Source organism: Somniosus microcephalus, unplaced genomic scaffold (assembly GCF_052327205.1).
Source record: "Somniosus microcephalus isolate GS21.2 unplaced genomic scaffold, FLI_Smic_1.0 unresolved_chr1, whole genome shotgun sequence".
NCBI classification, from domain to species: domain Eukaryota; kingdom Metazoa; phylum Chordata; class Chondrichthyes; order Squaliformes; family Somniosidae; genus Somniosus; species Somniosus microcephalus.
The window spans coordinates 80,918,742-81,062,920 of record NW_028225179.1 but is presented as its reverse complement, the minus strand read 5'-3'; the positions used below and the strand labels follow the sequence as shown (position 1 = coordinate 81,062,920).

At 50.1% G+C, this 144,179-nt stretch overlaps 1 protein-coding gene across 3 annotated transcripts; it reads left to right on the top strand.

Annotated features, from left to right (window-relative positions):
• Window positions 1–36,337: 36,337 nt before the first annotated feature.
• LOC147095530 (beta-2-microglobulin-like) lies at window positions 36,338–96,803 on the top strand. 3 transcript variants are annotated; one of them, XM_085974655.1, is made up of 3 exons: window positions 36,338–36,560; window positions 66,774–67,046; window positions 68,134–69,956. In XM_085974655.1, the coding sequence occupies exons 1-3, from the start codon at window positions 36,512–36,514 to the stop codon at window positions 68,157–68,159; spliced, it is 348 nt and encodes a 115-aa protein (XP_085830781.1). In that variant the 5' UTR covers window positions 36,338–36,511; the 3' UTR covers window positions 68,160–69,956. The 3 variants fall into 3 exon arrangements, with proteins under 3 accessions (XP_085830781.1, XP_085830784.1, XP_085830783.1); XM_085974658.1 differs by lacking the exon at window positions 68,134–69,956 and adding an exon at window positions 95,408–96,803 and having other exon boundaries at window positions 36,475–36,560; XM_085974657.1 differs by having other exon boundaries at window positions 36,475–36,560; window positions 68,130–69,956.
• The last annotated feature ends 47,376 nt before the right edge of the window (window positions 96,804–144,179 follow it).

Sequence of the window (144,179 nt, the reverse complement as noted above, 5' to 3'; positions counted from 1 at the left end):
GTACATCTTCCCTCTCTCTGTGTACATCATCCCTATCTCTGTGTACATGTTCCCTCTCTCTGTGTACATGTTCCCTATCTCTGTGTACATCTTCCCCCTCTCTGTGTACATCATCCCTATCTGTGTACCTGTTCCCTATCTCTGTGTACATGTTCTCTATCTCTGAGTACATGTTCCCTATCTCTGTGTACATGTCCCCTCTCATTGTGTAGATGTTCCCTATCACTGTGTACATGTCCCCTCTCATTGTGTACATGTTCCCTATCACTGTGTACATCTTCCCTATCTCTGTGTATCCTATCTCTGTGCATGTTCCCTATCTCTGTGTATCCTATCTCTGTGCATGTTCCCTATCACTGTGTACCCTATCTCTGTGTGCATGTTCCCTATCTCTTGGGTACCCTAGCTCTGTGTACCTGTTCCCTATCTCTGTGTGCATGCACCCTATCATTGTGTACATGACCCCTCTCATTGTGTACATGTTCCCTATCACTGTGTACATGTCCCCTCTCATTGTGTACATGTTCCCTATCACTGTGTACATCTTCCCTATCTCCGTGTACATGTTCCCTATCTCTGTGTTCATGTTCCCTATCTCTGTGGACCCTATCTCTGTGTGCATGTTCCCTATCTCGGAGTACATGTTCCCTCTCTGTGTACATGTTCCCTCTCTGTGTACATGTTCCCTATCTCTGTGTACATGTTCCCTATCTCTGTGTACATGTTCCCTATCTCTGTGTACATGTTCCCTATCTCTGTGTACATGTTCCCTATCTCTGTGTACATGCTCCCTATCTCTGTGTATATGTTCCCTATCTCTGTGTACATGTTCCCGGTCTCTGTGTACATGTTCCCTATCTCTGTGTGCATATTCCCTATCTCTGTGTACCCTATCTCTGTGTGCATGTTCCCTATCTCTGTGGACCCTATCTCTGTGCGCTTGTTTCCTATCTCTGTGCACATGTTCCCTCTCTGTGTACATGTTCCCTATCTCTTTGTACCCTATCTCTGTGTGCATGTTCCCTATCTCTGTGGACCCTATCTCTGTGTGCATGTTCCCTATCTCTGTGTACTAGTTCCCTATCTCTGTGTACATGTTCCCTATCTCTGAGTACATGTTCCCTATCTGAGTACATGTTCCCTCTCTCTGTGTACATGTTCCCTCTCTGTGTACATGTTCCCTATCTCTGTGTACATGTACCCTATCTCTGTGTACATGTTCCCTATCTCTGTGTACATGTTCCCTCTCTCTGTGTATCCTATCTCTGTGCATGTTCCCTATCTCTGTGTATCCTATCTCTGTGCATGTTCCCTATCACTGTGTACCCTATCTCTGTGTGCATGTTCCATATCTCTTGGGCACCCTAGCTCTGTGTACCTGTTCCCTATCTCTGTGTGCATGCACCCTATCATTGTGTACATGACCCCTCTCATTGAGTACATATTCCCTATCACTGTGTACATGTCCCCTCTCATTGTGTACATGTTCCCTATCACTGTGTACATCTTCCCTATCTCCGTGTACATGTTCCCTATCTCTGTGTTCATGTTCCCTATCTCTGTGGACCCTATCTCTGTGTGCATGTTCCCTATCTCGGAGTACATGTTCCCTCTCTGTGTACATGTTCCCTCTGTGTACATGTTCCCTATCTCTGTGTACATGTTCCCTATCTCTGTGTACATGTTCCCTATCTCTGTGTACATGTTCCCTATCTCTGTGTACATGCTCCCTATCTCTGTGTATATGTTCCCTATCTCTGTGTACATGTTCCCGGTCTCTGTGTACATGTTCCCTATCTCTGTGTACATGTTCCCTATCTCTGTGTGCATATTCCCTATCTCTGTGTACCCTATCTCTGTGTGCATGTTCCCTATCTCTGTGCGCTTGTTTCCTATCTCTGTGCACATGTTCCCTCTCTGTGTACATGTTCCCTATCTCTTTGTACCCTATCTCTGTGTGCATGTTCCCTATCTCTGTGGACCCTATCTCTGTGTGCATGTTCCCTATCTCTGTGTACTAGTTCCCTATCTCTGTGTACATGTTCCCTATCTCTGAGTACATGTTCCCTATCTGAGTACATGTTCCCTCTCTCTGTGTACATGTTCCCTCTCTGTGTACATGTTCCCTATCTGTGTACATGTTCCCTATCTGTGTACATGTTCCCTATCTCTGTGTACATGTTCCCTATCTCTCTGTACATGTTCCCTATCTCTGCGTAACCTATCTGTGTGCATGTTCCCTATCTCTGTGTATCCTATCTCTGTGGACATGTTCCCTATCTCTGTGGCCCCTATCTCTGTGCACATGTTCCCTATCTCTGTGTACCCTCTCTCTGTGTATATGTTCCCTATCTCTGTGTACCCTATCTCTGTGTGCATGTTCCCCATCTCTGTGTACATGTTCCCTATCTCTGTGTACCCTCTCTCTGTGCGCTTGTTTCCTATCTCTGTGCACATGTTCCCTCTCTGTGTACATGTTCCCTATCTCTGTGTACCCTCTCTCTGTGTACATGTTCCCTATCACTGTGTACATGTCCCCTCTCATTGTGTAGATGTCCCCTCTCATTGTGTACATGTTGCCTATCTCTGTGTTCCCTATCTCCGTGTACATGTACCCTGTCTCTGTGTACATGTTCCCTATCACTGTGTACATGTTCCCTATCACTGTGTACATGTCCCCTCTCATTGTGTACATGTCCCCTCTCGTTGTGTACATGTTGCCTATCTCTGTGTTCCCTATCTCCTTGTACATGTACCCTATCTCTGTGTACATGTTCCCTGTCTCTGTGTACATGTTCCCTATCTCTGTACACATGTTCCCTATCTCTGTGTACCCTATTTCTGTGTACATGTTCCCTATCTCTGAGTACATGTTCCCTATCTCTGTGTACATGTTCCCTATCTCTGTGTACCCTCTCTCTGTGTACATGTTCCCTATCTCTGTGTACCCTCTCTGTGTGCATGTTCCCTATCTCTGTGTACATGTTCCCTATCTCTGCGTTCCCTCTCTCTGTGTACATGTTCCCTATATCTGTGCATCCTCTCTCTCTGTACACGTTCCCTATCTCTGTGTACCCTATCTCTGTGTACATGTTCCCTAGCTCTGTGTAACCTATCTCTGTGTACATGTTCCCTATCTCTCTGTACCCTCTCTCTGTGTGCATGTTTCCTATCTCTGTGTACATGTTCCCTATCTCTGTGTTCCCTATCTCTGTGTACATGTTCCCTATCTCTGTGTACATGCTCCCTATCTCTGTGTATATGTTCCCTATCTCTGTGTACATGTTCCCGGTCTCTGTGTACATGTTCCCTATCTCTGTGTGCATATTCCCTATCTCTGTGTACCCTATCTCTGTGTGCATGTTCCCTATCTCTGTGGACCCTATCTCTGTGCGCTTGTTTCCTATCTCTGTGCACATGTTCCCTCTCTGTGTACATGTTCCCTATCTCTTTGTACCCTATCTCTGTGTGCATGTTCCCTATCTCTGTGGACCCTATCTCTGTGTGCATGTTCCCTATCTCTGTGTACTAGTTCCCTATCTCTGTGTACATGTTCCCTATCTCTGAGTACATGTTCCCTATCTGAGTACATGTTCCCTCTCTCTGTGTACATGTTCCCTCTCTGTGTACATGTTCCCTATCTCTGTGTACATGTACCCTATCTCTGTGTACATGTTCCCTATCTCTGTGTACATGTTCCCTCTCTCTGTGTATCCTATCTCTGTGCATGTTCCCTATCTCTGTGTATCCTATCTCTGTGCATGTTCCCTATCACTGTGTACCCTATCTCTGTGTGCATGTTCCCTATCTCTTGGGTACCCTAGCTCTGTGTACCTGTTCCCTATCTCTGTGTGCATGCACCCTATCATTGTGTACATGACCCCTCTCATTGTGTACATGTTCCCTATCACTGTGTACATGTCCCCTCTCATTGTGTACATGTTCCCTATCACTGTGTACATCTTCCCTATCTCCGTGTACATGTTCCCTATCTCTGTGTTCATGTTCCCTATCTCTGTGGACCCTATCTCTGTGTGCATGTTCCCTATCTCGGAGTACATGTTCCCTCTCTGTGTACATGTTCCCTCTGTGTACATGTTCCCTATCTCTGTGTACATGTTCCCTATCTCTGTGTACATGTTCCCTATCTCTGTGTACATGTTCCCTATCTCTGTGTACATGCTCCCTATCTCTGTGTATATGTTCCCTATCTCTGTGTACATGTTCCCGGTCTCTGTGTACATGTTCCCTATCTCTGTGTACATGTTCCCTATCTCTGTGTGCATATTCCCTATCTCTGTGTACCCTATCTCTGTGTGCATGTTCCCTATCTCTGTGCGCTTGTTTCCTATCTCTGTGCACATGTTCCCTCTCTGTGTACATGTTCCCTATCTCTTTGTACCCTATCTCTGTGTGCATGTTCCCTATCTCTGTGGACCCTATCTCTGTGTGCATGTTCCCTATCTCTGTGTACTAGTTCCCTATCTCTGTGTACATGTTCCCTATCTCTGAGTACATGTTCCTATCTGAGTACATGTTCCCTCTCTCTGTGTACATGTTCCCTCTCTGTGTACATGTTCCCTATCTGTGTACATGTTCCCTATTTGTGTACATGTTCCCTATCTCTGTGTACATGTTCCCTATCTCTCTGTACATGTTCCCTATCTCTGCGTAACCTATCTGTGTGCATGTTCCCTATCTCTGTGTATCCTATCTCTGTGGACATGTTCCCTATCTCTGTGGCCCCTATCTCTGTGCACATGTTCCCTATCTCTGTGTACCCTCTCTCTGTGTATATGTTCCCTATCTCTGTGTACCCTATCTCTGTGTGCATGTTCCCCATCTCTGTGTACATGTTCCCTATCTCTGTGTACCCTCTCTCTGTGCGCTTGTTTCCTATCTCTGTGCACATGTTCCCTCTCTGTGTACATGTTCCCTATCTCTGTGTACCCTCTCTCTGTGTACATGTTCCCTATCACTGTGTACATGTCCCCTCTCATTGTGTAGATGTCCCCTCTCATTGTGTACATGTTGCCTATCTCTGTGTTCCCTATCTCCGTGTACATGTACCCTGTCTCTGTGTACATGTTCCCTATCACTGTGTACATGTTCCCTATCACTGTGTACATGTCCCCTCTCATTGTGTACATGTCCCCTCTCGTTGTGTACATGTTGCCTATCTCTGTGTTCCCTATCTCCTTGTACATGTACCCTATCTCTGTGTACATGTTCCCTGTCTCTGTGTACATGTTCCCTATCTCTGTACACATGTTCCCTATCTCTGTGTACCCTATTTCTGTGTACATGTTCCCTATCTCTGAGTACATGTTCCCTATCTCTGTGTACATGTTCCCTATCTCTGTGTACCCTCTCTCTGTGTACATGTTCCCTATCTCTGTGTACCCTCTCTGTGTGCATGTTCCCTATCTCTGTGTACATGTTCCCTATCTCTGCGTTCCCTCTCTCTGTGTACATGTTCCCTATATCTGTGCATCCTCTCTCTCTGTACACGTTCCCTATCTCTGTGTACCCTATCTCTGTGTACATGTTCCCTAGCTCTGTGTAACCTATCTCTGTGTACATGTTCCCTATCTCTCTGTACCCTCTCTCTGTGTGCATGTTTCCTATCTCTGTGTACATGTTCCCTATCTCTGTGTTCCCTATCTCTGTGTACATGTTCCCTATCTCTCTGTACCCTCTCTCTGTGTGCATGTTTCCTATCTCTGTGTACCCTATCTCTGCGTACATGTTCCCTATATCTGTGTACCCTATCTCTGTGTACATGTTCCCTATCTCTGTGTACCCTATCTCTCTGTACATGTTCCCTATCTCTGTGTATCCTATCTCTGTGCATGTTCCCTATCTCTGTGTATCCTATCTCTGTGTGCATGATCCCTATCACTGTGTACCCGATCTCTGTGTGCATGTTCCCTATCTCTTGGGTACCCGAGCTCTGTGTACCTGTTCCCTATCTCTGTGTGCATGCACCCTATCATTGTGTACATGACCCCTCTCATTGTGTACATGTTCCCTATCACTGTGTACATGTCCCCTCTCATTGTGTACATGTTCCCTATCACTGTGTACATCTTCCCTATCTCCGTGTACATGTTCCCTATCTCTGTGTACCCTATCTCTGTGTGCATGTTCCCGATCTCTGTGGACTCTATCTCTGTGTGCATGTTCCCTATCTCTGTGTACTAGTTCCCGATCTCTGTGTACATGTTCCCTATCTGAGTACATGTTCCCTATCTGAGTACATGTTCCCTATCTGAGTACATGTTCCCTATCTCTGAGTACATGTTCCCTCTCTCTGTGTACATGTTCCCTCTCTCTGTGTACATGTTCCCTATCTCTGTGTACATGTTCCCTATTTCTGTGTACATGTTCCTTATCTCTGTGTACCCTATCTCTCTGTACATGTTCCCTATCTCTGTGTTCCCTATCTCTGTGTACATGTTCCCTATCTCTGTGGCCCCTATCTCTGTGCACATGTTCCCTATCTCTGTGTACCCTCTCTCTGTGTACCCTATCTCTGTGTACATGTTCCCTATCTCTGTGTACATGTTCCCTGTCTCTGTGTACATGTTCCTATCTCTGTGTACATGTTCCCTATCTCTGTGTGCATGTTCCCTATTTCTGTGTACCCTATCTCTGTGTGCATGTTCCCTATCTCTGTGTACCCTCTCTCTGTGTACATGTTCCCCATCACTGTGTACATGTCCCCTCTCATTGTGTACATGTCCCCTCTCATTGTGTACATGTTGCCTATCTCTGTGTTCCCTATCTCCTTGTACATGTACCCTATCTCTGTGTACATGTTGCCTGTCTCTGTGTACATGATCCCTATCTCTGTGTACCCTCTCTCTGTGTACATGTTCCCAATCTCTGCATACATGTTCCCTATCTCTGTGTACCCTATTTCTGTGTACATGTTCCCTATCTCTGTGTTCCCTATCTCTGTGAACATGTTCCCTATCTCTGAGTACATGTTCCCTATCTCTGTGTACATGTTCCCTATCTCTGTGTACCCTCTCTCTGTGTACATGTTCCCTATCTCTGTGTACCCTCTCTGTGTACATGTTCCCTATCTCTGCGTTCCCCCTCTCTGTGTACATGTTCCCTATATCTGTGCATCCTCTCTCTGTGTACACGTTCCCTATCTCTGTGTACCCTGTGTACATGTTCCCCAGCTCTGTGTAACCTCTCTCTGTGTACATGTTCGCTATCTCTCTGTACCCTCTCTCTGTGTGCATGTTTCCTATATCTGTGTACATGTTCCCTATCTCTGTGTACCCTATCTCTGCGTACATGTTCCCTATCTCTGTGTACCCTATCTCTGTGTACATGTTCCCTATCTCTGTGTACCCTATCTCTGTGGACCCTATCTCTGTGTACCTGTTCCCTATCTCTGTCTGCATGCACCCTATCATTGTGTACATGACCCCTCTCATTGTGTACATGTTCCCTATCACTGTGTACATGTCCCCTCTCATTGTGTACATGTTCCCTATCACTGTGTACATCTTCCCTCTCTCTGTGGACATGTTATCTCTCTCTCTGTACATGTTCCCTATCTCTGTGTACATGTTCCCTCTCTCTGTGTACTTGTTCCCTCTCTCTGTGTACTTGTTCCCTCTCTCTGTGTACATGTTCCCTACTTCTGTGTACATGTTCCCTCTCTCTGTGTACATCATCCCTCTCTCTGTATACAACATCCCTCTCTGTGTACATGTTCCCTCTCTCTGTGTACATGTTCCTGCTCTCTGTGTACATGTTCCCGCTCTCTGTGTACATGTTCCCTCTCTCTGTGTACATGTTCCCTCTCTGTGTGCATGTTCCCTATCTCTGTGTACATGTTCCCTATCTCTGTGTGCATGCATCCTATCACTGTGTACATGTCCCCTCTCATTGTGTACGTGTTCCCTATCACTGTGTACATCTTCCCTATCTCTGTGTTCCCTATCTCCGTGTACATGTTCCCTATCTCTGTGCGCATGTTCCCTATCTCTGTGTACCCGCTCTCCGTGTACATGTTCCCTATCTCTGTGTACATGTTCCCTATCTCTGTGTACATGTTCCCTATCTCAGTGTGCATGTTCCCTATCTCTGTGTACCCTATCTCTGTGTGCATATTCCCTATCTCTGTGGACCCTATCTCTGTGTGCATGTTCCCTATCTCTGTGTGCATGTTCCCTATCTCTGTGTGCATGTTCCCTATCTCTGTGTACATGTTCTCTATCTCTGTGTACATGTTCCCTATCTCTGTACATGTTCCCTATCTCTGTGTACATGTTCCCTATCTCTGTGAACATGTTCCCTATCTCAGTGTGCATGTTCCCTATCTCTGTGGACCCTATCTCTGTGTGCATGTTCCCTATCTCTGTGTGCATGTTCCCTATCTCTGTGTACATGTTCCCTATCTCTGTGTACATGTTCCCTATCTCTGTGTACATGTTCTCTATCACTGTGTACATGTCCCCTCTCATTGTGTACATGTTCCCTATCTCTGTGTACATGTTCCCTATCTCTGTGTACATGTTCCCTATCTCTCTGTACCCTATCTCTCTGTACATGTTCCCTATCTCTGTGTATCCTACCTCTGTGTGCATGTTCCCTATCTATGTGTATCCTATCTCTGTGTGCATGTTCCCTATCTATGTGTATCCTATCTCTGTTTGCATGTTCCCTATCTCTGTGTACATGTTCCCTATCTCTGTGTACCCTATCTCTGTGTACATGTTCACTATCTCTGTGTACCCTCTCTCTCTGTGCATGTTCCCTATTTTTGTGTACATGCTCCCTATCTCTGTGTACCCTCTCTCTCTGTGCATGTTCCCTATCTCTGTGTACATGTTCCCTAGCTCTGTGTACCCAAACTCTGTGTACATGTTCCCTATCACTGTGTACATGTCCCCTCTCATTGTGTACATATCCCCTCTCATTGTGTACATGTTGCCTATCTCTTTGTTCCCTATCTCCTTGTACATGTACCCTATCTCTGTGTACATGTTCCCTGTCTCTGTGTACATGATCCCTATCTCTGTGTACCCTCTCTCTGTGTACATGTTCCCTCTCTCTGTGTATATGTTCCCTATCTCTGTGTTCCCTATCTCTGTGTACATGTTCCCTATCTCTGAGTACATGTTCCCTATCTCTGTGTACATGTTCCCTATCTCTGTGTACCCTCTCTCTGTGTGCATGTTCCCTATCTCTGTGTACCCTCTCTGTGTGCATGTTCCCTATCTCTGTGTACATGTTCCCTATCTCTGCGTTCCCTCTCTCTGTGTACATGTTCCCTATATCTGTGCATCCTCTCTCTGTGTACACATTCCCTATCCCTGTGTATCCTATCTGTGTACATGTTCCCTATCTCTCTGTACCCTCTCTCTGTGTGCATGTTTCCTATATCTGTGCATCCTCTCTCTGTGTACACATTCCCTATCTCTGTGTATCCTATCTGTGTACATGTTCCCTATCTCTGTGCACCCTATCTCTGTGTACATGTTCCCTAGCTCTGTGTAACCTATCTCTGTGTACATGTTCCCTATCTCTCTGTACCCTCTCTCTGTGTGCATGTTCCCTATCTCTGTGTACATGTTCCCTATCTCTGTGTACCCTATCTCTGCGTACATGTTCCCTATCTCTGTGTACCCTATCTCTGTGTACATGTTCCCTATCTCTGTGTACCCTATCTCTGTGCACCCTCTCTGTGTACCTGTTCCCTATCTCTGTCTGCATGCACCCTATCATTGTGTACATGACCCCTCTCATTGTGTACATGTTCCCTATCACTGTGTACATGTCCCCTCTCATTGTGTACATGTTCCCTATCACTGTGTACATCTTCCCTCTCTGTGGACATGTTATCTCTCTGTACATGTTCCCTATCTCTGTGTACATGTTCCCTCTCTCTGTGTACTTGTTCCCTCTCTCTGTGTACATGTCCCCTACTTCTGTGTACATGTTCCCTCTCTCTGTGTACATCATCCCTCTCTCTGTGTACATCATCCCTCTCTCTGTGTACATGTTCCCACTCTCTGTGTACATGTTCCCGCTCTCTGTGTACATGTTCCCGCTCTCTGTGTACATGTTCCCTCTCTCTGTGTACATGTTCCCTCTCTGTGTGCATGTTCCCTATCTCTGTGTACATGTTCCCTATCTCTGTGTACATGCATCCTATCACTGTGTACATGTCCCCTCTCATTGTGTACGTGTTCCCTATCACTGTGTACATCTTCCCTATCTCTGTGTTCCCTATCTCCGTGTACATGTTCCCTATCTCTGTGCGCATGTTCCCTATCTCTGTGTACCCGCTCTCCATGTACATGTTCCCTATCTCTGTGTACATGTTCCCTATCTCTGTGTACATGTTCCCTATCTCAGTGTGCATGTTCCCTATCTCTGTGGACCCTATCTCTGTGTGCATGTTCCCTATCTCTGTGTGCATGTTCCCTTTCTCTGTGTACATGTTCCCTATCTCTGTGTACATGTTCCCTATCTCTGTACATGTTTCCTATCTCTGTGTACATGTTCCCTATCTCTGTGTACATGTTCCCTATCTCAGTGTGCATGTTCCCTATCTCTGTGTACCCTATCCCTGTGTGCATATTCCCTATCTCTGTGGACCCTATCTCTGTGTGCATGTTCCCTGTCTCTGTGTGCATGTTCCCTATCTCTGTGTACATGTTCCCTATCTCTGTGTACATGTTCCCTATCTCTGTGTACATGTTCTCTATCACTGTGTACATGTCCCCTCTTATTGTGTACATGTTCCTTATCACTGTGTACATGCCCCCTCTCATTGTGTACATGTTCCCTATCTCTGTGTACATGTTCCCTATCTCCGTGTACACGTTCCCTATCTCTGTGTACATGTTCCCTATCTCTCTGTACCCTATCTCTCTGTACATGTTCCCTATCTATGTGTATCCTATCTCTGTGTGCATGTTCCCTATCTATGTGTATCCTATCTCTGTTTGCATGTTCCCTATCTCTGTGTACATGTTCCCTATCTCTGTGTACCCTATCTCTGTGTACATGTTCCCTATCTCTGTGTACCCTCTCTCTCTGTGCATGTTCCCTATTTCTGTGCACATGTTCCCTATCTCTGTGTACCCTCTCTCTCTGTGCATGTTCCCTATCTCTGTGTACATGTTCCCTAGCTCTGTGTACCCAATCTCTGTGTACATGTTCCCTATCTCTGTGTTCCCTATCTCTGTGTACCCTATCTCTGTGTACATGTCCCCTCTCATTGTGTACATGTCCCCTCTCATTGTGTACATGTTGCCTATCTCTTTGTTCCCTATCTCCTTGTACATGTACCCTATCTCTGTGTACATGTTCCCTGTCTCTGTGTACATGATCCCTATCTCTGTGTACCCTCTCTCTGTGTACATGTTCCCTCTCTCTGTGTACATGTTCCCTATCTCTGTGTACCCTATTTCTGTGTACATGATCCCTATCTCTGTGTTCCCTCTCTCTGTTGGCATGTTACCTCTCTCTCTGAACATGTTCCCTATCTCTGTGTACATGTTCCCGCTCTCTGTGTACATGTTCCCTCTCTCTGTCTACATGTTCCCTCTCTCTGTCTACATGTTCCCTCTCTGTGTGCATGTTCCCTATCTCTGTGTACATGTTCCCTATCACTGTGTACATGTTCCCTAACTCTGTGAACCCTATCTCTGTGTACATGTTCCCTATCTCTGTGTATCCTATTTCTGTGTGCATGTTCCCTATCTCTGTGTACCCAGGCTCTGTGTAACTGTTCCCTATCTCTGTGTGCATGCACCCTATCATTGTGTACATGTCCCCTCTCATTGTGTACATGTTCCCTATCACTGTGTACATCTTCCCTATCTCTGTGTTCCCTATCTCCGTGTACATGTTCCCTATCTCTGTGTGCATGTTCCCTATCTCTGTGTACCCGCTCTCCGTGTACATGTTCCCTATCTCTGTGTACAGTTTCCCTATCTCAGTGTGCAAGTTCCCTATCTCTGTGTTCCCTATCTCTGTGTGCATGTTCCCTATCTCTGTGTACATGTTCCCTATCTCTGTGTACATGTTCCCTATCTCTGTGTACCCTATCTCTGTGTACATGTTCCCTATCTCTGTGTACCCTATCTCTGTGTACATGTTCCCTATCTCTGTGTACCCTATCTCTGTTTACCCTCTCTCTGTGTGCATGTTCCCTATCTCTGTGTACATGTTCCCTATCTCTGTGTACCCTATCTCTGTGTACATGCTCCCTATCTATGTGTACCCTCTCTCTGTGTGCATGTTCCCTATCTCTGTGTACCCTATCTCTGTGTACATGTTCCCTATCTCTGTGTAACCTCTCTCTGTGTACCCTATCTCTGTGAACATGTTCCCTCTCTCTGTGGACCCTATCTGTGTGTACATGTTCCCTATCTCTGTGGACCCTATCTCTCTGTACATGTTCCCTATCTCTGTGTATCCTATCTCTGTGTGCATGTTCCCTATCTCTGTGTATCCTATCTCTGTGTGCATGTTCCCTATCTCTGTGTACCCTATCTCTGTGTGCATGTTCCCTATCATTGTGTACCCTATCCCTGTGTGCATATTCCCTATCTCTGTGGACCCTATCTCTGTGTGCATGTTCCCTATCTCTCTGTGCATGTTCCCTATCTCTGTGTACATGTTCCCTATCTCTGTGTACATGATCCCTATCTCTGTGTACATGTTCTCTATCACTGTGTACATGTCGCCTCTTATTGTGTACATGTTCCTTATCACTGTGTACATGCCCCCTCTCATTGTGTACATGTTCCCTATCTCTGTGTACATGTTCCCTATCTCCGTGTACACGTTCCCTATCTCTGTGTACATGTTCCCTATCTCTCTGTACCCTATCTCTCTGTACCCTATCACTGTGTATCCTACCTCTGTGTGCATGTTCCCTATCTATGTGTATCCTATCTCTGTGTGCATGTTCCCTATCTATGTGTATCCTATCTCTGTTTGCATGTTCCCTATCTCTGTGTACATGTTCCCTATCTCTGTGTACCGTCTCTCTCTGTGCATGTTCCCTATTTCTGTGTACATGTTCCCTATCTCTGTGTACCCTCTCTCTCTGTGCATGTTCCCTATCTCTGTGTACATGTTCCCTAGCTCTGTGTACCCAATCTCTGTGTACATGTTCCCTATCTCTGTGTTCCCTATCTCTGTGTACATGTTCCCTATCTCTGTGTACATGTTCCCTATCTCTGTGTACATGTTCCCTATCTCTGTTTACATGTTCCCTATCTCTGTGTACCCTATCACTCTGTACATGTTCCCTATCTCTGTGTATCCTATCTCTGTGTACATGTTCCCTATCTCTGTGTACCCTATCTCTCTGTAAATGTTCCCTATCTCTGTGTACATGTTCCCTATCTCTGTGTATCCTATCTCTGTGTGCATGTTCCCTATCTCTGTGTACCCTATCTCTGTGTGCATATTCCCTATCTCTGTGGACCCTATCTCTGTGTGCATGTTCCCTATCTCTGTGTGCATGTTCCCTATCTCTGTGTACATGTTCTCTATCTCTGTGTACATGTTCCCTATCTCTGTACATGTTCCCTATCTCTGTGTACATGTTCCCTATCTCTGTGAACATGTTCCCTATCTCAGTGTGCATGTTCCCTATCTCTGTGTACCCTATCCCTGTGTGCATATTCCCTATCTCTGTGGACCCTATCTCTGTGCATGTTCCCTATCTCTGTGTGCATGTTCCCTATCTCTGTGTACATGTTCCCTATCTCTGTGTACATGTTCCCTATCTCTGTGTACATGTTCTCTATCACTTTGTACATGTCCCCTCTTATTGTGTACATGTTCCTTATCACTGTGTGCATGCCCCCATCTCTGTGTACATGTTCCCTATCTCTGTGTACATGTTCCCTATCTCCGTGTACACGTTCCCTATCTCTGTGTACATGTTCCCTATCTCTGTGTACATGTTCCCTATCTCTCTGTACCCTATCTCTCTGTACATGTTCCCTATCTATGTGTATCCTATCTGTGTGCATGTTCCCTATCTATGTGTATCCTATCTCTGTTTGCATGCTCCCTATCTCTGTGTACATGTTCCCTATCTCTGTGTACCCTATCTCTGTGTACATGTTCCCTATCTCTGTGTACCCTCTCTCTCTGTGCATGTTCCCTATTTTTGTGTCCATGCTCCCTATCTCTGTGTACCCTCTCTCTCTGTGCATGTTCCCTATCTCTGTGTACATGTTCCCTAGCTCTGTGTACCCAATCTCTGTGTACATGTTCCCTATCTCTGTGTTCCCTATCTCTGTGTACGCTATCTCTGTGTACATGTTCCCTATCACTGTGTACATGTCCCCTCTCATTGTGTACATGTCCCCTCTCATTGTGTACATGTTGCCTATCTCTTTGTTCCCTATCTCCTTGTACATGTACCCTATCTCTGTGTACATGTTCCCTGTCTCTGTGTACATGATCCCTATCTCTGTGTACCCTCTCTCTGTGTACATGTTCCCTCTCTCTGTGTACATGTTCCCTATCTCTGTGTACCCTATTTCTGTGTACATGTTCCCTATCTCTGTGTTCCCTATCTCTGTGTACATGTTCCCTATCTCTGAGTACATGTTCCCTATCTCTGTGTACATGTTCCCTATCTCTGTGTACCCTCTCTCTGTGTGCATGTTCCCTATCTCTGTGTACCCTCTCTGTGTGCATGTTCCCTATCTCTGTGTACATGTTCCCTATCTCTGCGTTCCCTCTCTCTGTGTACATGTTCCCTATATCTGTGCATCCTCTCTCTGTGTACATGTTCCCTAGCTCTGTGTAACCTATCTCTGTGTACATGTTCCCTATCTCTCTGTACCCTCTCTCTGTGTGCATGTTTCCTATCTCTGTGTACATGTTCCCTATCTCTGTGTACATGTTCCCTATCTCTGTGTACCCTATCTCTGTGCACCCTATCTCTGTGTACCTGTTCCCTATCTCTGTCTGCATGCACCCTATCATTGTGTACATGACCCCTCTCATTGTGTACATGTTCCCTATCACTGTGTACATGTCCCCTCTCATTGTGTACATGTTCCCTATCACTGTGTACATCTTCCCTCTCTCTGTGGACATGTTATCTCTCTCTCTGTACATCATCCCTCTCTCTGTGTACATCATCCCTCTCTCTGTGTACATCATCCCTCTCTCTGTGTACATCATCCCTCTCTCTGTGTACATGTTCCCTCTCTCTGTGTACATGTTCCCGCTCTCTGTGTACATGTTCCCTCTCTCTGTGTGCATGTTCCCTCTCTGTGTGCATGTTCCCTATCTCTGTGTACATGTTCCCTATCTCTGTGTGCATGCATCCTATCACTGTGTACATGTCCCCTCTCATTGTGTACGTGTTCCCTATCTCCGTGTACATGTTCCCTATCTCTGTGCGCATGTTCCCTATCTCTGTACCCGCTCTCCGTGTACATGTTCCCTATCTCTGTGTACATGTTCCCTATCTCTGTGTGCATGTTCCCTATCTCAGTGTGCATGTTCCCTATCTCTGTGGACCCTATCTCTGTGTGCATGTTCCCTATCTCTGTGTGCATGTTCCCTATCTCTGTGTACATGTTCCCTATCTCTGTGTACATGTTCCCTATCTCAGTGTGCATGTTCCCTATCTCTGTGTGCATGTTCCCTATCTCTGTGTACCCTATCCCTGTGTGCATATTCCCTATCTCTGTGGACCCTATCTCTGTGTGCATGTTCCCTATCTCTGTGTGCATGTTCCCTATCTCTGTGTACATGTTCTCTATCACTGTGTACATGTCCCCTCTTATTGTGTACATGTTCCTTATCACTGTGTACATGCCCCCTCTCATTGTGTACATGTTCCCTATCTCTGTGTACATGTTCCCTATCTCTGTGTACACGTTCCCTATCTCTGTGTACATGTTCCCTATCTCTCTGTACCCTATCTCTCTGTACATGTTCCCTATCTCTGTGTATCCTACCTCTGTGTGCATGTTCCCTATCTATGTGTATCCTATCTCTGTGTGCATGTTCCCTATCTATGTGTATCCTATCTCTGTTTGCATGTTCCCTATCTCTGTGTACCCTCTCTCTCTGTGCATGTTCCCTATTTCTGTGTACATGTTCCCTATCTCTGTGTACCCTCTCTCTCTGTGCATGTTCCCTATCTCTGTGTACATGTTCCCTAGCTCTGTGTACCCAATCTCTGTGTACATGTTCCCTATCTCTGTGTACCCTATCTCTGTGTACATGTTCCCTATCACTGTGTACATGTCCCCTCTCATTGTGTACATGTCCCCTCTCATTGTGTACATGTTGCCTATCTCTTTGTTCCCTATCTCCTTGTACATGTACCCTATCTCTGTGTACATGTTCCCTGTCTCTGTGTACATGATCCCTATCTCTGTGTACCCTCTCTCTGTGTACATGTTCCCTCTCTCTGTGTACATGTTCCCTATCTCTGTGTACCCTATTTCTGTGTACATGTTCCCTATCTCTGTGTTCCCGCTCTCTGTGTACATGTTCCCTCTCTCTGTCTACATGTTCCCTCTCTGTGTGCATGTTCCCTATCTCTGTGTACATGTTCCCTATCACTGTGTACATGTTCCCTACCTCTGTGAACCCTATCTCTGTGTACATGTTCCCTATCTCTGTGTATCCTATTTCTGTGTGCATGTTCCCTATCTCTGTGTACCCAAGCTCTGTGTAACTGTTCCCTATCTCTGTGTGCATGCACCCTATCATTGTGTACATGTCCCCTCTCATTGTGTACATGTTCCCTATCACTGTGTACATCTTCCCTATCTCTGTGTTCCCTATCTCCGTGTACATGTTCCCTATCTCTGTGTGCATGTTCCCTATCTCTGTGTACCCGCTCTCCGTGTACATGTTCCCTATCTCTGTGTACATGTTCCCTATCTCTGTGTACATGTTCCCTATCTCTATGTACATGTTCCCTATCTCTGTGTACATGTTCTCTATCTCTGAGTACATGTTACCTAGCTCTGTGTACATGTTCCCTATCTCTGTGTGCATGCACCCTATCACTGTGTACATGTCCCCTCTTATTGTGTACATGTTCCTTATCACTGTTTACATGCCCCCTCTCATTGTGTACATGTTCCCTATCACTGTGTACATCTTCCCTTTCTCTGTGTTCCCTATCTCCGTGTACATGTTCCCTATCTCTGTGTACATGTTCCCTATCTCTGTGTACATGTTCCCTATCTCTCTGTACCCTATCTCTCTGTACATGTTCCCTATCTCTGTGTATCCTATCTCTGTGTGCATGTTCCCTATCTATGTGTATCCTATCTGTGTGTGCATGTTCCCTATCTCTGTGTAACCTATCTCTGTGTACATGTTCCCTATCTGTGTACCCTCTCTCTCTGTGCATGTTCCCTATTTCTGTGTACATGTTCCCTATCTCTGTGTACCCTCTCTCTCTGTGCATGTTCCCTATTTCTGTGTACATGTTCCCTATCTCTGTGTACCCTATCTCTGTGTACATGTTCCCTATCTCTGTGTACCCTATCTCTGTGTACATGTTCCCTATCTCTGTGTACTCTATCTCTGTTTACCCTCTCTCTGTGTGCATGTTCCCTATCTCTGTGTACATGTTCCCTAGCTCTGTGTACCCAATCTCTGTGTACATGTTCCCTATCTCTGTGTACATTATCTCTGTTTACCCTCTCTCTGTGTGCATGTTCGCTATCTCTGTGTACATGTTCCCTATCTCTGTGTACCCTATCTCTGTGTACATGCTCCCTATCTATGTGTACCCTCTCTCTGTGTGCATGTTCCCTATCTCTGTGTACCCTATCTCTGTGTACATGTTCCCTATCTCTGTGTAACCTCTCTCTGTGTACCCTATCTCTGTGAACATGTTCCCTCTCTCTGTGGACCCTATCTGTGTGTACATGTTCCCTATCTCTGTGGACCCTATCTCTCTGTACATGTTCCCTATCTCTGTGTATCCTATCTCTGTGTGCATGTTCCCTATCTCTGTGTATCCTATCTCTGTGTGCATGTTCCCTATCTCTGTGTACCCTATCTCTGTGTGCATGTTCCCTATCTCTGTGTGTATGCACCCTATCATTGTGTACATGTCCCCTCTCATTGTGTACATGTTCCCTATCTCTGTGTACATGTTCCCTCTCTCTGAGTACATGTTCCCTATCTCTGTGTACATGTTCCCTATCTCTGTTTACATGTTCCCTATCTCTGTGTACATGTTCCCTCTCTGTGTACATGATCCCTCTCTCTGTGTACATGTTCCCTCTCTGCGTACATGTTCCCTATCTCTGTGTACATGTTCCCTATCTCTGTGTACATGTTCCCTATCTCTGTGTACATGTTCCCTATCTCTGTGTACCCTATCTCTGTGTAAATGTTCCCTATCTCTGAGTACATGTTCCCTATCTCTGTGTACATGTTCCCTATCTCTGTGTACATGTTCCCTATCTCTGTATACATGTTCTCTATCTCTGTGTACATGTTCCCTATCTCTGTGTACATGTTCCCTATCTCTGTGTACATGTTCCCTAGCTCTGTGTACATGTTCCCTAGCTCTGTGTACATGTTCCCTAGCTCTGTGTACATGTTCCCTATCTCTGAGTACATGTACACAGAGAGAGGGATCATGTACTCAGAGATAGGGAACATGCACACAGAGAAGGAACATGTACACAGAGAGAGGGATCATGTTCCCTCTCTGTGTGCATGTTCCCTATCTCTGTGTACCTGTTCCCTATCTCTGTGTACATAGAGTCATAGAGTTTTACAGCACAGAAAGAGGCCCTTCAGCCCATCGTGTCTGCGCCGCCCATCCATCCCTGTCCAGTCTAAGCCCATTTTCCAGCATTTGGTCCATAGCCTTGTATGCAATGGCATTTCAAGTGCTCATCCAAATGCTTCTTGAATGTTGTGAGGGTTCCTGCCTCTACCACCCTTTCAGGCATTGAGTTCCACATTCCAACCACCCTCTGGGTGAAAAAGTTCCTCCTCAAATCCCCTCTAAATCTCCTGCCCCTTACCCTGAATCTATGCCCCCTTGTTATTGACCCCCCCACTAAGGGGAAAAGTTCCACTTTATCTACCCTATCTATGCCCCTCATCATTTTGTACACCTCAATCAGGTCCCCCGTCAGCCTTCTCTGCTCCAAGGAAAACAACCCCAGCCTGTCCAGCCTCTCTTCATAGCTGAGGCGCTCCATCCCAGGTAACATCCTGGTGAATCTTCTCTGCACCCTCTCCAAAGCAATCACATCCTTCCTATAGTGAGGTGACCAGAACTGCACACAGTACTCCAGCTGTGGCCTCACCAGCGTTTTGTGCAGCTCCATCATAACCTCCCTGCTCTCAAATTCTATGCCTCGGCTAATGAAGGCAAGTATCCCATATGCCTTTTTAACCACCTTATCTACCTGCTCCGCTGCCTTCAGGGATCTATGTACATGTACACCAAGGTCCCTCTGACCCTCTGTACTTCCTAGGGTCCTACCACTCATTGTGTATTCCCTTGCCTTATTTGTCCGTCCAAAATGCATCACCTCGCACTTTTCAGGGTTAAATTCCATTTGCCACTTTTCCGCCCATCTGACCAACCCGTTTATATCGTCCTGTAGCCAGAGGCTTTCCTCCTCGCAATTTACCACCCCACCAATTTTCGTGTCATCTGCGAACTTACTGATCATACCTTTTACATTCTCATCCAAATCATTTATGTAGATCACGAACAACAAGGGACCCAGCACCGATCCCTGAGGTACCCCACTGGACACAGGCTTCCAGTCACAAAAGCAACCTTCAACCATCACCCTCTGCCTCCTGCCACTCAGCCAGTTTAGGATCCAACGCGCCAAGGCACCCTGGATCCCATGGGCTCTTACCTTCTTAACCAGTCTCCTATGCGGGACTTTGTCAAAAGCTTTACTGAAGTCCATGTAAACCACATCCACAGCATTTCCCTCATCCACCCCACTAGTCACCCCCTCTCAAAATTCGATCAGATTTGTCAGACATGATTTACCCTTGACAAAGCCATGCTGACTATTCCCGATTAATCCTTGCCTCTCCAAGTGGAGATTAATTTTGTCCCTCAGAATTTTTTCCAATAATTTCCCCACCACAGATGTTAGACTCACTGGCCTGTAATTCCCTGGCTTATCCCTGCTACCCTTCTTGAATAATGGTACTATGTTAGCTGTTCTCCAGTCCTCTGGTACATCCCCTGTGGCCAGAGAGGTTCTGAAAATTAGTGTCAGAGCCCCTGCAATCTCCTCCTTTGCCTCCCACAGCAGCCTGGGATACATCTCATCCAGGCCTGGGGATTTATCCACTTTGTGGCCTGCTAAAACCGCTAGCACCTCCTCCCTCTCGATGCTAATATGTTCAAGTATGTCACAGTCCCCTTGCCCGATTTCTATGTCTGCATCGTCTTTCTCCATAGTGAACACAGATGCAAAAAATTCATTTAAAACCCCGCCTACATCCTCTGGCTCTACACACAGATTGCCACTTTGGTCCCTAATGGGCCCGACCCTTTCCCTGGTCATCCTCTTGCCCTTAATATACTTATAAAACATCTTAGGATTTTCCTTTTATTTTGCTCGCCAGTGTTATTTCATGGCCCCTCCTCGCCCTCCTAATTTCTTTTTTAAGTATGCCCCTGCACTTTTTATACTCCTCTAGGGCTTCCTCCGTCTTTAGTCTTTTGTAACTGCCAAAAGCCCCCCTTTTATTTCTAATGCATTTTTGTATATCCCTTGTCATCCAAGGTTCCCTTTGCTTGTTGGTCCCACCCTTGACCTTTACAGGAACATGTTGGCGTTGTACTCTCTCAATTTCCCTTCTGAAAGTCACCCATTGTTTTGATGTGGATTTTCCTATAAGCAGCTGCTCCCAGTCCACTTTGGCCAGATCCTGCCTTATCATATTAAAATCGGCCTTCCCCCAATTTAGAACCCTTATTTCCGGGCCGTCTTTGTCTTTTTCCATGAACACCTTAAATCTCACCGAATTATGGTCACTGTCGCCATGTTCTCTATCTCTGAGTACATGTTACCTAGCTCTGTGTACATGTTCCCTATCTCTGTGTGCATGCACCCTATCACTGTGTACATGTCCCCTCTCATTGTGTACATGTTCCCTATCACTGTGTACATGCCCCCTCTCATTGTGTACATGTTCCCTATCACTGTGTACATCTTTCCTATCTCTGTGTTCCCTATCTCCGTGTACATGTTCCCTATCTCTGTGTGCATGTTCCCTATCTCTGTGTGCATGTTCCCTATCTCTGTGTACATGTTCCCTATCTCTGTGTACCCTCTCTTTGTACATGTTCCCTCTCTGTGTACCCTATCAATCTGTATATGTTCCCTATCTCTGTGTATCCTATCTCTGTGTACATGTTCCCTATCTCTGTGTACCCTATCTCTGTGTACATGTTCCCTATCTCTGTGTACATGTTCCCTATCTCTGTGTACATGTTCCCTATCTCTGTGTACATGTTCCCTATCGCTGTGTACCCTATCACTCTGTACATGTTCCCTATCTCTGTGTATCCTATCTCTGTGTACATGTTCCCTATCTCTGTGTACCATATCTCTCTGTAAATGTTCCCTATCTCTGTGTACATGTTCCCTATCTCTGTGTATCCTATCTCTGTATGCATGTTCCCTATCTCTGTGTACCCTATCTCTGTGTACATGTTCCCTATCTCTGTGTACACTAGCTCTGTGTACCTGTTCCCGATCTCTGTGTGCATGCACCCTATCATTGTGTACATTAACCCTCTCATTGTGTACATGTTCCCTATCACTGTGTACATGTCCCCTCTCATTGTGTACATGTTCCCTATCACTGTGTACATGTCCCCTCTCATTGTGTACATGTTCCCTATCACTGTGTACATGTTCCCTATCTGTGAGTACATGTTCCCTATCTCTGTGTACATGTTCCCTATCTCTGTGTACATGTTCCCTATCTCTGTGTACATGTTCCCTATCTCTGTGTACATGTTCTCTATCTCTGTGTACATGTTCTCTATCTCTGTGTACATGTTCCCGACTTCTGTGTACATGTTCACTCTCTCTGTACATGTTCCCTATCTCTGTGTGCATGTTCCCTATCTCTGTGTGCATGCTCCCTATCTCTGTCTACCCTATCTCTGTGTACATGTTCCCTATCTCTGTGTACCCTATCTCTGTGTACATGTTCCCTATCTCTGTGTACCGTCTCTCTGTGTACCCTATTTCTGTGTACATGTTCCCTATCTCCGTGTACATGTTCCCTATCTCTGTGTACATGTCTCCTATCTCTGTGGACCATATCTCTGTGTACAAGTTCCCAATCTCTGTGGCCCCTATCTCTGTGTACATGTTCCCTATCTCTGTGTACCCTCTCTCTGTGTACATGTTCCCTATCTCTGTGTACCCTATCTCTGTGTACATGTTCCCTATCTCTGTGTACATCTTCCCTATCTCTGTGTTCCCTATCTCCGTGTACATGTTCCCTATCTCTGTGTGCATGTTCCCGATTTGTGTGTACCCTATCTCTGTGTACATGCTCCCTATCCCTGTGTACATGTTCCCTATCTCTGTGTTCCCTATCTCTGTGTGCATGTTACCTATCTCTGTGTACATGTATCCTATCTCTGTGGACCCTATCTCTGTATACATGTTCACTATCTCTGTGGCCCCTATCTTTGTGTACGTGTTCCCTATCTCTGTGTACATGTTCCCTATCTCTGTGTATCCTATCTCTGTGTACATGTTCCCTATCTCTGTGTACGCTATCTCTGTGTAAATGTTCCCTATCTCTGTGTACATCTTCCCTATCACTGTGTACATGTCCCCTCCCATTGTGTACATGTCCCCTCTCATTGTGTTCATGTCCCCTCTCATTGTGTACATGTTGCCTATCTCTGTGTTCCCTTTCTCGTGTACATGTTCCCTATCTCTGTGTACCCTATCTCTGTGTACATGTTCCCTATCTCTGTGTACATGTTCCCTATCTCTGTGTACCCTCTCTCTGTGTGCATGTTTCCTATCTCTGTGTGCATGTTCCCTCTCCCTGTGTACATGTTCCCTATCTCTGTGGACCCTATCTCTGTGTACATGTTTCCTATCTCTGTGGACCCTATCTCCGTGTATGTGTTCCCTATCTCTGTGTACCCACTCTCTGTGTGCATGTTCCCTATCTCTGTGAACCCTATCTCTGTGTACATGTTCCCTATCTCTGTGCAACCTATCTGTGTGCATGTTCCCTATCTGTGTACAAGTACCCTCTCTCTGTGTACATGTTCTCTATCTGTGTACATGTTCCCTATCTCTGATTACATGTTCCATATCTCTGTGTACATGTTCCCTATCTCTGAGTACATGTTCTCTATCTGAGTACATGTTCTCTTTCTCTGTGTACATGTTCCATCTCTCTTTGTACATGTTCCCTCTATCTGTGTACATGATCCCTATCTCTGTACATGTTCCCTCTCTCTGTGTGCATGCAACCTATCATTGTGTACATGTCCCCTCTCCTTGTGTATATGTTCCCTATCACTCTGTACATCTTCCCTATCTCTGTGTTCCCTATCTCCGTGTACATGTTCCCTATCTCTGTGTACCCTATCTCTGTGTGCATGTTTCCTATCTCTGTGTACATGTTCCCTCTCCCTGTGTACATGTTCCCTATCTCTGTGTACCCTCTCTGTGTGCATGTTCCCTATCTCTGTGTACCCTCGCTCTGTGTGCATGTTTCCTATCTCTGTGTACATGTTCCCTATCTCTGAGTACATGTTCCCTATCTCTGTGTATATGTTCCCTATCTCTGTGTGCATGTTCCCTATCTCTGTGTACCCTATCTCTGTGTACATGTTCCCTATCTCTGAGTACATGTTCCCTCTCTTTGTGTACATGTTCCCTCTCTCTGTGTACCTGTTCCCTATCTCTGTGTACCTGTTCCCTATCTCTGTGTACATGTTCCCTATCTCTGTGTACATATTCCCTATCTCTGTGTACATGTTCCCTATCTCTGTGTACATATTCCCTATCTCTGTGTACATATTCCCTATCTCTGAGTACATGTTCCCTATCTCTGTGTACATGTCCTCTATCTCTATATGCATGCACCCTATCACTGTGTACATGTCCCCTCTCATTGGGTACATGTTCCCTATCAATGTGTACATGTCCCCTTTCATTGTGTACATGTTCCCTATCACTGTGTACATCTTCCCTATCACTGTGTTCACTATCTCTGTGTGCATGTTTCCTATCTCTGTGTACATGTTCCCTAACTCTGTGTTCCCTATCTCTGTTTACATGTTCCCTATCTCTGTGTACCCGATCTCTGTGTACATATTCCCTCTCATTGTGTACATGTTCCCTAACTCTGTGTTCCCTATCTCTATGTACATGTTCCCTATCTCTGTGTTCCCTATCTCTGTGTACCCTCTCCCTGTGTGCATGTTTCCTATCTCTGTGTACATGTTCCCTATCTCTGCGTACATGTTCCCTCTCTCTGTGTACATGTTCCCTATCTCTGTGTACATGTTCCCTATCTCTGTGTACATGTTCCCTATCTCTGTGTACATGTTCCCTATCTCCGTGTACCCTATCTCTGTGTGCATGTTCCCTATCTCTGTGTACATGTTCCCTATCTCTGTGTACCCTATCTCTGTGTGCATGTTCTCTATCTCTGTGTACCCTACCTCTGTGTACATGTTCCCTATCTCTGTGTATCCTATCTCTGTGTGCATGTTCCCTATCTCTGTGTACATGTTCCCTATCTCTGTGTACCCTATCTCTGTGTACATGTTCCCTATCTCTGTGTACCCTCGCTCTGTGTGCATGTTTCCTATCCCTGTGTACATGTTCCCTCTCCCTGTGTACATGTTCCCTTTCTCTGTGTACCCTCTCTCTGCGTCCATGTTCCCTATCTCTGTGTACCCTCTCTCTGTTTACATGTTCCCTATCTCTGTGTACCCTATCTCTGTGTACATGTTCCCTATCACTGTGTACATATTCCCTCTCATTGTGTACATGTTCCCTTTCTCTGTGTACATGTTCCCTATCACTGTGTACATGTCCCCACTCATTGTGTACATGTTGCCTATCTCTGTCTTCCCTATCTCCGTGTAAATGTTCCCTATCTCTGTGTACATGTTCCCTATCTCTGTGTACCCGCTCTCTGTGTACATGTTCCCTATCTCTGTGGACCCCTTCCCTATCTCTGTGTACATGTTCCCTATCTCTGTGGACCCCTTCTCTATCTCTGTGTACATGTTCCCTATCTCTGTGTACATGTTCCCTATCTCTGTGTACATGTTCCCTATCTCTGTGTACATGATCGCTATCTCTGTGTACCCTCTCTGTGTGTGCATGTTCCCTATCTCTGTGGACCCTATCTCTATGTGCATGTTCCCTATCTCTGTGTACCCTATCTCTGTGTGCATGTTCCCTATCTCTGTGTACCCTATCTCTGTGTGCATGTTCCCTATCTCTGTGTACCGTATCTCTGTGTACATGTTCCCTATCTCTATGTACCCTATCTCTGTGTACATGTTCCCTATCTCTATGTACATGTTCCCTATCTCTGTGGGCCCTATCTCTGTGTGCATGTACCCTATCTCTGTGCAAATGTTCCCTATCTCTGTGTACATGTTCCCTATCTCTGTGTACATGTTCCCTATCTCTGTGTACCCGCTCTCTGTGTACACGTTCCCTATCACTGTGTACATGTTCCCTATCTCTGTGTTCCCTATCTCTGTGTACATGTTACCTATCTCTGTGTACCCTCTCTCTGTGTGCATGTTTCCTATCTCTGTGTACATGTTCCCTATCTCTGTGGACCCCTTCCCTATCTCTGTGTACATGTTCCCTATCTCTGTGTACGCTATCTCTGTGTACATGTTTCCTATCTCTGTGGACCCTGATATACCGATCAATTCAGTTCATGAAAAGCGACGAGTTAAGTTAGTAACTATAGGTTTTTATTGGCTAAATAACAGAGCCCACCCTCGTGGGTGATCGGATCCAACAAGGAGGAATACCAGCCAGTCGACCACGTTTATACCTGGGCAAGCAGGCGGAGTCATGTGCGGAGTCAGCTGTGGTCAGCCCAGGTATAACAGCGTGACAAGGGGTGACCTTGTGTAGTGATACAACAGTGTAAACAGTGATAACCATAGTGTACCGATAGTGAACGATAAAAGTGGTTTACCACAGACCGCTTCCCTATCTCTGTGTACATGTTCCCTATCTCTGTGAACCCTCTCTCTGTGTGCATGTTTCCTATCTCTGTGTACCCTATCTCTATCTACATGTACCCTATCTCTGTGTACCCTATCTCTGTGTACATGTTCACTATCTCTGTGTACCCAATCTCTGTGTACATGTTCCATATCTCTGTGGACCCCTTCCCTATCTCTGTGTACATGTTCCCTATCTCTGTGAACCCTCTCTCTGTGTGCATGTTTCCTATCTCTGTGTACCCTATCTCTATCTACATGTTCCCTATCTCTGTGTACCCTATCTCTGTGTACATGTTCCCTCTCCCTGTGTACATGTTCCCTATCTCTGTGCACATGTTCCCTCTCGCTGTGTACATGTTCCCTATCTCTGTGTACCCTCTCTCTGTGTACATGTTCCCTATCTCTGTGTACCCTCTCTCTGTGTACATGTTCCCTAACTCTGTGTTCCCTATCTCTGTTTACATGTTCCCTATCTCTGTGTTCCCTATCACTGTGTACATGTTCCCTATCTCTGTGTACCCTAACTCGGTGTAAATGTTCCCTATCTCTGTGTACCCTATCTCTGTGTACATGTTCCCTATCTCTGCGTACATGTTCCTTCTCTCTGAATACATGTTCCCTATCTCTGAGTACACGTTCCCTATCTCTGTGTACATGTTCCTATCTCTGTGTACATGTTCCCTCGCTCTGTGTACATGTTCCCTATCTCAGTGTACATGTTCCCTCGCTCTGTGTACATGTTCCCTATCTCAGTGTACATGTTCCCTCTCTCTGTGTACATGTTCCCTCTCTCTGTGTACATGTTCCCTCTCTCTGTGTACATTTTCCCTATCTCTATGTACATGTTCCCTATCTCTGTGTACCCTATCTCTGTGTGCATGTTCTCTATCTCTGTGTACCCTACCTCTGTGTACATGTTCCCTATCTCTGTGTATCCTATCTCTGTGTGCATGTTCCCTATCTCTGTGTACATGTTCCCTATCTCTGTGTACCCTATCTCTGTGTATATATTCCCTATCTCTGTGGACCCTTTCTCTGTGTACATGTTCCCTATCTCTGTGTACCCTCTCCCTGTGTACATGTTCCCTATCTCTGTGTACCCTCTCTGTGTACATGTTCCCTTTCTCTGTGTACCCTCTCTCTGTGTACATGTTCCCTATCTCTGTGTACCCTCTCTCTGTGTACATGTTCCCTATCTCTGTGTACCCTCTCTCTGTTTACATGTTCCCTATCTCTGTGTACATGTTCCCTATCACTGTGTACATAGAGTCATAGAGTCATAGAGTAATACAGCACGGATAGAGGCCCTGCGGCCCATCGTGTCCGCGCCGGCCATCAAGCCCTGTCTAATCTAATCCCATATTCCCGCATTTGGCCCGTAGCCTTGTATGCTATGGCATTTCAAGTGCACATCCAAATGCTTCTTAAATGTTGTGAGAGTTTCTGCCTCCACAACCCTTTCAGGCAGAGAGTTCCAGACTCCAACCACCCTCTGGGTGAAAAAGTTCTTTCTCAAATCCCCTCTAAACCTCCCGCCCTTTACCTTGAATCTATGCCCCCTAGTTATTGACCCCTCTACTAAGGGAAAAAGCTCCTCAGCATCCATCCTATCTATGCCCCTCATAATTTTGTACACCTCAATCATGTCCCCCCTCAGCCTCCTCAGCTCCAAGGAAAACAAACCCAACCTGCCCAGTCTCTCTTCATAGCTGAAGCGCTCCAGCCCTGGTAACATCCTGGTGAACCTCCTCTGCACCCTCTCTAACGCGATCACATCCTTCCTGTAGTGTGGCGACCAGAACTGCACACAATATTCCAGCTGTGGCCTAACCAGTGTTTTATACAGCTCCATCATAACCTCCTTGCTCTTATATTCAATGCCTCGGCTAATGAAGGCAAGTATCCCATATGCCTTTTTTACCACCCTATCCACCTGTTCCGCCGCCTTCAGGGATCTGTGTATTTGCACACCCAGATCCCTCTGACCCTCCGTCTTGCCTAGGGTCTTCCCATTCATTGTGTATTCCTTTGCCTTGTTAGTCCCCCCAAAGTGCATCACCTCGCACTTTTCCGGGTTAAATTCCATTTGCCACTGTTCCGCCCATCTGACCAACCCATCTATATCGTCCTGCAGACTAAGGCTACCCTCCTCGCTATTTACCACCCTACCAATTTTTGTATCATCTGCGAACTTACTGATCATACCCTTTGCATTCATATCCAAGTCATTAATGTAGACCACAAACAGCAAGGGACCCAGCACCGATCCCTGTGGTACCCCACTGGCCACAGGCTTCCAGTCACAAAAACAACCTTCGACCATCACCCTCTGCCTTCTGCCACTAAGCCAGTTTTGTATCCAATGTGCCAAGGCACCCTGGATTCCATGGGCTCTTACCTTCTTGACCAGTCTCCTGTGCGGGACTTTATCGAAGGCCTTACTGAAATCCATGTATACCACATCCACTGCGTTACCCTCATCCACACACCTAGTCACCCCCTCAAAAAATTCAATCAAATTAGTCAGACATGATCTTCCCTTGACAAAGCCATGTTGACTATCCCTGATTAATCCTTGCCTCTCCAAGTGGAGACAAATTTTGTCCCTCAGGATTTTTTCCAATAATTTTCCTACCACTGATGTTAGGCTCACTGGCCTGTAGTTCCCTGGTTTTTCCCTACTACCCTTCTTGAATAATGGTACTACATTAGCGGTTCTCCAGTCCTCTGGCACATCCCCTGTGGCCAGAGAGGTCCTGAATATATGTGTTAGTGCCCCCGCAATCTCCTCCTTTGCCTCACACAGCAGCCTGGGATACATTTCATCCGGGCCTGGGGATTTATCCATTTTTAGGCCAGCTAAAACCGCCAATACCTCCTCCCTCTCGATGTTAATATGTTCGAGCATATCACAGTCCCCCCGCCCTATTTCTATGTCTACATCGTCCTTCTCCATAGTGAAAACAGATGCAAAAAATTCATTTAGAACCCCTCCTACATCTTCCAGCTCCACACACAGATTGCCACTTTTGTCCCTAATGGGCCCTATTTTTTCCCTAGTTATCCTCTTACCCTTAATATACTTATAAAACATCTTCGGATTTTCCTTTATTTTGCTTGCCAGTGTTATTTCATGGCCCCTCCTTGATCTCCTAATTTCTTTTTTAAGTATCCCCCTGCACTTTTTGTACTCCTCTAAGGCTTCCTCCGTCTTTAGCCTTTTGTATCTACCAAAAGCCCTCCTTTTTTTCCTAATCCATTCTCGTATATCCCCTGACATCCAAGGTTCCCTGTGGTTTTTGGAACCACCCTTGACCTTTACGGGAACATGTTGCCATTGTATGATCTCAATCTCCCTTCTGAAAGCCTCCCATTGCTCCGATGCGGATTTTCCTACAAGTAGCTGATCCCAGTCCATTTTGGCAAGATCCTGCCTTATCCTATTAAAATCGGCCTTCCCCCAATTTAGAACCTTTATTTCCGGCCCATCCCTGTCCTTTTCCATGGCCACCTTAAATCTTACCATATTATGGTCACTATCACCAAAGTGCTCACCTACTAGCACTTTTTCCACTTGGCCGGCCACATTCCCTAGAATTAGGTCCAGTACCGCCCCCTCTCTTGTAGGACTTTCTACATGCTGGCTCAAAAAGCTCTCCTGGATGCACTTTAAGAATTCTACACCCTCTGAGCCTTTCACACTCTGACTATCCCAGTTAATATTGGGGAAGTTGAAATCCCCCATTATTATTACCCTATTATTTGCACATTTCTCTGAGATTTGCCTACATATCTGTTCCTCTATCTCCCCCTGACTGTTTGGAGGCCTATAGTACACTCCCAGCAAAGTGCTTGCCCCCTTTTTGTTTTTAAGCTCCACCCATATGGCCTCATTGGAGGACCCTGCTAATATATCATCCCTCCTTACTGCAGTAATTGACTCCTTAATTAATATTGCGACACCCCCTCCTCTTATACCTCCCCCTCTGTCTCGCCTGAAGATTCTGTACCCCGGAATATTGAGCTGCCAGTCTTGCCCTTCCCTCAACCATGTCTCCGTGATAGCAACAATATCATACTCCCATGTGTTTATCAACACCTTCAGTTCATCCACCTTATTTGCAAGACTCCTTGCATTAAAATAGATGCCATCCAGCCTTGCCCTTATATATTTGCCCTGTCTACCAAGCTGACTTGTTTTTTTCTCTATAATTGGCAGCACATCCCCCCCTATTTCAGCTCCCCTCTGTATCCCATCCCCCTGCCAAGTTAGTTTAAACCCCCCCCAACAGTGCTAGCAAACCTCCCCGCAAGGATATTTGTCCCGCTCTGGTTCAGGTGCAACCCGTCCGACTTGTACAAGTCCCACCTTTCCCAGAAGCAGGCCCAGTGATCCAGGAAAGTAAAACCCTCCCCCCTACACCAACTCTTTAGCCACGCATTCATCTGCTCTATCCTCCCATTCCTATACTTACTAGCACGTGGCACATATTCCCTCTCATTGTGTACATGTTCCCTTTCTCTGTGTACATGTTCCCTATCACTGTGTACATGTCCCCACTCATTGTGTACATGTTGCCTATCTCTGTGTTCCCTATCTCTGTGTAAATGTTCCCTATCTCTGTGTACATGTTCCCTATCTCTGTGTGCCCGCTCTCTGTGTACATGTTCCCTATCTCTGTGGACCCCTTCCCTATCTCTGTGTACATGTTCCCTATCTCTGTGGACCCCTTCTCTATCTCTGTGTACATGTTCCCTATCTCTGTGTTCATGTTCCCTATCTCTGTGTACATGTTCCCTATCTCTGTGTACATGTTCCCTATCTCTGTGTACATGTTCCCTATCTCTGTGTACATGTTCCCTATCTCTGTGGACCCTATCTCTGTGTACATGTTCGCTATCTCTGTGTACCCTATCTCTGTGTGCATGTTCCCTATCTCTGTGTACATGTTCCCTATCTCTGTGTACCCTCTCTCTGTGTGCATGTTCCCTATCTCTATGTACCCTATCTCTGTGTGCATGCTCCCTATCTCTGTGTACCCTATCTCTGTGTGCATGTTCCCTATCTCTGTGTACCCTATCTCTGTGTGCATGTTCCCTATCTCTGTGTACCGTATCTCTGTGTACATGTTCCCTATCTCTATGTACCCTATCTCTGTGTACATGTTCCCTATCTCTATGTACATGTTCCCTACCTCTGTGGACCCTATCTCTGTGTGCATGTTCCCTATCTCTGTGGACCCTATCTCTGTGCAAATGTTCCCTATCTCTGTGTACATGTTCCCTATCTCTGTGGACCCGCTCTCTGTGTACACGTTCCCTATCACTGTGTACATGTCCCCTCTCATTGTGTACATGTTCCTTATCACTGTGTACATGTTCCCTATCTCTGTGTTCCCTATCTCAGTGTACTTGTTCCCTCTTTGTGTGCATGTTTCCGATCTCTGTGTACATGTTCCCTATCTCTGTGTACATGTTCCCTATCTCTGTGTACCCTCTCTCTGTGTACATGTTTCCTATCTCTGTGTACATGTTCCCTCTCTCTGTGTACATGTTCCCTATCTCTGTGGACCCCTTCCCTATCTCTGTGTACATGTTCCCTATCTCTGTGTACCCTCTCTCTGTGTACATGTTTCCTATCTCTGTGTACATGTTCCCTCTCTCTGTGTACATGTTCCCTATCTCTGTGGACCCCTTCCCTATCTCTGTGTACATGTTTCCTATCTCTGTGGACCCTGATATACCTATCAATTCAGTTCATGAAAAGCGACAAGTTAAGTTAGTAACTATAGGTTTTTATTGGCTAAATAACAGAGCCCACCCTCGTGGGTGATCGGATCCAACAAGGAGGAATACCAACCAGTCGACCACCTTTATACCTGGGCAAGCAGGCGGAGTCATGTGCGGAGTCAGCTGTGGTCAGCCCAGGTATAACAGCGTGACAAGGGGTGACCTTGTGTAGTGATACAACAGTGTAAACAGTGATAACCATAGTGTAACGATAGTGAATGATAAAAGTGGTTTACCACAGACCCCTTCCCTATCTCTGTGTACATGTTCCCTATCTCTGTGTACCCTCTCTCTGTGTACATGTTCCCTATCTCTGTGGAACCTATCTCTGTGTACATGTTCCCTTTCTCTGTGTACCCTCTCTCTGTGTGTATGTTCCCTATCTCTGTGGACCCCTTCCCTATCTCTGTGTACATGTTCCCTATCTCTGTGTACCCTATCTCTGTGTACATGTTCCCTATCTCTGTGTACCCTATCTCTGTGTACATGTTCCCTATCTCTGTGTTCCATATCACTGTGTACATGTTCCCTATCTCTGTGTACATGTTCCCTCTCCCTGTGTACATGTTCCCTATCCCTGTGTACATGTTGCCTATCTCTGTGTTCCCTATCTCTGTGTACATGTTCCCTATCTCTGTTCCCTATCTCTGTGTACATGTTCCCTATCTCTGTGGACGCAATGTCTGTGTACATGTTCCCTATCTCTGTGGACCCCTTCCCTATCTCTGTGTACTCGTTCCCTATCACTGTGTACATGTCCCCTCTCATTGTGTACATGTTTCCTATCTCTGTGTACATGTTCCCTATCTCTGTGTACCCTCTCTGTGTGCATGTTTCCTATCTCTGTGTACATGTTCCCTCTCTCTGTGTACCCTCTCTCTGTGTACATGTTCCCTATCTCTGTGTACCCTCTCACTGTGTGCATGTTCCCTATCTCTGTGTACCCTCTTTCTCTGTGCATGTTCCCTATCTCTGTGTACATGTTCCCTATCTCTGTGTACCCTATCTCTGTGTACATGTTCCCTATCTCTCTGTACCCTCTCACTGTGTGCATGTTCCCTATCTCTGTGTACCCTCTTTCTCTGTGCATGTTTCCTATCTCTGTGTACATGTTCCCTATCTCTGTGTACCCTCACTCTGTGTGCATGTTCCCTATCTCTGTGTACCCTCACTCTGTGTACATGTTCCCTATCTCTGTGTACCCTATCTCTATCTACATGTACCCTATCTCTGTGTACCCTATCTCTGTGTACGTGTTCACTATCTCTGTGTACCCTATCTCTGTGTACATGTTCCATATCTCTGTGGACCCCTTCCCTATCTCTGTGTACATGTTCCCTATCTCTGTGTATCCTATCTCTGTGTACATGTTCCCTATCTCTGTGTACCCTATCTCTGTGTACATGTTCCCTATCTCTGCGTACATGTTCCTTCTCTCTGAATACATGTTCCCTATCTCTGAGTACACGTTCCCTATCTCTGTGTACACGTTCCCTATCTCTGAGTACACGTTCCCTATCTCTGTGTACATGTTCCTATCTCTGTGTACATGTTCGCTATCTCTGTGTACATGTTCCCTCGCTCTGTGTACATGTTCCCTCTCTCTGTGTACATGTTCCCTCTCTCTGTGTACATGTTCCCTCTCTCTGTGTACATGTTCCCTATCTCTGTGAACATGTTCCCTATCACGGTGTACATGTCCCCTCTCATTGTGCACATGTTCCCTATCAATGTGTACATGTTCCCTCTCTCTGTGTACATGTTCCCTCTCTCTGTGTACATGTTCCCTCTCTCTGTGTACATGTTCCCTATCACTGTTTACATCTTCCCTATCTGTGTTCACTATCTCTGTGTACATGTTCCCTATCTCTGTGTACATGTACCCTATCTCTCTGTACATGTTCCCTATCTCTGTGTATCCTATCTCTGTGTACATGTTCCCTATCTCTGTGTACATGTTCCCTATCTCTGTGTACCCTATCTCTGTGTGCATGTTCTCTATCTCTGTGTACCCTATCTCTGTGTACATTCTCCCTATCTCTGTGTATCCTATCTCTATGTATATGTTCCCTATCTCTGTGGACCCAAACTCCGTGTATGTGTTCCCTATCTCTGTGTACCCTATCTCTGTGTGCATGTTCCCTATCTCTGTGTACATGTTCCCTATCTCTGTGTGCCCTATCTCTGTGTACATGTTCCCTATCTCTGTGGACCCTACCTCTGTGCAAATGTTCCCTATCTCTGTGTACATGTTCCCTATCTCTGTGTTCCCTATCTCTGTGTACATGTTCCCTATCTGTGTTCCCTATCTCTGTGTACATGTTCCCTATCTCTGTGTACCCTCTCTCTGTGTACATGTTCCCTATCTCTGTGTACCCTATCTCTGTGTACACGTTCCCTATCACTGTGTACATGTCCCCTCTCATGGTGTACATGTTCCCTAACGCTGTGTACATGTTCCCTCTCTCTGTGTGCATGTTTCCTATCTCTGTGTACATGTTCCCTCTCTCTGTGTACATGTTCCCTATCTCTGTGTACCCTCTCTCTGTGTACATGTTCCCTATCTCTGTGTACATGTTCCCTATCTCTGTTCCCTATCTCTGTGTACATGTTCCCTATCTCTGTGGACGCAATGTCTGTGTACATGTTCCCTATCTCTGTGGACCCCTTCCCTATCTCTGTGTACATGTTCCCTATCTCTGTGGACCCTAACTCTGTGTACATGTTCCCTATCTCTGTGTACCCTATCTCTGTGTACTCGTTCCCTATCACTGTGTACATGTCCCCTCTCATTGTGTACATGTTTCCTATCTCTGTGTACATGTTCCCTATCTCTGTGTACATGTTCCCTATCTCTGTGTACCCTCTCTCTGTGTACCCTCTCACTGTGTGCATGTTCCCTATCTCTGTGTACCCTCTTTCTCTGTGCATGTTCCCTATCTCTGTGTACATGTTCCCTATCTCTGTGTACCCTATCTCTGTGTGCATGTTTCCTATCTCTGTGTACATGTTCCCTATCTCTGTGTGCATGTTCCCTATCTCTGTGTACATGTTCCCTATCTCTGTGTACCCTCTCTCTGTGTGCATGTTTCCTATCTCTGTGTACCCACTCTCTGTGTACATGTTCCCTATCTCTGTGTACCCTATCTCTGTGTACATGTTCCCTATCTCTGTGTACCCTCTCTCTGTGTGCATGTTTCCTATCTCTGTGTACATGTTCCCTATCTCTGTGTACCCTATCTCTGTGTACATGTTCCCTATCTCTGTGCACCCTCTCTCTGTGTACCCTATCTCTGTGTACATGTTCCCTATCTCTGTGTACCCTATCTCTGTGTACAAGTTTCCTATCTCTGTGTACCCTCTCTCTGTGTACATGTTCCCTATCTCTGTGGACCCTCTCTCTGTGCATGTTCCCTATCTCTGTGTACCCCCTTTGTCTGTGCATGTTCCCTTTCTCTGTGTACATATTCCCTATCTCTGTGTACATGTTCCCTATCTCTCTGTACCCACTCTCTGTGTACATGTTCCCTTTCTCTGTGCACCCTATCTCTTTGTACATGTTCCCTATCTCTGTGTACATGTTCCCTATCCCTGTGTACCCTATCTCTGTGTACATGTTCCCTATCTCTGTGTACCCTATCTCTGTGTACATGTTCCCTATCTCTCTGTTCCCTATCTCTGTGTACATGTTCCCTATCTCTGTGTACATGTTCCCTATCTCTGTGTACATGTTCCCTATTTCTGTGTACATGTTCCCTATCTCTGTGTACATGTTCCCTATCTCTGTGTGCATGTTCCCTATCTCTGTGGACCCTATCACTGTGTACCCTATCACTGTGTACATGTTCCCTATCTCTGTGTACCCTATCTGTGTACATGTTCCCTATCTCTGTGTACCCTATCTCTGTGTACATGTTCCCTATCTCTGTGTACCCTATCTCTGTGTACATGTTCCCTATCTCTGTGTACCCTCTCTCTGTGTACATGTTCCCTATCTCGGTGTTCCCTATCTCTGTGTACATGTTCCCTATCTCTGTGTACCTGTTCCCTATCTCTGTGGACCCCTTCCCTATCTCTGTACATAGCTGTAACTATGTCAGTCCAGCCATTACTTGTCCCTGGGTTTCGCTTTTGCCGACCCGCCCTTTCTCACTCTCCCGATTCACAAACTGTTCAGCGGTCTTTTACCCGGAGACCGATGACTCGTTGGGGACGAATATTGCGATTGGGTGAGTGGGCGGAGCGAAGCGCGGCTCGTCTTTTTATGATTGGTGATCGGCCGCTTGTTTGTTGCAGTTTAATCGGGAACCCAGGAAATTAAGAGCAGAGAGTCAGAGAGAAGCGACTGGACCGGAGCCTGAAAACCCGGAGAGATCCTGACCCTGAACCCGAACAGACCCTGAGAACCCGAACCCGGAGTGAGCCTGAGAACCCGGAGTGAGCTTGAGAATCCGAACCCGAACCATCATGCTGAAGATCGTGGCCCTGGCCTCGGTCCTGACCCTCTGCCTGGCGAGTAAGTGACCTTAGTGTTTGGGTGCTCCGGGTCCCGGGGTGAGTGCGGCGCCCCCTGAGCAGAGTTTAGAAAAGAATTTAAAACCCAGATAGGACCATCGCCACTGTGCCCTCTCCCTGAAAGAGCTCTCCCCTTAGTCTCATTACCATCGCCACTGTGCCCTCTCCCCGAAAGAGCTTTCCCTTTATTCCCATTCCCAATCGCCACTGTGCCCTCTCCCTGAAAGAGCTCTCCCCTTGGTCCCATTCCCCATCGCCACTGTGCCCTCTCCCCGAAAGAGCTCTCCCTTTGGTCTCATTCCTTGACAAAGTGCCAGTAGACTGAGCCTTGACACGGTGTAGGGAGCAGTGAATGACAGTCACCACGTTTATAGTTAACAGGAATGGTGGAGGAACCCATTACTTGCTGAAGGGGGAGCACTGTGGAGGGCAGATATTTAGACAGTGCTTAGAGGGTCTTTATTGCTTCTCCCCAGATAATGTTCTGTTGAATTTATGAAGCCCCACCCCCAGGACAGATTCTTCTGCCTGCTGAGCCTAGCGATGGTGTAAGTGTGTTTGTGAAGTTGATGTGTGAGTTTGATACAAACAGTGAACAGGAAAGCCATTGCCAAGGGGTTGGGTTTGTGCTGTTGCCGCAGTGTGACCAGAGGTCTCCCATGAGAACTGCACACTTAATTCACCCGAACATTTCATCATCTTCAAACACCCCTTCAGCTTGCTCCAGACATCAGTTCAGCCTTTTAATTTCATCTTTCTTCTCGCACTGTTTACTTTGTTTCCAGTATCCTGTACATCTTGCCACTGTTACTCCACTTACACACTTCTCTGCTTTTTCACCAATCTTTCTCTCTTCTACTTTTGTTTCTGCTCTTTATTTATATTTTTGTTTGGTTAAGTGTCTGTTGTCTCTCTTATTGGGGCTGAGAGATCTCCAGTCAGTGTATGGATTTCTCCCAGAGACTGGGACTGAGAGACACCAGTCATTGTACGATATCTCTGAGAGTAGGTCTGAGAGACCCTAGTCAGTGAATGGATATCTCCCAGAGACTGGGTCTGAGAGCCCAGTCAGTGTACGGATATCTCGGAGACTGGGACTGAGACCCCAGTCAGTGTACGGATATCTCGGAGACTGGGACTGAGACCCCAGTCAGTGTACGGATATCTCCCAGAGAGTGGGACTGAGACCCCAGTCAGTGTACGGATATCTCCCAGAGAGTGGGACTGAGACCCCAGTCAGTGTACGGATATCTCCCAGAGAGTGGGACTGAGACCCCAGTCAGTGTACGGATATCTCCCAGAGAGTGGGACTGAGACCCCGGTCAGTATACGGATATCTCCCAGAGAGTGGGACCGAGACCCCAGTCAGTGTACAGATATCTCCCAAAGAATAGGTCTGAGACCCCAGTCAGTGTACGGATATCTCCCAGAGACTGGGTCTGAGACCCCGGTCAGTGTACAGATATCTCCCAGAGACTGGGTCTGAGACCCCAGTCAGTATACAGATATCTCCCAGAGAGTGGGCCTGAGACCCCAGTCAGTGTACAGATATCTCCCAGAGACTGGGTCTGAGACCCCAGTCAGTATACAGATATCTCCCAGAGAGTGGGTCTGAGACCCCAGTCAGTGTACGGATATCTCCCAGAGACTGGGTCTGAGACCCCAGTCAGTATACAGATAACTCCCAGAGACTGGGTCTGAGACCCCGGTCAGTGTACGGATATCTCCCAGAGACTGGGTCTGAGACCCCAGTCAGTATACAGATATCTCCCAGAGAGTGGGCCTGAGACCCCAGTCAGTGTACAGATATCTCCCAGAGAATAGGTCTGAGACCCCAGTCAGTGTACAGATAACTCCCAGAGAGTGGGTCTGAGACCCCAGTCAGTGTACAGATATCTCCCAGAGAGTGGGTCTGAGACCCCAGTCAGTATACAGATATCTCCCAGAGACTGGGTCTGAGACCCCAGTTACTGTACGGATATCTCCCAGAGACTGGGTCTGAGACCCCAGTCAGTGTACAGATATCTCCCAGAGAATCGGTCTGAGACCCCAGTCAGTGTACAGAAAACTCCCAGAGAGTGGGTCTGAGACCCCGGTCAGTGTACAGATATCTCCCAGAGACTGGGTCTGAGACCCCAGTTACTGTACGGATATCTCCCAGAGACTGGGTCTGAGACCCCAGTCAGTGTACAGATATCTCCCAGAGAATCGGTCTGAGACCCCAGTCAGTGTACAGATATCTCCCAGAGAATCGGTCTGAGACCCCAGTCAGTGTACAGAAAACTCCCAGAGAGTGGGTCTGAGACCCCAGTCAGTGTACGGATATCTCCCAGAGACTGGGTCTGAGACCCCGGTCAGTGTACGGATATCTCCCAGAGAGTGGGACTGAGACCCCAGTCAGTATACAGATATCTCCCAGAGACTGGGTCTGATACCCTGGTCAGTGTACGGATATCTCCCAGAGACTGGGTCTGAGACCCCAGTCAGTGTACGGATATCTCCCAGAGACTGGGTCTGAGACCCCGGTCAGTGTACGGATATCTCCCAGAGAGTGGGTCTGAGACCCCAGTTAGTGTACGGATATCTCCCAGAGACTGGGACTGAGACCCCAGTTAGTGTACGGATATCTCCCAGAGACTGGGTGTGAGACCCCAGTCAGTGTACGGGTAACTCCCAGAGAGTGGGTCTGAGACCCCAGTCAGTGTACAGATATCTCCCAGAGAATAGGTCTGAGACCCCAGTCAGTGTACAGATATCTCCCAGAGAGTGGGTCTGAGACCCCAGTCAGTGTACGGATATCTCCCAGAGACTTGGACTGAGACCCCAGTCAGTGTACGGATATCTCCCAGAGAATAGGTCTGAGACCCCAGTCAGTGTACAGATATCTCCCAGAGAGTGGGTCTGAGACCCCAGTCAGTGTACAGATATCTCCCAGAGAGTGGGTCTGAGACCCCAGTCAGTATACAGATATCTCCCAGAGAGTGGGTCTGAGACCCCAGTCAGTATACAGATATCTCCCAGAGAGTGGGTCTGAGACCCCAGTCAGTGTACAGATATCTCCCAGAGAGTGGGTCTGAGACCCCAGTTAGTGTACGGATATCTCCCAGAGAGTGGGTCTGAGACCCCAGTCAGTATACGGATATCTCCCATAGACTGAGTCTGAGACCCCAGTCAGTATACAGATATCTCCCAGAGACTGGGACTGAGACCCCAGTCAGTGTACGGATAGCTCCCAGAAAATAGGTCTGAGACCCCAGTCAGTGCACAGATAACTCCCAGAGACTGGGTCTGAGACCCCGGTCAGTGTACGGATATCTCCCAGAGACTTGGACTGAGACCCCAGTCAGTGTACAGATATCTCCCAGAGACTGGGTCTGAGACCCCGGTCAGTGTACGGATATCTCCCAGAGACTGGGTCTGAGACCCCAGTCAGTGTACAGATATCTCCCAGAGAGTGGGTCTGAGACCCCGGTCAGTGTACGGATATCTCCCAGAGAGTGGGTCTGAGACCCCAGTCAGTGTACAGATATCTCCCAGAGAGTGGGTCTGAGACCCCAGTCAGTGTACGGATATCTCCCAAAGAATAGGTCTGAGACCCCAGTCAGTGTACAGATATCTCCCAGAGACTGGGTCTGAGACCCCAGTCAGTGTACAGATATCTCCCAGAAAATAGGTCTGAGACCCCAGTCAGTGTACGGATATCTCCCAGAGACTGGGACTGAGACCCCGGTCAGTGTACAGATATCTCCCAAAGAATAGGTCTGAGACCCCAGTCAGTGTACGGATATCTCCCAAAGAATAGGTCTGAGACCCCAGTTAGTGTACGGATAGCTCCCAGAGACTGGGTCTGAGACCCCAGTCAGTGTACAGATATCTCCCAGAGAGTGGGTCTGAGACCCCAGTCAGTGTACAGATATCTCCCAGAGACTGGGTCTGAGACCCCGGTCAGTATACAGATATCTCCCAGAGACTGGGTCTGAGACCCCGGTCAGTATACGGATATCTCCCAGAGAGTGGGTCTGAGACCCCGGTCAGTGTACAGATATCTCCCAGAGAGTGGGTCTGAGACCCCGGTCAGTGTACAGATATCTCCCAGAGAGTGGGTCTGAGACCCCAGTTAGTGTACAGATATCTCCCAGAGACTGGGTCTGAGACCCCGGTCAGTATACGGATATCTCCCAGAGACTGGGTCTGAGACCCCGGTCAGTGTACAGATATCTCCCAGAGACTGGGTCTGAGACCCCAGTTCGTGTACGGATATCTCCCAGAGAGTGGGTCTGAGACCCCGGTCAGTATACGGATATCTCCCAGAGACTGGGTCTGAGACCCCGGTCAGTATACAGATATCTCCCAGAGACTGGGTCTGAGACCCCAGTCAGTGTACGGATATCTCCCAGAGACTGGGTCTGAGACCCCAGTCAGTATACGGATATCTCCCAGAGAGTGGGTCTGAGACCCCGGTCAGTATACGGATATCTCCCAGAGACTGGGTCTGAGACCCCGGTCAGTATACAGATATCTCCCAGAGACTGGGTCTGAGACCCTGGTCAGTGTACGGATATCTCCCAGAGACTGGTTCTGAGACCCCAGTCAGTATACAGATATCTCCCAGAGAGTGGGTCTGAGACCCCAGTCAGTATACAGATATCTCCCAGAGACTGGGTCTGAGACCCCGGTCAGTGTACAGATATCTCCCAGAGACTGGGACTGAGACCCCAGTCAGTGTACAGATATCTCCCAGAGACTGGGTCTGAGACCCCGGTCAGTGTACGGATATCTCCCAGAGACTGGGTCTGAGACCCCAGTCAGTGTACAGATATCTCCCAGAGACTGGGTCTGAGACCCCAGTCAGTGTACAGATATCTCCCAGAGAGTGGGACTGAGACCCCAGTCAGTGTACAGATATCTCCCAGAGACTGGGTCTGAGACCCCAGTCAGTATACAGATATCTCCCAGAGACTGGGTCTGAGACCCCAGTCAGTGTACGGATATCTCCCAGAGAGTGGGACTGAGACCCCAGTCAGTGTACAGATATCTCCCAGAGACTGGGTCTGAGACCCCAGTCAGTGTACGGATATCTCCCAGAGAGTGGGACTGAGACCCCAGTCAGTGTACAGATATCTCCCAGAGAGTGGGTCTGAGACCCCGGTCAGTGTACGGATATCTCCCAGAGAGTGGGTCTGAGACCCCGGTCAGTGTACGGATATCTCCCAGAGAGTGGGACTGAGACCCCAGTCAGTGTACGGATATCTCCCAGAGACTGGGTCTGAGACCCCGGTCAGTGTACGGATATCTCCCAGAGACTGGGAATGAGACCCCAGTTAGTGTACGGATATCTCCCAGAGACTGGGAATGAGACCCCAGTTAGTGTACAGATATCTCCCAGAGAGTGGGTCTGAGACCCCGGTTAGTGTACGGATATCTCCCAAAGAATAGGTCTGAGACCCCAGTTACTGTACGGATATCTCCCAGAGAGTGGGTCTGAGACCCCAGTCAGTGTACGGATATCTCCCAAAGAATAGGTCTGAGACCCCAGTTACTGTACGGATATCTCCCAGAGACTGGGTGTGAGACCCCAGTCAGTGTACGGATATCTCCCAGAGAATAGGTCTGAGACCCCAGTTACTGTACAGATATCTCCCAGAGAGTGGGACTGAGACCCCGGTCAGTGTACGGATATCTCCCAGAGACTGGGACTGAGACCCCGGTCAGTGTACAGATATCTCCCAGAGAGTGGGTCTGAGACCCCAGTCAGTGCACAGATATCTCCCAGAGACTTGGACTGAGACCCCAGTCAGTGTACAGATATCTCCCAGAGAGTGGGTCTGAGACCCCAGTCAGTGCACAGATATCTCCCAGAGACTTGGACTGAGACCCCAGTCAGTGTACAGATATCTCCCAGAGAGTGGGTCTGAGACCCCAGTCAGTGTACAGATATCTCCCAGAGAGTGGGTCTGAGACCCCAGTCAGTGTACGGATAGCTCCCAGAGACTGGGTCTGAGACCCCGGTCAGTGTACAGATATCTCCCAGAGAGTGGGTCTGAGACCCCAGTCAGTGTACGGATATCTCCCAGAGAGTGGGTCTGAGACCCCAGTCAGTGTACGGATAGCTCCCAGAGACTGGGTCTGAGACCCCGGTCAGTGTACGGATATCTCCCAGAGAGTGGGTCTGAGACCCCAGTCAGTATACGGATATCTCCCAGAGACTGGGTCTGAGACCCCGGTCAGTATACGGATAGCTCCCAGAGACTGGGTCTGAGACCCCAGTCAGTGTACGGATATCTCCCAGAGACTGGGTCTGAGACCCCAGTTCGTGTACGGATAGCTCCCAGAAAATAGGTCTGAGACCCCAGTCAGTGTACAGCTATCTCCCAGAGAGTGGGACTGAGACCCCAGTCAGTGTACAGATATCTCCCAGAGAGTGGGCCTGAGACCCCAGTGAGTGTACAGATATCTCCCAGAGATTAGGTCTGAGACCCCAGTCAGTGTACGGATATCTCCCAGAGACTGGGTCTGAGACCCCAGTCAGTGTACAGATATCTCCCAGAGAGTGGGTCTGAGACCCCGGTCAGTGTACAGATATCTCCCAGAGACTGGGTCTGAGACCCCGGTCAGTGTACGGATATCTCCCAGAGACTGGGACTGAGACCCCAGTCAGTGTACGGATATCTCCCAGAGAGTGGGTCTGAGACCCCAGTCAGTGTACGGATATCTCCCAGAGAATAGGTCTGAGACCCCAGTCAGTGTACGGATAGCTCCCAGAGACTGGGACTGAGACCCCAGTCAGTGTACAGATATCTCCCAGAGAATAGGTCTGAGACCCCAGTCAGTGTACAGATATCTCCCAGAGAGTGGGTCTGAGACCCCAGTCAGTGTACAGATATCTCCCAGAGACTGGGACTGAGACCCCAGTTAGTGTACAGGTATCTCCCAGAGACTGGGTCTGAGACCCTGGTCAGTATACGGATATCTCCCAGAGACTGGGTCTGAGACCCCGGTCAGTGTACGGATATCTCCCAGAGAGTGGGTCTGAGAGCCCGGTCAGTATACGGATATCTCCCAGAGACTGGGTCTGAGACCCCGGTCAGTGTACAGATATCTCCCAGAGAGTGGGTCTGAGACCCCAGTCAGTGTACAGATATCTCCCAGAGAGTGGGTCTGAGACCCCAGTTAGTGTACGGATAGCTCCCAGAGACTGGGTCTGAGACCCCGGTCAGTGTACGGATATCTCCCAGAGACTGGGTCTTGAGACCCCAGTTCGTGTACGGATAGCTCCCAGAAAATAGGTCTGAGACCCCAGTCAGTGTACAGCTATCTCCCAGAGAGTGGGTCTGAGACCCCAGTCAGTGTACGGATATCTCCCAGAGAGTGGGACTGAGACCCCAGTCAGTGTACAGATATCTCCCAGAGAGTGGGTCTGAGACCCCAGTCAGTGTACAGCTATCTCCCAGAGAGTGGGTCTGAGACCCCAGTCAGTGTACGGATATCTCCCAGAGAGTGGGACTGAGACCCCAGTCAGTGTACAGATATCTCCCAGAGAGTGGGCCTGAGATCCCAGTCAGTGCACAGATATCTCCCAGAGAGTGGGTCTGAGACCCCAGTCAGTGTACAGATAACTCCCAGAGAGTGGGCCTGAGATCCCAGTCAGTGCACAGATATCTCCCAGAGAGTGGGTCTGAGACCCCAGTCAGTGTACGGATATCTCCCAGAGACTGGGTCTGAGACCCCAGTCAGTGTACAGATATCTCCCAGAGAGTGGGTCTGAGACCCCGGTCAGTGTACGGATAGCTCCCAGAGACTGGGTCTGAGACCCCAGTCAGTATACAGATATCTCCCAGAGAGTGGGTCTGAGACCCCAGTCAGTATACAGATATCTCCCAGAGACTGGGTCTGAGACCCCAGTCAGTGTACAGATATCTCCCAGAGAGTGGGTCTGAGACCCCGGTCAGTGTACAGATATCTCCCAGAGACTGGGTCTGAGACCCCAGTCAGTGTACAGATATCTCCCAGAGAGTGGGTCTGAGACCCCAGTCAGTGTACAGATATCTCCCAGAGAGTGGGTCTGAGACCCCGGTCAGTGTACAGATATCTCCCAGAGACTGGGACTGAGACCCCAGTCAGTGTACAGATATCTCCCAGAGAGTGGGTCTGAGACCCCAGTCAGTATACAGATATCTCCCAGAGAGTGGGTCTGAGACCCCGGTCAGTGTACGGATATCTACCAGAGACGAGGTCTGAGACCCCAGTTAGTGTACGGATATCTCCCAGAGAGTGGGTCTGAGACCCCGGTCAGTGTACGGATATCTCCCAGAGAGTGGGTCTGAGACCCCGGTCAGTATACGGATATCTCCCAGAGAGTGGGTCTGAGACCCCGGTCAGTACACAGATATCTCCCAGAGAGTGGGTCTGAGACCCCGGTCAGTATACGGATATCTCCCAGAGACTGGGACTGAGACCCCAGTCAGTGTACGGATATCTCCCAGAGAGTGGGTCTGAGACCCCAGTCAGTGTACGGATATCTCCCAGAGAGTGGGTCTGAGACCCCAGTCAGTGTACGGATATCTCCCAGAGAGTGGGTCTGAGACCCCGGTCAGTACACAGATATCTCCCAGAGAGTGGGTCTGAGACCCCAGTCAGTGTACGGATATCTCCCAGAGACTGGGTCTGAGACTCCAGTTCGTGTACGGATAGCTCCCAGAAAATAGGTCTGAGACCCCAGTCAGTGTACAGCTATCTCCCAGAGAGTGGGTCTAAGACCCCAGTCAGTGTACAGATATCTCCCAGAGAGTGGGTCTGAGACCCCAGTCAGTATACGGATATCTCCCAGAGAGTGGGTCTGAGACCCCGGTCAGTGTACAGATATCTCCCAGAGAGTGGGACTGAGACCCCAGTCAGTGTACAGATATCTCCCAGAGAGTGGGCCTGAGACCCCAGTCAGTGTACAGATATCTCCCAGAGACTGGGTCTGAGACCCCAGTCAGTGTACAGATATCTCCCAGAGAGTGGGTCTGAGACCCCAGTCAGTGTACAGATATCTCCCAGAGACTGGGTCTGAGACCCCGGTCAGTGTACGGATATCTCCCAGAGAGTGGGTCTGAGACCCCAGTCAGTATACGGATATCTCCCAGAGAGTGGGTCTGAGACCCCGGTCAGTATACGGATATCTCCCAGAGACTGGGACTGAGATCCCGGTCAGTGTACGGATATCTCCCAGAGAGTGGGTCTGAGACCCCGGTCAGTATACGGATATCTCCCTGAGACTGGGTCTGAGACCCCGGTCAGTATACAGATATCTCCCAGAGACTGGGTCTGAGACCCCAGTTAGTGTACGGATATCTCCCAGAGACTGGGTCTGAGACCCTGGTCAGTGTACGGATAGCTCCCAGAGACTGGGTCTGAGACCCCGGTCAGTGTACGGATATCTCCCAGAGACTGGGTCTGAGACCCCAGTTCGTGTACAGATATCTCCCAGAGACTGGGTCTGAGACCCCAGTTAGTGTACGGATATCTCCCAGAGACTGGGTCTGAGACCCTGGTCAGTGTACGGATAGCTCCCAGAAAATAGGTCTGAGACCCCAGTCAGTGTACAGCTATCTCCCAGAGAGTGGGTCTGAGACCCCAGTCAGTGTACGGATATCTCCCAGAGAGTGGGACTGAGACCCCAGTCAGTGTACAGATATCTCCCAGAGAGTGGGTCTGAGACCCCGGTCAGTGTACAGATATCTCCCAGAGAATAGGTCTGAGACCCCAGTCAGTGTACAGATAACTCCCAGAGAGTGGGTCTGAGACCCCAGTCAGTGTACAGATATCTCCCAGAGAATGGGTCTGAGACCCCAGTCAGTATACGGATATCTCCCAGAGAGTGGGACTGAGACCCCAGTCAGTGTACAGATATCTCCCAGAGAGTGGGCCTGAGACCCCAGTCAGTATACAGATATCTCCCAGAGAGTGGGCCTGAGACCCCGGTCAGTATACGGATATCTCCCAGAGACTGGGTCTGAGACCCCAGTCAGTGTACAGATATCTCCCAGAGAGTGGGTCTGAGACCCCGGTCAGTATACGGATAGCTCCCAGAGACTGGGTCTGAGACCCCAGTCAGAATACAGATATCTCCCAGAGAGTGGGTCTGAGACCCCAGTCAGTATACAGATATCTCCCAGAGAGTGGGTCTGAGACCCCAGTCAGTGTACAGATATCTCCCAGAGAGTGGGTCTGAGACCCCAGTTAGTGTACGGATATCTCCCAGAGACTGGGTCTGAGACCCTGGTCAGTGTACGGATAGCTCCCAGAGACTGGGTCTGAGACCCCGGTCAGTGTACGGATATCTCCCAGAGACTGGGTCTGAGACCCCAGTTCGTGTACGGATAGCTCCCAGAAAATAGGTCTGAGACCCCAGTCAGTGTACAGCTATCTCCCAGAGAGTGGGTCTGAGACCCCAGTCAGTGTACGGATATCTCCCAGAGAGTGGGACTGAGACCCCAGTCAGTGCACAGATAACTCCCAGTCAGTGTACAGATATCTCCCAGAGAGTGGGTCTGAGACCCCGGTCAGTATACGGATATCTCCCAGAGAGTGGGTCTGAGACCCCAGTCAGTATACAGATATCTCCCAGAGAGTGGGTCTGAGACCCCAGTCAGTATACAGATATCTCCCAGAGAGTGGGTCTGAGACCCCAGTCAGTATACAGATATCTCCCAGAGAATAGGTCTGAGACCCCGGTCAGTGTACGGATATCTCCCAGAGAGTGGGTCTGAGACCCCAGTCAGTGTACGGATATCTCCCAGAGAGTGGGTCTGAGACCCCAGTCTGTGTACAGATATCTCCCAGAGAGTGGGTCTGAGACCCCAGTCAGTATACAGATATCTCCCTGAGACTGGGTCTGAGACCCCGGTCAGTATACAGATATCTCCCTGAGACTGGGTCTGAGACCCCGGTCAGTATACAGATATCTCCCAGAGACTGGGTCTGAGACCCCAGTCAGTGTACGGATAGCTCCCAGAGACTGGGTCTGAGACCCCGGTCAGTATACGGATATCTCCCTGAGACTGGGTCTGAGACCCCGGTCAGTATACAGATATCTCCCAGAGACTGGGTCTGAGACCCCAGTCAGTGTACGGATAGCTCCCAGAGACTGGGTCTGAGACCCCGGTCAGTGTACGGATATCTCCCAGAGACTGGGTCTGAGACCCCAGTTCGTGTACGGATAGCTCCCAGAAAATAGGTCTGAGACCCCAGTCAGTGTACAGCTATCTCCCAGAGAGTGGGTCTGAGACCCCAGTCAGTGTACGGATATCTCCCAGAGAGTGGGACTGAGACCCCAGTCAGTGTACGGATATCTCCCAGAGAGTGGGTCTGAGACCCCAGTCAGTGTACAGATAACTCCCAGAGAGTGGGTCTGAGACCCCGGTCAGTGTACGGATATCTCCCAGAGAATAGGTCTGAGACCCCAGTCAGTGTACGGATATCTCCCAGAGAGTGGGTCTGAGACCCCAGTCAGTGTACGGATATCTCCCAGAGAATAGGTCTGAGACCCCAGTCAGTGTACGGATATCTCCCAGAGAGTGGGTCTGAGACCCCAGTCAGTGTACGGATATCTCCCAGAGACTGAGTCTGAGACCCCGGTCAGTATACGGATATCTCCCAGAGAATAGGTCTGAGACCCCAGTCAGTGTACAGATATCTCCCAGAGAATAGGTCTGAGACCCCAGTCAGTGTACGGATATCTCCCAGAGAATAGGTCTGAGACCCCAGTCAGTGTACAGATATCTCCCAGAGAATAGGTCTGAGACCCCAGTCAGTGTACGGATATCTCCCAGAGAATAGGTCTGAGACCCCAGTCAGTGTACGGATATCTCCCAGAGAATAGGTCTGAGACCCCAGTCAGTATACGGATATCTCCCAGAGACTGAGTCTGAGACCCCGGTCAGTGTACGGATATCTCCCAGAGACTGGGTCTGAGACCCCAGTCAGTGTACAGATATCTCCCAGAGAGTGGGTCTGAGACCCCGGTCAGTATACGGATAGCTCCCAGAGACTGGGTCTGAGACCCCAGTCAGAATACAGATATCTCCCAGAGAGTGGGTCTGAGACCCCAGTCAGTGTACGGATATCTCCCAGAGAGTGGGTCTGAGACCCCGGTCAGTATACAGATATCTCCCAGAGAGTGGGTCTGAGACCCCAGTTAGTGTACGGATATCTCCCAGAGACTGGGTCTGAGACCCCAGTTCGTGTACGGATAGCTCCCAGAAAATAGGTCTGAGACCCCAGTCAGTGTACAGCTATCTCCCAGAGAGTGGGTCTGAGACCCCAGTCAGTGTACGGATATCTCCCAGAGAGTGGGACTGAGACCCCGGTCAGTGTACGGATATCTCCCAGAGAGTGGGTCTGAGACCCCAGTCAGTGTACAGATAACTCCCAGAGAGTGGGACTGAGACCCCAGTCAGTGTACAGATATCTCCCAGAGAGTGGGACTGAGACCCCAGTCAGTGTACAGATATCTCCCAGAGACTGGGTCTGAGACCCCGGTCAGTGTACGGATATCTCCCAGAGACTGGGTCTGAGACCCCGGTCAGTGTACGGATATCTCCCAGAGACTGGGACTGAGACCCCAGTCAGTGTACAGATATCTCCCAGAGACTGGGTCTGAGACCCCGGTCAGTGTACGGATATCTCCCAGAGAGTGGGACTGAGACCCCAGTCAGTGTACAGATATCTCCCAGAGACTGGGTCTGAGACCCCAGTTCGTGTACGGATATCTCCCAGAGAGTGGGACTGAGACCCCGGTCAGTGTACAGATATCTCCCAGAGAGTGGGACTGAGACCCCGGTCAGTGTACAGATATCTCCCAGAGACTGGGTCTGAGACCCCAGTCAGTGTACGGATATCTCCCAGAGAGTGGGTCTGAGACCCCGGTCAGTATACGGATAGCTCCCAGAGACTGGGTCTGAGACCCCGGTCAGTGTACGGGTATCTCCCAGAGACTGGGTCTGAGACCCCAGTCAGTGTACAGATATCTCCCAGAGAGTGGGTCTGAGACCCCAGTCAGTGTACAGATATCTCCCAGAGAGTGGGTCTGAGACCCCGGTCAGTATACGGATATCTCCCAGAGAGTGGGTCTGAGACCCCGGTCAGTATACGGATATCTCCCAGAGAGTGGGTCTGAGACCCCGGTCAGTATACGGATATCTCCCAGAGACTGGGACTGAGACCCTGGTCAGGATACGGATATCTCCCAGAGAGTGGGACTGAGACCCCAGTCAGTGTACGGATATCTCCAGAGAGTGGGTCTGAGACCCCGGTCAGTATACGGATATCTCCCAGAGAGTGGGTCTGAGACCCCGGTCAGTATACGGATATCTCCCAGAGACTGGGACTGAGACCCCAGTCAGTGTACGGATATCTCCCAGAGAGTGGGTCTAAGACCCCAGTCAGTGTACGGATATCTCCAGAGAGTGGGTCTAAGACCCCAGTCAGTGTACAGATATCTCCCAGAGAATAGGTCTGAGACCCCAGTCAGTGTACGGATATCTCCCAGAGAGTGGGTCTGAGACCCCAGTCAGTGTACAGATATCTCCCAGAGAGTGGGTCTGAGACCCCAGTCAGTGTACGGATATCTCCCAGAGAGTGGGTCTGAGACCCTGGTCAGTGTACAGATATCTCCCAGAGAGTGGGACTGAGACCCCAGTCAGTGTACAGATATCTCCCAGAGAGTGGGTCTGAGACCCCAGTCAGTGTACGGATATCTCCCAGAGAGTGGGTCTGAGACCCTGGTCAGTGTACGGATATCTCCCAGAGAGTGGGACTGAGACCCCAGTCAGTGTACAGATATCTCCCAGAGACTGGGACTGAGACCCCGGTCAGTGTACGGATATCTCCCAGAGAATAGGTCTGAGACCCCAGTCAGTGTGCAGATAACTCCCAGAGACTGGGTCTGAGACCCCAGTCAGTGTACAGATAACTCCCAGAGAGTGGGACTGAGACCCCAGTCAGTGTACGGATATCTCCCAGAGACTGGGCCTGAGACCCCAGTCAGTGTACAGATATCTCCCAGAGAATAGGTCTGAGACCCCAGTCAGTGTACAGATAACTCCCAGAGAGTGGGTCTGAGACCCCAGTCAGTGTACAGATATCTCCCAGAGACTGGGACTGAGACCCCGGTCAGTGTACGGATATCTCCCAGAGACTGGGACTGAGACCCCAGTCAGTGTACGGATATCTCCCAGAGACTGGGTCTGAGACCCCGGTCAGTATACGGATATCTCCCAGAGAGTGGGTCTGAGACCCCAGTCAGTATACAGATATCTCCCAGAGAGTGGGTCTGAGACCCCAGTCAGTATACAGATATCTCCCAGAGAGTGGGTCTGAGACCCCGGTCAGTGTACGGATATCTCCCAGAGAGTGGGTCTGAGACCCCAGTCAGTGTACGGATATCTCCCAGAGAATAGGTCTGAGACCCCGGTCAGTGTACGGATATCTCCCAGAGAGTGGGTCTGAGACCCCAGTCAGTGTACGGATATCTCCCAGAGAATAGGTCTGAGACCCCAGTCAGTGTACAGATAACTCCCAGAGAGTGGGACTGAGACCCCAGTCAGTGTACAGATATCTCCCAGAGAGTGGGTCTGAGACCCCGGTCAGTATACGGATATCTCCCAGAGAGTGGGTCTGAGACCCCAGTCAGTGTACAGATATCTCCCAGAGAGTGGGTCTGAGACCCCAGTCAGTGTACGGATAGCTCCCAGAGACTGGGTCTGAGACCCTGGTCAGTGTACGGATATCTCCCAGAGAGTGGGTCTGAGACCCCGGTCAGTGTACGGATATCTCCCAGAGAGTGGGTCTGAGACCCCAGTCAGTATACAGATATCTCCCAGAGACTGGGTCTGAGACCCCAGTCAGTGTACGGATATCTCCCAGAGAATAGGTCTGAGACCCCGGTCAGTGTACGGATATCTCCCAGAGACTGGGTCTGAGACCCCGGTCAGTGTACGGATATCTCCCAGAGACTGGGTCTGAGACCCCGGTCAGTGTACGGATATCTCCCAGAGACTGGGTCTGAGACCCCGGTCAGTGTACGGATATCTCCCAGAGACTGGGTCTGAGACCCCAGTCAGTGTACGGATATCTCCCAGAGAGTGGGTCTGAGACCCCAGTCAGTATACGGATATCTTCCAGAGACTGGGACTGAGACCCCAGTCAGTATACGGATATCTCCCAGAGAGTGGGTCTGAGACCCCGGTCAGTACACAGATATCTCCCAGAGAGTGGGTCTGAGACCCCAGTCAGTATACAGATATCTCCCAGAGAGTGGGTCTGAGACCCCAGTCAGTGTACAGATATCTCCCAGAGACTGGGACTGAGACCCCAGTCAGTATACAGATATCTCCCAGAGAGTGGGTCTGAGACCCCAGTCAGTGTACAGATATCTCCCAGAGACTGGGTCTGAGACCCCGGTCAGTGTACGGATATCTCCCAGAGAGTGGGTCTGAGACCCCAGTCAGTGTACAGATATCTCCCAGAGACTGGGTCTGAGACCCCAGTCAGTGTACGGATATCTCCCAGAGAGTGGGTCTGAGACCCCAGTCAGTATACGGATATCTCCCAGAGACTGGGTCTGAGACCCCGGTCAGTATACGGATATCTCCCAGAGACTGGGTCTGAGACCCCGGTCAGTATACGGATATCTCCCAGAGACTGGGTCTGAGACCCCAGTCAGTGTACGGATATCTCCCAGAGAGTGGGACTGAGACCCCAGTCAGTGTACGGATATCTCCCAGAGAGTGGGTCTGAGACCCCAGTCAGTGTACGGATATCTCCCAGAGAGTGGGTCTGAGACCCCAGTCAGTGTACGGATATCTCCCAGAGAGTGGGTCTGAGACCCCGGTCAGTATACAGATATCTCCCAGAGACTGGGTCTGAGACCCCAGTCAGTGTACGGATATCTCCCAGAGAATAGGTCTGAGACCCCGGTCAGTGTACGGATATCTCCCAGAGACTGGGTCTGAGACCCCAGTCAGTATACAGATATCTCCCAGAGAGTGGGTCTGAGACCCCGGTCAGTGTACGGATATCTCCCAGAGACTTGGTCTGAGACCCCGGTCAGTGTACAGATATCTCCCAGAGAGTGGGTCTGAGACCCCAGTCAGTGTACAGATATCTCCCAGAGAGTGGGTCTGAGACCCCAGTCAGTATACAGATATCTCCCAGAGAGTGGGTCTGAGACCCCAGTCAGTGTACAGATATCTCCCAGAGACTGGGACTGAGACCCCAGTCAGTATACAGATATCTCCCAGAGACTGGGACTGAGACCCCAGTCAGTGTTCGGATATCTCCCAGAGAGTGGGTCTGAGACCCCGGTCAGTATACGGATATCTCCCAGAGAGTGGGTCTGAGACCCCGGTCAGTATACGGATATCTCCCAGAGACTGGGACTGAGATCCCGGTCAGTGTACGGATATCTCCCAGAGAGTGGGTCTGAGACCCCGGTCAGTATACGGATATCTCCCTGAGACTGGGTCTGAGACCCCGGTCAGTATACAGATATCTCCCAGAGACTGGGTCTGAGACCCCAGTCAGTGTACAGATATCTCCCAGAGAGTGGGTCTGAGACCCCAGTTCGTGTACGGATAGCTCCCAGAAAATAGGTCTGAGACCCCAGTCAGTGTACGGATATCTCCCAGAGAGTGGGACTGAGACCCCAGTCAGTGTACAGATATCTCCCAGAGAGTGGGCCTGAGACCCCAGTCAGTGTACAGATATCTCCCAGAGAATAGGTCTGAGACCCCAGTCAGTGTACGGATATCTCCCAGAGACTGGGTCTGAGACCCCAGTCAGTGTACAGATATCTCCCAGAGAGTGGGTCTGAGACCCCAGTTCGTGTACGGATAGCTCCCAGAAAATAGGTCTGAGACCCCAGTCAGTGTACAGATATCTCCCAGAGAGTGGGTCTGAGACCCCGGTCAGTATACAGATATCTCCCAGAGAGTGGGTCTGAGACCCCGGTCAGTATACGGATATCTCCCAGAGACTGGGTCTGAGACCCCAGTCAGTGTACAGATATCTCCCAGAGAGTGGGTCTGAGACCCCGGTCAGTGTACAGATATCTCCCAGAGAATAGGTCTGAGACCCCAGTCAGTGTACAGATATCTCCCAGAGACTGGGACTGAGACCCCAGTCAGTGTACAGATATCTCCCAGAGAGTGGGTCTGAGACCCCAGTCAGTGTACAGATATCTCCCAGAGAGTGGGCCTGAGACCCCAGTCAGTGTACGGATATCTCCAGAGAGTGGGTCTGAGACCCCAGTCAGTATACGGATATCTCCCAGAGACTGGGACTGAGACCCCGGTCAGTGTACAGATATCTCCCAGAGACTGGGTCTGAGACCCCGGTCAGTGTACGGATATCTCCCAGAGACTGGGTCTGAGACCCCGGTCAGTATACGGATATCTCCCAGAGACTGGGTCTGAGACCCCAGTCAGTGTACAGATATCTCCCAGAGAGTGGGTCTGAGACCCCGGTCAGTATACGGATATCTCCCAGAGACTGGGTCTGAGACCCCGGTCAGTATACGGATATCTCCCAGAGACTGGGTCTGAGACCCCGGTCAGTATACGGATATCTCCCAGAGACTGGGTCTGAGACCCCAGTCAGTGTACGGATATCTCCCAGAGAGTGGGTCTGAGACCCCGGTCAGTATACAGATATCTCCCAGAGAGTGGGTCTGAGACCCCGGTCAGTATACGGATATCTCCCAGAGACTGGGTCTGAGACCCCAGTCAGTGTACAGATATCTCCCAGAGAGTGGGTCTGAGACCCCGGTCAGTGTACAGATATCTCCCAGAGAGTGGGTCTGAGACCCCAGTCAGTGTACAGATATCTCCCAGAGACTGGGTCTGAGACCCCAGTCAGAATACAGATATCTACCAGAGAGTGGGTCTGAGACCCCAGTCAGTATACAGATATCTCCCAGAGAGTGGGTCTGAGACCCCAGTCAGTGTACAGATATCTCCCAGAGAGTGGGTCTGAGACCCCAGTCAGTGTACAGATATCTCCCAGAGAGTGGGACTGAGACCCCAGTTAGTGTACGGATATCTCCCAGAGACTGGGTCTGAGACCCCGGTCAGTGTACGGATATCTCCCAGAGACTGGGTCTGAGACCCCAGTTCGTGTACGGATAGCTCCCAGAAAATAGGTCTGAGACCCCGGTCAGTATACAGATATCTCCCAGAGAGTGGGTCTGAGACCCCAGTCAGTGCACAGATATCTCCCAGAGAGTGGGTCTGAGACCCCGGTCAGTATACGGATAGCTCCCAGAGACTGGGTCTGAGACCCCAGTCAGTGTACAGATATCTCCCAGAGAGTGGGTCTGAGACCCCAGTCAGTTTTCAGATATCTCCCAGAGAGTGGGTCTGAGACCCCAGTCAGTGCACAGATATCTCCCAGAGAGTGGGTCTGAGACCCCGGTCAGTATACGGATAGCTCCCAGAGACTGGGTCTGAGACCCCAGTCAGTGTACAGATAACTCCCAGAGAGTGGGACTGAGACCCCAGTCAGTGTACAGATATCTCCCAGAGAGTGGGTCTGAGACCCCGGTCAGTATACGGATAGCTCCCAGAGACTGGGTCTGAGACCCCAGTCAGTATACAGATATCTCCCAGAGAGTGGGTCTGAGACCCCAGTCAGTTTTCAGATATCTCCCAGAGAGTGGGTCTGAGACCCCGGTCAGTGTACGGATATCTCCCAGAGACTGGGTCTGAGACCCCAGTTAGTGTACGGATATCTCCCAGAGAGTGGGTCTGAGACCCCAGTTCGTGTACGGATATCTCCCAGAGACTGGGTCTGAGACCCCGGTCAGTGTACGGATATCTCCCAGAGAGTGGGTCTGAGACCCCGGTCAGTATACGGATATCTCCCAGAGAGTGGGTCTGAGACCCCGGTCAGTATACAGATATCTCCCAGAGAGTGGGTCTGAGACCCCGGTCAGTATACGGATATCTCCCAGAGAGTGGGTCTGAGACCCCGGTCAGTATACGGATATCTCCCAGAGAGTGGGTCTGAGACCCCGGTCAGTATACAGATATCTCCCAGAGACTGGGACTGAGACCCCGGTCAGTGTACGGATATCTCCCAGAGACTGGGACTGAGACCCCCAGTCAGTGTACAGATATCTCCCAGAGAGTGGGTCTGAGACCCCGGTCAGTATACGGATATCTCCCAGAGACTGGGACTGAGACCCCAGTCAGTGTACGGATATCTCCCAGAGACTGGGTCTGAGACCCCAGTCAGTGTACGGATATCTCCCAGAGACTGGGTCTGAGACCCCAGTCAGTGTACGGGTATCTCCCAGAGACTGGGACTGAGACCCCGGTCAGTATACGGATATCTCCCAGAGAGTGGGTCTGAGACCCCGGTCAGTGTACGGATATCTCCCAGAGACTGGGACTGAGACCCCGGTCAGTGTACGGATATCTCCCAGAGACTGGGTCTGAGACTCCAGTTCGTGTACGGAATAGCTCCCAGAGACTGGGACTGAGACCCCAGTCAGTGTACGGATATCTCCCAGAGAATAGGTCTGAGACCCCAGTCAGTGTACAGATATCTCCCAGAGACTGGGTCTGAGACCCCGGTCAGTGTACGGATATCTCCCAGAGACTGGGTCTGAGACTCCAGTTCGTGTACGGATAGCTCCCAGAGACTGGGACTGAGACCCCAGTCAGTGTACGGATATCTCCCAGAGAATAGGTCTGAGACCCCAGTCAGTGTACAGATATCTCCCAGAGACTGGGTCTGAGACCCCGGTCAGTGTACGGATATCTCCCAGAGACTGGGTCTGAGACTCCAGTTCGTGTACGGATAGCTCCCAGAGACTGGGACTGAGACCCCAGTCAGTGTACAGATATCTCCCAGAGACTGGGTCTGAGACCCGGTCAGTGTACGGATATCTCCCAGAGACTGGGTCTGAGACTCCAGTTCGTGTACGGATAGCTCCCAGAGACTGGGACTGAGACCCCAGTCAGTATACGGATATCTCCCAGAGACTGGGTCTGAGACCCCAGTCAGTGTACGGATATCTCCCAGAAAATAGGTCTGAGACCCCAGTCAGTGTACAGCTATCTCCCAGAGAGTGGGTCTGAGACCCCAGTCAGTGTACGGATATCTCCCAGAGAGTGGGTCTGAGACCCCAGTCAGTGTACGGATATCTCCCAGAGAATAGGTCTGAGACCCCAGTCAGTGTACAGATATCTCCCAGAGAGTGGGTCTGAGACCCCAGTCAGTGTACAGATATCTCCCAGAGAGTGGGTCTGAGACCCCAGTCAGTGTACAGCTATCTCCCAGAGAGTGGGTCTGAGACCCCAGTCAGTGTACGGATATCTCCCAGAGAGTGGGTCTGAGACCCCAGTCAGTGTACAGATATCTCCCAGAGAATAGGTCTGAGACCCCAGTCAGTGTACAGATATCTCCCAGAGAGTGGGACTGAGACCCCAGTCAGTGTACGGATATCTCCCAGAGAGTGGGTCTGAGACCCCAGTCAGTGTACAGCTATCTCCCAGAGAGTGGGTCTGAGACCCCAGTCAGTGTACGGATATCTCCCAGAGAGTGGGTCTGAGACCCCAGTCAGTGTACGGATATCTCCCAGAGAATAGGTCTGAGACCCCAGTCAGTGTACAGATATCTCCCAGAGAGTGGGCCTGAGACCCCAGTCAGTGTACGGATATCTCCCAGAGAATAGGTCTGAGACCCCAGTCAGTGTACAGATATCTCCCAGAGACTGGGACTGAGACCCCAGTCAGTGTACGGATATCTCCCAGAGACTGGGACTGAGACCCCAGTCAGTGTACGGATATCTCCCAGAGACTGGGACTGAGACCCCAGTCAGTGTACGGATATCTCCCAGAGACTGGGTCTGAGACCCCAGTCAGTGTACAGATATCTCCCAGAGAGTGGGTCTGAGACCCCAGTCAGTGTACAGATATCTCCCAGAGACTGGGTCTGAGACCCCAGTCAGTGTACAGATATCTCCCAGAGAGTGGGTCTGAGACCCCAGTCAGTGTGCAGATAACTCCCAGAGAGTGGGACTGAGACCCCAGTCAGTGTACAGATATCTCCCAGAGAGTGGGTCTGAGACCCCAGTCAGTGTACAGATATCTCCCAGAGACTGGGTCTGAGACCCCAGTCAGTGTACGGATATCTCCCAGAGAGTGGGTCTGAGACCCCAGTCAGTGTACAGATATCTCCAGAGAGTGGGTCTGAGACCCCAGTCAGTGTACGGATATCTCCCAGAGAATAGGTCTGAGACCCCGGTCAGTGTACGGATATCTCCCAGAGAGTGGGTCTGAGACCCCAGTCAGTATACGGATATCTCCCAGAGAATAGGTCTGAGACCCCAGTCAGTGTACAGATAACTCCCAGAGAGTGGGACTGAGACCCCAGTCAGTGTACGGATATCTCCCAGAGACTGGGTCTGAGACCCCGGTCAGTGTACGGATATCTCCCAGAGACTGGGACTGAGACCCCGGTCAGTATACGGATAGCTCCCAGAGACTGGGTCTGAGACCCCAGTCAGTGTACAGATATCTCCCAGAGAGTGGGTCTGAGACCCCAGTCAGTTTTCAGATATCTCCCAGAGAGTGGGTCTGAGACCCCGGTCAGTGTACGGATATCTCCCAGAGACTGGGTCTGAGACCCCGGTCAGTGTACGGATATCTCCCAGAGACTGGGACTGAGACCCCAGTCAGTGTACGGATATCTCCCAGAGAGTGGGTCTGAGACCCCGGTCAGTGTACAGATATCTCCCAGAGAGTGGGTCTGAGACCCCGGTCAGTATACGGATAGCTCCCAGAGACTGGGACTGAGACCCCGGTCAGTGTACGGATATCTCCCAGAGAGTGGGTCTGAGACCCCGGTCAGTATACGGATAGCTCCCAGAGACTGGGTCTGAGACCCCGGTCAGTATACAGATATCTCCCAGAGAGTGGGTCTGAGACCCCGGTCAGTATACGGATATCTCCCAGAGAGTGGGTCTGAGACCCCGGTCAGTATATGGATATCTCCCAGAGAGTGCGTCTGAGACCCCGGTCAGTATACAGATATCTCCCAGAGACTGGGACTGAGACCCCGGTCAGTATACGGATATCTCCCAGAGAGTGGGTCTGAGACCCCGGTCAGTATACGGATATCTCCCAGAGAGTGGGTCTGAGACCCCGGTCAGTATACAGATATCTCCCAGAGACTGGGACTGAGACCCCAGTCAGTGTACAGATATCTCCCAGAGAGTGGGTCTGAGACCCCGGTCAGTATACGGATATCTCCCAGAGAGTGGGTCTGAGACCCCGGTCAGTATACGGATATCTCCCAGAGAGTGGGTCTGAGACCCCGGTCAGTATACGGATATCTCCCAGAGACTGGGACTGAGACCCCAGTCAGTGTACGGATATCTCCCAGAGAGTGGGTCTGAGACTCCAGTTCGTGTACGGATATCTCCCAGAGACTGGAACTGAGACCCCAGTCAGTGTACGGATATCTCCCAGAGACTGGGTCTGAGACTCCAGTTCGTGTACGGATAGCTCCCAGAAAATAGGTCTGAGACCCCAGTCAGTATACAGCTATCTCCCAGAGAGTGGGTCTGAGACCCCAGTCAGTGTACGGATATCTCCCAGAGAGTGGGACTGAGACCCCAGTCAGTGTACGGATATCTCCCAGAGAGTGGGACTGAGACCCCAGTCAGTGTACAGATATCTCCCAGAGACTGGGTCTGAGACCCCAGTCAGTGTACGGATAGCTCCCAGAGAGTGGGACTGAGACCCCAGTCAGTGTACAGATATCTCCCAGAGAGTGGGTCTGAGACCCCAGTCAGTGTACGGATATCTCCCAGAGACTGGGTCTGAGACCCCGGTCAGTATACAGATATCTCCCAGAGAGTGGGTCTGAGACCCCGGTCAGTGTACGGATATCTCCCAGAGACTGGGTCTGAGACCCCGGTCAGTGTACGGATATCTCCCAGAGACTGGGACTGAGACCCCAGTCAGTGTACGGATATCTCCCAGAGACTAGGTCTGAGACCCCAGTCAGTGTACAGATATCTCCCAGAGAGTGGGTCTGAGACCCCGGTCAGTGTACGGATATCTCCCAGTGACTGGGTCTGAGACCCCGGTCAGTGTACAGATATCTCCCAGAGACTAGGTCTGAGACCCCAGTCAGTGTACAGATATCTCCCAGAGAGTGGGTCTGAGACCCCGGTCAGTGTACAGATATCTCCCAGAGAGTGGGTCTGAGACCCCAGTCAGTATACAGATATCTCGGAGACTGGGACTGAGACCCCAGTTACTGTACAGATATCTCCCAGAAAGTGGGACTGAGACCCCGGTCAGTGTACAGATATCTCCCAGAGAGTGGGCCTGAGACCCCAGTCAGTGTACGGATATCTCCCAGAGAGTGGGACTGAGACCCCAGTCAGTGTACGGATATCTCCCAGAGAGTGGGTCTGAGACCCCGGTCAGTGTACAGATATCTCCCAGAGAGTGGGTCTGAGACCCCAGTCAGTGTACAGATATCTCCCAGAGAGTGGGCCTGAGACCCCAGTCAGTGTACGGATATCTCCCAGAGAGTGGGACTGAGACCCCAGTCAGTGTACAGATATCTCCCAGAGAGTGGGACTGAGACCCCAGTCAGTGTACAGATATCTCCCAGAGAGTGGGTCTGAGACCCCAGTCAGTGTACAGATATCTCCCAGAGAGTGGGCCTGAGACCCCAGTCAGTGTACAGATATCTCCCAGAGAGTGGGACTGAGACCCCAGTCAGTGTACAGATATCTCCCAGAGAGTGGGTCTGAGACCCCAGTCAGTGTACAGATATCTCCCAGAGAGTGGGACTGAGACCCCGGTCAGTGTACGGATATCTCCCAGAGAGTGGGTCTGAGACCCCAGTCAGTGTACAGATATCTCCCAGAGAGTGGGTCTGAGACCCCAGTCAGTGTACGGATATCTCCCAGAGAGTGGGTCTGAGACCCCAGTCAGTGTACAGATATCTCCCAGAGAGTGGGTCTGAGACCCCAGTCAGTGTACAGATATCTCCCAGAGAGTGGGTCTGAGACCCCAGTCAGTGTACGGATATCTCCCAGAGAGTGGGTCTGAGACCCCAGTCAGTGTACAGATATCTCCCAGAGAGTGGGTCTGAGACCCCAGTCAGTGTACAGATATCTCCCAGAGAGTGGGTCTGAGACCCCAGTTAGTGTACGGATATCTCCCAGAGAGTGGGTCTGAGACCCCAGTCAGTGTACAGATATCTCCCAGAGAGTGGGTCTAAGACCCCAGTCAGTGTACGGATATCTCCCAGAGAGTGGGTCTGAGACCCCGGTCAGTGTACGGATATCTCCCAGAGAGTGGGTCTGAGACCCCAGTTCGTGTACGGATAGCTCCCAGAGACTGGGACTGAGACCCCAGTCAGTATACAGATATCTCCCAGAGAGTGGGACTGAGACCCCAGTCAGTGTACGGATATCTCCCAGAGAGTGGGTCTGAGACCCCAGTCAGTGTACAGATATCTCCCAGAGAATAGGTCTGAGACCCCAGTCAGTGTACGGATATCTCCCAGAGACTGGGACTGAGACCCCAGTCAGTGTACAGATATCTCCCAGAGACTGGGTCTGAGACCCTGGTCAGTATACGGATATCTCCCAGAGACTGGGTCTGAGACCCCGGTCAGTGTACGGATATCTCCCAGAGAGTGGGTCTGAGACCCCGGTCAGTGTACGGATATCTCCCAGAGAGTGGGTCTGAGACCCCAGTCAGTGTACGGATATCTCCCAGAGACTGGGTCTGAGACCCCAGTCAGTGTACGGATATCTCCCAGAGAGTGGGTCTGAGACCCCAGTCAGTGTACAGATATCTCCCAGAGACTGGGTCTGAGACCCCAGTCAGTGTACAGATATCTCCCAGAGACTGGGTCTGAGACCCCAGTCAGTGTACAGATATCTCCCAGAGACTGGGTCTGAGACCCTGGTCAGTGTACGGATAGCTCCCAGAGACTGGGTCTGAGACCCCGGTCAGTGTACGGATATCTCCCAGAGACTGGGTCTGAGACCCCAGTCAGTGTACGGATATCTCCCAGAAAATAGGTCTGAGACCCCAGTCAGTGTACAGCTATCTCCCAGAGAGTGGGACTGAGACCCCAGTCAGTGTACAGATATCTCCCAGAGAATAGGTCTGAGACCCCAGTCAGTGTACAGATAACTCCCAGAGAGTGGGACTGAGACCCCAGTCAGTGTACGGATATCTCCCAGAAAGTGGGACTGAGACCCCAGTCAGTGTGCAGATATCTCCCAGAGAGTGGGCCTGAGACCCCAGTCAGTGTACAGATAACTCCCAGAGAGTGGGTCTGAGACCCCAGTCAGTGTACAGATATCTCCCAGAGAGTGGGTCTGAGACCCCAGTCAGTGTACAGATAACTCCCAGAGAGTGGGTCTGAGACCCCAGTCAGTATACAGATATCTCCCATAGACTGGGACTGAGACCCCAGTCAGTGTACGGATATCTCCCAGAGAGTGGGTCTGAGACCCCGGTCAGTGTACGGATATCTCCCAGAGAGTGGGTCTGAGACCCCAGTCAGTGTACGGATATCTCCCAGAGAGTGGGTCTGAGACCCCAGTCAGTGTACGGATATCTCCCAGAGAATAGGTCTGAGACCCCAGTCAGTGTACGGATATCTCCCAGAGACTAGGTCTGAGACCCCAGTCAGTGTACGGATATCTCCCAGAGACTGGGTCTGAGACCCCGGTCAGTGTACGGATATCTCCCAGAGAGTGGGTCTGAGACCCCGGTCAGTATACAGATATCTCCCAGAGAGTGGGTCTGAGACCCCGGTCAGTATACGGATATCTCCCAGAGACTGGGTCTGAGACCCCGGTCAGTGTACGGATATCTCCCAGAGAGTGGGTCTGAGACCCCAGTCAGTGTACAGATATCTCCCAGAGAGTGGGTCTGAGACCCCAGTCAGTGTACGGATATCTCCCAGAGAGTGGGTCTGAGACCCCGGTCAGTATACAGATATCTCCCAGAGACTGGGACTGAGACCCCAGTCAGTGTACAGATATCTCCCAGAGAGTGGGTCTGAGACCCCAGTCAGTGTACGGATATCTCCCAGAGAGTGGGTCTGAGACCCCAGTCAGTGTACGGATATCTCCCAGAGACTGGGTCTGAGACCCCAGTCAGTGTACAGATATCTCCCAGAGAGTGGGTCTGAGACCCCAGTCAGTGTACGGATATCTCCCAGAGAGTGGGTCTGAGACCCCAGTCAGTGTACGGATATCTCCCAGAGACTGGGTCTGAGACCCCGGTCAGTATACAGATATCTCCCAGAGACTGGGACTGAGACCCCGGTCAGTATACGGATATCTCCCAGAGAGTGGGTCTGAGACCCTGGTCAGTATCCGGATATCTCCCAGAGACTGGGTCTGAGACCCCGGTCAGTATACAGATATCTCCCAGAGACTGGGACTGAGATCCCGGTAAGTGTACGGATATCTCCCAGAGAGTGGGTCTGAGACCCTGGTCAGTATCCGGATATCTCCCAGAGACTGGGTCTGAGACCCCGGTCAGTATACAGATATCTCCCAGAGACTGGGTCTGAGACCCCAGTCAGTGTACGGATATCTCCCAGAGACTGGGACTGAGATCCCGGTAAGTGTACGGATATCTCCCAGAGAGTGGGTCTGAGACCCTGGTCAGTATCCGGATATCTCCCAGAGACTGGGTCTGAGACCCCGGTCAGTATACAGATATCTCCCAGAGACTGGGTCTGAGACCCCAGTCAGTGTACGGATATCTCCCAGTGACTGGGTCTGAGACCCCGGTCAGTATACGGATATCTCCCAGAGAGTGGGTCTGAGACCCCAGTTAGTGTACGGATAGCTCCCAGTGACTGGGTCTGAGACCCCAGTCAGTGTACAGATATCTCCCAGAGACTGGGTCTGAGACCCCAGTTAGTGTACGGATATCTCCCAGAGACTGGGTCTGAGACCCTGGTCAGTGTACGGATAGCTCCCAGAGAGTGGGACTGAGACCCCAGTCAGTGTACGGATATCTCCCAGAGACTGGGTCTGAGACCCCGGTCAGTGTACGGATATCTCCCAGAGACTGGGTCTGAGACCCCAGTCAGTGTACGGATATCTCCCAGAAAATAGGTCTGAGACCCCAGTCAGTGTACGGATATCTCCCAGAGAGTGGGACTGAGACCCCAGTCAGTGTACAGCTATCTGCCAGAGAGTGGGTCTGAGACCCCAGTCAGTGTACAGATATCTCCCAGAGAATAGGTCTGAGACCCCAGTCAGTGTACAGATATCTCCCAGAGAGTGGGTCTGAGACCCCAGTCAGTGTACAGATATCTCCCAGAGACTGGGTCTGAGACCCCAGTCAGTGTACAGATATCTCCCAGAGAGTGGGTCTGAGACCCCGGTCAGTGTACGGATATCTCCCAGAGAGTGGGACTGAGACCCCGGTCAGTGTACAGATATCTCCCAGAGAGTGGGTCTGAGACCCCGGTCAGTGTACGGATATCTCCCAGAGACTGGGTCTGAGACCCCGGTCAGTGTACGGATATCTCCCTGAGACTGGGACTGAGACCCCAGTCAGTGTACAGATATCTACCAGAGAGTGGGTCTGAGACCCCAGTCAGTGTACAGATATCTCCCAGAGACTAGGTCTGAGACCCCAGTTAGTGTACGGATATCTCCCAGAGACTGGGTCTGAGACCCCGGTCAGTGTACGGATATCTCCCAGAGACTGGGTCTGAGACCCCGGTCAGTATACGGATATCTCCCAGAGAGTGGGACTGAGACCCCGGTCAGTGTACAGATATCTCCCAGAGAGTGGGACTGAGACCCCAGTCAGTGTACGGATATCTCCCAGAGAATAGGTCTGAGACCCCAGTCAGTGTACGGATATCTCCCAGTGACTGGGTCTGAGACCCCAGTCAGTGTACGGATATCTCCCAGAGACTGGGTCTGAGACCCCGGTCTGTGTACAGATATCTCCCAGAGACTGGGTCTGAGACCCCAGTCAGTGTACGGATATCTCCCAGAGAGTGGGTCTGAGACCCCAGTCAGTGTACGGATATCTCCCAGAGAGTGGGTCTGAGACCCCAGTCAGTGTACGGATATCTCCCAGAGAGTGGGACTGAGACCCCAGTCAGTGTACGGATATCTCCCAGAGACTGGGTCTGAGACCCCAGTCAGTGTACAGCTATCTCCCAGAGAGTGGGTCTGAGACCCCAGTCAGTGTACAGATATCTCCCAGAGAGTGGGTCTGAGACCCCAGTCAGTGTACGGATATCTCCCAGAGACTGGGTCTGAGACCCCAGTCAGTGTACAGATATCTCCCAGAGAGTGGGTCTGAGACCCCAGTCAGTGTACGGATATCTCCCAGAGAGTGGGTCTGAGACCCCGGTCAGTGTACGGATATCTCCCAGAGAGTGGGTCTGAGACCCCGGTCAGTGTACGGATATCTCCCAGAGAGTGGGTCTGAGACCCCAGTCAGTGTACAGATATCTCCCAGAGAGTGGGTCTGAGACCCCAGTCAGTGTACAGCTATCTCCCAGAGAGTGGGTCTGAGACCCCAGTCAGTGTACAGATATCTCCCAGAGAGTGGGTCTGAGACCCCAGTCAGTGTACAGATATCTCCCAGAGAGTGGGACTGAGACCCCGGTCAGTGTACAGATATCTCCCAGAGACTGGGTCTGAGACCCCAGTCAGTGTACGGATATCTCCCAGAGAGTGGGTCTGAGACCCCAGTCAGTGTACAGATATCTCCCAGAGAGTGGGTCTGAGACCCCAGTCAGTGTACAGATATCTCCCAGAGAGTGGGACTGAGACCCCGGTCAGTGTACAGATATCTCCCAGAGACTGGGTCTGAGACCCCAGTCAGTGTACGGATATCTCCCAGAGACTGGGTCTGAGACCCCAGTCAGTGTACGGATATCTCCCAGAGACTGGGTCTGAGACCCCAGTCAGTGTACGGATATCTCCCAGAGACTGGGACTGAGACCCCGGTCAGTGTACGGATATCTCCCAGAGACTGGGACTGAGACCCCGGTCAGTGTACAGATATCTCCCAGAGACTGGGTCTGAGACCCCGGTCAGTGTACGGATATCTCCCAGAGAGTGGGTCTGAGACCCCAGTCAGTGTACGGATATCTCCCAGAGAGTGGGTCTGAGACCCCAGTCAGTGTACGGATATCTCCCAGAGACTGGGACTGAGACCCCAGTCAGTGTACGGATATCTCCCAGAGAGTGGGTCTGAGACCCCAGTCAGTGTACGGATATCTCCCAGAGAGTGGGTCTGAGACCCCGGTCAGTATACGGATATCTCCCAGAGACTGGGACTGAGACCCCAGTCAGTGTACGGATATCTCCCAGAGAGTGGGTCTGAGACCCCGGTTAGTATACAGATATCTCCCAGAGAGTGGGTCTGAGACCCCGGTCAGTATACGGATATCTCCCAGAGACTGGGTCTGAGACCCCGGTCAGTGTACAGATATCTCCCAGAGAGTGGGTCTGAGACCCCGGTCAGTATACGGATATCTCCCAGAGACTGGGTCTGAGACCCCGGTCAGTGTACAGATATCTCCCAGAGAGTGGGTCTGAGACCCCGGTCAGTATACGGATATCTCCCAGAGACTGGGACTGAGACCCCGGTTAGTGTACGGATATCTCCCAGAGACTGGAACTGAGACCCCAGTCAGTATACGGATAGCTCCCAGAGACTGGGTCTGAGACCCCAGTCAGTGTACAGATATCTCCCAGAGAGTGGGACTGAGACCCCGGTCAGTGTACGGATATCTCCCAGAGACTGGGTCTGAGACCCCAGTCAGTGTACGGATATCTCCCAGAGACTGGGTCTGAGACCCCAGTCAGTATACAGATATCTCCCAGAGACTGGGTCTGAGACCCCAGTCAGTGTACGGATATCTCCCAGAGACTGGGACTGAGACCCCGGTCAGTGTACGGATATCTCCCAGAGACTGGAACTGAGACCCCAGTCAGTGTACGGATATCTCCCAGAGAGTGGGACTGAGACCCCAGTCAGTGTACGGATATCTCCCAGAGAATAGGTCTGAGACCCCAGTTAGTGTACGGATAGCTCCCAGCCCCAATGTCTGGCAGATCCCAATTGGTGATGGATTGGAATGCAGTTGCTGTTAATTTCACTCACTCTGTCCCTCGTGTCTCTAGTTGCTCCACAGGTGCATGTGTATACCTACGAACCCGCAAAGGAAGGTAAATCCAATGTTCTGCTGTGCCATGCCAAAGATTTCAGCCCACCCAACATCAAGTTGGAGCTGTTGGAGAATGGAAACAGCATCCCCAATGCCAACCAGTCTGACCTCTCCTTCGAGTCAGACTGGAGCTTCAAGCTCACCAGGTCTGTGGACTTCATCCCCCGAGCTGGAGTGAAGTATGCCTGCAGGGTGGAACACAACGGCGATGCGAAAGTGATTCAGCTGGGTGAGTAATCTGTCTGTTCATCATGTACAATGTGAATCAACGCACACAGCTCCCACTCTCGCTCTCCCTCTGTGGTACCAGCTCATCAGTTGCAAACTCCGTCCAACACACATAATCTGGCAAACACAGACTCCTCCTCAACCGAACATCTGACATCACCCCTCGATTAGATTCCAGCCTGTAACTCACTCCCAGGTATCCTTTATTCTGTATATAAACCCCCTGAACACCTCGATTATATAAACCATCTGTGCCCCTCAATTAGATTCCAGCCTGTAACTCACTCCCAGGTATCCTTTATTCTGTATATAAACTATCTGAACACCTTGGAAAATTAAATGTGTACTTATACCCTAGTATAAAGAGTGTGTTTAATTGCTGTAACCTGCACATGAACAGGTTACACTGATCAAGTTCCTGTGGCTCAGTGGTTTCACTAAACCTTCGAGCTTTGCGCACAGCAGGATCCCACAAACAATACTGTGATGTTGACCAGGTAATCTGTTTTGGGTGTTGGTTGTGGGATAAATATTGGCCAGGACACTGGAGAGAACACCCATGGCCTTCTTCAAAATAATGCTTTGGGATCTTTTACATCCACCTGAAAGGGCTGATGGGGCATCTTACTAATGTCTCACCCCAAAGACAGCACCTCCGACAAAGCAGCACTCCCTCAGCACTGCACTTGAGTGCCAGCCTCGGTTTTGTGCTCAAGTCTCTGGAGTGGGGTTTGGAATCCACAGCCATCTGACTCCGAGGCAAGAATGCCACCCACTGAGCCACGGCTCATGCCTAAAATAATGTGCTGTGATACAGTAACCCGTCGGCACTCTGGATAGAATCTCTGTACAGTGTTTCTGTAGGTGCTGAGCTATTTACCTAACATGAACCCAGGCAGGTTTCTTTCAGAAAATAACATTTTGCGATACAGTATGAGTAATTTGAGACAGGACGTGTAGTGAGTGGAGCGTGCTTGGGTGGAACAGGTGACTTTGGACCTCTGGTTCCCAAAGCTCTCACCACTGGGGGTTTCCTCGCCTCATCTGGTCACAGACTAATGTTTCTTTCTGCTTTCACCCACAGACAGCTTCTAGCCTGTCATGGCAGAGGTAAGCAGTGTCTCACAGCTCAGACCTGGTTACTGAAGGGATGTGTTCCAGCACGGCAATCAAATTCCACGCCTTTCTTTTCTCTTTGTTTTGCTGCCACTGGGTGCCACAGTGAGATTATTAAATGAATCGACTATGTCTGGGGAGCAAATCAGCTTTGGTTTAACCTATCTTCAAATGTAAACTTTTAAAACGAATAAATACATTGATCTGACCCCTTAAACTACTTGTGTGATGGGAAGTAAGTTTGCTTATGATTCTGTGATCTCTGTAATTTACGCCCTTGACGTCTTGCTCATTTCTGAGATGTTTTTAGATCTTGTCTTGTGAAGCGCTGACTCGTTTGATTTGAAATTTGCCTCCACAAGGACCGGGGTTACCCAGCAAATTAAAACAAACCAGTAAATGAGAACGAGCAAGGCCCAGTCAAACTCTCGGCCGAGAGGTTCAAATGTCACCTCATTCTCTGAGAGCTGGAGACCTCCATCCCTGAGGGGGGAGGGTATTCGAAGTTGGGACACTCGACTCAATCACTTGAATATTATATGTCAGTGTTTGGTTTAGTTTTGAAGCTTTTGTTCTCCTGAAATGTCAGCGGTATATGCACATCTTATGCACTGCTCGATGTGCACCCCACATAGCAGAGGTCACAACAACTTCCGCCTGTACCAGCCAGCTCAGACCTCACAGCCGGGGGGGGCGGGGGGTCTGATTATTGGACTTCTGTTCCGTTTGGAACACCTCGGGTCAGAACCCACCTGCCCTTTTCCCACTTGGCTTCCATTCCACCCTGCTGATTTACCCTGGGAAACCCTGCAGGGTGTGAGGGAAATCTCGGCCTAGTTCGGTGTTCTGAGCTGTTAGGGCCTTATACCTGCACTTGGCCTAATATGGAGATTAGCACCACCTACATTAGCTTTTACAAATGCCTGTTAAAAATCATAGGCCTAGAAATTGAGTAGCCTTAGCGCCGCATTTGAGGCGCTAGAGGGCCTAGCGCCGGAGTTATGGCCAGTTTAGAAATTCCCTGGGGCCCTAGAATCGGCGGTAGACCGGTTGCGCTGCGCCGGCACCGATGACGTCATCGGTGTGCGCAGCGTCCCGGTTGCCATGCCGACGGGCCCCAGCGCCGAAATTCAGTTGCGGCCGCCTCGCCCGTGGCAGCCGCAACTAAGACTCTGGCAACAGAGTCTTACATCAGTTAGCGCCTTAAGGTCGCGCGGCGGCCGGCCGCTTTCCCGCCGGCCGCCTGCCCGCACCTCCCTCCCCGGACTCCTCCACCCCGCCCCCCCCCCCCCCCCCGCGGAACAGATGCTTCCGGGCTGCGAGCCCGGCACTTCCCCGAGGTGCCGGGCTCATTTTTCTGATGAGTTTACCGGCCAGCGGGCGGGTGCAGGCAGCTCCTCCTTAAGTGAAGGAGGAGGCCTGCACTTCCCGAGCCTGCCGCACCGCATCGGGCGCCGGAATAGCGCCGCAAAGCGGCAGGTAGCGCCCATTTTCAGGCGCAAACACCCTTCAGTAGCGCCGGCAGCCACTTGGGCGCGGCGCTACTGAATTTTTGGCACGCGCAGGGGGACTTAGCGCCGTCGCTAACTTTCCGGCGCTAAAGCCCTGGCGCGGCGCCAACTGAATTTCTAGGCCATAGTCTACATGTGATTATTGTGTATTTTTGTAACTGGGAGTTGTTGAATTTAGAGGGTATAGTGCTGATAATGATTAGCTTCCAATTTCCTGTAATGCATGCATAGTTCTCTACTGTTCTTTGTATGCTCATTGGTGTGAATAAAAATATTCTTCCTTATCTTGTTGTTTTCTCATTTATGAACCATGTTTCATCCTGCAAACAAGGAACCGGCCCATTCAGTGTCTGCATTAGTGTCGGTAATCCCAGATTTGTATGTCCAAGTTAAAGGTAGTAGCCTCGAAAGGAAAGAGTGAAGCCTCCAGCTTCCCTCATTGAAGCAGTGACGACCCCTCCACTTGTTGAGAAGTTTTTAGGAGCGTTCAGCGGTCAATTTGTATATAAAACAAGCTGCAGCTAAACAATCTTGGCAAGAAATATGTCCAGCCAGTTATTTCCTGCTATTTTATTCTGACCTTTGGGTAAGGAGGAGCTCTGAAGACTGCAATGAGTGGGGTCAGGCAGCTGCCAATTTGGAGAAGCTTCCAATAAGATTAAAAGCCTGGGCCGTGGACCACATTCCCACAGGCAGTACTTGGACAGCAGCTAATGGTCAGAACCACACCCAGGGCCAAGTTCCAAACACATGGGCTAAAGTCCAACAGGCAGAAATATTACAACAACAAATTGAACTGCTTTTATGTATTATAAATGTTATTTTGTTTGTTAACGCTTCTGTGAAGTGCCTTTAATGTAGTAAAACATCCTAAGGTGCTTCATAGAAGCGTTATCAAACAAAATAACACTGAGCCACATAAGGCAATTTTAGGGCAGATATGAATAGGGGCAGGAATCGGCCATTTGGCCCTTCGAGCCTGCTCCGCCATTCAATAAGATCATGGCTGATCTTCGACCTCATCTCCACTTTCCTGCACTATCCCCACATCCCTTGGTTCCTTTAATATTCAAAAATCTTATTGACCTCTGTCTTGAATATACTCAATGACTGAGCCTCCACAGCCCTCTGGGGTAGAGAACTCCAAAGATTCACCACCCTCCGAGTGAAGACATTTCTACTCAGCTTAGTCCTAAATGGCTGACCCCTTATTCTGAGATTGTGACCTCTGGTTCTAGGCTCCCCAGCCAGGGGAAACACCCTCCCTGTATCTACCCTGTCAAGCCCTGTAAGTATTTTGTATGTTTCAATGAGATCACCTCTCATTCTTCTGAACTCTAGAGAATATAGGCCTAGTCTTATCAATCTCTCCTCCCAGGAACCAGTCTGGTGAACCTTCGGTGCACTCCCTCTATGGCAAGTATATCCTTCTTCAGATAATGAGAACAAAACTACACAATAATCCAGGCGTGGTCTCACCAGGGCCCTATATAAATGCAGTAAGATGTCTTTACTATTACACTCAAATCCTCTTGTAATAAAGGCCAACATCCCATTTGCTTTCCTAATTGCTTGCTGTACCTACATGTTAGCTTTCAGTGATCCGTGTACAAGGACACCCAGGTACCTCTGAACACCAACATTTCCCAATTCCTCACCATTTAAAAAATACTCTGCTATTCTAAATTTGAAATCACCGACTGTGACAGCACAAATGCGCACAGACGTTCGATCACACATTACTGGGAAACCCTGGGCAGTGACGATCGGTGTCATTGATCACATTATTGGGAGACCCTGGGCAGTGACGATTTGTGTCATTGATCACATCACTGGGAGACCCTGAGCAGTGATGATCAGTGTCATTGATCACATTACTGGGAGACCCTGGGCAGTGACGATCAGTGTCACTGATCACATCACTGGGAGACCCTGAGCAGTGATGATCAGTGTCATTGATCACATTACCGGGGGACCCTGGGCAGTGACGATCAGTGTCACTGATCACATGACTGGGAGACCATGGGCAGGGACGATCAGTGTCATTGATCACATTACTGGGAGACCATGGGCAGTGACGATCGGTGTCACAGATCACATTACTGGGAGACCCTGGGCAGTGACGATCAGTGTCACTGATCACTTTACTGGGAGATCCTGGGCAGTGACGATCGGTGTCACTGATCACATTACCGGGGGACCCTGGGCAGTGACGATCAGTGTCATTGATCACATTACTGGGACACCCTGGGCAGTGACGCTCGGTGTCATTGGTCACATTACTGGGAGACCCTGGGCAGTGACAATCAGCATCATTGATCACATTACTGGGAGACCCTGGGCAGTGACGATCGGTGTCACTGATCACATTACCGGGGGACCCTGGGCAGTGACGATCAGTGTCATTGATCACATTACAGGGAGACCCTGGGCAGTGACGATCAGTGTCATTGACCACATTACTGGGAGACCCTGGGCAGTGACGATCGGTGTCACTGATCACATTACCGGGGGACCCTGGGCAGTGACGATCAGTGTCATTGTTCACATTACTGGGAGACCCTGGGCAGTGACGCTCGGTGTCATTTGTCACATTACTGGGAGACCCTGGGCAGTGACGATCAGCATCATTGATCACATTACTGGGAGACCCTGGGCAGTGACGATCGGCGTCACTGATCACATTACTGGGAGACCCTGGTCATTGACGATCAGCATCATTGATCACATTACTGGGAGACCCTGGGCAGTGACGATCAGTGTCACTGATCACATTACTGGGAGACCCTGGGCAGTGACGATCAGCGTCACTGATCACATTACTGGGAGACCCTGGGCAGTGACGATCAGTTTCATTGGTCACATTATTGGGAGACCCTGGGCAGTGACGATCAGTGTCATTGATCACATTACTGGGAGAGCCTGGGTCGTGACGATCAGTGTCATTGATCACATTACTGGGAGAGCCTGGGCAGTGACGATCAGTGTCATTGATTACATTACTGGGAGACCCTGGGCAGTGACGATCAGTGTCATTGATCACATTACTGGGAGACCCTGGGCAGTGACGATCGGTGTCACTGATCACATTACTGGGAGACCCTGGGCAGTGACGATCAGCGTCATTGATCACATTACTGGGAGACCCTGGGCACTGACGCTCGGTGTCGGTGATCACATTACTGGGAGACCCTGGGCAGTGACGATCAGTGTCACTGATCACATTACTGGGAGACCCTGGGCAGTGACGATCAGTGTCATTGAACACATTACTGGGAGACCCTGGGCAGTGACGATCAGCCTCATTGATCACATTACTGGGAGATCCTGGGCAGTGACGCTCGGTGTCAGTGATCACATTACTGGGAGACCCTGGGCAGTGACGATCGGTGTCACTGATGACATTACCGGGAGACCCTGGGCAGTGACGATCAGTGTCATTGATCACATTACTGGGAGACCCTGGGCAGTGACGATCGGTGTCACTGATCACATTACTGGGAGACCCTTGGCAGTGACGATCAGTGTCATTGATCACAATACTGGGAGACCCTGGGTCATGACGATCGGTGTCACTGATCACATTACTGGGAGACACTGGGCAGTGACGATCAGTTTCATTGAACACATTACTGGGAGACCCTGGGCAGTGACGATCAGTGTCACTGATCACATTACCGGGAGACCCTGGGCAGTGACGATCAGTGTCATTGATCACATTACTGGGAGACCCTGGGCAGTGACGATCAGTGTCACTGATCACATTACTGGGAGACCCTGGGCAGTGACGATAGATGTCACTGAACGCATTATCGGGAAACCCTGGGCAGTGGCGATCGGTGTCACTGATCGCATTACTGGGATACCCTGGGCAGTGACGATCGGTGTCACTGATCACATTACTGGGATACCCTGGGCAGTGACGATGAATGTCATGGATCACATTACTGGGAGACCCTGGGCAGTGACGATCAATGTCACTGATCACATTACTGGGAGACCCTGGGCAGTGACGATCGGTGTCATTGATCACATTACTGGGAGACCCTGGGCAGTGATGATCAATGTCATTGATCACATTACTGGGAGACCCTGGGCAGTCACGATCAGTGTCACTGATCACATTACTGGGAGACCCTGGGCAGTGACGATCAGTGTCATTGATCACATTACTGGGAGACCCTGGGCAGTGACGATCAGTGTCATTGATCACATTACTGGGGACACTGGGCAATGACGATCAGTGTCATTGATCACATTACTGGGAGAGCCTGGGAAGTGAAGATAAGTTTCATTGATCACATTACTGGGAGACCCTGGGCAGTGATGGTCAGTGTCATTGATCACATTACTGGGAGACCCGAGGCAGAGATGATCGGTGTCATTTATCACATTACTGGGAGACCCTGGGCAGTGACGATCAGTGTCACTGATCACAATACTGGGTGATCCTGGGCAGTGATGATCAGTGTCACAGATCACATTACTGGGAGACCCTGGGCAGTGACGATCGGTGTCACTGACCACATTACGGGGAGACCCTGGGCAGTGACGATCAGTGTCACTGATCACATTACTGGGAGACCCTGGGCAGTGACGATCAGTGTCATTGGTCACATTACTGGGAGACCCTGGGTCGTGACGATCGGTGTCACTGATCACATTACTGGGAGACCCTGGGCAGTGACAATCAGTGTCATTGATCACATTACTGGGAGACCATGGGCAGGGACGATCAGTGTCATTGATCACATTACTGGGAGACCCTGGGCAGTGACGATCAGTGTCACTGATCACATTACTGGGAGACCCTGGGCAGTGACGATCAGTGTCATTGATCACATTACTGGGAGACCCTGGGCAGTGACGATCGGTGTCACAGATCACATTACTGGGAGACCCTGGGCAGTGATGATCAGTGTCACTGATCACTTTACTGGGAGATCCTGGGCAGTGACGATCAGTGTCATTGATCACATTACAGGGATACCCTGGGCAGTGACGATCGGTGTCACTGATCACATTACTGGGATACCCTGGGCAGTGACGATGAATGTCATGGATCACATTACTGGGAGACCCTGGGCAGTGACGATCAATGTCACTGATCACATTACTGGGAAACCCTGGGCAGTGACGATCGGTGTCATTGATCACATTACTGGGAGACCCTTGGCAGTGATGATCAATGTCATTGATCACATTACTGGGAGACCCTGGGCAGTCACGATCAGTGTCACTGATCACATTACTGGGAGACCCTGGGCAGTGATGATCAGTGTCATTGATCACATTACTGGGAGACCCTGGGCAGTGACGATCAGTGTCATTGATCACATTACTGGGGACACTGGGCAATGACGATCAGTGTCATTGATCACATTACTGGGAGAGCCTGGGAAGTGAAGATAAGTTTCATTGATCACATTACTGGGAGACCCTGGGCAGTGATGGTCAGTGTCATTGATCACATTACTGGGAGACCCTTGGCAGAGATGATCGGTGTCATTTATCACATTACTGGGAGACCCTGGGCAGTGACGATCAGTGTCACTGATCACAATACTGGGTGATCCTGGGCAGTGATGATCAGTGTCACTGATCACATTACTGGGAGACCCTGGGCAGTGACGATCGGTGTCACTGACCACATTACTGGGAGACCCTGGGCAGTGACGATCAGTGTCACTGATCACATTACTGGGAGACCCTGGGCAGTGACGATCAGTGTCATTGGTCACATTACTGGGAGACCCTGGGTTGTGACGATCGGTGTCATTGATCACATCACTGGGAGACCATGGGCAGGGACGATCAGTGTCATTGATCACATTACTGGGAGACCCTGGGCAGTGACGATCAGTGTCACTGATCACGTTACTGGGAGACCCTGGGCAGTGACGATCAGTGTCATTGATCACATTACTGGGAGATCCTGGGCAGTGACAATCGGTGTCACAGATCACATTACTGGGAGACCCTGGGCAGTGACGATCAGTGTCACTGATCACTTTACTGGGAGATCCTGGGCAGTGACGATCGGTGTCACTGATCATATTACCGGGGGACCCTGGGCAGTGACGATCAGTGTCATTGATCACATTACTGGGAGACCCTGGGCAGTGACGCTCGGTGTCATTGGTCACATTACTGGGAGACCCTGGGCAGTGACGATCAGCATCATTGATCACATTACTGGGAGACCCTGGGCAGTGACGATCAGTGTCATTGATCACATTACTGGGAGACCCTGGGCAGTGACGCTCGGTGTCACTAATCACATTACTGGGAGATCCTGGGCAGTGATGATCGGTGTCACTGATCACATTACCGGGGGACCCTGGGCAGTGACGATCAGTGTCATTGATCACATTACAGGGAGAGCCTGGGCAGTGACGATCAGTGCCATTGATTACATTACTGGGAGACCCTGGGCAGTGACGATCAGTGTCATTGATCACATTACTGGGAGACCCTGGGCAGTGACGATCGGTGTCACTGATCACATTACTGGGAGACCCTGGGCAGTGACGATTAGCGTCATTGATCACATTACTGGGAGACCCTGGGCAGTGACGCTCGGTGTCGGTGATCACATTACTGGGAGACCCTGGGCAGTGACGATCGGTGTCACTGATCACATTACTGGGAGACCCTGGGCAGTGATGATCAATGTCACTGATCACATTACTGGGAGACCCTGGGCAGTGACGATCAGTGTCATTGAACACATTACTGGGAGACCCTGGGCAGTGACGCTCGGTGTCACTAATCACATTACTGGGAGATCCTGGGCAGTGATGATCGGTGTCACTGATCACATTACCGGGGGACCCTGGGTCGTGACGATCAGTGTCATTGATCACATTACAGGGAGAGCCTGGGCAGTGACGATCAGTGCCATTGATTACATTACTGGGAGACCCTGGGCAGTGACGATCAGTGTCATTGATCACATTACTGGGAGACCCTGGGCAGTGACGATCGGTGTCACTGATCACATTACTGGGAGACCCTGGGCAGTGACGATCAGCGTCATTGATCACATTACTGGGAGACCCTGGGCAGTGACGCTCGGTGTCGGTGATCTCATTACTGGGAGACCCTGGGCAGTGACGATCGGTGTCACTGATCACATTACTGGGAGACCCTGGGCAGTGACGATCAGTGTCACTGATCACATTACTGGGAGACCCTGGGCAGTGACGATCAGTGTCATTGAACACATTACTGGGAGACCCTGGGCAGTGACGATCAGCCTCATTGATCACATTACTGGGAGATCCTGGGCAGTGACGCTCGGTGTCAGTGATCACATTACTGGGAGACCCTGGGCAGTGACGATCGGTGTCACTGATGACATTACCGGGAGACCCTGGGCAGTGACGATCAGTGTCATTGATCACATTACTGGGAGACCCTGGGCAGGGACGATCGGTGTCACTGATCACATTACTGGGAGACCCTTGGCAGTGACGATCAGTGTCATTGGTCACAATACTGGGAGACCCTGGGCAGTGACAATCAGTGTCACTGATCACATTACTGGGAGACCCTGGGCAGTGACGATCAGTGTCATTGGTCACATTACTGGGAGACCCTGGGTCGTGACGATCGGTGTCACTGATCACATTACTGGGAGACCCTGGGCAGTGACAATCAGTGTCATTGATCACATTACTGGGAGACCCTGGGCAGTCACGATCAGTGTCACTGATCACATTACTGGGAGACCCTGGGCAGTGATGATCAGTGTCATTGATCACATTACTGGGAGACCCTGGGCAGTGACGATCAGTGTCATTGATCACATTACTGGGGACACTGGGCAATGACGATCAGTGTCATTGATCACATTACTGGGAGAGCCTGGGAAGTGAAGATAAGTTTCATTGATCACATTACTGGGAGACCCTGGGCAGTGATGGTCAGTGTCATTGATCACATTACTGGGAGACCCTTGGCAGAGATGATCGGTGTCATTTATCACATTACTGGGAGACCCTGGGCAGTGACGATCAGTGTCACTGATCACAATACTGGGTGATCCTGGGCAGTGATGATCAGTGTCACTGATCACATTACTGGGAGACCCTGGGCAGTGACGATCGGTGTCACTGACCACATTACTGGGAGACCCTGGGCAGTGACGATCAGTGTCACTGATCACATTACTGGGAGACCCTGGGCAGTGACGATCAGTGTCATTGGTCACATTACTGGGAGACCCTGGGTTGTGACGATCGGTGTCATTGATCACATCACTGGGAGACCATGGGCAGGGACGATCAGTGTCATTGATCACATTACTGGGAGACCCTGGGCAGTGACGATCAGTGTCACTGATCACATTACTGGGAGACCCTGGGCAGTGACGATCAGTGTCATTGATCACATTACTGGGAGATCCTGGGCAGTGACAATCGGTGTCACAGATCACATTACTGGGAGACCCTGGGCAGTGACGATCAGTGTCACTGATCACTTTACTGGGAGATCCTGGGCAGTGACGATCGGTGTCACTGATCATATTACCGGGGGACCCTGGGCAGTGACGATCAGTGTCATTGATCACATTACTGGGAGACCCTGGGCAGTGACGCTCGGTGTCATTGGTCACATTACTGGGAGACCCTGGGCAGTGACGATCAGCATCATTGATCACATTACTGGGAGACCCTGGGCAGTGACGATCAGTGTCATTGATCACATTACTGGGAGACCCTGGGCAGTGACGCTCGGTGTCACTAATCACATTACTGGGAGATCCTGGGCAGTGATGATCGGTGTCACTGATCACATTACCGGGGGACCCTGGGCAGTGACGATCAGTGTCATTGATCACATTACAGGGAGAGCCTGGGCAGTGACGATCAGTGCCATTGATTACATTACTGGGAGACCCTGGGCAGTGACGATCAGTGTCATTGATCACATTACTGGGAGACCCTGGGCAGTGACGATCGGTGTCACTGATCACATTACTGGGAGACCCTGGGCAGTGACGATTAGCGTCATTGATCACATTACTGGGAGACCCTGGGCAGTGACGCTCGGTGTCGGTGATCACATTACTGGGAGACCCTGGGCAGTGACGATCGGTGTCACTGATCACATTACTGGGAGACCCTGGGCAGTGATGATCAGTGTCACTGATCACATTACTGGGAGACCCTGGGCAGTGACGATCAGTGTCATTGAACACATTACTGGGAGACCCTGGGCAGTGACGCTCGGTGTCACTAATCACATTACTGGGAGATCCTGGGCAGTGATGATCGGTGTCACTGATCACATTACCGGGGGACCCTGGGTCGTGACGATCAGTGTCATTGATCACATTACAGGGAGAGCCTGGGCAGTGACGATCAGTGCCATTGATTACATTACTGGGAGACCCTGGGCAGTGACGATCAGTGTCATTGATCACATTACTGGGAGACCCTGGGCAGTGACGATCGGTGTCACTGATCACATTACTGGGAGACCCTGGGCAGTGACGATCAGCGTCATTGATCACATTACTGGGAGACCCTGGGCAGTGACGCTCGGTGTCGGTGATCTCATTACTGGGAGACCCTGGGCAGTGACGATCGGTGTCACTGATCACATTACTGGGAGACCCTGGGCAGTGACGATCAGTGTAACTGATCACATTACTGGGAGACCCTGGGCAGTGACGATCAGTGTCATTGAACACATTACTGGGAGACCCTGGGCAGTGACGATCAGCCTCATTGATCACATTACTGGGAGATCCTGGGCAGTGACGCTCGGTGTCAGTGATCACATTACTGGGAGACCCTGGGCAGTGACGATCGGTGTCACTGATGACATTACCGGGAGACCCTGGGCAGTGACGATCAGTGTCATTGATCACATTACTGGGAGACCCTGGGCAGGGACGATCGGTGTCACTGATCACATTACTGGGAGACCCTTGGCAGTGACGATCAGTGTCATTGGTCACAATACTGGGAGACCCTGGGCAGTGACAATCAGTGTCATTGATCACAATACTGGGAGACCCTGGGTCATGACGATCGGTGTCACTGATCACATTACTGGGAGACACTGGGCAGTGACGATCAGTTTCATTGAACACATTACTGGGAGACCCTGGGCAGTGACGATCAGTGTCATTGATCATATTACTGGGAGACCCTGGGCAGTGACGATCAGTGTCACTGATCACATTACTGGGAGACCCTGGGCAGTGACGATAGATGTCACTGAACGCATTATCGGGAAACCCTGGGCAGTGGCGATCGGTGTCACTGATCGCATTACTGGGATACCCTGGGCAGTGACGATCGGTGTCACTGATCACATTACTGGGATACCCTGGGCAGTGACGATGAATGTCATGGATCACATTACTGGGAGACCCTGGGCAGTGACGATCAATGTCACTGATCTCATTACTGGGAGACCCTGGGCAGTGACGATCGGTGTCATTGATCACATTACTGGGAGACCCTGGGCAGTGATGATCAATGTCATTGATCACATTACTGGGAGACCCTGGGCAGTCATGATCAGTGTCATTGATCACATTACTGGGAGAGCCTGGGAAGTGAAGATAAGTTTCATTGATCACATTACTGGGAGACCCTGGGCAGTGATGGTCAGTGTCGTTGATCACATTACTGGGAGACCCTAGGCAGAGATGATCGGTGTCATTTATCACATTACTGGGAGACCCTGGGCAGTGACGATCAGTGTCACTGATCACAATACTGGGTGATCCTGGGCAGTGATGATCAGTGTCACAGATCACATTACTGGGAGACCCTGGGCAGTGACGATCGGTGTCACTGAGCACATTACTGGGAGACCCTGGGCAGTGACGATCAGTGTCACTGATCACATTACTGGGAGACCCTGGGCAGTGACGATCAGTGTCATTGGTCACATTACTGGGAGACCCTGGGTCGTGACGATCGGTGTCACTGATCACATTACTGGGAGACCCTGGGCAGTGACAATCAGTGTCATTGATCACATTACTGGGAGACCATGGGCAGGGACGATCAGTGTCATTGATCACATTACTGGGAGACCCTGGGCAGTGACGATCAGTGTCACTGATCACATTACTGGGAGACCCTGGGCAGTGACGATCAGTGTCATTGATCACATTACTGGGAGACCCTGGGCAGTGACGATCGGTGTCACAGATCACATTACTGGGAGACCCTGGGCAGTGACGATCAGTGTCACTGATCACTTTACTGGGAGATCCTGGGCAGTGACGATCGGTGTCACTGATCACATTACCGGGGGACCCTGGGCAGTGACGATCAGTGTCATTGATCACATTTACTGGGAGACCCTGGGCAGTGACGCTCGGTGTCACTAATCACATTACTGGGAGATCCTGGGCAGTGACGATCGGTGTCACTGATCACATTACCGGGGGACCCTGGGCAGTGACGATCAGTGTCATTGATCACATTACAGGGATACCCTGGGCAGTGACGATCGGTGTCACTGATCACATTACTGGGATACCCTGGGCAGTGACGATGAATGTCATGGATCACATTACTGGGAGACCCTGGGCAGTGACGATCAATGTCACTGATCACATTACTGGGAGACCCTGGGCAGTGACGATCGGTGTCATTGATCACATTACTGGGAGACCCTGGGCAGTGATGATCAATGTCATTGATCACATTACTGGGAGACCCTGGGCAGTCACGATCAGTGTCACTGATCACATTACTGGGAGACCCTGGGCAGTGACGATCAGTGTCATTGATCACATTACTGGGAGACCCTGGACAGTGACGATCAGTGTCATTGATCACATTACTGGGGACACTGGGCAATGACGATCAGTGTCATTGATCACATTACTGGGAGAGCCTGGGAAGTGAAGATAAGTTTCATTGATCACATTACTGGGAGACCCTGGGCAGTGATGGTCAGTGTCATTGATCACATTACTGGGAGACCCTAGGCAGAGATGATCGGTGTCATTTATCACATTACTGGGAGACCCTGGGCAGTGACGATCAGTGTCACTGATCACAATACTGGGTGATCCTGGGCAGTGATGATCAGTGTCACTGATCACATTACTGGGAGACCCTGGGCAGTGACGATCGGTGTCACTGACCACATTACTGGGAGACCCTGGGCAGTGACGATCAGTGTCACTGATCACATTACTGGGAGACCCTGGGCAGTGACGATCAGCGTCATTGATCACATTACTGGGAGACCCTGGGCAGTGACGCTCGGTGTCGGTGATCTCATTACTGGGAGACCCTGGGCAGTGACGATCGGTGTCACTGATCACATTACTGGGAGACCCTGGGCAGTGACGATCAGTGTCACTGATCACATTACTGGGAGACCCTGGGCAGTGACGATCAGTGTCATTGAACACATTACTGGGAGACCCTGGGCAGTGACGATCAGCCTCATTGATCACATTACTGGGAGATCCTGGGCAGTGACGCTCGGTGTCAGTGATCACATTACTGGGAGACCCTGGGCAGTGACGATCGGTGTCACTGATGACATTACCGGGAGACCCTGGGCAGTGACGATCAGTGTCATTGATCACATTACTGGGAGACCCTTGGCAGTGACGATCAGTGTCATTGGTCACAATACTGGGAGACCCTGGGCAGTGACAATCAGTGTCATTGATCACAATACTGGGAGACCCTGGGTCATGATGATCGGTGTCACTGATCACATTACTGGGAGACACTGGGCAGTGACGATCAGTTTCATTGAACACATTACTGGGAGACCCTGGGCAGTGACGATCAGTGTCACTGATCACATTACCGGGAGACCCTGGGCAGTGACGATCAGTGTCATTGATCATATTACTGGGAGACCCTGGGCAGTGACGATCAGTGTCACTGATCACATTACTGGGAGACCCTGGGCAGTGACGATAGATGTCACTGAACGCATTATCGGGAAACCCTGGGCAGTGGCGATCGGTGTCACTGATCGCATTACTGGGATACCCTGGGCAGTGACGATCGGTGTCACTGATCACATTACTGGGATACCCTGGGCAGTGACGATGAATGTCATGGATCACATTACTGGGAGACCCTGGGCAGTGACGATCAATGTCACTGATCTCATTACTGGGAGCCGCTGGGCAGTGACGATCGGTGTCATTGATCACATTACTGGGAGACCCTGGGCAGTGATGATCAATGTCATTGATCACATTACTGGGAGACCCTGGGCAGTCATGATCAGTGTCATTGATCACATTACTGGGAGAGCCTGGGAAGTGAAGATAAGTTTCATTGATCACATTACTGGGAGACCCTGGGCAGTGATGGTCAGTGTCGTTGATCACATTACTGGGAGACCCTAGGCAGAGATGATCGGTGTCATTTATCACATTACTGGGAGACCCTGGGCAGTGACAATCAGTGTCACTGATCACAATACTGGGTGATCCTGGGCAGTGATGATCAGTGTCACAGATCACATTACTGGGAGACCCTGGGCAGTGACGATCGGTGTCACTGAGCACATTACTGGGAGACCCTGGGCAGTGACGATCAGTGTCACTGACCACATTACTGGGAGACCCTGGGCAGTGACGATCAGTGTCATTGGTCACATTACTGGGAGACCCTGCGTCGTGACGATCGGTGTCACTGATCACATTACTGGGAGACCCTGGGCAGTGACGATCAGTGTCACTGACCACATTACTGCGAGACCCTGGGCAGTGACAATCAGTGTCATTGATCACATTACTGGGAGACCATGGGCAGGGACGATCAGTGTCATTGATCACATTACTGGGAGACCCTGGGCAGTGACGATCAGTGTCACTGATCACATTACTGGGAGACCCTGGGCAGTGACGATCAGTGTCATTGATCACATTACTGGGAGACCCTGGGCAGTGACGATCGGTGTCACAGATCACATTACTGGGAGACCCTGGGCAGTGACGATCAGTGTCACTGATCACTTTACTGGGAGATCCTGGGCAGTGACGATCGGTGTCACTGATCACATTACCGGGGGACCCTGGGCAGTGACGATCAGTGTCATTGATCACATTACTGGGAGACCCTGGGCAGTGACGCTCGGTGTCACTAATCACATTACTGGGAGATCCTGGGCAGTGACGATCGGTGTCACTGATCACATTACCGGGGGACCCTGGGCAGTGACGATCAGTGTCATTGATCACATTACAGGGATACCCTGGGCAGTGACGATCGGTGTCACTGATCACATTACTGGGATACCCTGGGCAGTGACGATGAATGTCATGGATCACATTACTGGGAGACCCTGGGCAGTGACGATCAATGTCACTGATCACATTACTGGGAGACCCTGGGCAGTGACGATCGGTGTCATTGATCACATTACTGGGAGACCCTGGGCAGTGATGATCAATGTCATTGATCACATTACTGGGAGACCCTGGGCAGTCACGATCAGTGTCACTGATCACATTACTGGGAGACCCTGGGCAGTGACGATCAGTGTCATTGATCACATTACTGGGAGACCCTGGACAGTGACGATCAGTGTCATTGATCACATTACTGGGGACACTGGGCAATGACGATCAGTGTCATTGATCACATTACTGGGAGAGCCTGGGAAGTGAAGATAAGTTTCATTGATCACATTACTGGGAGACCCTGGGCAGTGATGGTCAGTGTCATTGATCACATTACTGGGAGACCCTAGGCAGAGATGATCGGTGTCATTTATCACATTACTGGGAGACCCTGGGCAGTGACGATCAGTGTCACTGATCACAATACTGGGTGATCCTGGGCAGTGATGATCAGTGTCACTGATCACATTACTGGGAGACCCTGGGCAGTGACGATCGGTGTCACTGACCACATTACTGGGAGACCCTGGGCAGTGACGATCAGTGTCACTGATCACATTACTGGGAGACCCTGGGCAGTGACGATCAGTGTCATTGGTCACATTACTGGGAGACCCTGGGTCGTGACGATCGGTGTCACTGATCACATTACTGGGAGACCCTGGGCAGTGACAATCAGTGTCATTGATCACATCACTGGGAGACCATGGGCAGGGACGATCAGTGTCATTGATCACATTACTGGGAGACCCTGGGCAGTGACGATCAGTGTCACTGATCACATTACTGGGAGACCCTGGGCAGTGACGATCAGTGTCATTGATCACATTACTGGGAGACCCTGGGCAGTGACGATCGGTGTCACAGATCACATTACTGGGAGACCCTGGGCAGTGACGATCAGTGTCACTGATCACTTTACTGGGAGATCCTGGGCAGTGACGATCGGTGTCACTGATCACATTACCGGGGGACCCTGGGCAGTGACGATCAGTGTCATTGATCACATTACTGGGAGACCCTGGGCAGTGACGCTCGGTGTCATTGGTCACATTACTGGGAGACCCTGGGCAGTGACGATCAGCATCATTGATCACATTACTGGGAGACCCTGGGCAGTGACGATCAGTGTCATTGATCACATTACTGGGAGACCCTGGGCAGTGACGCTCGGTGTCACTAATCACATTACTGGGAGACCCTGGGCAGTGACGCTCGGTGTCATTTGTCACATTACTGGGAGACCCTGGGCAGTGACGATCAGCATCATTGATCACATTACTGGGAGACCCTGGGCAGTGATGATCAGCATCATTGATCACATTACTGGGAGACCCTGGGCAGTGACGATCAGCATCATTGATCACATTACTGGGAGACCCTGGGCAGTGACGATCAGTTTCATTGGTCACATTATTGGGAGACCCTGGGCAGTGACGATCAGTGTCATTGATCACATTACTGGGAGAGCCTGGGTCGTGACGATCAGTGTCATTGATCACATTACTGGGAGAGCCTGGGCAGTGACGATCAGTGCCATTGATTACATTACTGGGAGACCCTGGGCAGTGACGATCAGTGTCATTGATCACATTACTGGGAGACCCTGGGCAGTGACGATCGGTGTCACTGATCACATTACTGGGAAACCCTGGGCAGTGACGATCAGCGTCATTGATCACATTACTGGGAGACCCTGGGCAGTGACGCTCGGTGTCAGTGATCACATTACTGGGAGACCCTGGGCAGTGACGATCGGTGTCACTGATCACATTACTTGGAGACCCTGGGCAGTGACGATCAGTGTCACTAATCACATTACTGGGAGACTTTGGGCAGTGACGATCAGTGTCATTGAACACATTACTGGGAGACCCTGGGCAGTGACGATCAGCCTCATTGATCACATTACTGGGAGATCCTGGGCAGTGACGCTCGGTGTCAGTGATCACATTACTGGGAGACCCTGGGCAGTGACGATCGTTGTCACTGATGACATTACCTGGAGACCCTGGGCAGTGACGATCAGTGTCATTGATCACATTACTGGGAGACCCTGGGCAGTGACGATCGGTGTCACTGATCACATTACTGGGAGACCCTTGGCAGTGACGATCAGTGTCATTGGTCACAATACTGGGAGACCCTGGGCAGTGACAATCAGTGTCATTGATCACAATACTGGGAGACCCTGGGTCATGACGATCGGTGTCACTGATCACATTACTGGGAGACACTGGGCAGTGACGATCAGTTTCATTGAACACATTACTGGGAGACCCTGGGCAGTGACGATCAGTGTCACTGATCACATTACCGGGAGACCCTGGGCAGTGACGATCAGTGTCATTGATCACATTACTGGGAGACCCTGGGCAGTGACGATCAGTGTCACTGATCACATTACTGGGAGACCCTGGGCAGTGACGATAGATGTCACTGAACGCATTATCGGGAAACACTGGGCAGTGGCGATCGGTGTCACTGATCGCATTACTGGGATACCCTGGGCAGTGACGATCGGTGTCACTGATCACATTACTGGGATACCCTGGGCAGTGACGATGAATGTCATGGATCACATTACTGGGAGACCCTGGGCAGTGACGATCAATGTCACTGATCACATTACTGGGAGACCCTGGGCAGTGACGATCGGTGTCATTGATCACATTACTGGGAGACCCTGGGCAGTGATGATCAATGTCATTGATCACATTACTGGGAGACCCTGGGCAGTGACGATCAGTGTCACTGATCACATTACTGGGAGACCCTGGGCAGTGACGATCAGTGTCATTGATCACATTACTGGGAGACCCTGGGCAGTGACGATCAGTGTCATTGATCACATTACTGGGGACACTGGGCAATGACGATCAGTGTCATTGATCACATTACTGGGAGAGCCTGGGAAGTGAAGATAAGTTTCATTGATCACATTACTGGGAGACCTTGGGCAGTGATGGTCAGTGTCATTGATCACATTACTGGGAGACCCTAGGCAGAGATGATCGGTGTCATTTATCACATTACTGGGAGATCCTGGGCAGTGACGATCAGTGTCACTGATCACAATACTGGGTGATCCTGGGCAGTGATGATCAGTGTCACTGATCACATTACTGGGAGACCCTGGGCAGTGACGATCGGTGTCACTGACCACATTACTGGGAGACCCTGGGCAGTGACGATCAGTGTCACTGATCACATTACTGGGAGACCCTGGGCAGTGACGATCATTGTCATTGGTCACATTACTGGGAGACCCTGGGTCGTGACGATCAGTGTCACTGATCACATTACTGGGAGACCCTGGGCAGTGACAATCAGTGTCATTGATCACATTACTGGGAGACCCTGGGCAGTGACGATCGGTGTCACTGATCACATTACTGGGAGACCCTGGGCAGTGACGATCGGCGTCAGTGATCACATTACTGGGAGACCCTGGGCATTGACGATCAGTGTCAGTGATCACATTACTGGGAGACCCTGGGCATTGACGATCGGTGTCACTGATCACATTACTGGGAGACCCTGGGTATTGACGATCAGTGTCAGTGATCACATTACTGGGAAACCCTGGGCAGTGACGATCGGTGTCACTGATCACATTACCGGGAGAACCTGGGCCGTGACGATCAGTGTCACTGATCACATTACAGGGATACCCTGGGCAGTGACGATCGGTGTCACTGATCACATTACTGGGATACCCTGGGCAGTGACGATGAATGTCATGGATCACATTACTGGGAGACCCTGGGCAGTGACGATCAATGTCACTGATCACATTACTGGGAGACCCTGGGCAGTGACGATCGGTGTCATTGATCACATTACTGGGAGACCCTGGGCAGTGATGATCAATGTCATTGATCACATTACTGGGAGACCCTGGGCAGTCACGATCAGTGTCACTGATCACATTACTGGGAGACCCTGGGCAGTGACGATCAGTGTCATTGATCACATCACTGGGAGACCCTGGACAGTGACGATCAGTGTCATTGATCACATTACTGGGGACACTGGGCAATGACGATCAGTGTCATTGATCACATTACTGGGAGAGCCTGGGAAGTGAAGATAAGTTTCATTGATCACATTACTGGGAGACCCTGGGCAGTGATGGTCAGTGTCATTGATCACATTACTGGGAGACCCTAGGCAGAGATGATCGGTGTCATTTATCACATTACTGGGAGACCCTGGGCAGTGACGATCAGTGTCACTGATCACAATACTGGGTGATCCTGGGCAGTGATGATCAGTGTCACTGATCACATTACTGGGAGACCCTGGGCAGTGACGATCGGTGTCACTGACCACATTACTGGGAGACCCTGGGCAGTGACGATCAGTGTCACTGATCACATTACTGGGAGACCCTGGGCAGTGACGATCAGTGTCATTGGTCACATTACTTGGAGACCCTGGGTCGTGACGATCGGTGTCACTGATCACATTACTGGGAGACCCTGGGCAGTGACAATCAGTGTCATTGATCACATCACTGGGAGACCATGGGCAGGGACGATCAGTGTCATTGATCACATTACTGGGAGACCCTGGGCAGTGACGATCAGTGTCACTGATCACATTACTGGGAGACCCTGGGCAGTGACGATCAGTGTCATTGATCACATTACTGGGAGACCCTGGGCAGTGACGATCGGTGTCACAGATCACATTACTGGGAGACCCAGGGCAGTGACGATCAGTGTCACTGATCACTTTACTGGGAGATCCTGGGCAGTGACGATCGGTGTCACTGATCACATTACCGGGGGACCCTGGGCAGTGACGATCAGTGTCATTGATCACATTACTGGGAGACCCTGGGCAGTGACGCTCGGTGTCATTGGTCACATTACTGGGAGACCCTGGGCAGTGACGATCAGCATCATTGATCACATTACTGGGAGACCCTGGGCAGTGACGATCAGTGTCATTGATCACATTACTGGGAGACCCTGGGCAGTGACGCTCGGTGTCACTAATCACATTACTGGGAGATCCTGGGCAGTGATGATCGGTGTCACTGATCACATTACCGGGGGACCCTGGGCAGTGACGATCAGTGTCATTGATCACATTACAGGGAGACCCTGGGCAGTGACGATCAGTGTCATTGATCACATTACTGGGAGACCCTGGACAGTGACGATCGGTGTCACTGATCACATTACCGGGGGACCCTGGGCAGTGACGATCAGTGTCATTGATCACATTACTGGGAGACCCTGGGCAGTGACGCTCGGTGTCATTTGTCACATTACTGGGAGACCCTGGGCAGTGACGATCAGCATCATTGATCACATTACTGGGAGACCCTGGGCAGTGACGATCAGCATCATTGATCACATTACTGGGAGACCCTGGGCAGTGACGATCAGCATCATTGATCACATTACTGGGAGACCCTGGGCAGTGACGATCAGTTTCATTGGTCACATTATTGGGAGACCCTGGGCAGTGACGATCAGTGTCATTGATCACATTACTGGGAGAGCCTGGGTCGTGACGATCAGTGTCATTGATCACATTACTGGGAGAGCCTGGGCAGTGACGATCAGTGCCATTGATTACATTACTGGGAGACCCTGGGCAGTGACGATCAGTGTCATTGATCACATTACTGGGAGACCCTGGGCAGTGACGATCGGTGTCACTGATCACATTACTGGGAGACCCTGGGCAGTGACGATCAGCGTCATTGATCACATTACTGGGAGACCCTGGGCAGTGACGCTCGGTGTCAGTGATCACATTACTGGGAGACCCTGGGCAGTGACGATCGGTGTCACTGATCACATTACTTGGAGACCCTGGGCAGTGACGATCAGTGTCACTAATCACATTACTGGGAGACTTTGGGCAGTGACGATCAGTGTCATTGAACACATTACTGGGAGATCCTGGGCAGTGACGATCGTTGTCACTGATGACATTACCTGGAGACCCTGGGCAGTGACGATCAGTGTCATTGATCACATTACTGGGAGACCCTGGGCAGTGACGATCGGTGTCACTGATCACATTACTGGGAGACCCTTGGCAGTGACGATCAGTGTCATTGGTCACAATACTGGGAGACCCTGGGCAGTGACAATCAGTGTCATTGATCACAATACTGGGAGACCCTGGGTCATGATGATCGGTGTCACTGATCACATTACTGGGAGACACTGGGCAGTGATGATCAGTTTCATTGAACACATTACTGGGAGACCCTGGGCAGTGACGATCAGTGTCACTGATCACATTACCGGGAGACCCTGGGCAGTGACGATCAGTGTCATTGATCACATTACTGGGAGACCCTGGGCAGTGACGATCAGTGTCACTGATCACATTACTGGGAGACCCTGGGCAGTGACGATAGATGTCACTGAACGCATTATCGGGAAACACTGGGCAGTGGCGATCGGTGTCACTGATCGCATTACTGGGATACCCTGGGCAGTGACGATCGGTGTCACTGATCACATTACTGGGATACCCTGGGCAGTGACGATGAATGTCATGGATCACATTACTGGGAGACCCTGGGCAGTGACGATCAATGTCACTGATCACATTACTGGGAGACCCTGGGCAGTGACGATCGGTGTCATTGATCACATTACTGGGAGACCCTGGGCAGTGATGATCAATGTCATTGATCACATTACTGGGAGACCCTGGGCAGTGACGATCAGTGTCACTGATCACATTACTGGGAGACCCTGGGCAGTGACGATCAGTGTCATTGATCACATTACTGGGAGACCCTGGGCAGTGACGATCAGTGTCATTGATCACATTACTGGGGACACTGGGCAATGACGATCAGTGTCATTGATCACATTACTGGGAGAGCCTGGGAAGTGAAGATAAGTTTCATTGATCACATTACTGGGAGACCTTGGGCAGTGATGGTCAGTGTCATTGATCACATTACTGGGAGACCCTAGGCAGAGATGATCGGTGTCATTTATCACATTACTGGGAGATCCTGGGCAGTGACGATCAGTGTCACTGATCACAATACTGGGTGATCCTGGGCAGTGATGATCAGTGTCACTGATCACATTACTGGGAGACCCTGGGCAGTGACGATCGGTGTCACTGACCACATTACTGGGAGACCCTGGGCAGTGACGATCAGTGTCACTGATCACATTACTGGGAGACCCTGGGCAGTGACGATCATTGTCATTGGTCACATTACTGGGAGACCCTGGGTCGTGACGATCAGTGTCACTGATCACATTACTGGGAGACCCTGGGCAGTGACAATCAGTGTCATTGATCACATTACTGGGAGACCCTGGGCAGTGACGATCGGTGTCACTGATCACATTACTGGGAGACCCTGGGCAGTGACGATCGGCGTCAGTGATCACATTACTGGGAGACCCTGGGCATTGACGATCAGTGTCAGTGATCACATTACTGGGAGACCCTGGGCATTGACGATCGGTGTCACTGATCACATTACTGGGAGACCCTGGGTATTGACGATCAGTGTCAGTGATCACATTACTGGGAAACCCTGGGCAGTGACGATCGGTGTCACTGATCACATTACCGGGAGAACCTGGGCCGTGACGATCAGTGTCACTGATCACATTACTGGGAGACCCTGGGCAGTGACGGTCGGTGTCACTGATCACAGTACTGGGAGACTCTGGGCAGAGACGATCAGTGTCACTGATCACATTATTGGGAGACCCTGGGCAGTGACGATCAGTGTCACTGATCACATTATTGGTAGACCCTGGGCAGTGACGATCGGTGTCATTGATCACATTACTGGGAGACCCTGGGCAGTGACGATCGGTGTCATTGATCACATTACTGGGAGACCCTGGGCAGTGACGATCAGTGTCACTGATCACATTACCGGGAGACCCTGGGCAGTGACGATCAGTGCCATTGATCACATTACTGGGAGACCCTGGGCAGTGACGATCAGTGTCACTGATCACATTACTGGGAGACCCTGGGCAGTGACGATCGGTGTCACTGATCACATTACTGGGAGACCCTGGGCAGTGACGATCAGTGTCACTGATCACATTACTGGGAGACCCTGGGCAGTGACGATCAGTGTCACATATCACATTACTGGGAGACCCTGGGCAGTGATGATCAGTGTCATTGATCACATTACTGGGAGACCCTGGGCAGTGACGATCGGTGTCATTGATCACATTACTCGGAGACCCTGGGCAGTGCCGATCGGTGTCACTGATCACATTACTGGGAGACCCGGGGCAGTGACGATCGGTGTCATTGATCACATTACTCGGAGACCCTGGCCAGTGACGATCGGTGTCGCTGATCACATTACTGGGAGACCCTGGGCAGTGACGATCAGTGTCATTGATCACGTTACTGGGAGACCCTGGGCTGTGACGATCGGTGTCACTGATCACATTACTGGGAGACCCTGGGCAGTGATGCTCGGAGTCACTGATCACATTATTGGGAGACCCTGGGCAGTGACGATCAGCGTCACTGATCACATTACTGGGAGACCCTGGGCAGTGACGATAGGTGTCACTGATCACATTATCGGGAGACCCTGGGCAGTGACGATCGGTTTCACTGATCACATTACTGGGAGACCTTGGGCAGTGACGATCAGTGTCACTGATCACATTACTGGGAGACCCTGGGCAGTGACAATCAGTGTCATTGATCACATTACTGGGAGACCCTGGGCAGTGACGATCAATGTCACTGATCACATTACTGGGAGAACCTGGGCAGTGACGATCAATGTCACTGATCACATTACTGGGAGTCCCTGGGCAGTGACGATCGGTGTCATTGATCACGTTACTGGGAGACCCTTGGCAGTGATGATCAGTGTCATTGATCACATTACCTGGAGACCCTGGGCAGTGACGATCAGTGTCATTGATCACATTACTGGGAGACCCTGGGCAGTGACGATCAGTGTCATTGATCACATTACTGGGAGAGCCTAGGAAGTGAAGATAAGTTTCATTGATCACATTACTGGGAAACCCTGGGCAGTGATGGTCAGTGTCATTGATCACTTTACTGGGAGACCCTGGGCAGTGATGATCAGTGTCATTGATCACATTACTGGGAGACCCTGGGCAGTGACTATCAGTGTCACTGATCACATTACTGGGTGATCCTGGTCAGTGATGATCAGTGTCACTGATCACATTACTGGGAGACCCTGGGCAGTGACGATCGGTGTCACGGATCACATTACTGGGAGACCCTGGGCTGTGATGATCAGTGTCATTGATCACATTACTGGGAGACCCTGGGCAGTGACGATCAGTGTCACTGATCACATTACTGGGAGACCCTGGGCAGCGACGATCTGTGTCATTGGTCACATTACTGGGAGACCCTGGGTCGTGATGATCGGTGTCACTGATCACATTACTGGGAGACCCTGGGCAGTGACGATCAGTGTCATTGATCACATTACTGGGAGACCCTGGGCAGTGACGATCAGTGTCAGTGATCACATTACTGGGAGACCCTGGGCATTGACGATCATTGTCAGTGATCACTTTACTGGGAGACCCTGGGCAGTGACGATCGGTGTAATTGATCCCATTACTGGTAGACCCTGGGCAGCGACGATCGGTGTCACTGATCACATTACTGGGAGACCCTGGGCAGTGAAGATCGGTGTCATTGATCACATTACTGCGAGACCCTGGGCAGTGACGATCGATGTCATTGATCACATTACTGGGAGACCCTGGGCAGTGACGATCGGTGTCATTGATCACATTACTGGGAGACCCTGGGCAGTGACGATCGGTGTCATTGATCACATTACTGGGAGACCCTGGGCAGTGACGATCGGTGTCATTGATCACATTACTGGGAGACCCTGGGCAGTGACGATCAGTGTCATTGATCACTTTACTGAGAGACCCTGGGCAGTGACGATCAGTGTCATTGATCACATTACTGGGAGACCCTGGGCAGTGAAGATCCGTGTAATTGATCACATTACTGGGAGACCCTGGGCAGTGACGATCGGTGTCATTGATCACATTACTGGGAGACCCTGGGCAGTGACGATCAGTGTCATTGATCACATTACTGAGAGACCCTGGGCAGTGACGATCGGTGTCATTGATCACATTACTGGGAGACCCTGGGCAGTGAAGATCCGTGTAATTGATCACATTACTGGGAGACCCTGGGCAGTGACGATCGGTGTCATTGATCACATTACTGGGAGACCCTGGGCATTGACGATCAGTGTCACTGATCACATTACTGGGAGATCCTGGGCAGTGACGATCAGTGTCATTGATCACATTACTGGGAGACCCTGGGCAGTGACGATCAGTGTCACTGATCACATTACTGGGAGACCCTGGGCAGTGACGATCAGTGTCATTGATCACATTACTGGGGACTCCTCCTCAACTGAACATCTGACATCAACCCTTGATTAGATTCCAGCCTGTAACTCACTCCCAGGTATCCTTTATTCTGTATATAAACCCCCTGAACACCTCGATTATATAAACCATCTGTGCCCCTCGATTAGATTCCAGCCTGTAACTCACTCCCAGGTATCTATTATTCTGTATATAAACTATCTGAACCCCTTGGAAAATTAAATGTGTACTTATACCCTGGTATAAAGAGTATGTTTAATTGCTGTAACCTGCCCATGAACAGGTTACACTGATCAAGTTCCTGTGGCTCAGTGGTTTCACTAAACCTTCGAGCTTTGTGCACAGCAGGATCCCACAAACAATACTGTGATGTTGACCAGGTAATCTGTTTTGGGTGTTGGTTGTGGGATAAATATTGGCCAGGACACTGGAGAGAACACCCATGGCCTTCTTCAGAATAACGCTTTGGGATCTTTTACATCCACCTGAAAGGGCTGATGGGGCCTCTTACTAATGTCTCACCCCAAAGACAGCACCTCCGACAAAGCAGCACTCCCTCAGCACTGCACTTGAGTGCCAGCCTCGGTTTTGTGTTCAAGTCTCTGGAGTGGGGTTTGGAATCCACAGCCATCTGACTCCGAGGCAAGAATGCCACCCACTGAGCCACGGCTCACACCTAGAATAATGTGCTGTGATACAGTAACCCGTCGGCACTCTGGATAGAATCTCTGTACAGTGTTTCTGTAGGTGCTGAGCTATTTACCTAACATGAACCCAGGCAGGTTTCTTTCAGAAAATAACATTTTGGGATACAGTATGAGTAATTTGAGACAGGACGTGTAGTGAGTGGAGCGTGCTTGGGTGGAACAGGTGACTTTGGACCTCTGGTTCCCAAAGCTCTCACCACTGGGGGTTTCCTCGCCTCATCTGGTCACAGACTAATGTTTCTTTCTGCTTTCACCCACAGACAGCTTCTAGCCTGTCACGGCAGAGGTAAGCAGTGTCTCACAGCTCAGGCCTGGTTACTGAAGGGATGTGTTCCAGCACGGCAATCAAATTCCACGCCTTTCTTTTCTCTTTTTGTTTTGCTGCCACTGGGTGCCACAGTGAGATTATTGAATGAATCGACTACGCCTGGGGAGCAAATCAGCTTTGGTTTAACCTATCTTCAAATATAAACTTTTAAAACGAATAAATACATTGATCTGACCCCTTAAACTACTTGTGTGATGGGAAGTAAGTTTGCTTATGATTCTGTGATCTCTGTAATTTACGCCCTTGACGTCTGTGGTAAACCACTGTTAACCTGTACATGCCTGTGTGGTAAACCACTGTTAACCCTGTATAAGTCCAGGCATGTCTCCGCCCCTGGCTCCACCCCTAAGCCCGGGTATAAAGGTGACTCACCACCCTTCCCCCGGGAGCTCTTAGGATGGATTCACTAGCAGAGGCATGCTCTAGTTCTTAGTCAATAAAAGCCTACTTCAAGTCCATCTCGTAGCCTTTGGTATTGTTGATAGCGCATCAACGTCTTGCTCATTGCTGAGATGTTTTTAGATCTTGTCCAGTGAAATTGTGAAGCGCTGACTCGTTTGATTTGAAATTTGCCTCCACAAGGACCGGGGTTACCCAGCAAATTAAAACAAAAACAGGAAATGAGAACGAGAAAGGCCCAGTCAAACTCTCAGCCGAGAGGTTCAAATGTCACCTCATTCTCTGAGAGCTGGAGACCTCAATCCCTGAGGGGGGAGGGTATTTGAGTCGAGTGTCCCAGCTTCAATCACTTGAATATTATATGTCGGTGTTTGGTTTAGTTTTGAAGCTTCTGTTCTCCTGAAATGTCAGCGGTATATGCACATCTTATGCACTGCTCGATGTGCACCCCACACAGCAGAGGTCACAACAGCTTCCGCCTGTACCAGCCAGCTCAGACCTCACAGCCGGGGGGGGGGGGGGGGGCGGGGGGTCTGGTTATTGGACTTCTGTTCCGTTTGGAACACCTCGGGTCAGAATCTACCTACCCTTTTCCCACTTGGCTTCCATTCCACCCTGCTGATTTACCCTGGGAAACCCTGCAGTGTGTGAGGGAAATCTCACCCTAGTTCGGTGTTCTGAGCTGTTAGGGCCTTATACCTGCACTTGGCCTAATATGGAGATTAGCACCACCTACATTAGCTTTTACAAATGCCTTTTAAAAATCATAGTCTACATGTGATTGTTGTGTATTTTTGCAACTGGGAGTTGTTGAATTTAGAGGGTATAGTGCTGATAATAATGATTAGCTTCCAATTTCCTGTAATGCATGCATAGTTCTCTACTGTTCTTTGTATGCTCATTGGTGTGAATAAAAATATTCTTCCTTATCTTGTTGTTTTCTCATTTATGAACCATGTTTCATCCTGCAAACAAGGAACCGGCCCATTCAGTGTCTGCATTAGTGTCGGTAATCCCAGATTTGTCTGTCCAAGTTAAAGGTAGTAGCCTCGAAAGGAAAGAGTGAAGCCTCCAGCTTCCCTCATTGAAGCAGTGACGACCCCTCCACTTGTTGAGAAGTTTTTAGGAGCATTCAGCGGTCAATTTGTATATAAAACAAGCTGCAGCTAAACAATCTTGGCAAGAAATATGTCCAGCCAGTTATTTCCTGCTATTTTATTCTGACCTTTGGGTAAGGAGGAGCTCTGAAGACTGCAATGAGTGGGGTCAGGCAGCTGCCAATTTGGAGAAGCTTCCAATAAGATTAAAAGCCTGGGCCGTGGACCACATTCCCACAGGCAGTACTTGGACAGCAGCTAATGGTCAGAACCACACCCAGGGCCAAGTTCCAAACACATGGGCTAAAGTCCAACAGGCAGAAATATTACAACAACAAATTGAACTGCTTTTATGTATTATAAATGTTATTTTGTTTGTTAACGCTTCTGTGAAGTGCCTTTAATGTAGTAAAACATCCTAAGGTGCTTCATAGAAGCGTTATCAAACAAAATAACACTGAGCCACATAAGGCAATTTTAGGGCAGATATGAATAGGGGCAGGAATCGGCCATTTGGCCCTTCGAGCCTGCTCCGCCATTCAATAAGATCATGGCTGATCTTCGACCTCATCTCCACTTTCCTGCACTATCCCCACATCCCTTGGTTCCTTTAATATTCAAAAATCTTATTGACCTCTGTCTTGAATATACTCAATGACTGAGCCTCCACAGCCCTCTGGGGTAGAGAACTCCAAAGATTCACCACCCTCCGAGTGAAGACATTTCTACTCAGCTTAGTCCTAAATGGCTGACCCCTTATTCTGAGATTGTGACCTCTGGTTCTAGGCTCCCCAGCCAGGGGAAACACCCTCCCTGTATCTACCCTGTCAAGCCCTGTAAGTATTTTGTATGTTTCAATGAGATCACCTCTCATTCTTCTGAACTCTAGAGAATATAGGCCTAGTCTTATCAATCTCTCCTCCCAGGAACCAGTCTGGTGAACCTTCGGTGCACTCCCTCTATGGCAAGTATATCCTTCTTCAGATAATGAGAACAAAACTACACAATAATCCAGGTGTGGTCTCACCAGGGCCCTATATAAATGCAGTAAGATGTCTTTACTATTACACTCAAATCCTCTTGTAATAAAGGCCAACATCCCATTTGCTTTCCTAATTGCTTGCTGTACCTACATGTTAGCTTTCAGTGATCCGTGTACAAGGACACCCAGGTACCTCTGAACACCAACATTTCCCAATTCCTCACCATTTAAAAAATACTCTGCTATTCTAAATTTGAAATCACCGACTGTGACAGCACAAATGCGCACAGACGTTCGATCACACATTACTGGGAAACCCTGGGCAGCGACGATCGGTGTCATTGATCACGTTACTGGGAGACCCTGGGCAGTGACGATTTGTGTCATTGATCACATCACTGGGAGACCCTGAGCAGTGATGATCAGTGTCATTGATCACATTACTGGGAGACCCTGGGCAGTGACGATCAGTGTCGCTGATCACATTACCGGGAGACCCTGGACAGTGACGATCAGTGTCACTGATCACATTACTGGGAGACCCTGGGCAGTGACGATCAGTGTCATTGATCACATTACTGGGAGACCATGGGCAGTGACGATCAGTGTCACTGATCACATTACTGGGAGACCCTGGGCAGCGACGATCTGTGTCATTAGTCACATTACTGGGAGACCCTGGGTCGTGATGATCGGTGTCACTGATCACATTACTGGGAGACCCTGGGCAGTGACGATCTGTGTCATTGATCACATTACTGGGAGACCCTGGGCAGTGACGATCAGTGTCACTGATCACATTACCGGGAGACCCTGGGCAGTGACGATCAGTGTCATTGATCACATTATTGGGAGACCCTGGGCAGTGACGATCAGTGTCACTGATCACATTACTGGGAGTCCCTGGGCAGTGACGCTCGGTGTCAGTGATCACATTACTGGGAGACCCTGGGCAGTGACGATCAGTGTCATTGATCACATTATTGGGAGACCCTGGGCAGTGACGATCAGTGTCACTGATCACATTACTGGGAGTCCCTGGGCAGTGACGCTCGGTGTCAGTGATCACATTACAGGGAGACCCTGGGCATTGACGATCATTGTCAGTGATCACTTTACTGGGAGACCCTGGGCAGTGACGATCAGTGTCACTGATCACATTACTGGGAGACCCTGGGCAGTGACGATCAGTGTCACTGATCACATTACTGGGAGACCCTGGGCAGTGACGATCAGTGTCACTGATCACATTACTGGGAGACCCTGGGCAGTGACGATCAGTGTCACTGATCACATTACTGGGAGACCCTGGGCAGTGACGATCAGTGTCACTGATCACATTACTGGGAGACCCTGGGCAGTGACGATCGGTGTAATTGATCCCATTACTGGTAGACCCTGGGCAGCGACGATCGGTGTCACTGATCACATTACTGGGAGACCCTGGGCAGTGAAGATCGGTGTCATTGATCACATTACTGCGAGACCCTGGGCAGTGACGATCGATGTCATTGATCACATTACTGGGAGACCCTGGGCAGTGACGATCGGTGTCATTGATCACATTACTGGGAGACCCTGGGCAGTGACGATCGGTGTCATTGATCACATTACTGGGAGACCCTGGGCAGTGACGATCGGTGTCACTGATCACATTACTGGGAGACCCTGGGCAGTGACGATCAGTGTCATTGATCACATTACTGGGAGACCCTGGGCAGTGACGATCGGTGTCACAGATCACATTACTGGGAGACCCTGGGCAGTGACGATCGGTGTCACTGATCACATTACTGGGAGACCCTGGGCAGTGACGATCGGTGTCACTGATCACATTACTGGGAGACCCTGGGCAGTGACGATCAGCATCATTGATCACATTACTGGGAGACCCTGGGCAGTGACGATCAGTGTCATTGATCACATTACTGGGAGACCCTGGGCAGTGACGATCAGTGTCATTGATCACATTACTGGGAGACCCTGGGCAGTGACGATCGGTGTCACTGATCACATTACTGGGAGACCCTGGGCAGTGACGATCAGCGTCATTGATCACATTACTGGGAGACCCTGGGCAGTGACGCTCAGTGTCATTGATCAAATTACTGCGAGACCCTGGGCAGTGACGATCAGTGTCATTGATCACATTACTGGGAGACACTGGGCAGTGATGATCAGTGTCATTGATCACATTACTGGGAGACACTGGGCAGTGACGATCAGTGTCATTGATCACATTACTGGGATACCCTGGGCAGTGACGATCAGTGTCACTGATCACATTACCGGGAGACCCTGGGCAGTGACGATCAATGTCACTGATCACATTACTGGGAGACACTGGGCAGTGATGATCAGTGTCACTGATCACATTACTGGGAGATCCTGGGCAGTGACGATCAGTGTCATTGATCACATTACTGGGATACCCTGGGCAGTGACGATCAGTGTCACTGATCACATTACCGGGAGACCCTGGGCAGTGACGATCAGTGTCATTGATCACATTACTGGGAGACCCTGGGCAGTGACGATCAGTGTCATTGATCACATTACTGGGAGACCCTGGGCAGTGACGATCAGTGTCACTGATCACAATACTGGGAGACCCTGGGTCATGACGATCGGTGTCACTGATCACATTACTGGGAGACCCTGGGCAGTGACGATCAGTGTCACTGATCACATTACCGGGAGACCCTGGGCAGTGACGATCGGTGTCACTGATCACATTACTGGGAGACCCTGGGCAGCGATGATCTGTGTCATTAGTCACATTACTGGGAGACCCTGGGTCGTGATGATCGGTGTCACTGATCACATTACTGGGAGACCCTGGGCATTGAAGATCATTGTCAGTGATCACTTTACTGGGAGACCCTGGGCTGTGACGATCAGTGTCACTGATCACATTACTGGGAGACCCTGGGCAGTGATGATCGGTGTAATTGATCCCATTACTGGTAGACCCTGGGCAGCGACGATCGGTGTCACTGATCACATTACTGGGAGACCCTGGGCAGTGACGATCGGTGTCATTGATCCCATTACTGGGAGACCCTGGGCAGTGACGATCAGTGTCATTGATCACATTACTGGGAGACCCTGGGCAGTGACGATCAGTGTCATTGATCACATTACCGGGAGACCCTGGGCAGTGACGATCAGTGTCACTGATCACATTACTGGGAGACCCTGGGCAGTGACGATCAGTGTCATTGATCACATTACTGGGAGACCCTGGGCAGTGACGATCAGTGTCACTGGTCACATTACTGGGAGCCCCTGGGCCGTGACGATAGGTGTCACTGATCACATTACTGGGAGACCCTGGGCAGTGACGATAGGTGTCAGTGAACACATTACTGGGAGATCCTGGGCAGTGACGATAGGTGCCACTGAACACATTACCGGGAGACCCTGGGCAGCGACGATCAGTGTCATTGATCACATTACTGGGAGACCCTGGGCAGTGATGATCAGTGTCATTGATCACATTACTGGGAGACCCTGGGCAGTGACGATCGGTGTCACTGATCACATTACTGGGAGACCCTGGGCAGTGACGATCGGTGTCACTGATCACATTACTGGGAGACCCTGGGCAGTGACGATCGGTGTCACTGATCACATTACCGGGAGACCCTGAGCAGTGATGATCGGTGTCATTGATCACATTACTGGGAGACCCTGCACAGTGACGATCGGTGTCACTGATCACATTATTGGGAGACCCTGGGCAGTGACGATCAGTGTCACTGATCACATTACTGGGAGACCCTGGGCAGTGACGATCGGTGTCACTGATCACATTACTGGGAGACCCTGCGCAGTGACGATCGGTGTCAGTGATCACATTACTGGGAGACCCTGGGCAGTGACGATCGGTGTCACTGATCACATTACCGGGAGACCCTGGGCAGTGACGATCAGTGTCATAAGAACATAAGAACATAAGAAATAGGAGCAGGGGTAGGCCAATCGGCCCCTCGAGCCTGCTCCGCCATTCAATAAGATCATGGCTGATCTGATCCTAACCGCCAATCCACTATCACAGAACCATCTCCTGAATCTAACAGAATTAGACACACGAAACAGGAGCAGGATCAGGCTACACGGCCCCTGGGCCCGCTCCGAACCCACAGGGCCATGACCGATCTGCACCTAAACTCATGTCCAAATTCCTGCCCGCTCCCCGTAACCCTTAATTCCCTTTTCTTCTAGGAAACTGTCTATTTCTGTTTTAAATTTATGTAATGATGTAGCTTCGACAGCTTTTTGGGGCAGCATATTCCATGGACCTACCACCCTCTGAGTGAAGTAGTTCCTCCTCATCTCAGTTTTGAAAGAGCAGCCCCTTATTCTAAGACTATGCCCCCTAGTTCTAGTTTCACCCATCATCTGGAACATCTTCCCCGCATCCACCCGATCCAACCCCTTCACAATCTTATATGTTTCAATAAGATCGCCTCTCATTCTTCTGAACTCCAATGAGTAGAGTCCCAATCTACTCAACCTCTCCTCATATGTCCATCCCTTCATCCCCGGGATTAACCGAGTGAACCTTCTTTGTACTGACTCGAGTGCAAGTATGTCTTTTCTTAAGTATGGACACCAAAACTGTATGCAGTATTCCAGGTGCGGTCTCACCAATACCTTGTACAACTGAAGCAATACCTCCCTATTTTTATATTCTATCCCCCTAGCAATGAAAGCCAACATTCCATTGGCCTTCTTAATCACTTGCTGCACCTGCATACTAACCTTTTGAGTTTCGTGCACCAGGACCCCCAGATCCCTTTGTACTTCAGTACTTTCCAGTTTCTTGCCATTAAGATAATAACTTGCTCTACGATTTTTCCTGCCAAAGTGCATAACCTCACACTTTCCAGTATTGTATTCCATCTGCCAAGTCTCTGCCCACTTACTTAGCCTGTCTATGTCCCATTGCAGGTTTTTTATGTCCTCCTCTCTCACTACTTTCCCTCCCATCTTAGTATCATCTGCAAACTTTGATATGTTACACTCGGTCCCCTCCTCCAAATCGTTAATATAGATTGTAAAGAGTTGGGGACCCAGCACTGAACCTTGCGGAACACCACTGGTTACTGATTGCCAGTCTGAGAATGAACCATTTATCCCAACTCTCTGCCTTCTGTTAGATAGCCAATCCTCTATCCATGCCAGAATATTACCCCCAATCCCGTGATTTTTTATCTTAAGCAATAATCTTTTGTGTGGCACCTTGTCAAATGCCTTTTGGAAGTCTAAATACACTACGTCCACTGGTTCACCTTTATCCACCCTGTATGTTACTTCCTCAAAGAACTCCAGCAAATTTGTCAAACATGACTTCCCCTTCATAAAACCATGCTGACTTTGTCTTATTAAACTATGATTATCCAAATGTCCTGTTACTGTCTCCTTAATAATGGACTCCAAAATTTTACCTACCACAGATGTTAGGCTAACCGGTCTATAGTTTCCAGCCTTCTGTCTACTGCCCTTTTTAAATAAGGGTGTTACATTAGCAGTTTTCCAGTCTGCTGGGACCTTTGCTGAGTCCAGGGAGTTTTGGAAGATTATTACCAATGCATCCACAATCCCTACCGTCACTTCCCTCAAGACCCTTGGATGTAAGCCATCAGGTCCAGGCGATTTATCCGCCTTGAGTCCCATTATTTTACCGAGTACCACTTCCTTAGTGATTTTGATCGTGTTTATCTCCTCCCCCCCTATAGCCCCCTGCTTGTCCAGTGTTGGGATATTCTTGGTGTCCTCTACTGTAAAGACTGATACAAAATATTCATTCAGTGTTTTTGCCATCTCCATATTTCCCACCATTAATTTCCCGGTCTCATCCTCTAAGGGACCAACATTTACTTTAGCCACCCTTTTTCTTTTTATATAACTATAAAAACTCTTACTATCTGTTTTTATATTTTTTGCTAATTTACTTTCATAATCTATCTTCCCTTTCCTAATCAATCTTTTTGGTTTTTTTTGCTGTCTTTTAAAGTTTTCCCAATCCTCTATCCTCCCACTAGATTTGGCTACCTTATATGCCCTTGTTTTTAGTCGAATACTATCCTTAGTTTCTTTACTTAGCCACGGATGGCTGTCTTTTCTTTTACACCCTTTTCTTCTCAGTGGAATATACTTTTTTTGGAAGTTGTAAAATAACTCCTTAAATGTACACCACTGATCATGTATCGTCTTACCCTTTAATCTATTTTCCCAATCCACTTTGCTCAATTCTGCTCTCATACCTTCATAGTCTCCTTTATTCAAGCTTAGCATGCTTGTTTGAGATACAACCTCCTCACCCTCTAATTGAACATGGAATTCAACCATGTTATGGTCACTCATTCCAAGGGGATCCTTTACTAGGACATTTTTAATTAATCCTGTCTTGTTACACAGGACCAGATCTAAGGTTGCTTGCCCCCTGGTCGGTTCAGTTACATACTGCTCAAGAAACCCATCCCTAATACACTCCATGAACTCATCCTCAAGGCAGCCCTGCCCAATTTGATTTGTCCAGTTAATATGATAGTTAAAATCCCCCATAATTATAGATGTTCCCTTATTACAAGCCTCAACTATTTCCTGATTGATACTCCGTCCAACCGAGTTGCAACTGTTCGGAGGCCTATAGACTACGCCCACTAGTGTTTTTTTCCCCTTATTATTCCTTATCTCCACCCAAACTGTTTCATTATCCTGATCTTTTGACCCAATATCATTTCTCTGTATTACAGTGATTCCTTCCTTTATTAACATAGCCACCCCACCTCCCCTTCCTTCCTGCCTGTCCTTCCTGATCGTTAAATAACCTGGTATGTTTAATTCCCAGGCATTGTCACCCTGCAGCCATGTTTCTGTAATGGCCACAAGATCATACCCATATGTAACTATTTGTGCCATTAACTCATCTATTTTGTTACGAATGCTACGTGCATTCAGAAAGAGAACTTTCAAATGTGTTTTTTGACACTTAGTTCCTGCTTTTGCCCTTTTTATTACTTTACCTTTTACTCCATACCTTCTGCCCCTTCCTGACACGCTCTGGTTTTTCATTTCCCCACTGCTACCTAAGTCTATGACCTCCTCTGTTGTCACTTTTATTATTTGTTCTCTAGGAACCTCCCCCCCACTAGTTAGTTTAAAGCCCTCTCTACAGCCCTAGTTATATGATCCGCCAGGACCCGAGTCCCAGCACTGGCCAAGTGAAGCCCGTCCCAACGGAACAGCTCCCTCCTGCCCCAGTACTGGTGCCAGTGTCCCAGGAAGCAAAACCCATTTCTCCCACACCAGTCTTTGAACCACGCATTTAACTCTCTGATTTTATTTGTCCTAGCCAAATTCGCTCGTGGCTCAGGTAATAATCCAGAGATTATTACCCTTGAGGTTCTGTTTTTTAATTTGATCACATTACTGGGATACCCTGGGCAGTGACGATCGGTGTCACTGATCACATTACTGGGAGACCCTGGGCAGTGACGATCGGTGTCATTGATCACATTACTGGGAGACCCTGGGCAGTGACGATCGGTGTCATTGATCACATTACTGGGAGACCCTGGGCAGTGACGATCGGTGTCACTGATCACATTACCGGGAGACCCTGGGCAGTGATGATCAGTGTCATTGATCACATTACTGGGAGACCCTGGGCAGTGACGATCGGTGTCATTGATCACATTACTGGGAGACCCTGGGCAGTGATGATCAGTGTCATTTATCACATTACTGGGAGACCCTGGGCAGTGATGATCAGTGTCACATATCACATTACTGGGAGACCCTGGGCAGTGACGATCAGTGTCATTGATCACATTACTGGGAGACCCTGGGCAGTGACGATCGGTGTCATTGATCACATTACTGGGAGACCCTGGGCAGTGACGGTCAGTGTCATTGATCACATTACTGGGAGACCCTGGGCAGTGACGATCAGTGTCACTGATCACATTACTGGGAGACCCTGGGCAGTGACGATCGGTGTCCCTGATCACATTACTGGGAGACCCTGGGCAGTGACGATCAGTGTCATTGGTCACATTACTGGGAGACCCTGGGCAGTGACGATCGGTGTCATTGTAAGGGGTTTTAGATTGCAGAGGTTTCTCTCTCTACAGGCCTCTCTCTCTTGCACAGTAAAACCTTGAGTGGTTCGACCCACTCGCCCCTTAGATTCTGTAATCTGGACTTTGGGGCAGGAACTACAATGTAGAGAAATCTCGTATAGACCAAGTTTGATGAAACGAAATGACATTTTATTGCATATGGTAACACAAATCAAATGCAAGCAAATAAGAGAGTACATGGGAGGGAAAAACACAAACAAATTATAACGACCCAATGCTAACTAAGGCAAATACAGGCATATTATACTCTACAGACATCATCATGAAATAGGGAAACACACGGAACATCGAGGGATAACAACTCATGTTAATTATACCCTTAAATATCCACCCCCTTAAACCTATCTAGATCTGATTATGAAGGGCCAGAAATATGCTCACCAATCCAACTAGGAAGTGCAAGGTTTTGAACCAGGTCTGCATTTGATCCTTTCAGGCGTCCCGTCTCCACGTGGATCGTGGAGCCCCAGCGAGCTGCGCCACACCTCTGTCCTGAGGTGGGGGTCGGGGGCGGCTGTTCGACCTCGGCTTCTTCTGTCGTTTATTTTTGTCTCTTCACCCGACCCGGAGCGGGTCGATGGCCCCTCGTTTCGTCAACGGCCCGGGGTTGGTCGATGATCTCCCGATGTTTTACCCCGGGGCGGGACGCCGGCTCGAACAACCTTCTTGATGGCGGCTTAGTCTTCTTCTTCCTCTCCATCGATGGAGAGGAGTCACGCTGATCTTCTCCCCAAGCGGCTCCTCTTTTCCCCAGCTCAAAAGCTGGCCAGGCCTGCAAGCTGGAAAGCTGACAATAACCCCCTTCCTGCCCGTGTGTTCTCTCAATTATACTTCTTTCCAGAAGCTCTTATCTCGCGCCAAATCAGGTTAGTCTTTGTTTAACTTTTGGCGGCTTGTTGCACAACGGGGTAGTTATTATATTTTAAACTTGTGATGAAATATGTCATTCATCAGACTCTGTATTTAACTACATATATTGTATTGCCTGCTCCTGTGTTTTTACCTTGTATTGTATATATTGCACCGCCCCCTTTCTCCCCATTGGGTGTGTCGGCTCCGCCCATACCTGGCCCGACTTAAGACAAGCCCAGGCTTGTCTTGCAGCAGAACAGCAGAATGCTAGGTGAAGACACAGGCATCTTTCTTTGCTAATAAAAGCCTTGTTTTATCCAGTTAACTTTGAGCCTTGAAGTTATTGAGGCGCATCAATTTTATTAGCAAACTTTCAACGATGGATCAACTTTTGAAACCGGAACACTTGGATTTGGACCCGCATGCTTCGGATGCATCGGCACAGTTTGGACACTGCTTCCAGTGCTTGGAATTCTTTATGGCCAACTCCGAAGCCATCACAGCCTCTAGAGCCACCGGAGATGTGAAACTCAGGATCCTGCAGAATCGGGTAAGCCACCGGGTTTTTCCACTCATACAAGACGCCGCCACCTACCTGGATGCCTGCAACATTCTAAAGGCCCACTATCAGCGGCCTACCAACGAGGTGTACGCCAGGCATCTGCTTGCTACCTGCACACAGCGACCCGGAGAGTCACTAGAGGACTTTCTAGTCACCCTAAAAGTGCTTGGCAAAGACTGCAAATGCAAAGACGTGAAAGCCACGGTATACACAGACGAGCTTATTCGGGATGCCTTTATCGCAGGCCTTAGCTCTAATTACATCCGGCAGAGACTGCTAGAGAAAACGGGCCTAGATCTGACACAGGCTGTGGATACAGCGCGATCGCTGGATGTGGCTCAGAAGAACTCTGACTCCTACTCTTCAGGCCGCGCGGCCCACGCCGCCTCGTACGCACCAAGGGCGCCGCCATGTTGGAAGACATCTTCCCCGCCCGGTAGCCCAACACCGTCGGGGCCCTGCTCTCCCCCCAGAAGCTCTACGACCGCCGCGACGCATCGGGGCCCCAAATGCTACTTCTGCGGGCAGCCGAAGCACACCAGGAACCTGTGCCCGGCGAAAGGCACCACCTGCTTTAAGTGCGGTAAGAAGGGGCACTTTGGGAAAGTGTGCAGAGGGAACCCCGCAGGCAAACCCGCCACCGCCGCGTGCGCGCCGTGGGAGCGGCCATCTTGGACGCCATCTCGTCCGACCTCGTGGGGTCCGCCATCTCGCGAGCAGACATCATGGACGCCATCTTACCCGGCCTCGTGTGGCCCACCATCTTGTCCCGATCAGGGCCCTACAGTGGCGTCGATCGCAGTGGACCAGTCCAGACCGCACCCACTATCCAAATCGATGGTGGACATCGAGGTAAGCGGGTGCAAGGTTAAATGTTTAATTGACAGTGGGAGCATGGAGAGCTTCATTCACCCTGGTCTGGTACAACGACTCTCTCTAACTATAGTCCCTACTCAGGGCATGATCTCTATGGCCGACAAAACCCAGATATCGACTATTGCGGGTTACTGCGCGGTACGATTGTCCGTTAAAGGCACTGTATATAATAATTTTAAACTGTTAATTATGAAGGATTTATGTGTGAGCGTGATCTTGGGCCTGGATTTTCAGTGCCACCACCAAAGCATCACGCTCAATTTCGGTGGGACCCAGCCGCCCCTCACAGTGTGCGGTCTGGCTACCCTGAAGGTAAAGCCGCCTTCGCTATTCGCGAACCTTACCTCTAACTGCCGGCCAATAGCGACCAAAAGCAGGAGGTACAGCTGGGAGGACAGGCGGTTTATCGCGACCGAGGTAGACAGGCTCCTGAGGGAGCGCATTATTGAACGCAGCAACAGCCCGTGGCACGCCCAAGTGGTGGTGGTGAGGGGTAGCGAGAAGAAGCGGATGGTGATTGACTAAAGTCAAACAGTCAACATCTATACCCAACTAGACGCCTACCCGCTACCCCGCTTATCCGAGATGGTGAACCAAATTGCCCAATACCGGGTGTTCTCCACTATCGACCTCAAGTCAGCGTACCACCAGCTCCCTATCAGACCAGAGGACCGTTTGTACACCGCCTTCGAGGCAAACGGACGCCTCTACCAGTTCCTCAGAGTCCCCTTTGGGGTGACGAATGGGGTCTCGGTCTTTCAGAGGGAGATGGACCACATGGTCGATGACCACCACTTGCAGGCAACCTTCCCCTATCTCGACAACGTCACCATCTGCAGCCACAACGAACAGGACCACGACTCAAACCTCGCGAGGTTTCTGAAAACCGCACAAAAACTCAACCTCACTTACAGCGAGGACAAGTGCGTTTTCAACACCACGCGCCTCTGCATACTAGGCAGCGTGGTGGAGAATGGGGAAATCGGACCAGACCCGACCGATTGCGCCCCCTACGGGAGCTGCCCCTGCCCAACACTCCCGAAGCCCTGAAAAGGTGCCTGGGGTTATTCTCGTATTATGCCCAATGGGTCCCTAACTACTCCGATAAAGCCCGCCCCCTCTTGAAAGCATCCTCTTTCCTGCTCTCTGCTGAGGCCCATGCTGCCTTCAAAAGCATTAAGCAGGATATTGAGCGGGCCACGCTACAGGCAGTGGACGAGAACACTCCCTTTCAAGTGGAAAGTGATGCGTCTGACTTTGCCTTGGCGGCCACCCTCAACCAGGCGGGGCGGCCCGTAGCTTTCTTCTCGAGGACCCTCCAGGGGCCCGAGATCAGACACTCCTCCGTGGAAAAGGAGGCCCAAGCCATCGTGGAGGCAGTGCGCCACTGGCGGCACTACCTAGCCGGCAAACGCTTCACCCTACTTACCGACCAGCGGTCGGTAGCGTTTATGTTCAATAATAAACAGAGGGGGAAGATTAAAAATGATAAGATTCTTAGGTGGCGGATCGAGCTCTCCACCTTCGAGTACGACATCATAAACCGGCCGGGGGCCCTTACCGAATCCCCCGACGCCCTCTCACGAGGGATGTGTGTCAACGCCACCGGGGATCGGCTACAGACCCTCCACAACGACCTCTGCCACCCAGGGGTCACACGGCTGTTCCACTTCATAAAGTCCCGCAACTTACCCTACTCGATTGAGGAAGTTCGGTCTCTGACCAGGAACTGCCGCACTTGCGCTGAGTGCAAGCCTCGGTTCTACCGCCCTGATAGAGCCCACCTAATCAAAGCTACACGGCCCTTTGAGCGGCTTAGCTTAGATTTCAAGGGTCCCCTCCCATCCGTCAACCGCAATGTTTACTTCCTGAATATTGTGGACGAATACTCCCGTTTCCCATTCGCCTTCCCCTGCCCAGACATGACCAGCGCCACGGTCATTAAATGCCTCAACAGCCTGTTCTGCCTGTTTGGTATGCCAAGCTATATCCACACGGATAGGGGGGCGTCCTTCATGAGTGAAGAGCTACGCCAGTACATGCTGTCCAAGGGGATTGCCACGAGCCGTACCACCAGCTACAACCCCTGGGGTAACGGTCAGGTGGAGCGAGAGAACGGGACAGTATGGAGGGCAGTCACTCTAACTCTAAGGACCAAGGGCCTCCCTATCTCCCGCTGGCAGGAAGTCCTCCCAGATGTGCTCCACTCAATACGGTCACTATTGTGTACCGCCACTAATGACACGCCTCATGAGCTAATGTTTGTGTTTCCCCGGAAATCAACCTCAGGCGTATCCATACCGTCATGGCTCTCCACCCCAGGTCCGGTACTTTTGCGGAAGCATGTGAGGGGCCACAAGACGGACCCTCTCGTGGAGCCAGTGCACCTGCTCCACGCCAACCCACAATATGCGTATGTCCGGCACGCCGACGGACGGGAGGACACTGTGTCCATAAAAGACCTCGCCCCAGCCGGTAACAACAGCAACAACGACAACGACTACAACAACAACAGCAATGACTACAACAACAACAGCAACAACGACAACAACCACAACAACTATTACCCACCCACTCCACCCACTATTCTTTCATCACCCCCGGAAGAACACCAGCCAACGGTACCCCCACCACCTACTCCTTCAACAACCCCGGTGGCGCCCCCGGCAGAGACCCAGGAGGTCACCTGGGACACCCAGCCGGCACCGCAACCGTTACGTCGGTCACAGAGGACTATCACACCCCCGGACAGACTAAATCTGTAGAAGGGGTGAATGTGATGAAATATGTCATTCATCAGACTCTGTATTTAACTGCATATATTGTATTGCCTGCTCCTGTGTTTTTACCTTGTATTGTATATAGTGCACCGCCCCCTTTCTCCCCATTGGGTGTGTCGGCTCCGCCCATACCTGGCCCTACTTAAGACAAGCCCAGGCTTGTCTTGCAGCAGAACAGCAGAATGCTAGGTGAAGACACAGGCATCTTTCTTTCCTAATAAAAGCCTTGTTTTATCCAGTTAACTTTGAGCCTTGAAGTTATTGAGGCGCATCAAAACTGTTCTTGGATGGCCGGTAACGGGCCATCTCTGGTCTGGAATGACCTTCATTGTTTTTATGTCCTGGTGATGTCTTTAACGGGTCCTTGATGCTCTTCTCATGAATATGAAACTGTTCCCTTTTGTCTGGGTCAACATTTAGATGGCCTTTATCTACAGGCCGATCTTGACTGGATCTGCATACAATTTTTATGTATATGTGGGTGTCTGGTTTCGTTCTCCCAGAAACGGCTTCCAGAACTTACTTTGGGCTGAATCCACAAAGCTGTCTGAGGATTTGCAGGAACCATTTTAAAGTGTCCCAATAAGTTGATCACGGGGTCTGGTGGCCATTTTGTATGCCCCTTTTTCTGGGCTTCTTTTAAAATAGTCTTTAAAATCATGGCCTCTTCTGCCATTCGAACCTTTATCATATAACGTACAATTTTGCGAATCCTACACTATTGATCACATTACTGGGAGACACTGGGCAGTGACGATCAGTGTCATTGATCACATTACTGGGAGACCTTGGGCAGTGATGATCAGTGTCATTGATCACATTACTGGGAGACCCGAGGCAGTGAAGATCAGTGTCATTGATCACATTACTGGGAGACCTTGGGCAGTGATGATCAGTGTCATTGATCACATTACTGGGAGACCCTGGACAGTGACGATCAGTGTCTTTGATCACATTACTGGGCGGCCCTGGTCAGTGATGATCAGTGTCATTGATCACATTACTGGGAGACCCTGGGCAGTGACGCTTGGTGTCAATGAGCACATTACCGGGAGACCCTGGGCAGTGACAATCAGTGTCATTGATCATATTACTGGGAGACCCTGGGCAGTGACGATCGGTGTCATTGATCACATTACTGGGAGACCCTGGGCAGTGATGATCAGTGTCATTGATCACATTACTGGGAGACCCTGGGCAGTGATGATCGGTGTCACTGATCACATTACTGGGAGACCCTGGGCAGTGACGATTGGTGTCATTGATCACATTACTGGGAGACCCTGGGCAGTGACGGTCGGTGTCACTGATCACATTACTGGGAGACCCTGGGCAGTGACGATCAGTGTCACTTATCACATTACTGGGAGACCCTGGGCAGTGACGATCAGTGTCACTGATCACATTACTGGGAGACCCTGGGCAGTGATGATCGGTGTCACTGATCACATTACTGGGAGACCCTGGGCAGTGATGATCAGTGTCATTGATCACATTACTGGGAGACACTGGGCAGTGATGATCAGTGTCACTGATCACATTACTGGGAGACCCTGGGCAGTGACGATCAGTGTCACTGATCACATTACTGGGAGACCCTGGGCAGTGACGATCATTGTCACTGGTCACATTACTGGGAGACCCTGGGCAGTGACGATCATTGTCATTGGTCACATTACTGGGAGACCCTAGGCAGTGACGATCATTGTCATTGGTCACATTACTGGGAGACCCTGGGCAGTGACGATCAGTGTCAATGAGTACATTACTGGGAGACCCTGGGCAGTGATGGTCAGTGTCACTGATCACATTACTGGGAGACACTGGGCAGTGACAATCAGTGTCATTGATCACATTACTGGGGGACCCTGGGCAGTGATGATCGGTGTCATTGATCACATTACTGGGAGACCCTGGGCAGTGACGATCAGTGTCACTGATCACATTACTGGGAGACCCTGGGCAGTGACGATCGGTGTCACCGATCACATTACTGGGAGTCCCTGGGCAGTGACGATCGGTGTCACTGATCACATTACTGGGGGACACTGGGCAGTGACGATCAGTGTCATAGATCCCATTACTGGGAGACCCTGGGCAGTGACGATCGGTGTCACTGATCACATTACTGGGAGACGCTGGGCAGTGACGATCGGTGTCACTGATCACATTATCAGGAGACCCTGGGCAGTGATGATCAGTGTCATTGATCACATTACTGGGAAACCTTGGCAGTGACGAACGGTGTCACTGATCAAATTACTGGGAGACCCTGGGCAGTGACGATCAGTGTCACTGATTACATTACTGGTAGACCCTGGGCAGTGAAGATCGGTGTCAGTGATCACATTACTGGGAGACCCTGGGCAGTGATGATCAGTGTCATTGATCACATTACTGGGAGACCCTGGGCAGTGATGATCATTGTCACTGGTCACATTACTGGGAGACCCTGGGCAGTGACGATCATTGTCATTGGTCACATTACTGGGAGACCCTAGGCAGTGACGATCATTGTCATTGGTCACATTACTGGGAGACCCTGGGCAGTGACGATCATTGTCATTGGTCACATTACTGGGAGAACCGAGGCAGTGACGATCATCGTCATTGGTCACATTACTGGGAGACCCTGGGCAGTGAAGATCGGTGTCAGTGATCACATTACTGGGAGACCCTGAGCAGTGATGATCGGTGTCACAGATCACATTACTGGGAGACCCTGGGCAGTGATGATCAGTGTCATTGATCACATTACTGGGAGACCCTGGGCAGTGACGAGCGGTGTCACTGATCACATTACCGGGGGACCCTGGGCAGTGACGATCGGTGTCACTGATCACATTTCTGGGAGACCCTGGGCAGTGACGATCAGTGTCATTGATGACATTACTGGGAGACCCTGGGCAGTGACGATCAGTGTCACTGATCAGATTACTGGGAGACCCGAGGCAGTGAAGATCAGTGTCATTGATCACATTACTGGGAGACCTTGGGCAGTGATGATCAGTGTCATTGATCACATTACTGGGAGACCCTGGACAGTGACGATCAGTGTCTTTGATCACATTACTGGGCGGCCCTGGTCAGTGATGATCAGTGTCATTGATCACATTACTGGGAGACCCTGGGCAGTGACGCTTGGTGTCAATGAGCACATTACCGGGAGACCCTGGGCAGTGACAATCAGTGTCATTGATCATATTACTGGGAGACCCTGGGCAGTGACGATCGGTGTCATTGATCACATTACTGGGAGACCCTGGGCAGTGATGATCAGTGTCATTGATCACATTACTGGGAGACCCTGGGCAGTGATGATCGGTGTCACTGATCACATTACTGGGAGACCCTGGGCAGTGATGATCGGTGTCATTGATCACATTACTGGGAGACCCTGGGCAGTGACGGTCGGTGTCACTGATCACATTACTGGGAGACCCTGGGCAGTGACGGTCGGTGTCACTGATCACATTACTGGGAGACCCTGGGCAGTGACGATCAGTGTCACTGATCACATTACTGGGGGAACCTGGGCAGTGACGATCGGTGTCACTGATCACATTACTGGGAGACCCTGGGCAGTGATGATCAGTGTCATTGATCACATTACTGGGAGACCCTGGGCAGTGACGATCAGTGTCACTGATCACATTACTGGGAGACCCTGGGCAGTGACGATCAGTGTCACTGATCACATTACTGGGAGACCCTGGGCAGTGATGATCATTGTCACTGGTCACATTACTGGGAGACCCTGGGCAGTGACGATCATTGTCATTGGTCACATTACTGGGAGACCCTAGGCAGTGACGATCATTGTCATTGGTCACATTACTGGGAGACCCTGGGCAGTGATGATCAGTGTCAATGAGTACATTACTGGGAGACCCTGGGCAGTGACGGTCAGTGTCACTGATCACATTACTGGGAGACACTGGGCAGTGACAATCAGTGTCATTGATCACATTACTGGGGGACCCTGGGCAGTGATGATCGGTGTCATTGATCACATTACTGGGAGACCCTGGGCAGTGACGATCAGTGTCACTGATCACATTACTGGGAGACCCTGGGCAGTGATGATCAGTGTCACTGATCACATTACTGGGAGACCCTGGGCAGTGACGATCGGTGTCACCGATCACATTACTGGGAGTCCCTGGGCAGTGACGATCGGTGTCACTGATCACATTACTGGGGGACCCTGGGCAGTGACGATCAGTGTCATAGATCCCATTACTGGGAGACCCTGGGCAGTGACGATCGGTGTCACTGATCACATTACTGGGAGACGCTGGGCAGTGACGATCGGTGTCACTGATCACATTATCAGGAGACCCTGGGCAGTGATGATCAGTGTCATTGATCCCATTACTGGGAGACCCTGGGCAGTGACGATCAGTGTCACTGATCACATTACTGGGAGACCCTGGGCAAAGACGATCAGTGTCATTGATCACATTACTGGGAAACCTTGGCAGTGACGAACGGTGTCACTGATCAAATTACTGGGAGACCCTGGGCAGTGACGATCAGTGTCACTGATTACATTACTGGTAGACCCTGGGCAGTGAAGATCGGTGTCAGTGATCACATTACTGGGAGACCCTGAGCAGTGATGATCGGTGTCACAGATCACATTACTGGGAGACCCTGGGCAGTGATGATCAGTGTCATTGATCACATTACTGGGAGACCCTGGGCAGTGATGATCATTGTCACTGGTCACATTACTGGGAGACCCTGGGCAGTGACGATCATTGTCATTGGTCACATTACTGGGAGACCCTAGGCAGTGACGATCATTGTCATTGGTCACATTACTGGGAGACCCTGGGCAGTGACGATCATTGTCATTGGTCACATTACTGGGAGAACCTAGGCAGTGACGATCATTGTCATTGGTCACATTACTGGGAGACCCTGGGCAGTGACGATCAGTGTCAATGAGTACATTACTGGGAGACCCTGGGCAGTGACGATCAGTGTCACTGATCACATTACTGGGAGACCCTGGGCAGTGATGATCAGTGTCACTGATCACATTACTGGGAGACCCTGGGCAGTGACGATCGGTGTCACCGATCACATTACTGGGAGTCCCTGGGCAGTGACGATCGGTGTCACTGATCACATTACTGGGGGACCCTGGGCAGTGACGATCAGTGTCATTGATCCCATTACTGGGAGACCCTGGGCAGTGACGATTGGTGTCACTGATCACATTACTGGGAGACGCTGGGCAGTGACGATCGGTGTCACTGATCACATTATCAGGAGACCCTGGGCAGTGATGATCAGTGTCATTGATCCCATTACTGGGAGACCCCGGGCAGTGACGATCAGTGTCACTGATCACATTACTGGGAGACCCTGGGCAAAGACGATCAGTGTCATTGATCACATTACTGGGAAACCTTGGCAGTGACGAACGGTGTCACTGATCAAATTACTGGGAGACCCTGGGCAGTGACGATCAGTGTCACTGATTACATTACTGGTAGACCCTGGGCAGTGAAGATCGGTGTCAGTGATCACATTACTGGGAGACCCTGAGCAGTGATGATCGGTGTCACAGATCACATTACTGGGAGACCCTGGGCAGTGATGATCAGTGTCATTGATCACATTACTGGGAGACCCTGGGCAGTGATGATCAGTGTCACTGATCACATTTCTGGGAGACCCTGGGCAGTGACGATCAGTGTCATTGATGACATTACTGGGAGACCCTGGGCAGTGACGATCAGTGTCACTGATCAGATTACTGGGAGACCCTGGGCAGTGACGATAGATGTCACTGATCACATTATCGGGAGACCCTGGGCAGTGACGATCGGTGTCACTGATCACATTATCGGGAGACCCTGGGCAGCGACGATCAGTGTCACTGATCACATTACTGGGCGACCCTGGGCAGTGATGATCGGTGTCATTGATCACATTACTGGGAGACCCTGGGCAGTGGTGATTTGTGTCATTGATCACATGACTGGGAGACCCTGGGCAGTGATGATCAGTGTCATTGATCACATGACTGGGAGACCCTGGGCAGTGATGATCAGTGTCACTGATCACATTACTGGGAGACCCTGGGCAGTGATGATCGGTGTCACTGATCACATTACTGGGAGACCCTGGGCAGTGACGATCAGTGTCATTGATCACATTACTGGGAGACCCTGGGCAGTGACGATCAGTGTCATTGATCACATTACTGGGAGACACGGGGCAGTGACGATCAGTGTCACTGATCACTTTACTGGGAGACCCTGGGTAATGACGATCAGTGTCACTGATCACATTACTGGGAGACCCTGGGCCGTGACGATCAGTGTCATTGATCACATTACTGGGAGACCCTGGGCAGTGACAATCGGTGTCACTGATCACATTAATGGGAGACCCTGGGCAGTGACGATCAATGTCATTGATCACATTACTGGGAGACCCTGGGCAGTGACGATCAGTGTCAGTGAACACATTACTGGGAGACCCTGGGCAGTGACGATCAGTGTCATTGATCACATTACTGGGAGACCCTGGGCAGTGATGATCAGTGTCATTGATCACATTACTGGGAGACCCTGGGCAGTGATGATCAATGTCACTGATCACATTACTGGGAGACCCTGGGCAGTGACGATCAGTGTCACTGATCGCATTAATGGGAGACCCTGGGCAGTGACGATCAGTGTCATTGATCACATTACTGGGAGACTCTGGGCAGCGATGATCAGTGTCATTGATCACATTACTGGGAGACCCTGGGCAGTGACGATCGGTGTCATTAAGCACATTACTGGGAGACCCTGGGCAGTGACGATCAGTGTCACTGATCACATTACTGGGAGACTCTGGGCAGTGATGATCAGTGTCATTGATCACATTACTGGGAGACCCTGGGCAGTTATGATCAGTGTCATTGATCACATTACTGGGAGACCCTGGGCAGTGACGATCATTGTCATTAATCACATTACTGGGAGACCCTGGGCAGTGACGATTGGTATCACTGATCACATTACTGGGAGACCCTGGGCAGTGACGATCAGTGTCACTGATCACATTACTGGGAGACCCTGGGCAGTGACGATCGGTGTCACTGATCACATTACTGGGAGACCCTGGGCAGTGACGATCAGTGTCACTGATCACTTTACTGGGAGACCCTGGGCAGTGACGATCGTTGTCATTGATCACACCTGACTGGGAGTGAGATCACAGGTTAGACACTGTACAGTAAGATGACAGTCTTTCCACCATCTACAAGGCACAAGTAAGGAGTGTGATGGAATACTCTCCACTCACCTGGATGAGTGCAGCTCCAACAACACCCAAGAAACTCGGCACCTTCCTGGACAAAGCAGCCCGTTTGATTGGCACCACATCCACCACCTTAAACATTCATTCCCTCCACCGCCGGCGTACTGTGTCTACAGTGTGTACCATCTACAATATGCACAGCAGCAACTCGGCAAAGCTTTTTAACAGCACCTCCCAAACCCGCGACCTCTTCCACCTAGAAGGACAAAGGCAGTAAGCGCATGGGAGCACCACCACCTTCAAGTTCCCCTCCAAGTCACACACCATCCTGACTTGGAAATATATCGCCATTCCTTCATCGTCGCTGGGTTAAAATCCTGCAATTCCCTACCTAACAGCACTGTGGGAGTACCTTCACCAGACGGAGTGCAGTGGTTCAAGAAGGTGGCTCATCACCACCTTCTCAAGGTGATGGGCTAGTGATAGGCCATAAATGCTGGCCTTGCCAGCGTCACTCACCTCCCAGGAACGAGAAATTAAAAGGTCTGGGAGTGAGATCACAGGTTAAGCAGTGTACAGTATAACTACAGTCTGGGAGTGAGATCACAGGTTAAACAGTGTACAGTATAACTACAGTCTGGGAGTGAGATCACAGGTTAAACTTTGTACAGTAAAACTACAGTCTGGGAGTGCGATTACAGGTTAAACAGTGTACAGTATAACTACAGTCTGGGGTGAGATCACAGGTTAAACAGTGTACAGTATAACTACTGTCTGGGGGTGAGATCGCAGGGTGAAACAGTTTACAGTCTAACTACACAAAAGCAAAATACTACGGATGCTGGAAATTTGAAATCTGCCTGGCCTGCTGAGTATTTCCAGCATTTTCTGATTCTTTACAGTATAACTACAGTCTGGAAGTGAGCTCACAGGGTGAAACTGTGTACAGTATAACTACAGTCTGGCAGTGAGCTCACAGGGTGAAACTGTTTACAGTATAACTGCAGTCTGGCAGTGAGCTCACAGGGTGAAACTGTTTACAGTATAACTACAGTCTGGCAGTGAGCTCACAGGGTGAAACTGTGTACAGTATAACTACAGTCTGGCAGTGAGATTACAGGGTGAAACTGTGTACAGTCTTACTGCAGTCTGGCAGTGAGATCACAGGGTGAAACTGTTTACAGTATAACTACAGTCTGGCAGTGAGCTTACAGGGTGAAACTGTGTACAGTATAACTACAGTCTGGCAGTGAGCTCACAGGGTGAAACTGTTTACAGTATAACTACAGTCTGGCAGTGAGCTCACAGGGTGAAACTGTTTACAGTATAACTATAGTCTGGCAGTGAGCTCACAGGGTGAAACTGTTTACAGTATAACTGCAGTCTGGCAGTGAGCTCACAGGGTGAAACTGTGTACAGTATAACTGCAGTCTGGCAGTGAGCTCACAGGGTGAAACTGTGTACAGTATAACTACAGTCTGGCAGTGAGCTCACAGGGTGAAACTGTTTATAGTCTAACTACAGTCTGTGAGTTTGCTCCTGTTGATAACATCTGTCAAAGTGCGAAGCAGAGATCAGATTGTAAAGTTGGTGACCATGTTGTGTACAGGTTATCTGCCGAGTCTGGGATTGGGACACTATACTGCAGACAGGACAGTGTCTGTGTCACGTTTGCAGCCATCCTGATGTTTTCAGTTGATCTCGTGTTTAACTGCCTGCTCCACTCCTCCCCTGCCTCAGTGATATTTGTGTTCTTTTTATTTGTTTCTTGCTCAGTTATCTGCTACGGTGAATCCCTGGGACTTTCCACAGCAGCATTGAGTGACCTGTGTACTGCTGGGGAGGGAAGAGCCTTGCTGTCTCTGGGAATTACCGACAGGTTCAACCACGGGACCAGCTCATCACCAGATACTGAGACCTCTCCTCAGCTCCTGTCCTCCTACTTGTCAAATCTGCCATCATCACCCCGCTTCCTTAAAAAACCCACCCTTGACCCCTCTGTCCTTGCAAACTTCTGCCCCATCTCCAACCTCCCTTTCCTCTCCCAAGTCCTTGAATGTGTTGCCGTCTCCCGAATCCATGCCCATCTTTTCTGCAACTCCACGTTTGAACCTCTCCAATCAGGTTTCCGCCCATGACACAGTACTGAAACGGCCCTTATCAAAGTCACAAATGACAATCTATGTGACTGTGACCATGGTAACCTGCCCCTCCTCAATTTCTTGACCTGTCTGCAGACTTTAACATGGTTGACCACATCATCCTCCTCTAATAGTATAGCTCAAGGCCTGGGCCTTTACTGTCATAGTGTGGGACTGAGGGTCTGGGCCTACACTGTCATACGGTGGGACTGAGGGTCTGGGCCTTTACTGTCATACTGTGGAACTGAGAGCCTGGGCCTTTACTGTCATAATGTGGGATGGAGGGCCTGGGCATTTACTGTCATACTGTGGGACAGAGAGCCTGGGCATTTACTCTGATACTGTGGGACTGAGGGTCTGGGCCTACACTGTCATACGGTGGGACTGAGGGTCTGGGCCTTTACTGTCATACTGTGAAACTGAGGGCCTGGGCGTTTACTGTCGTACTGTGGGACTGAGAGCCTGGGTCTTTACTCTCATACTGTGGGACAGACAGCCTAGGCCTTTAAAGTCATACTGTGGAACTGAGAGCCTGGGTCTTTACTGTCATACTGTGGGACTGAGAGCCTGGGCCTTTACTGTCATACTGTGGGACTGAGGGCCTGGGCCTTTACTCTCATACTGTGGGACAGAGAGCCTGGGCATTTACTCTGATACTGTGGGACTGAGGGTCTGGGCCTACACTGTCATACGGTGGGACTGAGGGTCTGGGCCTTTACTGTCATACTGTGAAACTGAGGGCCTGGGCGTTTACTGTCGTACTGTTGTAGGGGGTTTCTCTTGCTCTTTCTGGTCTCCTGCCAGGCTTCGTGCAATAATTACCCTTGAGTGGTTCGACCCACTCCCCCCTACGGTTCTAGACCTTGGACTTAGGTGCAGAGAACAGTAGTGCAGAGAAAGAACTCAATAGACCAGGTTGAATAGCACGAAATGGATGCTTTTATTTTTAAACAGTTTGAAGCATTACAAAATACATATCATAGGCACAGATTAAAGTTACTACAATCATGCACAAATTTATGAACTTGACTCTATGGAAATGGGGAACACACGGCACATCGAAAAAGGGGAAACACATTACGATTTCCCTTAACTCCCTCCCCTATACCTAAACTAAGTTTCGACCTGGGGAACTTGGGATCATGCTCACCACTCTCGAAATCGCGAGAAAGGGGGGTTCGCAGCCTTTTTTGGCACCGCTTTCCGTCGTCACGTGGATTTGGAAACTTCTGGCGCAGTCGATATTCTCTCCTCCCTCGAGGCGGTGGGGTAGACCCAGCCTCGATGAGCGCTCGTTAAGGTTGAGATCCACCAAGTCAATTTGGGTTCATGGAGCAGACCCAGATGCAGGCTATGCACCTGGGAGAATCTTGTGGCATCGATCGCCGGTTCTCCAGAGGGTTTCTTCTCCGTCGGCCTGGGTCGTCGATGATCTCCCGACCCCAGTACCCGGGCCACCCTCGTCGTCTTCTCGTCGTGGCCGAGCCTTGTTTGGCTGAACACCGACCACGTTGTCCTTTTACCGAAACCGTCCGTCTTTAAAAAGACGAAAACGTTTTCATCGATCTGCCGAAGTGGAAGAGGCGCCGATCCGGGCACCGTCCGCCCTTCGTTCGTTCCTCGTAGAAGAAAGTTCTTGAAGAAAATGGAAGCCTGAAGTCGCCCAACAAGAAAGCCGTGGCAGTGAAGAAGAAGTTGTTCAAGTAACCCGGAGTCCGAAGTTTTTTAGATGGACTTTCAATCCATAGTTATACTCTTTTGGGACAGTCTTATCTCCCGCCAAATCATAGTCCTGTCTTTGTATTAATTTTGGCGGGCAGAAATCTCTGCAGGGGCGCTTTGTCTTGTAACGGAGCCGGTGATAACTTAAACTGGCCTTCCTGGCCGATAATGTCTTTCAATGTCTTTTGCATTGTCACCGTGGCTCGGTTCGCATATTGATCGGTCCGGACATTTTCCTTGATGGCTGCTAAACGGTTTTTCCTTTGTACGATAAATGGGTATAAGTGTTTTTACATTGTCCGCCCATATCTTGATGGGCCCCATCCTGTACTTATAATCCATTGAATATGTATGCTGTTGCTCTGAGTTTCGGTTCCCAGAGATTGGCTTTCGTGGGCTCACTGTCTTCAATCCACAAGCCTGTCTGGCTTGCAGTAACAGATATAAAATGGTTCATAAACTGATCACGGGGCCTGGCGGCCATTTTGTATGCCCTTTTATCAAAGGTTTTTCTGTGCAAGCTTACTTTGGTCAATAAACAGTCTTAATTTTATCCAGTTTTCTTGCGTGATTTTTGCTGAAAATTGCGAATCTTACAGGCCCCCCTGTGATACTGATAGCTTGCTTAAAGTATCAATAATCCTTGATGAGCAAATTTTCCCTGATTCCCCACATCCAAACATTCCTGGCACTTAACTATCTATGCCCCTCACGACACATGCAGTTCCCATTTCCGGAGAAAAATGAAAATGACCTCATGCACATTTGGAATCATAGACAGCAAATCTTAAACTATAACACCTTCACCTGTCAGATGGGCAGGGGTTGATACCCTTTTGCGCCATCTGCATGCATCTTTTATTAATCCAAAAAAACTTAAGAACAACTAATAACATGACAATACTTATTTCCTTATAACCCAAAACAATCAAAAAAAAAAAAAAAAAATTTTTTTTTTTTTTTAAATGGAGGGACGCTTAATCTTATACTAGCAGCTTAGAGTGGGGTATCTGCTTCCCCCATCTGCACATAGCGTTCTCTCCATTCTCCTGTGTTCTCGTGCCTCTGGAGGCGTTTGCCTCTTTTGCAATGCACGAAGAGCAAAAATATCACAATCAAAACCTGACATACTACTAGGATATGGGATGCTATTCTAATCCAGGCGGGGACCTCTATGTTGGTGAACAAGTCCCACCATGGTGGGATGGTTATATCCAATATGTCTTTTCCTATCTCTAAAGTCTTCTGCTCCAGTGTATAGAAATGTTTCTGCGAAACTATAACGGCTTTTAAAACCTTGGTGAGGTGTTCGGGAAGAGGGGGAATGACATAACCAAAATGCGCGACAAATCGTTGTAAGTCTGTGAAATTCTCTTTGATAGTGATGTGTACGGTGGAGGGCGCAGGAATGGGAACAATTCGTTGTTGTGCCACTTGAACCTCGGCCCTGGGTTTGAAACAGAAACTGCTATCACCGACCGAACACCACTCGTGTTGTCCATATCGGTACTGAGGCGCTGCAGTGGTGACGCAGTATGTCCCACCCCCGATATATGCTACCTGTGGGGGCACATGGTCCTCTGCCATTGCCTCCATGGTGCAATTCACCGGCTTCGCGCTAGCGGTTCTGAACCCGCACTGTGGTTTCAAAAAGGCATTCAAGTGCTGGGGACACAGGATGATGTGTGCTCCCCGGCTCCGACATCCCGAGAGGTCGGTGCCTGTCATCGTACGCTCCCATCTGATGACGTAAGGCGGGACCACTGCGTAACGAATGTGTGCGCCCCCCTGAATGACTCCAATGTTCTCTACTCTGTATACCGGGGCGGGCTTTGCTGCGGGACCCAACACCGGCATTCTTACTACTATTCCCATAATAGTGTGATTCGAATGTCCGCAGTCCACTGGAACTGGGTATGCTTCTGCGGCTAGTCTGAGCTGGCACGGGCTTAATGCATTCTCAAAAGGGTGGAGCGCTTGCAAGTGCTTGTTGCTGATCCAGGACGGGACCAAACCCTGTTTTAAATCCTCAAGATTACTGCGGCCCTCGCCCAATAACCACGCCCCGTACAGCACACAGGCCTCGTTTTGCGCAGCTTGATCGGACGCATTCCGATCCTCCTTAATGAGTGCATTTACCGTTCTCGCGTGTTTCTCCAGCTCAGCAATTATGTCCTTAAAGTGTAGTGTCATGGCCTGGTCCTCATGCAACTCAGAACCCACGACCTTGTTTTCGTCTGTCAATATGTTCCTTAACTGGGCTTTTAAACCGTTGATCTGTGTCTGCAGTTCCACGTTATCTAGAGCGTTGACAACAGATGTCCCGGTATTAAAAGCAGTGAATATGTCATTTACAGTACCCCTTCTTTGCCTCCCGACTCGATCCAAAACTTCTGGCGGTGTGGTGTATAATTTGTCTCTGTCGATGTCGGCAAAATCAAATTCGTAAAATTGTCTAAACATACTGGTTAACAGGACCTGGTATAATTGTTCCGTTTCTTTGGGACACCACTCCGGCAATCTTACCTCAGTGAGATTTAAAATCACTGAGGCCACCGCGTAGTGTACCCCTTGGTACAGCACCTGACCGGTGGGTACCAATACTAAACCGTTCCCGGGTCCCCTGGTGGTGGTTGGGCACCCTCCTTTCTGGGCTAGTGCTACCGGAAGCGTGGGCAGGGGCTTGCGTGGGCGGGTGATGAGTTCAGTGGCGTTCACCGGAATAGGGGAGTATGGGGCTCCGCACGCTCGAGTGCTAACATCCCATCTCATCCCCTTCCCTTCATCCTGCCACTGCCTCTGGAAGAAGATGGACACGCCCTTGGGGCAGACGCGTCTCGAACCCCACATACAGACATATATTCCCTCATCCGGTTCCCACCATTTGTCCCAACACACACGTAATTGTCCGTGAGTTCCCGTAATAGTCCGATGGGTATTATTACCCAGTCGCTCCCACTCGACCGTAGAGTTTCTCATGTCCTTTCCCAGCTTTCGTAGCCACCACCATCGCCTTGGTGGTACGTTCCCATTGCACACCAGACAAATCCTCTTTCCCATGGTGACGCTGACTCTGGGCGCTAGGATCCTCACTCGAGGGCACGTTAATGAAGTCTCTTGGTAGGCAAAACCGAAATTGCTGGAATATTCCGTAGAATTCGTTCCCAGCCAACCTGGCCATCTCCCTTGGTGGAAGTAGGTGGCGGTTTCCTCTACCTCTCGCTCCCCCGTCCCATCCGTTGCGATGGGGGCCGTGTCCCCGGAGCACCCGAAAATGATGACGTCCTTGGTGCGGCCTCGGTAGGCCCACCCGCACCCGATCGCCATGAACGCGACGACAATCCTTTCCATCGTATCCCAGGTTTCTGTAACCAACAAAATGATGTAGCCGGGCTCCCGATAGGTGCTGGCCTAAATTAATTGGACGCGCGGGTTCCTGGACCCCGCTCCCTAACAAACACACATACCGGGCAGACTTCAAAATTGTACTCTTAACACCATATACTTTACATTCCTTAAACTATGACCATAATTACCTATCTTAACTTATGTACAGCGCCGCCCTCCGTGGGGCGGCTTTCCGAATCCCTGTGAGGTCTGTCGTGTGCCACACCCTGCGGTGGGGCTGCATTGATCTTTGGCCTTGATCCCCCGCAGCCTGTCGCTGCTGAACGGGGATCATGTCTTCCTGGGGCTGCTTTAAACCGTGGTTGGGGAGGATGGGGAGAATCTGGCCAAAATTTTCTGGGCTGGGGCGCTCGAGCTGACCTACGAGGGGCTGCTTTGGGTTGGGCTCCCGGGGCCGATGGACCTGGGGTCGTGACTGTTACCGTCACAGCCTGTGGTTCCTCCACAGCTGCCGGCTCCAGCTCCCCTTCCTCAGGCTCCGCCCCCCCGGGGTCGGGATCTGTGGCTTCCGACTCCACCTCACCTGTCCCTACAGGTAACGAGTCTTCACCCCCACTCCCTACCTCCCCCAAGCTTGAGTCGAGGGCGGGACTGCCGTCCTCTGACTCTTCCTCCTCCGTGATTGGGTCTAAAGCGAGGTTGAGCTGTTCGGGCTCTCCCCTGCCTAAATCCCATTCAAAAGATGAGACCTCCCACTCCAATGGGATGGCCTCTCCCTTCACGCAGGCTACTGCTCCAGCCTGTGTGGTCTGTGACTCTGTTACAGGCTGAGGATCTTTGTTCTCAGACCTGGTCCCCTTTGGTGGCCCTGGTGTACCCGGTTTAAACAGTTTACACTGGTTGATGTGAAACCATTTGGTACGTCGGGGCGTCTTCACTGCATAAACCATGGGGCTGGCTTTGTCTACAATGCTGTATGGCCCCATGTACAGTGGTTCAAAACTCCCTACCCTGGCGTAGTTTCGGACCATGACCTGGTCCCCGACTACCCACTCTTGTTGTTTCCGAGGTTCCAACAACAGTTTATTTCCCTGGTGCTGTCTTCCCATGTTCCCAGCCGCCTGCCCATAAATCTGTCTCAGGCGCTCCAAGAGGGTTTGGGCGAATTTGTCCCGTTTCACCTCTCGGAGCTGGCCCTCAGTGAGCACCGGGGCTAGCACATGGGTGGGTGTTCGCATGATCCTTCCAGTCATTAACTCGTGCGGGGAATACCCCGTGCTTTTGGACTGGCTGGCTCGGATCCCCATGAGGACTAAAGGCAGGACCTCCGCCCATTTCTGGGGCGAGCCCATTGTCTCTTTCCTCAGCTTTTCCTTGAGGGTCCGATTCATACGCTCAACAATCCCAGATGACTGGGGATTGTATGCTACGTGCCACTTTCCCTCAATGCCCAAGAGCCTGAGGGCGTTCTGCATTACTTGACCGGTGAACTGACTCCCTTGGTCGGACTCTACAAAACGGGGGAGTCCCCACCGTGAGAACACTTCCCGAATCAAGATCTTAGCAGTACCCAGTGCCGTAGCTGTTCTGCACGGGAAGGCTTCTACCCATTTGGTGAACACATCTACCAGGACAAGGCAGTACTTATAGCCTCCCTGGGCGGCGGGCAGGGGCCCTATGTAGTCGACCTGAATCGACTGCCATGGTCCCTCTACCCTCCTGATGTGCCCCATGGGCACCTTCCTTTTGTGGGGGTCTGGGTTGTTAGCAGCACACACAAGACAGCTTGCGCAGAACTCGCGGACATCGTCCCGAAGTCCCGGCCACCATCCCGCCTGTTCCACCCGTTGCCAGGTGACCTCAGGTCCGGGGTGTCCCGCTCCTGGACCCTCGTGGGCCAATTGCAGGAATTCCCTTCGGTGCTGCTGCGGCACAACCCACTGCTCCTTTCGGAACAGCATACCTTCCTTGACTGTGAGGGCTGCCGTACTGTACGGACCTTCTACCTGTTTGCCCTCTGTGATGGCTTTTAGGACTGCTTTTAGGGCGGGATCCAGGGTTTGGACGGTCTTTAGGTCTGGGGGCGGTGTCACCCCTGTGTTCCCGGGAATTCCCTCCCTGCCTTGGATCGCCGCCACGGGTCCGGGTTCGTATGGGTCCCAGAGAATGCCGCTGCGGGCACCCTCCCTGGCTAGCGCATCCGCCTGCTGGTTGCCCTGACTGCGGGGTTCTGTAATGGAGTGAGCCTTCACCTTATGGATGAACACCTCTCCTTTCTCCCCCACAGCTGCTAGGATCTTCTCCAGCAAGGGCTTAACTGTTAAAGGCCGCCCGTCCGCGGAGGTGTACCCGCGTCGGGACCAGATGGCGAGGTACTCCGTACACGAATTGCACGTGAACATGCTGTCTGAGCAAATCGTGTATGGGGTTGGGAAAATCTCGGGGTGGGTAACCACGTACGCCACCGCGGACAGTTCAGCCTGCTGCGCGCTCATAGTGCTGGGGAGCTTAATTGCCAGGGCAATGTTTGCCGCAGGGTCATAAACTCCACACCCTGTGAGTCGCTTGCCGTCAGCTACAGTGCTAGAACCGTCTACGTAGATCTCGCGGCCCGTGGGATGTATCCCGGCCCGTAAACCTATGTTAACTTCCCATACCCCTTCTACGGAACATTGATGGGCTGTCCCGGGATATGCCATATTGGCTGCGAGCCTTGGCGCGCAGAGGCCTTTAACTTTGAGATCCATCTGGGAAAGGAGGAGGGTCCAGCGCGCAATCCGAGCGCTGCTTACGGTCCCATCCTTAATCCTCCCGTCCAGAAGCATCTTCGTGGGGGTGTGATGGGTGAGGAGCGTAATGGGAGAGGTCCCTGTGAAGATCACTGATCTGTTCACAGCCCAATGCGTGGCCAGGAGATGCCGTTCGCAATTGGAGAAACTCCTCTCCACATCCGTGAGCACCCTGGAGGAATAAACTACTGGTCTTAGCTTGCCGTGCCGCTCTTGGAGCAGTACTGCGCTCAGGCTGTCCCCACTAGCGGCTACCTCCAGAAAGAACTCCTCTCCCCCATCTATGGCCCCTAGGGCTGGCGCGGTCTGCAGATCTCTTTTCAACTTCTCGAATGCTGCCTGGCACCCCTCGTCCCAAGACCACTCGACTCCCTTGTGTAAGAGTCGAAGTAGCGGGGCCGCTGTGGCAGCATAGTCCTCGATGAAATCTCTGCAGTACCCGGTCAATCCCAAAAAGGACCTTACACCCGTTACTGTGTTGGGAATCGGCAGATCTTGTATAGATTCCCGTCTGGCCTTATCTATGGCTCTTTCCCCAGCGCGGATGGCCAGACCCAGGAATTTAACTTCCTGCTGGCCGATCTGCGCTTTCTTTGGGTTTACTTTGAAACCCTTCCTTTCTAACAGTTCCAACAATTCGGCTAACAGTGGGCCGTGCTGCTCCCTTGTATCTGTGAACAGGAGTAAGTCGTCCACATACTGCACTATCTGGTTGGGCTGGCTGAACTCTTTCAAACTCCCCGCCATACACTGATGGAAAATGCTGGGGCTGTTGTGAAAACCCTGTGGTAAGCAGTTCCAGGTGTACTGTTGCCCTTTGAAAGTAAAGGCAAACTTGTACTGGTCCTCCCGCCGCAGCGGAATGGACCAAAAACCGTTCGAGATGTCCAGCACCGTGAATGTGGTCGCCGATGCTGGAATACTCCCTATTAAGTCTGCAACTGCTGCTACCGTGGGCGCGCAGGCTGGGATATTACTATTGAGGACTCTATAGTCCACCGTGGCTCTCCACGAATTGTCCGGTTTCTTTACCGGCCATAATGGGGAGTTCACGTGGGTGGCTATCGTCCTCAATACGCCCTGCTGTACCAATGAAGATATTGCTGTCTCCATGTCGGGTTCTGCCTCCTTGGGGAAATTATACTGCTTTTGGGGTCGGATCATGGGGTCCCCGTCTACGCTGACTTCGAACCCAGTGACTCTCCCGCAGTCGTGCTTGTGGGTGGCGAACGCGGTCAGATTTTCTGACACACGCGCCTGCAAGTCCGTTGGGACGTTTGTTATCATGAGCTCGAGATCGTAACCTCCTGATGGCTTCATAGTGCACAGGGCCCCCTTTTCTTCCTTCCCCGGGATTACGACTACCTTACCTAAACCGCCCTCGGCTCCCCAGAGACAGTGATTTCTCAGGTCCACGAGGATCCCGTGTTCCACCAAGAAATCAGCCCCGAGGATGCCTTTCCCCCCCCCCTCTTTCCACTTCAATAGGATGCACGTCCATGTGGTGTGGAGCGCTCCCAACTGAATGGAGAGCGGGAGGGAGTGCGCGCCAGCCTGTGCTCTACCCGTGAAACCCGCTACTAAATATGGAGCCTGGGCGGACAGAGGTGAGGCAAAAGGTTTGTCCGTGTGGATCAAGGTACACGAAGCTCCCGTATCCAACAGGTAACTACCCCTTTGTTTCTCCACCTCCATCTCCACCACAGGTCTTCTCCAAGCGTCATAGCGGAGCGGACACAAGTAGATGGGCTGCGCGGGCGTCAGTCATTTAGGTGTTTCGGCTGGGGTCTCGGGGGCGATAGGGCTGTTAGCAACCGCTACCTTCCCCTGCCAGGTCATCAGAGACCGCATAGTCTCCAAGACTGACTCGATCGCAGCGGGGTCCACAACCGCACCACCCCCTTCATTCGGGGCAAAAGCTACGGTTGGGTTCTGGACTGGTGTTGGGGCAGCGGCCTGCACTTGTGGTTGTGCTGGTGTTGGGGAAACTCTCGGGCCATTGGCGACTCGGGCTTGGGCTCGATCTTGGGCTGCGGCGAACTCTCTCTCCCTCTTATCCTTCCAAGGATTCCTACAGTCCTTGCGCCAATGACCCTCCTTCCCACACCCGTAACAACTGCTATTTGCTTGGGGATGGCGATTTCCCTCCTGACGCCATTCCTTTTTAGCAGAGGCTGCGGGTCTCACCTCATGCACCTTTCCTTTCACAACAGGCGTTTTCTTGCCCTTGTTGTTTCTATAACTGATCGTGAGCTGATCTAGTACCACTTCCTCCGTGGAGCGGGCGTTAGTGGGGTCAAACCATGCTTTGGCCTGTTCCTTCACTACTGGCAGGCAACCTGCTACCAGGCACCGAAGCCAGTGAGCCCTTTGTTCGCCATCCAGCCCGGCCCGGGCCGGCCCGCCCGGGCAGCTGCGCCGATACACTGGCCACAACCTGTCGGCGAAAACCCGTGGGGGTTCTCCCTCTAGCTGCACTGTCTTTTCTAAACGGAGGAACGGAGTTCCGTCCCCCTCTCCCATGATCTCCAGAATCTCATCCCGTAGCAACTCATAGTCCCTGTGCCCTCTCTTGCTCTCGTCAGGGAGACACTGGAGGAGCGAACTGTCCAGGGAGAACAGCAGCATTTTAGACTGTTCAGCCCCGTCGCAGTCATTGACTGCTGCGGTCTGCTCCACGTCCCTGAAATGCACGGAGGGATCTCCTGACTCGGAGAGTTTTGGGATGTGACTTATCATCTCTCTTAGCTGTCGTGCGCTATGAGGCATTATGATCTGACTCTCAAGGGGTCCGTCATCGCCATTTTCTTCATTTGGACCGATCCTCCGGTGTCTCGTTGGACACATTGGCGCCGACCCCGACTCTACTGTCTGGGGTTGCTCTACCTCAGGGCTCTTTTCCTCTACCGTCTCCGTCTCCTGTCCCGGAGTCCAAGACTCCTCATAGGCAGGAGGCGCAGAAGGTTCGGGGGTTGGTACCCCAACTGCCTCTTGTGGAATCGGTCTTTTGGATTCCTTGGCTAGCAACAGCTGACTCGCTGGTGGATTTATGAGACACACCAACCCGTTTGCCTTCGCTAGGGCCTTTCTCAGGTCCTCTAGCTCCCGGCGGCAAGTGCTGTGGTCGGTGTTCTCAGATCTATCCTCCATGGCCATTTTATATGCTGCCCTGGCTCCCAGGAGCTTTTCCTCTTGGGCATCTACTTGTTTGGCTAGACGGGAACACCTCTCTCTCATTCTACCTTCACTGGCCTTGGCCTCCACGACCTGACATTTTAAATATTCTACCCGGGTTTCGTGGCAGCGAATTACAGAGCGGCGTTCCTGGTTCAGCGCGTCAAGCGATTCAATCAGTTTTTGACCTCCCGCAACCTTTTCCTCCACGCCTTTAAGCAAGCCGTTGATCTGGACTGTCTGTGCTGCAACTACCTGGTCCAAAAGCTGGACTTGCTTCTTGTAGCACATCAGCCAGACCGCCTTTTCTACAGATTTCTTATGCTCTCTACCCGCTGTCCACTTGATGGCTGCATCTAGCGGGCGCCTATCCCTTAGTAGATCAGATATCCATTGTTTTGTGAGGTTGACTTTTCCGAAAACATAATCTGCTATTCTTTCATCCATCACATTTCGTCTATTCAGATCTTGATCTAACACACTACTTTCCTGCTGCCAAGGTCCTGCCGTGGTCGCCATTTCTGTAGGGGGTTTCTCTTGCTCTTTCTGGTCTCCTGCCAGGCTTCGTGCAATAATTACCCTTGAGTGGTTCGACCCACTCCCCCCTACGGTTCTAGACCTTGGACTTAGGTGCAGAGAACAGTAGTGCAGAGAAAGAACTCAATAGACCAGGTTGAATAGCACGAAATGGATGCTTTTATTTTTAAACAGTTTGAAGCATTACAAAATACATATCATAGGCACAGATTAAAGTTACTACAATCATGCACAAATTTATGAACTTGACTCTATGGAAATGGGGAACACACGGCACATCGAAAAAGGGGAAACACATTACGATTTCCCTTAACTCCCTCCCCTATACCTAAACTAAGTTTCGACCTGGGGAACTTGGGATCATGCTCACCACTCTCGAAATCGCGAGAAAGGGGGGTTCGCAGCCTTTTTTGGCACCGCTTTCCGTCGTCACGTGGATTTGGAAACTTCTGGCGCAGTCGATATTCTCTCCTCCCTCGAGGCGGTGGGGTAGACCCAGCCTCGATGAGCGCTCGTTAAGGTTGAGATCCACCAAGTCAATTTGGGTTCATGGAGCAGACCCAGATGCAGGCTATGCACCTGGGAGAATCTTGTGGCATCGATCGCCGGTTCTCCAGAGGGTTTCTTCTCCGTCGGCCTGGGTCGTCGATGATCTCCCGACCCCAGTACCCGGGCCACCCTCGTCGTCTTCTCGTCGTGGCCGAGCCTTGTTTGGCTGAACACCGACCACGTTGTCCTTTTACCGAAACCGTCCGTCTTTAAAAAGACGAAAACGTTTTCATCGATCTGCCGAAGTGGAAGAGGCGCCGATCCGGGCACCGTCCGCCCTTCGTTCGTTCCTCGTAGAAGAAAGTTCTTGAAGAAAATGGAAGCCTGAAGTCGCCCAACAAGAAAGCCGTGGCAGTGAAGAAGAAGTTGTTCAAGTAACCCGGAGTCCGAAGTTTTTTAGATGGACTTTCAATCCATAGTTATACTCTTTTGGGACAGTCTTATCTCCCGCCAAATCATAGTCCTGTCTTTGTATTAATTTTGGCGGGCAGAAATCTCTGCAGGGGCGCTTTGTCTTGTAACGGAGCCGGTGATAACTTAAACTGGCCTTCCTGGCCGATAATGTCTTTCAATGTCTTTTGCATTGTCACCGTGGCTCGGTTCGCATATTGATCGGTCCGGACATTTTCCTTGATGGCTGCTAAACGGTTTTTCCTTTGTACGATAAATGGGTATAAGTGTTTTTACATTGTCCGCCCATATCTTGATGGGCCCCATCCTGTACTTATAATCCATTGAATATGTATGCTGTTGCTCTGAGTTTCGGTTCCCAGAGATTGGCTTTCGTGGGCTCACTGTCTTCAATCCACAAGCCTGTCTGGCTTGCAGTAACAGATATAAAATGGTTCATAAACTGATCACGGGGCCTGGCGGCCATTTTGTATGCCCTTTTATCAAAGGTTTTTCTGTGCAAGCTTACTTTGGTCAATAAACAGTCTTAATTTTATCCAGTTTTCTTGCGTGATTTTTGCTGAAAATTGCGAATCTTTCACTGTGGGACTGAGAGCCTGGGTCTTTACTCTCATACTGTGGGACAGACAGCCTAGGCCTTTACAGTCATACTGTGGAACTGAGAGCCTGGGTCTTTACTGTCATACTGTGGGACTGAGAGCCTGGGCCTTTACTGTCATACTGTGGGACTGAGGGCCTGGGCCTTTACTCTCATACTGTGGGACAGAGAGCCTGGGCATTTACTCTGATACTGTGGGACTGAGGGTCTGGGCCTTTATTGTCATACTGTGGGACTGAGGGCCTGGGCATTTGCTGTCATACTGTGGGACTGAGAGCCTGGGCCTTTGCTGTCATACGGTGGGACGGAGAGCCTGGGCCTTTACTGTCATACTGTGGGACTGAGAGCCTGGGTCTTTACTCTCATACTGTGGGACTGAGGGCCTGGGCCTTTGCTGTCATACTGTGGGACTGAGAGCCTGGGCCTTTACTGTCATACTGTGGGACTGAGAGCCTGGGCCTTTACTGTCATACTGTGGGACTGAGAGCCTGGGTCTTTACTCTCATACTGTGGGACTGAGGGCCTGGGCCTTTGCTGTCATACTGTGGGACTGAGGGCCTGGGCCTTTACTGTCATACTGTGGGACTGAGAGCCTGGGCCTTTACTGTCATACTGTGGGACTGAGAGCCTGGGCCTTTACTGTCATACTGTGGGACTGAGAGCCTGGGTCTTTACTGTCATACTGTGGGACTGAGGGCCTGGGCCTTTACTGTCATACTGTGGGACTGAGAGCCTGGGTCTTTACTGTCATACTGTGGGACTGAGGGCCTGGGCCTTTACTGTCATACTGTGGGACTGAGAGCCTGGGTCTTTACTGTCATACTGTGTGACAAAGAGCCTGGCCTTTACTATCATACTGTGGGACTGAGAGCCTGGCCCTTTACTGTCCTACTGTGGGACTGAGAGCCTGGGCTTCACTGTCATACTGTGGGACTGAGAGCCTGGGCTTCACTGTCATACTGTGGGACTGAGAGCCTGGGTCTTTACTGTCATACTGTGTGACAAAGAGCCTGGGCCTTTACTATCATACTGTGGGACTGAGAGCCTGGCCCTTTACTGTCATACTGTGGGACGAAGGGCCTGGGCCTTTACTGTCATACTGTGGGACTGAATTTCTGGGCCTTTAATCTGGCACTGTGGGATTGAGGGCCTGGGCCGTTACTGTCATACTGTGGGACTGAGGGTCTGGGGTTTTACTGTCATACTGTGGGACTGAATTTCTGGGCCTTTAATCTGACACTGTGGGATTGAGCGCCTGGGCCGTTACTGTCATACTGTGGGACTGAGAGCCTGGGCCTTCACTCTGATACAGTAGGACTGAGAGCCTGGGCCTTTACTGTCATACTGTGAGACTGAGGTTCTGGGCCTTTACTGTCATACTGTGGAACTGAGAGCCTGGGCCTTTACTGTCATACTGTGGGACAGAGAGCCTGGGACTTTACTGTCATACAGTGGGACTGAGAACCTGGGCCTTTACTCTGATACTGTGGGACTGAGAGCCTGGGCCTTCACTTTCATACTGTGGGACTGAGAGCCTGGGCCTGTACTGTCATACTGTGGGACTCAGAGCCTGGGCCTTCACTTTCATACTGTGGGACTGAGAACCTGGGCCTTTACTGTCATACTGTGGGACTGAGAGCCTGGGCCTTTACTCTGATACTGTGGGACTGAGGGCCTGGGTCTTTACTGTCATACTGTGGGACTGAGAGCCTGGGCATTTACTGTCATACTGTGGAACTGAGAGCCTGGGCCTTTACTCTGATACTGTGGGACAGAGGGCCTGGGCCTTTACTGTCATACTGTGGGACTGAGGGCCTGGGCCTTTACTCTCATACTGTGGGACAGAGAGCCTGGGCATTTACTCTGATACTGTGGGACTGAGGGTCTGGGCCTTTATTGTCATACTGTGGGACTGAGGGTCTGGGCTGTTACTGTCATACTGTGGGACTGAGGGCCTGGGCCTTTGCTGTCATACTGTGGGACTGAGGGTCTGGTTCGTTACTGTCATACTGTGGGACTGAGAGCCTGGGCCTTTACTGTCATACTGTGGGACTGAGAGCCTGGGTCTTTACTGTCATACTGTGGGACTGAGGGTCTGGTTCTTTACTGTCATACTGTGGGACTGAGAGCCTGGGCCTTTATTGTCATACTGTGGGACTGAGGGACTGGGCCTTTACTGTCATACTGTGGGACTGAGAGCCTGGGCCTTTATTGTCATACTGTGGGACTGAGGGACTGGGCCTTTACTTTCATACTGTGGGACTGAGCGCCTGGGCCTTTACTGTCATACTGTGAGACTGAGCTATTACTGTCATACTGTGTGACAAAGAGCCTGGGCCTTTATTGTCATACTGTGGGACTGAGCTATTACTGTCATACTGTGTGACAAAGAGCCTGGGCCTTTATTGTCATACTGTGGGACTGAGGGCCTGGGCCTTTACTGTCATACTGTGTGACAAAGAGCCTGGGCCTTTATTGTCATACTGTGGGACTGAGCTATTACTGTCATACTGTGTGACAAAGAGCCTGGGCCTTTACTGTCATACTGTGGGACTGAGGGCCTGGGCCTTTATTGTCATACTGTGAGACTGAGCTGTTACTGTCATACTGTGTGACAAAGAGCCTGGGCCTTTACTGTCATACTGTGGGACGGAGAGCCTGGCCCTTTACTGTCCTACTGTGGGACTGAGAGCCTGGGCTTCACTGTCATACTGTGGGACTGAGCCTTTACTGTCATACTGTGGGATGAAGGGCCTGGGCCTTTACTGTCATACTGTGGGACTGAGGGTCTGGGGTTTTACTGTCATACTGTGGGACTGAGATTTACTGTCATACTGTGGGATTGAGGGCCTGGGCCTTTACTGTCACACTGTGGGACAGAGGGTCTGGGGCTTTACTGTCATACTGTGGGACTGAGAACCTGAGCCTTTACTCTGATACTGTGGGACTGAGAGCCTGGGCCTTCACTTTCATACTGTGGGACTGAGAGCCTGGGCCTTTACTGTCATACTGTGGGACTGAGAGCCTGGGACTTTATTGTCATACTGTGGGACTGAGAGCCTGGGCCTTCACTTTCATACTGTGGGACTGAGAACCTGGGCCTTTACTGTCATACTGTGGGACTGAGAGCCTGGGACTTTATTGTCATACTGTGGGACTGAGAGCCTGGGCCTTTCCTGTCATACTGTGGGACTGAGAGCCTGGGCCTTTACTGTCATACTGTGGGTCTGAGAGCCTGGGCCTTTATTGTCATACTGTGGGACTGAGAACCTGGGCCTTTACTGTCATACTGTGGGACTGAGAGCCTGGGCCTTTACTGTCATACTGTGGGACTGATTTGCCACACACCGTAATGTCATCTAAGTATGAAAAGGTGTCAGAGAGAGAGTTATCACTTATAAAAGCATCCATTGCCCGTTGAAAACAAGCAACACCATTAGTAACACCAAATGGTATTCGGCAAAACATGATACAGCTTTCCACCAGCCTCAAAGGCCGTATATGATTGATCCTTCTTAACAATAGGAATCTGATGATAAGCACTCTTTAGGTCAATAGTGCTAAAAACCTTATACTGAGATACTTTATTGATAAGCTCATCAATCTTAGGCAAAGGATACGCATCTAATTGAGTATACCTATTAATAGTTTGGGAATAGTCTATCACCATTCGTTTCTTATGTCTCTCGTTAGTCGTGACAACTACCTGTGCCCGCCAAGGCGAACAACTAGGTTCAATGATTCCTTCCAATAAGAGACGTTGAACTTCAGAATTAATAAATTCTCTATCCTGACTGCTATACCTTCTTGGCTTGATAGCAATTGGCTTACAATCCGGCATCAATTTGGAAAAAAGTGATAATGGAGAAATGGATAAAGAGGTTAATCCACAAATAGATAAAGGTGGCTTAGTCCCTCCAAATGAAAGACTGAGAGACTCGTGTAACTGAAGCACATCATGACCAATCAAAATATCCGCACAAAGATTAAGCAAAACAGATAGGCATATATCAGTATACGTATTACCTAGAAGAATCAATTTCACAAGGCAACAACCAGCTACTTGTGAAGTGAGAGTCGTCTGAGCCATACACACCTGATAGGAAACAGGCGAAATTTTCAAATGCTCCTCCTTTACAAACTGAAGACTTATAAAACTCTCAGTACTGCCCGTATCTATAAGGGCCTTCACTTCCAACCCATTAACTTGGGCCGTAACTATAGCTTTGTTTAGGCCATGAGCAAATGCAGCAGAAATTGATGCAATAAACGCCCTATCTAAAGGCTGAATAGTCACAGAGGAGGTAATTGGACCTGATGATTTACACACACGTGCGTAATGACCTCTCTTGCCACATTTACTACACACAGCCTCCCGAGCAGAACACTTCAGACGAGGGTGCCGGACGTTCCCACAAAAATAACACTTCTGAATCATAGAGGCAACAGCCGCCGAAGTAGAAACTGTTTCAGAATCTAGTAAACCACTCCTATTAAGTCCACATAATTCCTTTTCATCCGGAACTGCCGAAACCACAGTCACAGGCCGATTAAAAAGAGCATAAAATCCGAACTTCTCTGAACCACATCCAATGTAGAAGCTTGCTCAAAAGCACTCTTAAGATCCAAAGTCTTATTTTCTAACAACCGTTGACGAATTGATCTAGACAGTAATCCATTAATAAAAGCATCCCGTACCGATTCTTCCTTATATTCTTCAGCCGTCACGGCCTTATAATTACAGTTAACACTAAGGCGCCGAAGTGCTTGTAAATAAGTATCCAAAGATTCTCCCACCTGCTGCCTACGGGCAGATAGAAGGTGACGTGCAAATACCTCATTCTTTGGTTTAACAGAAGTCTTTTCCAATGTAGAATTAGCCACTTCGTAAGTTTTACAGTCCAAAATATACTTATACACATCCAGAGCAATGTAGTTGATCAGCATATTCAGCTTATTTAGAGACTCTTGATCCAACACGCCCAAAAAGTTTTTAAATGTACAATACCAGTGTTTCCATTTATCATCCACTCCTGCAGAATTAGGGTCAGCATTGAATCGTTCTGGTTGAAGATATCGCTCCATTCTGACATAAAGTTAATAAATTGAAATAAAGAATAGATTTGCTTTTCTAATCTAGGCTTTATTAACTTTAAAAAATCCTGTAGCACATCTTTCAACACCCAGTCCCAACTAAAGGCTGGAAGGAACTGAATTTAAGACGGCCACCACAAATCACATGACATCAACTACCAATGAGTTTACAGCATATATCTCAAGGCAGGAAACAAACAACCAATTACAATGCTTCTTACTAAACATAAAGAATAATCACCACAGGCCTTTACTCTGATACTGAGGGCCTGGGCCTTTACTGTCATACTGTGGGACTGAGGGCCTGGGCCTTTACTGTCATACTGTGGAACTGAGAGCCTGGGCCTTTACTGTCATACTGTGGGAATGAGAGCCTGGGCCTTTACTGTCATACTGTGGGACTGAGGGCCTGGGCCTTTACTGTCATACTGCGGGACTGAGAGCTAGGGCCTTTACTGTCATACTGTGGAACAGAGGGCCTGGGCCTTTACTCTGATACCATGGGACTGAGAGCCTGGGCCTTTACTGTCATACTGTGGGACTGAGAGCCAGGGCCTTTACTGTCAAACTGCGGGACTGAAGGCCTGGGTCTTTACTGTCATACTGTGGGACTGAGAGCCTGGCCCTTTACTGTCATACCATGGGACTGAGAACCTGGGCCTTTACTGTCATACTGTGGGAATGGGAGCCTGGGCCTTTACAGCCATACTGTGGGATTGAGGGCCTGAGCCATTACTGTCATACTGTGGGACTGAGAGCCTGGGCCTTTACTGTCATACTGTGGGACTGAGGGCCTGGGCCTTTACTGTCATACTGTGGGACTGAGGGCGTAGGCCTCAACTGTCATACTGTGGGACTGAGCCTTTACTGTCATACTGTGGGTCTGAGCCTTTACTGTCATACTGTGGGATTGTGGGCCTGAGCCATTACTGTCATACTGTGGGACTGAGAGCCTGGGCCTTTACTGTCATACTGTTGCACTGAGGGCCTAGGCCTCAACTGTCATACTGTGGGACTGAGAGCCTGGGCCTTTACTGTCATACTGTGGCACTGAGGGCCTAGGCCTCAACTGTCATACTGTGGGACTGAGAGCCTGGGCCTTTACTGTCATACTGTGGAACTGAGAGCCTGGGCCTTTACTGTCATACTGTGGGACAGAGAGCCTGGGACTTTACTGTCATACAGTGGGACTGAGAACCTGGGCCTTTACTCTGATACTGTGGGACTGAGAGCCTGGGCCTTCACTTTCATACTGTGGGACTGAGAGCCTGGGCCTGTACTGTCATACTGTGGGACTGAGAGCCTGGGCCTTTACTCTGATACTGTGGGACTGAGGGCCTGGGTCTTTACTGTCATACTGTGGGACTGAGAGCCTGGGCCTTTACTGTCATACTGTGGAACTGAGAGCCTGGGCCTTTACTCTGATACTGTGGGACAGAGGGCCTGGGCCTTTACTGTCATACTGTGGGACTGAGGGCCTGGGCCTTTACTCTCATACTGTGGGACAGAGAGCCTGGGCATTTACTCTGATACTGTGGGACTGAGGGTCTGGGCCTTTATTGTCATACTGTGGGACTGAGTGTCTGGGCTTTTACTGTCATACTGTGGGACTGAGGGCCTGGGCCTTTGCTGTCATACTGTGGGACTGAGGGTCTGGTTCTTTACTGTCATACTGTGGGACTGAGAGCCTGGGCCTTTACTGTCATACTGTGGGACTGAGAGCCTGGGCCTTTATTGTCATACTGTGGGACTGAGGGACTGGGCCTTTACTTTCATACTGTGGGACTGAGCGCCTGGGCCTTTACTGTCATACTGTGAGACTGAGCTATTACTGTCATACTGTGTGACAAAGAGCCTGGGCCTTTATTGTCATACTGTGGGACTGAGCTATTACTGTCATACTGTGTGACAAAGAGCCTGGGCCTTTATTGTCATACTGTGGGACTGAGGGCCTGGGCCTTTACTGTCATACTGTGTGACAAAGAGCCTGGGCCTTTATTGTCATACTGTGGGACTGAGCTATTACTGTCATACTGTGTGACAAAGAGCCTGGGCCTTTACTGTCATACTGTGGGACTGAGGGCCTGGGCCTTTACTGTCATACTGTGAGACTGAGCTATTACTGTCATACTGTGTGACAAAGAGCCTGGGCCTTTACTGTCATACTGTGGGACGGAGAGCCTGGCCCTTTACTGTCCTACTGTGGGACTGAGAGCCTGGGCTTCACTGTCATACTGTGGGACTGAGCCTTTACTGTCATACTGTGGGACGAAGGGCCTGGGCCTTTACTGTCATACTGTGGGACTGAATTTCTGGGCCTTTAATCTGACACTGTGGGATTGAGGGCCTGGGCCGTTACTGTCATACTGTGGGACTGAGGGTCTGGGGTTTTACTGTCATACTGTGGGACTGAGATTTACTGTCATACTGTGGGATTGAGGGCCTGGGCCTTTACTGTCACACTGTGGGACAGAGGGTCTGGGGCTTTACTGTCATACTGTGGGACTGAGAACCTGAGCCTTTACTCTGATACTGTGGGACTGAGAGCCTGGGCCTTCACTTTCATACTGTGAGACTGAGAGCCTGGGCCTGTACTGTCATACTGTGGGACTGAGAGCCTGGGCCTTTACTGTCATACTGTGGGACTCAGAGCCTGGGCCTTCACTTTCATACTGTGGGACTGAGAGCCTGGGCCTTTACTGTCATACTGTGGGACTGAGAGCCTGGGCCTTCACTTTCATACTGTGGGACTGAGAACCTGGGCCTTTACTGTCATACTGTGGGACTGAGAGCCTGGGACTTTATTGTCATACTGTGGGACTGAGAGCCTGGGCCTTTCCTGTCATACTGTGGGACTGAGAGCCTGGGCCTTTACTGTCATACTGTGGGTCTGAGAGCCTGGGCCTTTATTGTCATACTGTGGGACTGAGAACCTGGGCCTTTACTGTCATACTGTGGGACTGAGAGCCTGGGCCTTTACTGTCATACTGTGGGACTGATTTGCCACACACCGTAATGTCATCTAAGTATGAAAAGGTGTCAGAGAGAGAGTTATCACTTATAAAAGCATCCATTGCCCGTTGAAAACAAGCAACACCATTAGTAACACCAAATGGTATTCGGCAAAACATGATACAGCTTTCCACCAGCCTCAAAGGCCGTATATGATTGATCCTTCTTAACAATAGGAATCTGATGATAAGCACTCTTTAGGTCAATAGTGCTAAAAACCTTATACTGAGATACTTTATTGATAAGCTCATCAATCTTAGGCAAAGGATACGCATCTAATTGAGTATACCTATTAATAGTTTGGGAATAGTCTATCACCATTCGTTTCTTATGTCTCTCGTTAGTCGTGACAACTACCTGTGCCCGCCAAGGCGAACAACTAGGTTCAATGATTCCTTCCAATAAGAGACGTTGAACTTCAGAATTAATAAATTCTCTATCCTGACTGCTATACCTTCTTGGCTTGATAGCAATTGGCTTACAATCCGGCATCAATTTGGAAAAAAGTGATAATGGAGAAATGGATAAAGAGGTTAATCCACAAATAGATAAAGGTGGCTTAGTCCCTCCAAATGAAAGACTGAGAGACTCGTGTAACTGAAGCACATCATGACCAATCAAAATATCTGCACAAAGATTAAGCAAAACAGATAGGCATATATCAGTATACGTATTACCTAGAAGAATCAATTTCACAAGGCAACAACCAGCTACTTGTGAAGTGAGAGTCGTCTGAGCCATACACACCTGATAGGAAACAGGCGAAATTTTCAAATGCTTCTTTACAAACTGAAGACTTATAAAACTCTCAGTACTGCCCGTATCTATAAGGGCCTTCACTTCCAACCCATTAACTTGGGCCGTAACTATAGCTTTGTTTAGGCCATGAGCAAATGCAGCAGAAATTGATGCAATAAACGCCCTATCTAAAGGCTGAATAGTCACAGAGGAGGTAATTGGACCTGATGATTTACACACACGTGCGTAATGACCTCTCTTGCCGCATTTACTACACACAGCCTCCCGAGCAGAACACTTCAGACGAGGGTGCCGGACGTTCCCACAAAAATAACACTTCTGAATCATAGAGGCAACAGCCGCCGAAGTAGAAACTGTTTCAGAATCTAGTAAACCACCTATTAAGTCCACATAATTCCTTTTCATCCGGAACTGCCGAAACCACAGTCACAGGCCGATTAAAAAGAGCATAAAATCCAAACTTCTCTGAACCACATCCAATGTAGAAGCTTGCTCAAAAGCACTCTTAAGATCCAAAGTCTTATTTTCTAACAACCGTTGACGAATTGATCTAGACAGTAATCCATTAATAAAAGCATCCCGTACCGATTCTTCCTTATATTCTTCAGCCGTCACGGCCTTTATAATTACAGTTAACACTAAGGCACCGAAGTGCTTGTAAATAAGTATCCAAAGATTCTCCCACCTGCTGCCTACGGGCAGATAGAAGGTGACGTGCAAATACCTCATTCTTTGGTTTAACAAAAATCTTTTCCAATGTAGAAATAGCCACTTCGTAAGTTTTACAGTCCAAAATATACTTACACACATCTGGAGCAATGTAGTTGATCAGCATATTCAGCTTATTTAGAGACTCTTGATCCAACACGCCCAAAAAGTTTTTAAATGTACAATACCAGTGTTTCCATTTATCATCCACTCCTGCAGAATTAGGGTCAGCATTGAATCATTCTGGTTGAAGATATCGCTCCATTCTGACATAAAGTTAATAAATTGAAATAAAGAATAGATTTGCCTTTCTAATCTAGGCTTTATTAACTTTAAAAAATCCTGTAGCACATCTTTCAACACCCAGTCCCAACTAAAGGCTGGAAAGAACTGAATTTAAGATGGCCACCACAAATCACATGACATCAACTACCAATGAGTTTACAGCATATATCTCAAGGCAGGAAACAAACAACCAATTACAATGCTTCTTACTAAACATAAAGAATAATCACCACAGGCCTTTACTCTGATACTGTGATACTGAGGGCCTGGGCCTTTATTGTCATACTGTGGGACTGAGGGCCTGGGCCTTTACTGTCATACTGTGGAACTGAGAGCCTGGGCCTTTACTCTGATACTGTGGGACTGAGAGCCTGGGCCTTCACTTTCATACTGTGGGAATGAGAGCCTGGGCCTTTCCTGTCATACTGTGGGACTGAGTGCCTGGGCCTTTACTGTCATACTGTGGGACTGAGGGTCTGAGTCTTTACTGTCACACTGTGGGACTGAGAGCCTGGGCCTTTACTGTCATACTGTGGGACTGAGAGCCTGGGCCTTTACTGTCATACTGTGGGACTGAGGGCCTGGGCCTTTACTGTCATACTGTGGG

What these genes read in the sequence shown, in the direction of transcription:
- LOC147095530 (XM_085974655.1), top strand. Translation starts at nt 36,512, where the DNA reads ATGCTGAAGATCGTGGCCCTGGCCTCGGTCCTGACCCTCTGCCTGGCG. An exon ending in CCTGACCCTCTGCCTGGCGA is followed by an intron (nt 36,561 to 66,773) that starts GTAAGTGACCTT and finishes TCGTGTCTCTAG; the next exon opens with TTGCTCCACAGGTGCATGTG. An exon ending in TGCGAAAGTGATTCAGCTGG is followed by an intron (nt 67,047 to 68,133) that starts GTGAGTAATCTG and finishes ACCCACAGACAG; the next exon opens with CTTCTAGCCTGTCATGGCAG.